This window comes from Amia ocellicauda, chromosome 18 (assembly GCF_036373705.1).
Source record: "Amia ocellicauda isolate fAmiCal2 chromosome 18, fAmiCal2.hap1, whole genome shotgun sequence".
NCBI classification, from domain to species: domain Eukaryota; kingdom Metazoa; phylum Chordata; class Actinopteri; order Amiiformes; family Amiidae; genus Amia; species Amia ocellicauda.
Window position 1 is genome coordinate 1594073 of NC_089867.1, and position 124882 is coordinate 1718954.

General features: G+C 38.2%; 2 protein-coding genes across 16 annotated transcripts; both read left to right on the forward strand.

Moving 5' to 3' along the window:
- The first annotated feature begins 10974 nt into the window (after positions 1-10974).
- On the forward strand, positions 10975-105041 carry ubr5 (ubiquitin protein ligase E3 component n-recognin 5). 15 transcript variants are annotated; one of them, XM_066690911.1, is made up of 60 exons: positions 10975-11208; positions 47021-47065; positions 47998-48079; positions 48817-48893; positions 56601-56720; positions 57301-57520; positions 64096-64255; positions 66273-66422; positions 67134-67345; positions 72482-72598; positions 72705-72815; positions 73091-73245; positions 73618-73735; positions 73867-74051; positions 75226-75335; positions 75716-75828; positions 76247-76432; positions 77096-77207; positions 78628-78782; positions 78984-79181; positions 79399-79609; positions 79724-79777; positions 80140-80266; positions 83226-83377; positions 83536-83631; positions 83986-84109; positions 84308-84405; positions 84557-84705; positions 84811-84902; positions 85074-85220; positions 85320-85438; positions 87279-87405; positions 87486-87615; positions 87723-87883; positions 88336-88575; positions 88805-88928; positions 89451-89562; positions 89715-89846; positions 90470-90502; positions 91162-91423; positions 92254-92518; positions 93668-93879; positions 94276-94509; positions 94777-94850; positions 96895-97136; positions 97746-97859; positions 98172-98389; positions 98668-98788; positions 99350-99695; positions 100345-100432; positions 100637-100781; positions 100918-101048; positions 101148-101208; positions 101673-101851; positions 101995-102079; positions 102172-102327; positions 103139-103252; positions 103554-103698; positions 104027-104112; positions 104286-105041. In XM_066690911.1, the coding sequence occupies exons 1-60, from the start codon at positions 11147-11149 to the stop codon at positions 104496-104498; spliced, it is 8607 nt and encodes a 2868-aa protein (XP_066547008.1). In that variant the 5' UTR covers positions 10975-11146; the 3' UTR covers positions 104499-105041. The 15 variants fall into 15 exon arrangements, with proteins under 15 accessions (XP_066547008.1, XP_066547010.1, XP_066547015.1 ...); XM_066690913.1 differs by having other exon boundaries at positions 101676-101851; XM_066690918.1 differs by having other exon boundaries at positions 96895-97067.
- Positions 105042-110170: 5129 nt separating this feature from the next.
- rrm2b (ribonucleotide reductase M2 b) lies at positions 110171-118358 on the forward strand. The gene is made up of 9 exons (XM_066690885.1): positions 110171-110283; positions 111023-111178; positions 111537-111653; positions 114018-114151; positions 114519-114613; positions 115144-115277; positions 115735-115839; positions 117828-117941; positions 118094-118358. Exons 1-9 carry the CDS (start codon positions 110242-110244, stop codon positions 118244-118246), a joined length of 1050 nt encoding a protein of 349 aa, XP_066546982.1. The 5' UTR covers positions 110171-110241; the 3' UTR covers positions 118247-118358.
- Positions 118359-124882: the final 6524 nt, after the last annotated feature.

Here is a 124882-nt window from a genome sequence, read left to right on the forward strand (position 1 = left end):
ATCCAGAAAAACACATTTCAAAAAAGTTATACATTGACTTGCATGTTAATGAGGGAAATAAGTATTTGATCCCCTATCAATCAGCAAGATTTCTGGCTCCCTGATGTCTTTTATACTGGTAACGAGCTGAGATTAGGAGCACTCTCTTAAAGGGAGTGCTCCTAATCTCAGCTCGTTACCTGTATAAAAGACACCTGTCCACATAAGCAATCAATCAATCAGATTCCAAACTCTCCACCGTGGCCAAGACCAAAGAGCTGTCCAAGGATGTCAGGGACAAGATTGTAGACCTACACAAGGCTGGAATGGGCTACAAGACCATCGCCAAGCAGCTTTGTGAGAAGGTGACAACAGTTGGTGCGATTATTCGCAAATGGAAGAAACACAAAATAACTGTCAGTCTCCCTCGATCTGGGGCTCCATGCAAGTTCTCACCTTGTGGAGTTTCAATGATCATGAGAACGGTGAGGAATCAGCCCAGAACTACACGGGAGGATCTTGGTGACTATGGTCCCAGCTGCCTTGAGATCATTAACAAGAAAACAATTGGTAACACACTACGCCGTGAAGGACTGAAATCCTGCAGCGCCCGCAAGGTCCCCCTGCTCAAGAAAGCACATGTACAGGCCTGTCTGAAGTTTGCCAATGAACATCTGAATGATTGAGAGGAGAACTGGGTGAAAGTGTTGTGGTCAGGTGAGACCAAAATCGAGCTCTTTGGTATCAACTCAACTCAAATGTTTGGAGTAGGAGGAATGACCCCAAGAACACCATCCCCACCGTCAAACATGGAGGTGGAAACATTATGCTTTGGGGGTGTTTTTCTGCTAAGGGGACAGGACAACTGCACCACATCAAAGGGACGATGGACGGGGCCATGTACCGTCAAATCTTGGGTGAGAACCTCCTTCCCTCAGCCAGGGCATTGAAAATGGGTCGTGGATGGGTATTCCAGCATGACAATGACCCAAAACACACAGCCAAGGCAACAAAGGAGTGGCTCAAGAAGAAGCACATTAAGGTCCTGGAGTGGCCTAGCCAGTCTCCAGACCTTAATCCCATAGAAAATCTGTGGAGGGAGCTGAAGGTTCTAGTTGCCAAACGTCAGCCTTGAAACCTTAATGACTTTGAGAGGATCTGCAAAGAGGAGTGGGACAAAATCCCTCCTGAGATGTTTGCAAATCTGGTGGCCAACTACAAGAAATGTCTAACCTCTGTGATTGCCAACAAGGGTTTTGCCACCAAGTACTAAGTCGAAGGGGTCAAATACTTATTTCCCTCATTAACATGCAAATCAATTTATAACTTTTTTGAAATGTGTTTTTCTGGATTTTTATGTTTTATTCTGTCTCTCACTGTTAAAATACACCTACCATTCAAATTATAGACTGATCATTTCTTTGTCAGTAGGCAAACGTACAAAATCAGCAGGGGATCAAATACTTTTTTCCCTCACTGTATATATATACATTAACCCATTTACACAGAAAAGTATATTTAATTGATATAAACAGCAACATATTTTATTATTATTATTATTATTATTATTATTATTATTATTATTATTATTATTATATATTGTGGACAATACAACAAAGGTTAAGGTTCCCAACAGGTTTTATACAGAACACTACAGACAGTACATGGTTTTAAAGCAGAAAAGTACATTCAGTATAAAACGCATGTAGAATTAAGATAAGTTAGAGAGACAATACAAAAGTCCTTAATAAAATAAAAATCCATCCATTTTCGAAGCCGCTTATCCTGGTCACTGTCGCGGGGAAGCCGGGGCCTATCCCGGCAGGGAAGGGGGATCGGCAGGAATACACCCAGGACGAGACACCAGCCCATTGCTGGTCAATTTAGTGTTGCCGATCAACCTGGCGGACAATGGGAAGAAGCGGGAGACCCGGGGAAACCGCGCAGACAGGCACCCGAGCCGAGACCCGAACACAGGGCCACCGTGCCGCCCCTAAAATAAAAATACTATATTATATTAATGTGTTGTTTATTATTGTTTCTTTGTTTTTTGGAGTTATTCATATTTGTTAAAGCCGTCTCTCTAATTTTGCATTTCCTAAATTAGGTCATGCTCTTGTCTATTAAATCAGTAAACGGCTCCTTCTGATGGAATTATTAACAGATGTTTTCTGTTAGCGCTTAAGAATAATAATAAAAATAAAGCACTACCACACTGCCTTGTAATAATTAAGTACAGTTGTTAATTTAATAAATCTAGCTACTTTTAACCCCATTCTGTCTCACACCTAAACTTTCATTAATTTCTAATACATTTTAGGACAGCCCTATAACTCTTAATATGTCACCACAAAGTGGATAGAGAGCAGAAAATGCTGCAGCAGCTTCTTTATTTTTTCAGCACTTCCAAATCTCGCAGCCCGTGCTTTATTTTTTTCAGCACTTCCAAATCTCGCAGCCGCAGCAAATCTCATAGCCCCTGCTTTATTTTTTCAGCAGTTGCACTTCAGGGCTACCGTAATTACCCGCTCCAGCTCATCCAGAACTCTGCGGCTCGTCTGGTATTCTCTCTGCCCCGATTCACACACGCTACTCCACTGCTCCGCTCCCTCCACTGGCTCCCGATACAGTTCAATACATTGACCCTCACCTACCGCTGTCTCGCCCACACTGCACCAAGTTACCTTCAGTCAGGCCTGGAGTGGCCATCGGGAGAATCGGGAGAATTGCCGGTGGGCTGCTCTGCCCGCTCATAAATTGGGCCGGCAGACTCGCCTGCTTTCTCTTCGTTTTTTCACACACACAGAAAAACACGTATGTGTTAAGTTACCGTTTGACTGATAACTTAGCTAATTACACTAGATTTGAATTTAAATCAGCGCATGATCAGATCGTGCATTATAAAGTGCCGTTTTCTGTTGTCAGAGCGCGCGCTCTCTCTCTCTCTCTCTCTCTCTCTCTCTCTCTCTCTCTCTCTCTCTCTCTCTCTCTCTCTCTCTCTCTCTCTCTCAAACACAAGCGCGTGTACCCAGGTCGTTGCCAATGCTGTGGCGTGAGTGGATGGTAAAATGGAGGGTAAAATGATACCAGGAGGAGCTGACAATGCCAGGTTAAGAAAAAGAAAGGCATTGGAGGATGACACGGCCAAATGTGCCAAACTGACAGATATGTTTTCAAGACGACAAACGAGCACACAGGAACCGGCAACTCGAGGTACAGTGACTATAGCAGGGGCGTCGCTAGACTTCAGGTTTTGGTGGGGCTGCGGGGTAAATGCCGTTATGGTAAATAATCGGAGTACAAATATTATTTTGGAATTGGATCAAAAGACCCGGGGCTAGTACTAAAAGACTGTGGCAGGTAGCATACATAGAAGGTTTTCAGCAAATGCAGAACTTTTCTCAGATTTTGCTTGTCTTGACCCTAAAAACTTTGGCAAATGGGCTCCCTAGCTCAGCTCTCCAAGAAATCAGCAAGTGTCTGCTTAAATTTGATGATAGAGCCACTGTTGGCACATTGCATGCTGAGCTGTCTGGCTTGGCATTCCAGTAGGAGAGACTGAAGAAGTCCCCTCTGGAGGGTTACTTTGTAAGGACAGGTAGTGAGATGCTGGTAGGAGGTTTTTCATTTAGATATGGATGACGGCTTTGCAGTTTTCATTTTTGAATGCAAACATTTTTTTTTCATAATGTTACAGTTGTAGAAGCAGAAATGTTTCATATAATTTATTTCATTATTTTATTATGATATTGAAATTGATATAATAATAATAATAATAATAATAATATAAAAAACAATAGTGCAAAAAGTATATTTCTTACTGCAATACTTAATTTTTTTAAATGCAAACCATTTTTTTTCATAATGTAACAGTTGGACTCTTTGTAGCAGAAAACTCAGTATGTGATTTGTTATTCATATTTATGGCCATATTTATCTTATTCATATTTCTTTTTGAAACATGTCAGAAATAAATATAACAGGATAGTAAGAACAGATCTGTCACTTCATTTATCCAGGTTCCACCACGGTGGGAGGGGGTGGGGTGTGGATGAGATTGGGGGGTGGGCTGGTCTTGGGCATTAGACTCCCGGGCTGAAAATGGGTCCCACTCCGGCTCTGCCTTCAGTCCCTCGTCTCCCCATACATCCCCTCCAGACAACTGTGGTCTTCTGGTGCCAGAAGACTAACTCTGCCTCCTCTCCATTCCCCTTCCTCCAGAGCCCGCTCCTTCTCATCCATGGTCCCTAAATGGTGGAATGACCTTCCCACCGAAGTCAAAACAGCAGAGTCCTTGACCTCCTTCCGGCGCTTACTCAAGACACATCTTTTCAGACAATACTTGTAATATTAGTCCTTTACTCTCCTGTAAGATAGCACTTTACAACATTTTATCATGCTTCTTGCGTTACTAATACTTGTATTATTGATTTCCCCTTTGCTCCCTTTCCCGTAGCCCTTGACTGTGACCTAACATCTTGACTGCACTTAGCTTTTACTTTCCAGGATGCAAAACCTCATTTATTGTATTTACTTGTGTAAATTGGAATGTGTACAATGTATTATGCTTTGAATTGCTTTGTATTATGTAAATTTAAATTTGTAATATTTGATGCCTTGTACTGAACTGTATTCTTGCACTTTGTATTGCACTTGTCGACCTGGATAAGGGTGTCTGCCAATAAATAATAATTATAATAATTATAATAATAATAATAATTATTATTATTATTATACAATAATTTCTACATCAAATACATAACCTTCTTCTCTATAATTAATCCTGAGAAGAGTACAGGCTGTACAGAGGGCAGATTCCAAAAAGCAATGTTGCTTTTGGAAAATGGCCCCCGGGCTGGTTGATTGGTTGAAGTTATATCAATGTAAACCATTGTATACCATCAAAGATAGGATAAACACATCTGCAAAATAACTTAAAATGTAATTTCAGTCTATACAGAGATAGTGTAAAGTACAATGATTTAATTCAGAGGGTTTATTTATAACCTGCACACTACACATATATTAAAGTATATATTATATTAAACACAATGTATTCATATTTTCTAAAGTGAAGGTTTAGTCTTTGATATTCTTCCCTGATCCTGATGTAGAGAAAAGGAACAGATAATCCTGGTTGGAGATTAAATATATTTTAGGTCTTCAGTTTGGCAATTTTCCAGGCTTTTCATAGCCACAAAACAGGCTATGTGGTTGTAAAGGCTAAGATATGAAAAACCCTCACAAACCAACTGACTTCTTTCAACTTGAAAGCAATCTGTTTCCATAAAATGTCTATATTTTAAAATAAGTCTGAAATATTTATTTTAAATTACAAATGTAACATTTTCATGTTCAGCTTTTTATTTTTTATATGGATTGATTGGCTGGCTGTAAAGCAAATCCCGAAATGAATCTACCAAAAGGGCAGAGCTTAATTTGTGCCGGATCCTGCCGGATCTCGGGTTTTGAGTGTCTGTGTTCCGGTACGTATTTACGCCGATCCTGTCGCAAACCCCCTTCTCTCACGGTTTATAACCGTCACCCCCCCTGCTGTCACGTTTTTTAACCCCCCGCTCTCAAGTTTTATCCCGCCACCCCCGCTCTCACGGTTTTCACATCCTGCATTGTTCCGGGGCCAGCGCCTGCTCCATCAAACCTCAGCTCTCATATATACTTTGCGTTCCGGCACCTTCGGATTTGCAAATTAAGCACTGCAAAAGGGTGAAGTTCTTGTTATAAATATTATATAAAAAATATTATTTATTAAGAAAGAAAAAGCTTGACCTGAGAACAATTAAGTGAAGCACAATGTAAAACTGTTATAAGATGGTAAATTCAAAGAAAATAAAATGTAATACAATGCACTCTGCTTAAAAGAATTACTGATTTAGAATCAATCATATGTAGTGATCAGAATCACTGAGACAAAATTATTCCTATACTGACCCTCTTTAATTACTCTGCCTGTAAACAACACACAATCTGCTTATAGGAATCAGTCCTGTAACATATGTAGTCAAGTATATAATAAGCCAGTAAAGCAATTTTTGAATTGGAATTTCATTAATACTGTTACTCTTGTGTTAGTAGGCACCTAACATATTAAGTAAATTGTTCATTTATGGGCACATCTACATGGCAGGAACTAGAATCACAGTTTGTAGCAGTAAACAAAAACACCACAGTATTGTAATTTGACAGTATGAGATTTTTTAACTTCATACTCTTCTTCTATCCAGGGTGCTGTCTTTTAAAATAAAATGTAGATCTTCAATTCAACCTTCACCAAACAATAGTGTCTTTATAACCCTGTTATGTGTGTGTATACATATATAATACTCAAAATGTATTAAATATTTAATCGTACATAAATAGACAAAGTGCATTTTGATTGCTCTATTGACCTAGATTCCTTATTGCCAGAACTGCCCCCATTATCATCACATTCTAAATCCCCATTGAGCCCTGATCTTATAATGGATTATCTCAAACCACTCAGGATTTGTTTACAATGTTCCTATACATATCCTTGACTTGACGTGAACCTGGAAGCAGCATATATATATATATATATATATATAAGTCAAAACTGTCCAAAATAATATTGAAAGAATACAAATACAAAACAAAATAAATGTGTATGTTAATATGTATCTGCACATATTTTACATCCTTCTGACTATGGTTTGAAGAAATAATCTGGTAATTTGTAATTGGAAGGTGGCTCAAACTTTTGATTGAATTTGGGCCCATGGATATAATCATTCTCTAAGTGAAGTGAAGTTTGACAATGGTCAATGTAAAAAAAAGGTCACAAAATAGAAAAAGACAACTGTCACTAATAATCATAGTTAAAAATCAAATATTAATATTAGTTATACAGTCTTAATATTGTGAGGATATATTTTTATTTTTGCCACTTAAAGAGTTCAGACAATCCCAAAACATGTAGTAGAAGTTAAGAGTTTACTTTGACCTAGATTCATTTGAATCCATGAGGATGAGGCCATTGGACCCCCCCCTTTTTTAATGGGAAAGGGCATTGCATATTTTACAGATGCATTGGTGTGGCACTATTTACCAGGTGTCAAATTAGAAGTGAAGCGACATGAAGGCAACACAACGCAACACGTTAAACCAACACATGGCAGTTATCCTCCCTTGAGTAACACTTGAGTGTGTGTTGGATGCTGTTAAAATCTGAATGTACTACAATATAAATTCAAGCTGGATAAACACAAAAAGACATTTTCTCATTTTGAGATGCATGCAACACCCACTTCATTGTTGTCAATATATGGGCTCTGACTCTTTTTACAAAGATTAGGCTATCTAGTGAGCTTTATTTCTTATATTTCCATTGCATTAATGATGCCCTAATAAATCTAAATACAATTATTGGGGATAAACCCAACATTTGGGCTTCCTCCTACTGCTCCTACTGTATCACTGCAAACATTGAATAGTATATTGAATTATATATATATATATATATATACACTCACCTAAAGGATTATTAGGAACACCTGTTCAATTTCTCATTAATGCAATTATCTAACCAACCAATCACATGGCAGTTGCTTCAATGCATTTAGGGGTGTGGTCCTGGTCAAGACAATCTCCTGAACTCCAAACTGAATGTCTGAATGGGAAAGAAAGGTGATTTAAGCAATTTTGAGCGTGGCATGGTTGTTGGTGCCAGTCGGGCCGGTCTGAGTATTTCACAATCTGCTCAGTTACTGGGATTTTCCCGCCCAACCATTTCTAGGGTTTACAAAGAATGGTGTGAAAAGGGAAAAACATCCAGTATGCGGCAGTCCTGTGGGCGAAAATGCCTTGTTGATGCTAGGTCAGAGGAGAATGGGCCAACTGATTCAAGCTGATAGAAGAGCAACTTTGACTGAAATAACCACTCGTTACAACCGAGGTATGCAGCAAAGCATTTGTGAAGCCACAACACGTACAACCTTGAGGCGGATGGGCTACAACAGCAGAAGACCCCACCGGGTACCACTCATCTCCACTACAAATAGGAAAAAGAGGCTACAATTTGCACAAGCTCACCAAAATTGGACAGTTGAAGACTGGAAAAATGTTGCCTGGTCTAATGAGTCTCGATTTCTGTTGAGACATTCAGATGGTAGAGTCATAATTTGGCGTAAACAGAATGAGAACATGGATCCATCATGCCTTGTTACCACTGTGCAGGCTGGTGGTGGTGGTGTAATGGTGTGGGGGATGTTTTCTTGGCACACTTTAGGCCCCTTCATGCCAATTGGGCATCGTTTAAATGCCACGGCCTACCTGAGCATTGTTTCTGACCATGTCCATCCCTTTATGACCACCATGTACCCATCCTCTGATGGTTACATCCAGCAGGATAGTGCACCATGTCACAAAGGTCGAATCATTTCAAATTGGTTTCTTGAACATGACAATGAGTTCACTGTACTAAACTGGCCCCCACAGTCACCAGATCTCAACCCAATAGAGCATCTTTGGGATGTGGTGGAACGGGAGCTTTGTGCCCTGGATGTGCATCCCAAAAAATCTCCATCAACTGCAAGATGCTATCCTATCAATATGGGCCAACATTTCTAAAGAATGCTTTCAGCACCTTGTTGAATCAATGCCACGTAAAATTAAGGCAGTTCTGAAGGTGAAAGGGGGTCAAACACAGTATTAGTATGGTGTTCCTAATAATTCCTTTAGGTGAGTGTATATATAAAATATATAAAATATAAAATTCAATATACTATTAAATGGTACATTTATTTTTATTTATTTATATATATATATATATATATATATATATATATATATATATATATATTATTTAAAGCTAGGTAGGAATGAGGTAGGAATGAATATCAAAGCACTAAAATAAATGTACCATTACTTTGAGGAATGACTTTGTTAAATGATTGAAATCTGATTTGCTTCCAAAACATTTAACAAATATAAAATGACACCCTTTGTTCCAGTGAGATACATGCTGCTTTCACCCTTCCCCCTGCTCAAAGCCTGAAGCTGTACAGCATGCCATTTCCAATAACTCTCATTATCATATCCTCCCACAGAAGAGCCAGGCACAGTGCTGCTTGCAGGTAAACTACATTGTATACCTCATAATACAGGCATACATATAAAATATACAAACTGCTCATTTTAAGATATGATCTCATACAACTGCAATTAATTACATTAAATTTAGGACATGATTAAGGACATTTACATCTGATCTATTGTCAATATTACATTTCTGACTTGTGCACCCTTTAAAATGGCTATGACAAAGAAAATAGAAAAGGTTATTATTACTAACAATAATTAATTTAACACTGCCTTGAAAATACCAAACTGACTTTATTGCTTTCAAAGTATAGAGTGAACTGGTTTTGCCATATTCACTTACAGTGTTATTTTCAAAAGTTTGAATGGAAAGTGGATTAAACTGTGGCTGTTAAAGGTTTGTTAATGTCCTCTAACTGACCCACATTGGTTGCAAAGAAGCAGACTGTTGGATAAGTGTCACTCAGTGAAGCAAATAATCAACTGTAAGAAAAAAGACATAACTCAATAAAACCAATTGAAGATAAAATGCCTTTGTTGTTTGAAAACAATAAACACTTTCGTGCTTGTGTGTCTGGTAGACAAATGTACTTCATTCCCTGTTATTTTAAAGGAAATACAGTCTGAAGCTGACCCTAGAATAACATTGACAGTGGTCTAATTAACTAACTCAAACTACTATTTCGATTTACCATTGTAATGTGGTGCATAATATTATATACTACATTAGTGTTTGTAAAATATCCACGTGCCATATAATAATAATAATAATAATAATAATAATAATAATAATAAGGAGAAGACAAAAAGAAACAGAAGAAGATGTTGATGTGAAGAATAATCAGCTTCCTCCTTCAGGGTTTTAGATTACTGCAGATTACTGAAACAGAAATGTATGGATGGTATTCATACAGGTGAATAGGCCTACTGATGAACAGGAAACCACCATCTGACAGTAATTTATGGTTTGGTTAAAATGTCAATAAAGTAAAACTAAAATAAATGTATTTTTGATTATTGTATTTAATTACCTTTTTTCTACAACAAGTATATGTGTGTGTGTATGTGTATATATATATATATATATATATATATATATATATATATATAGAGAGAGAGAGAGAGAGAGAGAGAGAGAGAGAGAGAGAGAGAGAGATACTTGCAATGCATGTGATGCAAAGGAGTGTTTTGATACATATCTAATGATGTGAACTGGAGATTTAAAAGAGCATGGTCCTTTTTAACATTCATTTGCAGCTTTCCTTGTTTATGCCACTCTGTATGCTATGTAAACAACTTTAATATAAAACAAGTTAAAATGTTAATGAGACACATTTTAAAATCAAAACTGAATACTTTTACAACTCTATTGACAAGTGTTTTATTGTATCACAGTGATTTCTATGCCAGTAATGTTGCTGACTACAGTATGAAAACAGTTGCCTTTAAAATAAACTGACAGGATTGCAGACACATGCAGATTGAGGGTAATAGGAATACCAGGATTTCAATTAAAAACAGAATATCTCCTCTGACAACTTGTTATAGTATACAATATATTGTATAATACAACTGAAGCTTAAAAACAAAACAATAAAACTTTTATGGTGGCAATCTGTGTTTATTAGAAAAACAATGATTAAATGTAAATGCATATCACCAACTTTACTAACGTATTAGGCAATATTTAATTGCTGTCCATTTCGTGTTATTGTATGATAAATAAATAAAACACGTTGTCCTAATAAACTTGAACGAACAACACATGGTTGCGGCCTATCACATGACAAAATCAGCCCCTCAGATTATTTTCACTGGCTTTATTGTGAACAACCAATCCTAAACGTTGTTACATCCTTTCCTGTAACCTTTCAACATCCAACCAGCGTCGAGCTTGTATCTGTGCTAATCAACACAGACTGAAGGAGCTGGTAGAGTTAAGATGGCGGAGTGTGGATGAGGAGGTAGCAAATCAAGGCTCTGGTTTTCTTTCGTTTAACTTGAATTATATGAATCCTTCACATTACAGTTAAAGTGATAACAACATTTCCCAATTCCTTCACATTTATTCGTCTTATTTTGGATTGAACCCATGACGTCTATACACTTTGTGGTTCACCCGTTGCCTGGGACCGAAGACCAGCTCAATGACAGGTAATTCTTGCAGAGGGTTGGAAACAGCTTTTTAAATCAATATTTATGTACAGGGTGTGGTACAAGAGTGTTCATTTGATGTTATTGCAACGATGGCCATGCCGTTTCGTCGATTCATACCGAGTAAATCATGCTTTTTTTGTGAAAGTGGAGCGAGGCCCGGCATTTCGCTCTGTCTTCTCAACGTAGAGTGATTGGTGGAGGAGGGATCCATATTAGTCAAAGTTGAACTGAGACGGACAATGCGGGTTGGGGGATGGGGGAATGAAAAAGGCGATAAAAAGAGAGGGAACATTATAGGAATATTATATTAATCGTACTTGTCATGTGGAACTGGAGCAATATTATTTTAGCCACATTTGATGGTTTCTTGTATATGTAATACATGTATATAAATGTATATATTGAAATGTGCTTTAACGATTCGCATCTACAAAAATAAAGCGGTTGGGAAAGTAACGCCACTTTTAGATTTTCGTAAAATATTGTATATTACTATAATTGTTTCAGTTGTCACATTGAATGTGTTTTTTAAATAAGCACCCTTTGTCTCTGTCTGATTATATATTTATCAGAATCGGGAAGTCGGGTTTAATTAGTTGGCTAACTGTATTTAAACTAGTATTGTTTGGTTAGTCTAATGTACACGCCGTAATGCACCCTCTGAACCATACGTTTTACGTTAGTGTTAGCTTTGATATTTTATAGTTTATATTCATATACAATTTAACTGTATTACTACACAACTTGTATAATGTCATCTAGATACCAGCAGTTGCCTACAGTACTTGTTTTCAACACACATATCTATGGGTTTTCATGTTCAGGTTAATTACAGACAATTAGGTCAAAGAAAAATGACGGCCGTTACACATGGGCAAAAAGTACATTTTTATGTTGCGACCTGGTGACACCATTTTGATGGAATTCCATCGCCGCCTCTGAACACCAGTATGTGCCAAAGGACTGTTCTTGTAATGGGTTAGGTTGGTAAATAGGGATTTTGTGTAAAGCTGTAACGTCGTTTTTACAAACGTTGGACATAAGCTATTAATTTTTTTATCATTCCTGTTTTTTTATTACTAACAAATATATTAAGAATATGACTAGAAAGAGCAGAAAGCCAAATACAGTATTACAGCTGAGGGGGAGATTAATTACACAAAAAGCAGGGCATCTAGAAATGATGCGCCAGCAACAAAAGATGGACAGGGCTGTAAATATACAGCGAGGAAACGTCCTTCTAATCTTATAAAGCCATCATTCATAATGAATGTTAGCTAGCAAACGTCACATCTGTAACTACAGATTTACTGCACTGGCAATTGTGCCCTGTATTTTAAAGCTGTAAGAGACTTATAGCAACACTATTTATTTTACTTATGCTTCAGTAGTTCTCTATCTTGATTAATGGGCCATTATTTTACCCATGAATAACTATAAAGTGATGGTTAAATATGCTTGGGGCTGCTGTTCTTGAAAATAATTTTCCTACATAAACTTTTTTGAAGGAATTTTTGAGAATCAAAACTGTTTAGTGTTCATATTTACATATTTTTGTTAGATTGCCTTTTTGACTAGGCCTCTGATTATGCAATTAAGGAAGCTTGTCATCTTGGTCTAGGTATGATTTTTTTTTTTTTTATAGATCACAGTATGTAATTGGTTATATCTTATTAACATTTAATTTAACATACCAATTTCACCTTGAGTTTATCAATAGATAGTAAAACAGGTTAAAGCATTACACAACCAAAAATGACAGATTCAAAATAGTTGAACATTAGTCAGATTAACTAGGTTTTGTCAGTTATTTAAATTTTAAAGTTTCTTATAAATCAGTGTTCATTTTACTTTCTTATAACCAACATTTTCTTTACTGCAATTTTCTTCCCGGCATGCTGTCCTAATTATAATTAATTTAATTAGGTAGTAATACTGGTATGTCAAGACACTAGACAGTGTCCTTATGGAATTGATTTACTGTTATAGATCAACTAACTGTAAAGGCTATAAGATGTTTGTTGTTGTGAAGTGGCAGAAAACCTTAAAGTAGCAAGTGTAGAAACTAGTGATTTTTTTTTTTGTGAGAGGTGGAATGTTTTATTTTTTGACTTTAACATTTAATTTCACCATACAGCTTGATGGGTGTAACCCTGATTTATGGATGCAAGTTGCTTGCATTCCTCTTCCAACTTTTTCAAATTGCAAGTGTCCTCCCAAGCAGAGGGGTTCTACTTGTCAAATGTCAGTTTTGAGGCACAAGAGATAGACCATGGTCAAATAATGTATTCAAGCTAAAGTAATTGCTAGATTAAGATGCTGCTGAAAGACAATATAAAATGTATAGAATTTTATAAGATGTTAGCAAGGTAACATCACCTACAGTACTTTTTGTAATGACCTAAATCCCAAAAAGTATTTTTGTTTCTTCTAAAGGAGCAATCAATAGAATGTATTATCACTAGAAGTAAATGAGAGGCAGGTTTAGCTATTGCATTGTTATAGTTTTACATTTAAAAAAAATGTTTTGAGCTTGATAAAACAAGTAATTTTAGTTGTTAATTTGCATAGCAAATGATTTGCGGGGCTGCTATACAAATGAAAAAAGCAATGAAGTCAGTTCTTAAACAGTATTTTCATGTGAGTGTCAAAAGGTATGTAGTGAGTACAATTATTAATACAGTTGTTTTTCTCATCTCTTTGCAAGGTATATGCTTGTATTTATGAATGTGACTCAGTTGCCCTCTGTACTAAATATGTTCCTGTCTAGGGCTACTTTTTCCCTAAAAATACATTCTTTAGCTTTGAAGAAAAGCCTATAAACTGAAAATTAACTACAAAATAAAATCATCCAAAATGTCTGTAAAAGCACACACTTTCGATTTTTTTTTTTTTTTGGGTAATAATTTTAGGAAAGCTTTACAGATTGTACTTAATAAGAGAATAGTAAGGCATTTTGTAGATGTCTTTTTTCTTTTCTTTCAAACCCTTTAAATTCCCCACATCAGGATCAATGTCAGGCTTGGTTAGGTTGAGTGCAGTGTTATGTTTTACAAAAATGGGTGTTTGTGTTTATTGTGCAATTATTGTTTATTATTACCTTAAGTGGACCCACCCAAATTGATCCTTGGGCTTTACATTCTTTTGTCTACAGCTATACAAAAAAAAGGAAAAAAAATCATTCAGATTCATTCTGCACTACTCTCAAAATAAACAACAGATGTCCTTAAGTTTAAGGAGTAAGTAGTCCCAAAACTAAATTTGGTAATCCCAGGTGCATGAACCCATTTCTCCACCAGTACAGTTGTAGGTTTTTGTTTTCTCTAATTTTAACAGTTTAGACCTCCAGAAAAGGTTTAAGTTTACAATGTGTAAAAGGGCATGCATCAGAAAATTGATGACCCAGGTAATGCAGACAACTATGAAATTAAATAATTGTACTAACCCCTATATGTACATATACACTGTGGCTTCCCAGGAATGGTGCAGATTTGTTTGCTATAAAACTGTGCTTTCAATTTTCAAATAGAAGTTATTGTACTTTTCAAATACTCTTCGGTATGGCAGACGTTCATTAATTGGTTTAAACAAACTTTAGAACATTTTTTTAATATCATTTTGGCAGAGGCCCTTATTCAGTGTAAAATAGTTTATACAATAGCAACATAAACAACAAAATATATTTTTCCCCCCAAGAATTGATTGACATGCTCAAATGAGTGTAGTAATAGCAATTGTAATTTTATACCATATTTACAGTTTCATTCACAGTGGTAAAACTTAATACACATACTCCCCCCACAAAAGCAGTATATGTGAAGAATTAAGTGTGCAACTTCAAAGCTGTTTTGCCTTTTAAAATTATTTAGTGTACTATTACTTGGCAGCAGCAATGATCTTGAAGACCACTTTCAGGGTTCCACACTAACCAACAACATGCAATACATTTTTATCATTTTTGGTCTTTTGAGTACAGATTTGTGTTGTAGACTTTACACAAGTGGAGTAGTGATGAGGGCTGTAGGTTTAGTCCCATGTGGAGGGCATAGCTCTTGTGCCCTTGAGGAAAGTACTTTACCTAGATTGCTCCAGTAGAAATCCAGCTAAATAAATGGGTAATTTGATGTAAAAATGTGATATAATCTAACAATTTTAAATCACCCTTGAATCTTAAAATATTCATAATCCCTGTATGATGAATTTGGTTGGCAACCTTTTAATGAATTACAATGTATGTATAAAAGTACTATTATAATTGATATGTTTAACCCTCTCAGAGCAGTAAGCGCACAGCCACTACAGGACTACAGCAGTCTAATACAAATTACAGTGTTTGGTATAGCACAGCAAATTACTTAATTTTACATAAATATAATGATCATTTACATTTTTAAGTCATTCTATAATTTGTTTATTTTGGGAATGAATTCAGAAATATGCATTAGCAAAGACACCATTTTCTCTAAACAACATTTTCAAAATCAACCCAAGCAAAAAAATAAAATTTACGAATCCCCAGAATGTTCTTTTTAAAATATAAAAACACCTATAAGTCTATAAGCTCGTCACTACACGGCAAACCAACAACGGAAAAAACACGAATGAAATCCGCCGGTCTAGTTGTGCTGTGCTGAATAAATATAAAAGGACAATAATAAGTACATTTGAAGATCGTTATTACTACCAGTAATATTTACAAAATTGACAAATATGCTGAATGCACACTTTTTACATTTGAAGAATACATTTTAAGTTAACATTAATCTCATAAATAACAACCATAAATCAAACATTGCAGAAATAAATTAGAATATATATATTTTTTGGGTCTGATACCGATAATTAATCTGATAACCGATATATCTGCTGATATTTACTAATTTTATTAGCATGCAAAAACCGACATTTTCTAGCATGGATTCCTCAAATTTTACTCTCGAAGAGACAAATATATGCACTGAAGGCTGGATTTTTACATTTGAACAATAAACAGAACTTTATTAACTTAACATTATTTATCATAAACAACCACAAAATCAAACATTGCAAAAATAAAATGTATAAATTATAATGTAATTATTAATGAAAACTTGCATGTTTTGTAAATTAGAGCATGGAGCATGTTGTTATATGAACAGTTTCACACACAAATAGAAAATGGTTCTCCTCAGTCCTCAATACTGCCAATTCAGTAGTGGCGGTTATCGTGCGGAGAAGCTGTGCTTTCTGCATTTTCTCTCGAAAGACAGCTCTGTCTGTCCTTGTAAATGTTCCCAACAGTACTTACAACCCTCTCCCATGGGACAGAGGAAGGTGGGGAGCAGAGGTATCTCCTTGCCAGTAGAGACACTCCCTTAAAGCGTCCACTGTTTTGGCTCTACCACTCAAGAGGGTTGCCTTTCTTCCTGTCAATCACAGATTCTGTAAGCTAACACTCCAGCTCTTCATTTATGCTCCCTGATACCTCTGTATGAGTCTGTGAAGTTAGCATGCTCTTGTAGAGAGTATCTAGGAGACTGTGGGACTATTCCTCCACTCTAGGCCTTTTGGGGTCACCCTCCTCAATGTTGGTTGCTGATGGTGTTCTGTCTGGTGTTGTAGTAGCCTTTGTAACCACTGCAGCTCCATAATCAACTTGTCCCTCTCTTTTGATCTTGGGTCAGTTGCGGACCATTTTGCTGTCCTGTCAAATACTTGAAAAAGAGTGGGCTGTGTTGACTGAGTAGCTGTCTGTGCCCTTCTGTCATCATATTCTTATTTGTTTCATGCTCAGGTGTGTCCACAAATTACTCGTATTTTTTAGGCTAGCTTTGTTTGATCCCTGGCTGACTTTCACTGTGCAGATATTGCAAACTACTGCACCAGAAGAGTCTTTGGTGTTAGAAAACCTCCCACACCTAGCATTTGCTGCTAGCCTCAGCCATCTGTAAAAACAGAAATGAGAGAGGAGATTTAATACAGTCAACGATCATGATTTAGTTTGTAAATTGTAAATTACACACAGAGATAAATAGAGTAAACTGTCAGATATATTTACATAAGAAGCACCACAGTTTTGTCTTTTCAAGTAGATCATCTGCTTGATCCTACTATACTTATGGGAAATAAATAACCTTGCGCACATCACCAAAAACAAGAAAAATACTACTCTAACCCTTTCAGACAGTGAAAATTCTTTAAGTAGTGATGTGCATTACAAATATTGACTCGATAATTTCACAGCTGTTATCCATGAATATTCAAATAGTCGCTCCCCCTCCATCCCATTAAAAATGCGACGTACGTTCATTGCAAAATAATGCAGTGACAATTTTTGCAATTGCAAAAAGTTCTGAACTTTATTTTAAAATACTTATCTAACACAACTTTGTTAAACATGAGTCTATATAAAAATACCTTCCTATTAGAAGACGTATGGAAATGGCATAACCGCAGCAATAAGCAGACCTGTCAACTCTCACTTATCTCATATTATTATTATTGTTTCCTGATTTTCACAACTTTTTTGTCACAATGTCAAATTAACTATAAAGGTTGTGATAATTTTTTTATAAAGGAATATTTTGCAGTGACAGCTGTAACTGACGACCAAAATGTTTTTATTATTAAATTCAGTAATAATTTAGCAATCTGAGCTGCAACGAAAATGGCTTAATGTTAGCGCTATTGTGGCAATGTGTTCCGGTCATAACACCGATGTACAAAATGTATTAGACTGATTTACTAAATGAAACGTTTCCAAACCGCACTCAACATTAGGGTTGGGAATCGAAAATCGATATACGATTCCAGAATTGGAACTTAAGGTGAGGAATCGGATACTTGTTATACAATTAAAATTGATTCATGTGTGCGCATTTTCAGATAGACCAGATTTTATGTACACGTCATTTTGAGGACCCGAATGGTGATCTGCCAGGAGCTTCGTCGCTAATCTACGTTATTGTCATGCAAACATCAGTCGTGATGGACCGCGGGAAGCGCTCGAAAGTGTGGCTACACTTTGCGAAGTCAGAAGCCGAAAAAGCGAAGTGTAATATTTGTAACAAATAACAAATGTTGCAAGAGAGCTGTCGCCACCAACCTGACAAAGCATTTGCGGTTGGTTCACCGTATAGATTTACTAGAATGCAATGTGTTTGATGCCTTGCGTTGCCTGAGTGCCTCTGCATCTGCTCCGTGTTGTGTATTTAAAGCACTTTAATTTAACAGTTTTGCACACTTACAGCTCTTAAACGAGTCCTCAGTTTTTATGTAGCCTGCTGATTTTTGTTCATGGATTTCAGCTGCAACTAAATGTTTTGTAAAATAAGACACAGAATAAATGTTTGATATCAAAATGTTTGACTTTTTTTTTTTTTTTTTTTTTTTTACCACATTGGAATCGACACTAGGAATTGATAAAATTCAAATGATACCCAAACCTACTCACCATATAGACATACCTGTGTACTCGAGTTATTAGTAGTTACCAGTGATTAATAAATAAATAGCAATAGCTGGCTGTGTGTGTAGTTTAATAACATTAATGTGTTTGTTGCTCCTCTTTCCTGTTATTGCTAGCATCACAGAAGGGTGTTTGGCTTTTAGGTGGGTTAACATAGCAGCTGTAGATTTGTGGTAGTTTAATGGCACTGCACATATTTTACCCTTAAGTGTTTTCATTTATGTATTTCCATGTGGAACTTTTGTCACATTCTTGTAGTGCAGATTTCCTTAGATATGTTGGAGCTGCGCAGATCTGCACAGACCCGCGAAATCTGTGCTACATGAACAGGACCATTAAGTTATTTTCTAGTTTAGCCAATCACGGACAAGAAATAACTCTCACCCTCCCTTCAGTCTTTATTACTGCTACATAGAGAGTACAGACTTTGCAATAAAATCTAAATGTGTGTGTGTGTGTGTGTATGTATATATATATATATATATATATATATAACACCGATCAGCCATAACATTATGATTAGGGATGGGGATCGAGACCCGGTTCTATTATGGACCCGGTTCCAAATTTCTCAAAACCTGAATATCAATAAGGTCCAAGCTTATGGATACTGCTATCGAGACTAGTGGGTAATATAATGTAACGTTAACTTTGTCTCGAGAGACAAGTGTCATGTCATTAAAATCACTGGTGCACAAACATACATCGATTGTCTAATAAAATTACTAAATTCAATTGCATTGCCTGCCAACCGCCTTTAAAGTAAACGAAGAAGAATTTAATTGCGTCACGCCCTAATTTGCTTAATTTCTCATTTCGTTGCTTGCTAAGATGGCTGAACGTACTAATCTTTCAAAGGTTTGGCTTAATTTTAATAAAGCCAAAGATAAGGAGGAAGCAACATGTAATTTCTTGCAAGGGGGTGAACACTACAGCAATGATTAAGCACCTCAGCGTTGTGCATCAGTTAAAGGGAAAATGCAGTACCTTCGATTGTCTTCGAGTCGCAACTGTGCCAACTCCGGCTGCCATTGCAGGACAGTCATCCTCCTCCACCCAAGGTATTGACAATAATAATCCATTACAGTGCAACTATTTCACTTGCATATGCCCCTAAAATTAGATACTTGTGCGAATGGGAAAAATAATTTACGAGCACAGTGTGTGAAGAGGTGTCGATTATTTTTTCTTTTTGTGTAAAGCATGATATTTATTCTATTTATGTATATTATTTATTTTCTTTGTTGTTGGAAAAAACGTGTTGGACATTTTGCTGCTGATGTATTTTATTGTTCTCATAGTTATATGTTATGTTGAAATCAGAAATTAAAGACTCACAGTTTTTGCAATAATAGCAATAACAGTTCTGTTAAGAATTTGTCATCTCGTCTTTCCACCAAATAATAGAAAAGTATCGATAGTGGTATCGATTTAAAGACTCGGATTGTTAAGCAATCTTGAAAATGGTATCAATATCAATAATAATTAATGATCCCCATCCCTAATTATGACCACTGACAGTGGGTGGGATATATTAGGCAGCAAGTGAACATTTTGTCCTCAAAGCTGATGTGTTAGAAGCAGGAAAAATGGGCAAGCGTAAGGATCTGAGCGACTTTTTACAAGGGCCAAATTGTGATGGCTAGACGACTGGGTCAGAGCATCTCCAAAACTGCAGCTCTTGTTGGGTGTTCCCAGTCTGCAGTGGTCGGTACCGATCAAAAGTGTCCAAGGAAGGAAAAGCGTTGAACCGGCGACAGGGTCATGGAAGGCTCATTGATGCACGTGGGGAGCGAAGGCTGGCCCATATGGTCTGATCTAACAGACGAGCTACTGTAGCTCAAATTGCTGAAAAACTTAATGCTGGTTCTGAAAGAAACGTGTCAGAACACACAGTGCATCGCAGTTTGTTGCATATGGGGCTGCGTAGCCGCAGACCAATTGAGCATCTGGGGGATGTGCTGTACAAACAATTCCAAGTCCATGGAGGCCCCACCTCGCAACTTACAGGACTTAAAGGATCTGCTGCTGCAGGTGGTCATAATGTTATGGCTGATCGTTGTGTGTGTGTGTGTGTGTATATATATATATATATATGATTTTTTTTTTTAAATAAATATCACACGAGCTATAGTGCGATATGGCCCTACATCATGATCATAAGTGGTGTTTTTTTATGTTTTGTTCTCATGACATATGATATGTGCATTCTTATCTACATTACTTTGTATGTATTTTACAGATATTTGCATTAATTGTTATTTAATTCTTGCATGTTGCAGGTGTGTGACTAGATAGTAGCCTACCTCATGCTCATCCCTGTACCCAAGTGATACCACTAAGTCTTCCATGCTTCTCTTGTAGTTCTTGTGTAGTCAAGCCTTTCCAGAATCCAGCACAGTACTATCCATCTCTGCTCACAGACCCTGACTGCATTGTTTATTTATTAAGTAATGCTTGCATTCACCATTGCATAGGAGAGGAACTGGTGTGCTAATACACGTTTTAAACTCTATAGATGCATAACATTCAGCATCAGACTCAGTGCAGATCATGATATCTGTCTTGACTAATACAGTTATGCACTTGAAGTGACTTTCAATACAACTTCTTTATTTTAACCCTTTGAGGTCCCCCCCCATTTTCACCTGATTTTACTGTTGTCATATTTTTACTTGTAACTGTAAGGGCTAAAGGCAAGTATCTTATATGGGAACACTCAGCACAAACTGGAGATTCAGGAAATAACATAAATAATTGTGTTTGCCCACCAAAGTTAATAAAGAAATAAAAAAGGTGAAGAAAAACAAAAGCACTTATAAGAAAAGTTAATTTATGGTCAATATAACATTTTTTGTAGTGCTCCAGGCAGACTTTTGACACTGAACAGTGAAACTTCAAAGTCTAATAATATATAGTCTTATATAAAACAGAAACTCAAATCTGACCTCCAGAACAGAAATTACAGCCATTTATATTAGACTACCAACAGCCGGAATAACTATATACAAGTAAAGAAGAATACTAAACCGGGAAACAGAATTCCAAACATCTGGCTCTTGAATATTGTCACTTTAGGCCTTACATAGACGCAGGCTATTCTGTACTGTTGTTGCAGTGACTCTTCCCAGCCCCCATGTTGCCATGGCATTGTATTCTTGTACAGAGCACACTGTCAGTGCCTTTCATAGTGCTGTATACAGACTCGGCATCTATGATTTGTTATTGAAGGGTAAGGCGTTTTATTTGTGTCAGATTCCATTTTTCTACTTTGTATTTGGTTTTCTTGCTGTATCGTGTCATTCTGCTCTGTCTGTGAATCGCGTCTATTCTGTAAACACCCTGCTTCCCTATGTGCGGTCTGTGAGCTCTCACATGAACACACAGCTCAGCGCAGGCTTGCCTGCTCGGATATGGTCGTGTTTGGTGTCATTGGAAAGCTGTCCTTTTCGACACTGACAAACCCGTTGGCCAATGAGGGACAGGATTCCAGTAACAGGGCATGGAATGTGGTCCCCGTCTCCCCTCTGGGCCGAATGCATACGTGTTTCTTAAAGGGCTGGTTAAGCACTGCATATACGGAAATGGCCGTAACTAGGCTAATTCGCAAGTTAAAGATGTGCGGTTTTCTCGAGTGACAGCTTTGAGCACCTATGGGAGACAGGATTAGAGTAATATGAAGTAGAATTAGAACAAAGATCGTGTTAAGTGATGGCCTAGCTAATTTTAGCATTTTACATGAGTCAGTTTCTCCTCAGGTTCATCAGTCCTTGTCAGTGCTCAATCTTGCCGATCCAACAGTGGCTGGGTTAGTGCAGGAAGCATGGCATCTCTGCATTTTTTCCCAAAAGCGAGTGCTCAAAAGTGTAACTTATTTATTCTGTATGTTAAAAATATTGCAATATGAATCATAGCCTAATCACGATGTGGGATTTTAAATGGTGAAACTATACACAATATTTATTAAACTTTGTTTGAGAGGTAGGGCTGGGCGGTATACTGTAAAAAACAATATTATTATTTATTTCTTGGCAGACACCCTTATCCAGGGCGATTTACAACATATGTGCAAAAATACAGAGAAGTACAAGGCATCAATCATTACAAATTCAACTTAGCTAAAACATAGCAATTCAAAATAATACATTTTACAAATTCCAATTTACAATTTACACAAGTACAGTAAGAGACTTCCTACATCCTGGACGGTGAAAGCTAAGTGCTGTCAAGATGTAGGGTTACAGACGAGGGCTACGGGAAAGGGAACAAGGAGGAAAACAAACAAGAACGCGAGGAGCATAATAAGCTGAAGTGCTATCTAGCAGGGATAGAGGACTAATATTACAAGTGCTGTCGGAAGAGATGCGTCTTGAGTAAGCGCTGGAATGAGGTCAAGGACTCTGCTGTTTTGACTTCGGTGGGCAGGTTGTTCCACCACTTAGGGTCCAGGGATGAGAAGGAGCGGGCTCTGGAGGAAGGAGAATGGAGAGGAGGCAGAGTTAGCCTTCTGGCACTGGAGGAGCACAGTGGTCTGGAGGGGATGTATGGAGAGACGAGTGACTGAAGGTAGCTTGGTGCAGTGTGGTCAAGGCAGTGGTAGGTGAGGGTCAAAGTCTTGAACTGAATGCGTGCAGCTATCGGGAGCCAGTGGAGGGAGCGGAGCAGTGGAGTAGCGTGTGCGAATCGTGGCCAGACGAGCCGTAGAGTTCTGGATGAGCTGGAGTGGGCGGGTAGTGGATGCAGGCAGGCCGGCCAGGAGGCAGTTGCAGTAGTCCAGGCGGGAGAGGACCAGTGACTGGACGAGTAGCTGAGTTGAGTAGTCGGTGAGGAAGGGACGGATGTTGCTCAGGAAGAATCTGCAGGTGCGCGTCAGCATGGTGATGTGCTGGGAGTAGGAGAGTGCAGGATCGAGGGTGACTCCTAGATTTTTAGCGGAAGAAGAAGCAGAGAGTGTGGTGGATTCCAAGGGGATCCATTATACTGGTATTCATTTACTGTGTCATTTAGTCTTAGCATTCAGCTATCGATAAATTGGATCGTGTTTGCGTATCCTATAACTAGCTGCTCCGGCTGCTTGAGACTGCACTCTCTGACATGAGACGCATCTGATCCAAAAACGCCGATGGTGTTAGTGTAATGCAAATTTCCACAGATCTGCGCAGTCTGCACAGCTCCACCAATGGGATAGGTTGCAGTAACGCGCATCTGAGTCTCTACGTAGAACTGAGCTTCTCGAATGCGATCCTTGTTCTGGAATGAATGCTGACTCGGCCAGATTTCGAAAATAAATTCCATGTATATTGCGTGTTGACATAGACAAGCAAACGTGATCAGTGCACAGTCAATGAAGATGAGATGGAGGAGAGTATTGTGGCTGAAATGTCACGGCAAAAGTGACCCTTGTGAATCTGTCTTGAAGAAAGGTGCGTCATTGATAGTGTGGACATGATTTGGTTTCAAGACAACTGACACAGAACAGGCAACTTAATTCAATATCAGTTGTGTCCTATTATTTTTGCTTTATGAACAGTATAAAGTGGCCATTAAAAAATACCGTCATACCGTCAAAAATGTGAAATGCCGCGATATTGTATTTTGGCCAAATAGCCCAGCCCTACTTCGAGGTTGTTTTTTTTTTGTTGTTTTTTTTCTATTGGTTTAGATGGTTTTAGTAAAACATGTATATATCTTTTTTTTGTCTGAAGTCTGACAAAGGATTTTATGGTACATTTCAAAAATAATATTTAGCCAGAAGTTTGAGATGTATTGGTGCATTATAGGAATATGTACAGACAGGGCTGGAACTTAAGGATTTTTGGCACTAGCCAGCTAACTAAAATTACTAGCCCAAAATATGATCGCCACATTGTGACAAAAGCTATGTGAAGTAAATAAATACATTTACACTAGTGCATTTGTTAAAGAAAGGTTTATTAAAAAAATATATTAAAAGAAAAAAAAATCTACCAACTTGGGTTTTGGTATAGAACAGTCTGCTCTACACGCAGAACACTACATAGGCCTTCCCAATCATATTGCAGCCAATCCTCCCTTTTGTTTTTGCCAAGATGCAAGGAAATTCCTGGTGCCTTTCTTTGGATCACAATTGAGTTGACTCATGTGGTGGGCAAAACCAACATTTTGCACAAAGGTACCAATACTAGCCTAATTTTAATATCACGATACTGCAAGGATACCACCAGAAACGATAACAAGCAGAACAGTAATACAACAAAATGTCTCCTGGTAATTTTTAAATATATATTTATTTTGCACCATATTCCATTAAAACAATTAATCATAACATGTTGTACCATTTAGTTTTTTCAAGAAATAGTGTTTAACCCTCAGAGTACTAGGCCCACAGAGGGGGGGTGCTCTATGCATCAGGCCTAGAGCGCTCTCAAAAAAATCACAGCGCTTAAATACATATAAGCATAATATGAAACCTATATATCACAAGGAACATAAGACGGACGTTTTTAATTCTCCTATAATTAGTTTATTTTTGGAATTAATACAGATATGTGCATTGGCAAAGAAACGAAACTCATAAGATTCCATTTTTATTTTCAAAACAACGTAGTTTTCAGAATTAACCTGGCTTATAAACACTTAAAAAATCATATTCATATGAATCCCCAGAATGTTCTTTTTAAAGTGCAAAAAAACGCAGATGAGCTATAATAAGTTTTGCAAGTAGCGCACCTGTCTAGAAACTAGTCAGAATTACACCGCAAAAGAACAGAAATGAAACTAATCGGATGGTTGGCTTGTGCTGTGTGTTGAATAAATATAAAAACATCTTCAAAATGGGAGATGTATATGATTTACTGTCATAACAATAACACAAGTAATAGTAATCACGCAACACGTGCTGTAAAATGGTATAGATTCAGTTATATTTACCACAGCCGGTTTTACAGTGGTGCATTAACATCTGCTAGACAGGGGACATTTCCACTCTGACTGTCGCTTTTCGATTCTACTTACCGGTACAGCACGTGTTAATACTAAATAGTTATAATAATATTAATTATAAAAATAAATAAAATAATAAAATATTAATAATAAAATATAATAATAAAAGCTGTTATACCACTTCACCATCTAATGAAACTTTCTGCATGTTTGCATTGCTTTCCAATTTATTAAAATGCAAGCAAACTATTATTCTTAAATTTTATACAAATTATATCTGTCTAAATTAGCGGGGGTGGGGGTGCGATCGTGTATTGTCGGGGGTGGTGCTTGCAGATTGAGTTTAGCCCGGCGATGAGAGCGGGGCAGACCGTGTGCGCTTGTGCATTAAAGTATCTCAAGTATCTCTTGGTTATGTTGGTTATTGTGTGTCAGTTCACTATCCTCCATGTCTGTTTGTGTTTCTGATTCACATTTCTTGCCCCGTCCGACACGTGTGGAAGAACCAGGGAGAACGCAAAGCGTCCAAATGACTAAAAATACTGCCGTAAAGAGTGCGATTTGCGACACCGTGATATAAACGAGAGCATAATATGAAACTAGACGTTTTTCTATAGTCATACGATATATATCGTCATATCGCACAGCCCTACTACCAGTAATATTTAATAATAATAACAATACTACTACTACTAATAATACATGTACATTGCTAACTTTGCATTGATTTGTAAACGTGTGTGTTCGGCTCAGGGCAGATGTTGAACTTTCTCCTTTGCCGAGAATTCTACTGCTCGGGGTTGCCGTGTGGAAATACATCTCGGACTATTACAATTTATTTATTAATCTTGCCAGCTTTTTTCGGCCCGCTTGTCCTCTGCGGGTTAAGTCAACATGCCTATCTTTTATAAATAGGGTTGTAACGATTCACATATTCGTATTGATACGCCGGTCCAGCTGTTTGAGATACGACTGCACAGATTCAAATTCACCAATCCGGTCCATATTTATTGGCAAACCAGTTAAATATTGATCCGCTCGTCACAAACTGGCCAACAAACCGATACAGTTTTGCAGATCAGATCATTGTGTATTTTTTCACTCAAGTCGCTGGCTTCTCCTAATGATACTTTTGACCCGGCAGCAATACTGTGTGGGGGGGTCCGTTAAGCTATGTGATTTGTGCAGATCAAAGATCAGAGACACCTGTCTGTCCAGCTTTGCATGTGGCCGATTGGCCGATGCAGACATACAAGGCAGGTTTACAAAGAAATGGGATGGTGTTGCCGAAAACAAGCCAAAGGTTCGGTTCGTTTGGAGGACGTGTGTGAACAATTTTCGATTTCGATTGGTAAACAAACCAAAATGAACCGAGACCACCGAAAGATCTTGGTCTCAGTCCGTTTGACAAAATAACTGAGTTTGGTTCGTTGGAAAACTTGAATGTGATGGTGGAAGTTGTTTGGTTGTTTTGTAATCATGAAAATAACTCCATATTTCACCCATCTTGGAAATAACATGTAGTTTTGACAGTAAAGCAACATAACATGCACATTTGTATATAGGCTATTTGTTCATTTATTTATTGTTAATTATAACATCAGTAATCTTAAAACAATTGGATATTGGGGTATATTCATCAAGGGTGTTAGACCAAGGTATTTGTTTTTTTCTAAATTAAATACAATACAAGTCGTTCACATGCATAGATAGAACATACAATCTAAGTATGCTGCATGTGAGTATTTTTTCTTTCATTTTGGGGCTTAATTTTACTTTGTGTGAGAAAATAAGTCTGAGAAATAACTAATTTAACGAATGTAAAAACCTTGTTGAATACCCCAGCTAACACACAATGTTGCCACAGCGTTATACAATGTTATACAACATTTTTACAATGTTATAGCAACATTGTGTTAGCTGGGTACACCCACATATGTTTAAAATATTATACACTCACCTAAAGGATTCTTAGGAACACCTGTTCAATTCAATGCATTTAGGGGTGTGGTCCTGGTCAAGACAATCTCCTGAACTCCAAACTGATTGTCTGAATGGGAAAGAAAGGTGATTTAAGCAATTTTGAGCGTGGCATGGTTGTTGGTGCCAGACGGGCCGGTCTGAGTATTTCACAATCTGCTCAGTTACTGGGATTTTCACGCACAACCATTTCTAGGGTTTACAAAGAATGGTGTGAAAAGGGAAAAACATCCAGTATGCAGCAGTCCTGTGGGCGAAAATGCCTTGTTGATGCTAGAGGTCAGAGGAGAATGGGCCGACTGATTCAAGCTGATAGTTGAGCAACTTTGACTGAAATAACCACTCGTTACAACCGAGGTATGCAGCAAAGCATTTGTGAAGCCACAACACGTACAACCTTGAGGCGGATGGGCTACAACAGCAGAAGACCCCACCGGGTACCACTTATCTCCACTACAAATAGGAAATAGAGGCTACAATTTGCACAAGCTCACCAAAATTGGACAGTTGAAGACTGGAAAAATGTTGCCTGGTCTGATGAGTCTCGATTTCTGTTGAGACATTCAGATGGTAGAGTCAGAATTTGGCGTAAACAGAATGAGAACATGGATCCATCATGCCTTGTTACCACTGTGCAGGCTGGTGGTGGTGGTGTAATGGTGTGGGGGATGTTTTCTTGGCACACTTTAGGCCCCTTAGTGCCAATTGGGCATCGTTTAAATGCCACGGCCTACCTGAGCATTGTTTCTGACCATGTCCATCCCTTTATGACCACCATGTACCCATCCTCTGATGGCTACTTCCAGCAGGATAATGCACCATGTCACAAAGGTGGAATCATTTCAAATTGGTTTCTTGAACATGACAATGAGTTCACTGTACTAAACTGGCCCCCACAGTCACCAGATCTCAACCCAATAGAGCATCTTTGGGATGTGGTGGAACGGGAGCTTCGTGCCCTGGATGTGCATCCCACAAATCTCCATCAACTGCAAGATGCTATCCTATCAATATGGGCCAACATTTCTAAAGAATGCTTTCAGCACCTTGTTGAATCAATGCCACATAGAATTAAGTCAGTTCTGAAGGCGAAAGGGGGTCAAACACAGTATTAGTATGGTGTTCCTAATAATCCTTTAGGTGAGTGTATGAAGTAGTAGTATTTATATTTTAAAGGTATGGCAGAAACCATAATATACTCCTAGATGGGTATGCTGCCATTTTTTACATGGACTCATGTGAAATGTAAATATTCAGTGTTTTATTAATATAAAACCATCCAAGGTCACTTGATTATTGCAATATGAACACAAGTGATCTGAGTCCCGAGAAAACACGGAAGTGAACCAGGAAACCAACTCGATTTCGAATTTGACACGTTTGCACAGTATTGCAGACTAAATAAATACAAATGTGCATTTAGTAAGTTTATATTTATACAAAATAACTTAATCTGAACCATCTTCATTTGAATCGTAAAAAGTTGAAAATGTAGGGCCCTATGAAATCAGTTTTATGTTTTTCCAAATTCTGTTAAATTTTTTCCCAAATTATTTTTTTGTTTTACGATTTACGCTAATTTTATCATCAGAAAGTGTCTAATAATGTGAATGAATAAAATGTCAACAATTTAATAAGATATAACCGTAATGATGCAACACAACATTGCACTCTTTTATCAAGGTAAGTGCTTCAATAGAGTTGTAAGCGTTTCATTTATAAATTAATAACGTAAAGCAAGAATTGTCAACAATGCAGCAAGCAATAGGCAAAACCTAGAGTTATACTTATGTAAAAAACCAAAAGATTAATGCAAGAATCTAGGCAATAATGCAGCAATAGGCTGTAATTACCTTATGAGCTCCTATGTCTGTCCATTGTAAGTTTTCCTCTCAATTGAAGTACATGATTATCAGCCTCTCTGTGAGTTATTCAGGTCCCTCAGACATGCCACTGAACAAAGCTGGGCAGCTCCACGAAGTGGCAGAGGGGCACCTGGCATGCCAGGGGGTCTTGTAAAATATTCTGCTGACCTTACAGTGCTCACAGTTCCTACTCAAAGCAGCAGGGGCTATATTGAGGGTTTGCTCTGTCCAGAAAGGCAATTGACAAAGGTGTGTGCTTCTTTGGCCTGTGATCCAGTGCACTGTGATTCTTTGTTTTGTCCAGTTGCACCCCAGGGGTGCTGGCAGGGGTAAATCTGGTGGATGCCCAAACTGGAACAGCTTCTGTTTTCCATGAATGGAAAAAAAAAATCTAATAGTTTATATTTTTACTTTATTGCACATTTTCCACTTATATACTGTATTATATGTACATAATACATGCATCCTATTACCACATAGATACCACATACATAGCAGTAGCATCTATAATAGCTGAGATATGAGCAGAATTGTATAATCCCCTCTCTCTCTCTCCCTCTCTCTTCCCCTCTCTGGCTCTGTTCAGTGTCTGTAACCCGACATTTATCAGCTGATCTATTCCATCTGCCTGAGACAGGTTTGTTTTTTTGGATTGCCTAGTAAAAAAAAAAAAAAAGCAGTCTCCATGGCACATTACACTCAGTAACATCCTCTCCATTGGTCAATTCCAGCCCCATGTGTTGCTTTGCGCATTGAATTTCTAAAACCAGGAAGTACGCGATGTAAACAAATCGCACATGGTTCTTTTCAGCAGAGTCTCAGACACACAGCTGAAAAGACCGCGTGTCTTTATCTCAAATAGTTTCTCCGATAGTTAATAGTTTTTTAATTGATGCCCCAATTTTTGGGCGGATCCACCTAAATCGTCCTCAGAGGGCCATTTTATACTGTTCGTAAGGCAATAATAATTGGACACAACTGACATTCAATTACGTTTCCCTGTTCATTGTCAGTTGTCTTGAAACCACATCATGTCCATACTATCAATGACGCACCTTTCTTTGGGACAGATTCACTGGGTTCACTTTGCAGTGAAGTTTCACCCACACTACTCTCCTTTGTCGTCTTCATTGTGTATTTTTCACGTTTGTTTATGTCAACACGCAATACACATGGAATTTATTTTTGATATTTGGCAGCATTCATTACAAATCCAGGGTCGTGTTCAAGAGCACAGTTGCGCAGAGATTCAGACACGCCTTCTTGCAGTGTTTCTGCGTGACACTGATCCTATTGGTGGAGATATGCGGAAATTTGCGTTACACGAACACTGTTGACGTTCTTTGATCAGATGCTTCTCATGTCAGACAGCGCAGTCTCAAGCAGCTGGCGCAGCAAGTTGTGGGATACGCGAACGCAATCAAGTTTATTGGTAGCTGAATGCTATGACTGAATGACACGGTAAATAGTAAAGTATTAAATTTAGCATCGAAAACTTGAAAATACCTATCTGAAGGTATAGTAAAAGTCCAAACCAGTCCGTATATGAATACCGGTATATCATTTTTTACGGTATACCGCCCAGCCCTAATTTCCATACGTCTTCTAATAAGAAGGTATTTTTACAAAGCCTAATGTTTGTTTATTAAAGTTGTTGTGTTAGAAATTCACAACTTTTTGTGGTTTTGCAAAAATTGTCACCTTGCATTATTTCGCATTATAATGTTGCATTTTGAATGGGTGGCGGTGGGGCGGGTTACTATTCAAATAGTTGAGAACAGCTGTGGAATTAACGATAGTCAAAATATTTGTCATAAACATCCCTACTGATATACAACTACATATGACTTAAATACCGGAGTTAAGCGGCACATGTCACTCTTGTTGGTCTGTAGTAGTAGCTCACACTCTAGCTTAGTAGTAGGAGGGCGGAGGGCTGGCTTCCCTGCTAACACACAATGTTGCCACAACATTGTAGCAATGTAATATAACGTAACTTACGTTGCTACAACTTTGTTGCAACGTTGTGTGATGGCAGGGTTGTGAACACTGCACAACGAACCTGGGTTGCCTAGCAACACCTTGTTTGAAACAGGAAAGCCAACGATATACTCGGACTGCGCACTCGCTACTCAGCCAAAATATAAAATTTGTTTTGCAGTGGTGGTGCACCGCCGCTCCAGAATAGCAGTGAAGGATACACTGCCCTGTCTACAAGGATAAGTGTTCCAGTAGTATTCTAAATAAGAGTGGGTATATATTGTGTCCTGTATTTTGAATTGTGCTATCCTAGCTTGTTTGCAATACCCTCTTTACTAGGGAATCCAATCGTGGGCGTTATTTTCAGACCCGGGATTTTGGGATTGTTGTTTTTAAACTCGGGATTACTTGAGCGTTGTGGCAACATCGTGTAGTAGCTGGGTCAATTTCAAATGTATTAATTATAATTCAACCAATAGAAACGATGAAAACAACAAAAGTAATAGTCTGTTTTCTCAAATACATTAATGTTTTTGAATGTTGAACAGATTATTAAACCTAAGTAGCACTGAATATTTATCGGAGACGAGACAAATGCATTAATAGACTAACTATAATGTAGGCTATAAACTACATTAATATATAAGCCTTTATGTACTAGAATAAGCCATGTTTTTTATGTAACAATCGAGGATAAAAAGTTAAGGCATTAATTTAGATAAAAGTGCATTTGCACACAGAACAGCCACAAGCACTAGACTACTAGTACTATACTAAAGCATACACCGAGCATTATATACAATAGGCCTATGGTTTTTAGGTTTTGTTTATTATGTTTCTTAATAAAGCAATTAAGAAGAAAAGAATGAAGAAATCTAAGGAATCTATTGTCTGTTTTAGACCACCGTATATTGTGCAACACAAGAAATGCATCTAAAATGCGCATTCGTACTCCACACTGCTTTGGTGAAGTTGACATCCGAAAGTTAGTGTTAACTGACCTTTCGCAAAACCCCGCCCCCAAACGGTCCTTGTCCAATCCTACCTTAGCAAGTGGTCACTACTTGAAGAAGATCCTTCAAGCTTTTTTCGTTAAGGCTAAAAATGGTTAAATGTTCTGCCTATGACGCCTGCAAATCCGACGGCAGGTACCCCAAAAGGGGAGTGCTGACAGTGATTTGCGAAGTTACTACTTCATTCTTCGATTCTTTTGTGGTAATATTTTTAGGGGGGATGAGTGAAAATACAAGAGGCGGCCTGAAATATTTTTAGGGTGGCTGAAATAGGGTCTAGCGCCGCTAATGGCTAACGCTATCTTAGATGTGAGAGAACATTTGCAAAACTGGATTTAAAAGTGATGGTTACTATTAACTAGTATTATTTTTCCTTTGACAACAATGCTATCTAACGCTGACGTTATAGTTTATTTGTGCTAACGTGACCATTAATACGACTAACTTGCTACTACTAACGTTAGCTAGATAGATAACTACCTGTAATATTAGCTTGTTACATCAGGGCACTCGTAGGTTTAACTTCAACTGCTGAGTTTCTGCTGAAGTTGATAAGATGATGTTGACTGATAAAAGATTTCAATAATCGCTATGTAAACGGAACTTACCCAGCAGTGGAGGGGCATGACTGGTCCACAAGGCTGTGCTGGTTGCATTTTAGGATGAGTTTATGGGGTTTCTCATTCTTCGATTTGAGATCTGTATGCTTGTGCTTCAGTTATTGTTGTGTCCCCTTGTTGATTTGAATATTCTGAACATATCCTTCCACTGCATATTGCAATCCCTTTTGCCTGGAGGATATCACATAGGTATTACTCCAAAAAGAACTACTTACACTGACCAGTACTACTTTTCCCCTCCATGCTTAGCTGTTTACAGTAGGTACCGCTTACAAAGCAGCACAGCATGACATGCGTAGCAACAGTAACTAAGGTGGGCTGGGCTGTTGCGAAAGGTCAATTGCAGGTACAGCTCCTGTTCCCCTGCACTTGCAGAGAGGAACAATTCTGTTTTGATGCAGTTGATCACATTTGACGACACTACTGCTGACTCGCTCACGCAGCTCATGAACTTTAGCTGCTCTTTTAAAGTTGGACATCTCAGCAGTGCCCTTCTTCTGCTGATCGCCTGAACTTGTGCTGGAATATGCAGGTGGTTGTACTTCAGATTCACATAATTTTATAAATAGCTTACAGCACGGAGTCGAATTACTGAGCAGTCACATTGTTCATTAAACACAGTCCCGGGTATTTCATATTTTCAATCCCGGTATTTTGGAATTAGAACATTTTCTGTGATCCTGGTATTGGATTCACTACTCTTTAAATGGCATGGAATTGATTTTCAAAATCTACAGTTAGTAGGAATATAACTAATTCTGTTCGGAAGTATTGTGACTTTAACGGGTGCTTTGTTCTCTGGCATGGGAGAAAGTTAATGCCAAATTGGTGTACTCTGGAGAATTGCATGCTCTGATGCAGTGCTATGCTATGCTACTTAATTACATGGGGAAATCTTTAAACATTGATATATATTTTTATTGTACAATACTATTGCTAACTTACAAACACCCAGCTGTCCCAAATAGCTAGTGCTCACATCATTATAGTTATGTTTTTATGAAGCAATAGACTAACATACAGCCCATTAATTATAAATGTGAATATGCCTGTGGTTTATTGTAATGTATGTGTTAAAGTGCACAGCTCCTGACTCAACATTGCCATGTCACAAACCTGTGTTCAGACCAAGCATGACAGGGAACAGAAGTTGGTAAATAAAATAATTTAAAAAAAGCAGTAAAGGACAGAACAAACTTAAGTGCCATATCATAAAGTTACCAGTATCAATTTTGAAATAGAGATGTTTGGAGATGGAAGACAGTTATTATATAGGTATGTTTTTTGTAAAGATATTACTTCGCAAATGAAAATCTTGAAATGAGTGTTAAGCTGCTATCCATATAATACAGAGCACATTTGTTTAGTGATTGATTAATCAAAGTTGTGCATCAATGTAAATGAGGACTTTAATCAGTCGTACATTTTTATTTTTAGGTTAACTTGTAAGAAAAAATATGTATAGAGCTTGCTTAACCCTCAGAGCACTAGACCCACAGGGGGTGCTCTATGCGTCAGGCCTAGAGCGCTCTCAAAATAATCACAACGCTTAACATTTTGCGCTTAGCAAATTACTTAATTTTACATAAATATGTACAAGCATCATATGAAACCTATATATCACAAGAAACATAAGACACTGATTTTCATTCTTCTATAATTCATTTATTTTTGGAATGAATACAGAAATGTGCATTGGCAAAGAAACAAAACTCATATAGATGCCATTTTTATTTTAAAATCAACCCAGTTTTCAGAAATAACCTGGCTTATAAACACTTAAAAGATCATATTCATATGAATCGCCAGAATGTTCTTTTTAAAATACAAAAAAAACGCATATACTTGTCCAAGAGATGTAATAAGTTTTGCAAGTAGCGCACCTGTCTAGAAACTAGTCAGAATTACACCGCAATACAATAAAAATGAAACTAAACGCACGGTCGGCTTGTGCTGTGTTGAATAAATATAAAAACATCTTCAAAATGTGCAGATTATTGTTTGTTGTTTTCGTTATTACTACTGGTAATATTTAATAACAATACTATTACTACTAACAATAATAATAAATGTACATAGCTTACTTTGCATTGATTGTAAATGCGTGTGTTCGGCTCGTGGCAGATCTGATCTTTCTCCTTTTCGGAGAAATTGTCCGGTCGGGGTTTCCGTGTGGAAATAAATTTCAGACTATTACTAATTTATTATTTATTCTTAGCGGCTTTCTTTTGTGTCAGTTTATCCGTTATCCGTTATTATGTCGAAAAGGTGATTCTGACCTATAGGTTGACCAGCAGAAATAAACTAGAAACGTTTTGGTCTGCATCTTCACCGCCTCGCATTTACATTCCCATGATAAACTTCTGCCCCCCCCTCTCCCAAATCGCTGTCATAACTGTGCACAATACAAATCAGTGCCAAATGAAAAGTTTACAATCCTAAATAGTTAGTTTAATTTAGTTTTACCGGTCTCGGAAGTAGTAAAATGTTCAAAACATCCCCCATTTGACTCCCGATTTTTGGCCTGCTAGTCCTCTGAGGGTTCATGTAAAATGCTATGTCCTAGATGCAAAATAAATTCACTGCATAGATTTTTTTTTTTTTTTTACATGAGATGCAAACTTTTTTTTATATAGAAGGGGAGGACATTTGCTGAGTAGTTTCTAATCTTGATGGTGTCCATATTAAGCCTCTAATTTAATTTAGATGTGTGACGGAGTATTTCTCTTTTATAGACACTAATGGCAACCAGATTCCTGTGTGTCAAAATGGCAAAGCAGATGTCAATCATAAGTAATTTCTAAGCAGAGCGCATCTGATGAAAAAGGGCACCATCTACTTCAGCAGGAGAACATTTTGGACACCTGAGAGTACATCAGTGACCAAAGCAGTCGGCAATAATATAAAAATATGCAAATTGAGAATGTGGTCATCATAATGGGAGTAAAATGTCTTTTTTTTGATTACTTAATACATTGATGAAACTGAAGGTTCAGATTAAGGCCTGGCTAATGAAGAAACCTTTAAACCATTCAGGGCAGCCCCTGACATTTTTGCTCGAATAAATATCTTAGTGAACAGGATACCCCATGCTCTTCTGAAGAGCAGATGAAATGTACTCCTTTAGATTCTTGATTGCTGTGATATTGCAGGTAAAATCCAACATGAATTTTAATATTTTAAGTGTACGATACCCGTTTAAACACTGTGTAGTACACTTTTAGTCCCCTCAGATCTGTAGGTTTGTTTAGCATGGAAACTGTATTGTCCTGAGTACAGGTATGAATGATAAATGCTTTTAACAGTCACATATTTTCTATTGAAAACAGAATGGGAACAGTTTTGAAATAAAGATGAGGGAATCTGTTGTAATTTTCACTTGTTATAAAGGACTAATTTCATATACAGTACTGTGCAAAAGTCTTCTGTAAATTTGTGAAAAAAGTGTTAAAGCACTTTTTATCTTTACATTAAGTGTTTGTTTGTTTGAATAAACACTAACATTGATGTAAATACAAAGAAACCTAAAAAGTAACACGTGTTTTGTTTTTAAAACAAGTCACTATTTTGTGTGGCCTAACTGAAGCAATTTTGCTTGAAAAACTTTCATGACAAACCAATCTTCCAAACCAAACTTCTTGCAGGGTTTGCCATAACTCTTCTTTTGACGTTGGAAGCTTTTTATTTTCCTGTCCACGTAACAATACACAGCTTCAATTATGTTGAGATTGGGGCTTTGAGTTGGCCAATCTAATACTGTGAGTATTTCATCTGCAGACTTCTGCTCCAAGTCTTAATCATGTTAGCACAGTGTTTGGGTTCATTATAGTGCTAAAAGATAAAGTTTTTGCCAACCGTTTGTTTTCCCAAGGATTCAGCATGATGAATCAAAATCAGTTTATATTACTCGGTATACTTTATTTAATCGCTAACCCTGGTCCTGGAGAGCCACAGGGCCTACAGGTTTTTGTTCTATCCAGGTCATTAACTTCTTAATTGAACCAATTGTGGGGCTTAATTAGGCATAATGTCCCTGTGTTCAAGGTGTCCAATGATTGGTGATTTTGCGAGACCTGGTTAGCCACCCATACTCTAAACCCCTCAGACCTTAACCTTCAGAGTACTAGTACTTCTATAATTAATTTATTTTGGAATGAATACAGAAATGTGCATTGGCAAAGAAACTAAACAAAATAGACGCCATTTCTACCAACACAAGTTTCTACCACACCGAGAGCGGCCGCCAACAATTTCAGAATGCAGACGTGTTGTGTCAGGCTGCGTAAGGGACGTCACAGTATGTGCCCCGGACCAGTTTGTGACTCAGCCGATACGTTGTGGGGAAACTGTGCCTCCTAAAACTAGTCCGGGCACAGATGGAGGTGCAGCTGAGCCCTAGTGGAAACCCCCTGGCCCGGCACGGCCACGCTGAGCTACAGCTAAAACAGAGCCACCACCATGCTTCACAGAAGGCTGTATGCCTTCAGTACAACTTTGTTTCTGACATACTATCATCTTTGTCAAATTTAGAATCATCGCTCTATACGTTGCTCCAGCTTTATGGTCTTCTCTGTGCTGCAATTTCTTTTGCTTGTTGCCTTTCTGAAATAATGGTTTCTTAGCTGCAACACCCTACAAGACCATTTGTTATAAAACATGGTCAAAGAGTGTATTTTGGTTCCCGATGACTCTGCCAGATGCTGAGCAAGCACTTCACTGGATTTCCTTCTGTCACTCAAGAAAAGTGACCTTTAAGTTCTGTTCATCAGATGCAGACAGCTTTTTGGGTCTTCCACTTTTTTGTTCTTTAACTTGCCCACTTTCTTCCAATTCCTTCATGGCAGCTTGAACACCACATTTTGAAACTTCGGTTAGGAGGGCTGTTGCTCGCTGAGAATTATGATTTTTATGTCTGTCAAACTCTTAGCTTAGCCATTTCCAAACCACTTGATAAATTGTGTGAGCAAATGTTCCATATGTTGAATTCCACACCTAGAACACCTGGTAAGGGTTTGCTAGTTTAAGATTAAGTAGAATTTAACAAATACATGGGAAGGCTGGGGTTCCTCGAGGAGAGGTTTGGAAACCAGACCTGTGTTCTTCCAGCCATCTCACGTTATCAATTTCCTTTTGGAAAACACAAGCTTATTTTTAGATTATTCATGTTAGTTTGTATTTATTCTAATGTTTAGGTCTGTACCCGACTAGAGTTTTGTCAAGTCGAATCTCTGTATTGAAGAGCCAGATCCAATTCGACTATTTTTATTTATTTTTCTCTCTCCCATAATAGACTTATCTGGCAATCAGGTCAGTGATGATTTCGACTACATTAACATAAGCAAATGCAACAGAGTCATGGGAACATATTGTTTTGCATTTAAAAATCAAAAGAAGACAGTTGCATATGAAGCAAGATTTGAATTGCGGTCTATTTGAATTGCTGACAACGTCGGCCTACCATATGGATTTGTCGGAATAATGTGACGGGCAGCACACATGTATTTCTTTTAAAATCAAGCTAACCAAAATGTTTTATTACATTAAAAACAAAGTGTAAATGAGTAAACAAATGACCGTTAAAATAACTTCACAACATTGCCCGACTGACATCTCTTCTTACGATATGATAGGCCTTTTTCTTTATTTATCTTTTAACGACTGATAAATCAATTGAAGTGCCATAATTCAGACTTCTTCTGAGACACAGCCTTACCAACAATTGGTTCTCATCAATTAGGACGTGTCCACCAAAGCGTTTTTCCTGAGGCCGGCCTATTTTCTCAGTTGTTTGCAATGGAGGTGCCGCGTTTTTAAACAGCCAGCAGCGCGACGCAGTGCGTCTCTTCCCCGCAGAGTGTGCTTTTCTTTCTGGTGGCAAAGAGTTGAAAAATGTTCAACTTTGGGTAAAACACAGCGCTCGTTACTGTCACTTTTTACCCAGCCATCCAATCACAGCGGAGGAGGGGCAGGACAAACACCACACCGCCCGTCCGTCCTCTCTGTCAGCGCTTTTCCACCGACAAGGAGCCGGTGCTGGAGCCGAAGCCGGTGCTCCGCCTGGGAAGCAGCTGATCTTGTTGCGAACCGGCTCACTTTTCCACTGGTTTGGGAACTGAATGCTGACGTCACTGGAGGTGGGCGTTCCCAAGCACGGAATAGAAGTGGAGAAACACACGGCAATAATAATCAGCACCGAGGCACACTGCGTCTTTGAAACTCTATTTAACCATCAAAATCAAACTCATTCAGCCTCTACACACAGCACATGTAGACAAGCAGAAACGTAAATACAACTATACGAATATTGTAAGATAACTCACCCTTTTATTTTCATTTTTATTGATGGTTTAAGGGATTTACACTGATTTGCTATGTCAGACACTTTTACTATACTGAATAAAATACAAGATAAGTTAACATGCATTCATCACCATGCATACAGTTCATTATGAATATACTTTGTATGAGTGGATACATTTTCATTAATCTTGTGATGTATTTTTACTTTTATTCTTGTTTAAAACACAATGACTATAGGCTAGCTTATTGATTATGAATGCGGCTGTTTTGGGGTATTTTCAGCGCGGTCGTGGGCAGATCAATAAACTGTCGGAGATCTCGGGGGATCTTAATGGTTTGATGGGAAATTGTGTTTATTGATGAAGTCTGATTTGGAACCATCATCACAATGTTGCATTGTCCCTGTTGCCACACCGCAGCAATGATCTTATGTTTTGAATGTCGCCCTGGATAAGAGCGTCTGCTTACAAATACATAAAATAATAATAATCCATTGTCGGCACTGCTGGCGTGTGAGCACAAAGCGCATCACTGTAACAGCGCTTACTGTTTATTTGATCTTCTCTTACTCTAGAATATGTATGTTTTATGTAATTCGCCCTGTGCTAAGAAAATGAATGTGTTCATAAATTATGAATCATGCGCAAACCAACCCGGTTCCAGATTAGGCACCGGCTCCTTGTCGGTGGAAAAGCGTATCTGTGTGCTTCAGTCTTCCCTTCATCCAGAGCAAGGGCCAGAGCAATTACTATATCTTGTGCTGACATTGTACATTCAGTGTTTGTTAGCAACACAAACTATCCGCGACATTAGGTACTGCGACACATGACTTCCGCGGATAATCCGTACTGCACTGAATCCCAGCGGTGCTGTCAGAAGAGCCGGCAGTGGCAGCGTATTTTGTCTGCAGATTCTTTTTGGTGCAAGCGCACCAGCTTGCCCTGCTAGAATATAAAATATAGGCCGACATCTACAATTATTGTAATACTCCGATAACTTTAGATTCGATTGACAAAAAAAAAAAAAAGACTGCTCAACTTGAAGAATCTCAGTCGACGGAGGGGTTTCCGACTGATGATTTGACTCGTCGACTTTCAGGGGGCAGCACTACTAATGTTATACATTGTTTTTATAAGCAAATAAACACTTATTACCCATATACATATCTTTTAAACATTTTTCTGGAGGCCTAAGACTTTTGCACAGTACTTTTACATATTAATTTTGGACGTGTGTGCTGGCAGGTGGCAGACGTGCATCAGTGGAGCAGATAAGAGACCCTTCGCAACTTCCCTTATTATAAATAAAACCTTGATCAAATTAACACTAAATGACTTATCTCAATATATAATTGTATTTAAAATGCTTTGGTTGCAAAAAAAAAAAAAAAGTGCATTGATTTTAAGTGTTAAAATAATTCGTAATGAGAGAACTATATACATAACATTTGATATAGCTCTGAGTTCTAAAGGACTAATTTAATGTTTCCATATAATTAAGTTTGGACATTCGTGCTAGTGCACAGGTGTGGACCCCTGTGGTGGCTGAAAGCTGATCCTGATCAAATGGCAGTGTAAATGCACCTACTAAATGTTAGAATCTGATGACAGTAAATGCTCCTTGTACAACAAGTTGTGTGTCTAGGCACTTCACTGGTGCATTGAGATTCTTGCATTATCAAGGTTTTTTTGACACGATTTTAACAACAATTGGAATCTGACGGTCTGAATTTTTTAAACCTGTGGAAGAAGAAACCAAAATAAATTGACATTTTCATAAACAAACCATTTTGTTTGCGTTTGTCGAATACCTTATGTAGTGGAAGTGAAGAGTATGTGTGAATTAGTGAAAACGTGCATATGTCTTTATTTCAGACTTTTTCTCAAAACACTTGATAGTGAATTCAGATACCATATATGAGTTTTATTTAATTTCCCATATTAAAATGTTATTTTTTTGTTGATATTTAAATGTTTTAAATGCTGGTAATGTCTAGAGTTTAACCCGCAGAGGACCAGCGGGCCGAGAATCGGCCCGTCCAGGGGGATCTTTTAGACGATTTGGAAGAGGGGGAGGCAGAAGTTTATCACGGGAATGTAAATGCGAGGCGTTGACGTTGCAGATTAAACGTTTCTTGTTTATTTCCACTGGTCAACCCAAATGTCAGAATCATCTTTTCGACACAAATATCAGATAAATTGACACAAAAGAAAGCTGGTAACATTAATAAATAAGTTGTAATAGTCCCAAAATGCATTTCTACACGGCAACCCCAACCACTCGATTTCTCCAAAAAGGAGAAAGATCTGCCTCAAGCTGAACACATGCGTTTACAGTGCAAAGTTAGCAATGTACATTTATTATTAGTAGTTATTTTTAAATATTACTGGTAGTAATAACAACAACAAGAATCTACACGTTTTTATATTTATTCAACACATAGCACAAGCCGACCCTACGATTAGTTTCATTTTTGTTGTATTGCAGTGTAATTCTGACTAGTTTCTTGACAGGTGCGCTACTTGCAAATCCAGGTTAATTCTGAAAATAAAAATGGCATTTGTATTTTGTTTAGTTTCTTTGCCAATGTACATTTCTGTATTGATTCCAAAAATAAATGAATTATAGAAGAATGAAAAACGTCATTGTCTTATGTTTCTTGTGATCTATAGGTTTCATATTATGCGATTTATGTAAAATTAAGTAATTTGCTGCGTTATGTTAAGCGCTGTGATTTTTTTTTGAGAGCGCTCTAGGCCTGACACGTATAGCCCCCGCTGTGGGCCTAGTATTATTATTATTAATAATAATAATATTTATTTATTTTTATTTTATTTCTTGGCAGACGCCCTTATCCAGGGCGACTTACAACAAGTGCAAACAAAGTGCAAAAATACAGAGAAGTACAAGGCATCAATCATTACAAATTCAACTTAGTTAAAACATAGCAATTCAAAATAATACATTTTACAAATTCCAATTTACACAAGTACAGTAAGAGACTTCCTACATCCTGGACGGTGAAAGCTAAGTGCTGTCAAGATGTAGGGTTACAGACGAGGTCTACGGGAGCAAGGGGAGAAAAAAATCAAGAACGCGAGGAGCTGAAGTGCTATCTAGCAGGGATAGAGGACTAATATTACAAGTGCTGTCTGAAGAGATGCGTCTTGAGTTAGCACCGGAATGAGGTCAAGGACTCTGCTGTTTTGACTTCGGTGGGCAGGTCGTTCCACCACTTAGGGGCCAGGGATGAGAAGGAGCGTGGAGAGGAGGCAGAGTGGTCTGGAGGGGATGTATGGAGAGACGAGTGACTGAAGGTAGCTTGGTGCAGTGTGGTCAAGACAGCGGTAGGTGGGGGTCAAAGTCTTGAACTGAATGCGTGCTGCTGTCGGGAGCCAGTGGAGGGAGCGGAGCAGTGGAGTAGCGTGTGCGAATCGTGGCAGAGAGAATGCCAGACGAGCCGCAGAGTTCTGGATGAGCTGGAGTGGGCGGGTAGTGGATGCAGGCAGGCCGGCAAGGTGGGAATTGCAGTAGTCCAGGCGGGAGAGGACCAGTGACTGGACGAGTAGCTGAGTCGAGTAGTCGGTGAGGAAGGGATGGATCCGGTGTATGTTGCTCAGGAAGAATATGCAGGTGCGCGTCAGTGTGGTGATGTGCTGGGAGTAGGAGAGCGCAGGATCGAGGGTGACTCCTAGATTTTTAGCCGAAGAAGAAGCAGAGTGTGTGGTGGATTCCAAGGGGATCGAGATGGGGAGGTCAGCAGAAGGTGAAGAAGAGTCGGGGAAAAAGAGGAGATCTGATGTGCAGAGGTTTAGCTTGAGGTGGTGTGAGTGCATCCAGGCGGAAATGGCAGACGAGCACTCTAAGGGTTAAACCATTGCCTCGTTAGAAAGCCTGTCTCCACATACTATGCACAGGGGGCATGGAGCATGTGAGTCACCTGTCGCAATAAAGCCATATTTTAGGTAGGACACATTATATATATATATTTTATTCTCGGGCTCTGCCGTCTCTGCATTATCGGCATAGTCGTTGGGCCTTTTATCTCTCTTACCCCTTCTGGAGAGGCTCTCCAGCGAATTTTGTATTTCTTCATGTCAGCTAACGTAGCTAGCTAGCTAGTACAAAGTTGGCAACCCAGATCACGCAGACCATGATGAACTCGCGGTGTGTGCATTACTCAGGTTCAAAATCTGTAAACTGTTGTGGGCGTGACAGATTAGACTGGTGAGAAAAGGACCAACAGACTGCACCAAGTTCAATGTAATTACTGTACAAATTGTATTTAAAAAAAAAAAAAAAATTATTTATCCTAAATTCTGTGTGGCCCGGTAGCGAATGTTCCCAGTGGTTGCAGACCGCTGCCTATAGAATTTAATGATTTGTATACTTCTCTCTGTATTCTTCTCAGAAGCATTAAACCACTAGTTCATGGTACATCGGCAGGCTGTAACTAACAAGCCTGGTGATATTGAGAAAAGGTGCATATTATTTTAACAGACTAAATGCATTGAATACATTACATATTCAAATGAAAATATCTCCAAAGCTTTGTCTTGCTGAAAGTATTATCTCTTTCTTGTTTTTATCCAAGACATTGAAACTACAAGTATTTCGTTAATCATTAAATGGCAAAACTAACAAATACCACATGCATGCTGTCATGGTAAATATATGCAGAATGCAACACGTTATAGCGCAAGTGTTGTGTGATTACATGTTATGTTATGGGATGTATACACTCACCTAAAGGATTATTAGGAACACCTGTTCAATTTCTCATTAATGCAATTATCTAACCAACCAATCACATGGCAGTTGCTTCAATGCATTTAGGGGTGTGGTCCTGGTCAAGACAATCTCCTGAACTCCAAACTGAATGTCTGAATGGGAAAGAAAGGTGATTTAAGCAATTTTGGGCGTGGCATGGTTGTTGGTGCCAGACGGGCCGGTCTGAGTATTTCACAATCTGCTCAGTTACTGGGATTTTCACGCACAACCATTTCTAGGGTTTACAAAGAATGGTGTGAAAAGGGAAAAACATCCAGTATGCGGCAGTCCTGTGGGCGAAAATGCCTTGTTGATGCTAGAGGTCAGAGGAGAATGGGCCGACTGATTCAAGCTGATAGTTGAGCAACTTTGACTGAAATAACCACTCGTTACATCCGAGGTATGCAGCAAAGCATTTGTGAAGCCACAACACGTACAACCTTGAGGCGGATGGGCTACAACAGCAGAAGACCCCACCGGGTACCACTCATCTCCACTACAAATAGGAAAAAGAGGCTACAATTTGCACAAGCTCACCAAAATTGGACAGTTGAAGACTGGAAAAATGTTGCCTGGTCTGATGAGTCTCGATTTCTGTTGAGACATTCAGATGGTAGAGTTAGAATTTGGCGTAAACAGAATGAGAACATGGATCCATCATGCCTTGTTACCACTGTGCAGGCTGGTGGTGGTGGTGTAATGGTGTGGGGGATGTTTTCTTGGCACACTTTAGGCCCCTTAGTGCCAATTGGGCATCGTTTAAATGCCACGGCCTACCTGAGCATTGTTTCTGACCATGTCCATCCCTTTATGACCACCATGTACCCATCCTCTGATGGCTACTTCCAGCAGGATAATGCACCATGTCACAAAGGTCAAATCATTTCAAATTGGTTTCTTGAACATGACAATGAGTTCACTGTACTAAACTGGCCCCCACAGTCACCAGATCTCAACCCAATAGAGCATCTTTGGGATGTGGTGGAACGGGAGCTTCGTGCCCTGGATGTGCATCCCACAAATCTCCATCAACTGCAAGATGCTGTCCTATCAATATGGGCCAACATTTCTAAAGAATGCTTTCAGCACCTTGTTGAATCAATGCCACGTAGAATTAAGGCAGTTCTGAAGGCGAAAGGGGGTCAAACACAGTATTAGTATGGTGTTCCTAATAATCCTTTAGATGAGTGTACATATACACAGTATGCTTTACTGTCACATAACAATAACAAGTAATAGTAATCATGCAACACATGCGCTGTAAAATGTTATAGATCCAGGTAGATTTACCACAGCTTGGTTTGTAGTGGCGCATTTAACATCTGCTAGACGGATACATTTCTTCTCTGACTGTTGAGACTGTCTGACTCAATTCTGCTTACTTGCACAGCTCGTGTTAATACAAAATAGTTATAATAGTAATAATAATAATGAAAACTGTTGTACCACTTCACCATCTTATTAAAAAGAAAATGAAACTTTCTGCATCTGTTTGAATTGCTTTCCAGTGTATTAAAATGCGAGCAAACTTCACTATTCTTTAATTTTATACAAATTATATACATCTAAATTAGCGGGGCTGTGGGTGCTTGCAGATCGAGTTTAGCCCGGCGGCGAGTGCGGGTCGGAACGTGCGCTTTGCCCATTAAAGTATCTTTTGGTTTTTTGGTTATTTCGTGTCGAGTTCACTCTCCTCCGTGTTTGTTTGTGTTTCTGAATGCATATTTCTTGCCTGCATCAGGCAGTTGTGGAAGAACCGGGAGAACGCAAAGCGTCGTCCAAGTGATGAAAAATACTGCCGTAAAGAGGGAGGGGTTGTGACACAACGAAATAAACGATTGCGCAAAATATGAAAAGATAGAAAAACGTCTATCGTCACATGATGTATATCGCCATATTGCACAGCCCTATTTAGTAGTCAATGCATTCCAATGGGAGCATCCATAACAGAGGTCAGTTGTCTACATTTGAAAATTTAGTCTCCCTAGGTGCGACTCCAGGGAAAAACTGACCAATAAGAAACAAATAACATCCATGATCCACATCAAACACTGAAATGCATGTCTCAAAACTGCTGCTCCCTCCGCCATCTCTCAAGGTTTTGTTTTAGTAGCTGCGCCCCAGGTAGGCCCAACTAATTGATTCATTACATTTTAAGGTTTTACTAGATTAGTTGTTGCAGCCCCAATGTAGCTTAGTACTGTATTGTATCTGTAAGTGTGTTTTAATGACGAGACGGCTAACTCCAGCTAGTAGGCGATTGGATATCATGCTAAATGAACCGCTGCAACACTGGGTCATAAACGTCATTCACGGGAATGGTTGTTTTCGTTGCCTTCTCGGTTAATTGTGACAATCCACAACCGAACTACAGTTTCCACATTTTGTACCATAATAACGATTAGTGTAATATATAGTTACCATGTCGAGGTTATATTTCCTTATAGACTTTAAATTGTATTCGCACTGTGCGCCCAAATTGTATTTCACAGTCGCACTGTAGAGCCCTGTGATGTTAGCTTTAATTATTCCATATATCTTGTTTTTTCAGACTTAAAAATTGTTTAAACTTGAAATTACTTGAAATGGTCTAATTTGAAAGTTAGTTTTTTTGCCCGAAATTCATATACCGACTGTTATATATATATATAGGCCTGTCTTTGAAAGAAATCAAATATCAGTGTCTTCCACCTTCAGCTTTTGATCACTTTTCAGTATTCAAATAGAATACCTTGTAAAATGTATATTCTCATGTATTAAGAGGATTCTTTTTTAGAGTATTTAGTAATACACAAAATTGCAATTATGTAGTCATAGAGTTGAGAACACTGAAGCTTTTTTTGTATTCAAAGTACTAATACTTTATTTAATATTAATACTTAAGTTATTTTTCCCCTTCTCTTCTTCCCATAGGTTACGGGAGGTCTCGGAGAAACTCAACAAGTACAACTTCAACAGGTGAGGAGCCCTGTCCCTTCACTTGACTATCCTTCACTTTCATTGCTTATGTCCAGTGTGGATGTAAAATAAGTCATCATTTTGGTTGTGAAAAAAGTTAATTTATTTTCTAGTGTTGCGCGCTTCTCTAGGTGTTCCAGTTTTTTACTGTGGCTAGAACTGTACAAAAAACAAAATGCTTACCACTCCCAGATATTTAGTAGCTGATCTATATAGAGACTTGTAAATCTGTAGTGTCTGGCATTATAGAACATTGGTTCCTATCCCTGGTCCCAAGGGACCCCTGTGTCCACTGGTTTTCTTTCCAAGAACGCTTTAAATTGAACCATTGATTTAACGAATACCAGCTGGCTGAATCTTCAAACATTTAAATAGAGCTCTTACATTTAGAGCAACTACAGAAGAAGCTTGCTGAAGTTTTAAAACCATCACCATCCTAACGTCATTAATGTCGGTTAACTCACTGTACCTTCTCATTAGCAATCAGTGCAGTTCTAAAACTGGCTGAAATTGTATTCATCAGTAAGCAGTCCATAGACCAAACGTCTATCAATGCACTTTGATTACAAAAAAATAAAATTCCAGTAACTTTTGGGAAAAATATATATTTTGTTACTCACTAAAGCTTTATGTGGAACTGCATTATTAGTAACAACTACTTGCTGATTTGATTTGAATTTGCAATCCCAGTTTTACAATGCAGATTAAACATGCTTCCTATGAGTTTATGTTTATGGACTATTCCCTGTGGAGGTTGGGGTGGTAGGAGGTTAAACTGTTACCTGCAATCTAGTGAAAATGTGTAATTTTTAATTGTTGCATCTTTAAGTTAATTTTTTGATTCTTCTCTGCAATTCAAAGCGTTATATTAATCTGTGAATTCTGATCAGTTGATTGAAAGATTTTTAACCATTTATTTTTTCTTCTGTCAGTCATCCCCCTCTGAATGTGTTGGAACAGGCCACAATTAAACAGTGTGTAGTGGGACCAAATCATGCTGCTTTTCTTCTGGAGGTAAAACATCTTCATTTTGTGTTTCAGTAGCACTTTCCTAAATGTACACCGTTACTATATAAATAACATCATGCCGAAACATGCATTTCAGCCAAATAATAAAAAATGCTAGGTATTTTGGATTTAAATCTTAATATAATGTATGCCCAATAATTTCGAGAGAACCATTCTGCCTGTTTGACATAGCTGTTTTGGTGCCATAGTAAACTGTGAGGTAAAATGTAGTATGCTGCTTTATTATACTGTATGTGGGTAAGATTTGTGAATATTCTGCTTTGCCATGAAAAATGTGTTGAGGAGCACTGGCTTTCACCTTATGTTAAGAAATTATTAACATTATTAAATATCTGATGCATCTTAAATTATTTGACTACAGGAAGAAAAAGTGACTCGAACTGAATAACTATTTTAAAGCTTATTAAATGATGAATAAAAACATGTAATTCCTAAATGTGGTGATTATGTAGTTTATGATGTTTAAAATTACATTTAATGAACAGCATTTTTTTGTATGATATTTTGTAGTAATTTAATTTGGCCTTATTAAAACCACAATTTATGTATTTACAGGAAGCATTTAATTAAGTTCAGTAGCCACCTAAGAAAGTTTTAGACCCTTTACTTTTTTTTAACTTGTCAAGACCTATAGTGTTGACACTAAGCTGTATTTACTGGAAATTAATTTCATCATTCATATTCTTTGTACCATTTCAAAGTTTACTTTGTTTTTGTTTTAGGATGGTCGCATCTGTAGAATTGGTTTTGCTGTCCAACCTGACAGGCTGGAGTTGGGTAAACCAGATGGCAGTGATGGGTGAGATTTTATTTAAACTTTACTCGTACTAATCCAATCAAGGAAATACATGATAAACATTGTGTACTTTAAATTTGTGTTTACTGGATAAAATCTGAATCAAGTTAAAAAAAAAAAAAAAAAAAAAAGCGTTGCTTATAATATCTGGGGGGAAATGTACAATACATGTAAACCCACATTGCTCTTGTAAAAGCTACTCAGATTATCGTATATATCCTTAAATGACCACATTATAAAGAGATAACTGGTCAGTTAATGTATAGTAAGTTGCACATGGATGTTTCGTGGTTTGCAATGGGGTATTTTGGGTTAATGGCAATGTGGAAAGCTGTTTTTCTATTATGATTATGCTCATTATGGGTCTGTTGTGTACTGTTCAGTACTGTACATCGTATTGTAATCCTAACTTTATAAACATTTAGATTAATTCAGTAATGTTATAAAACATTAGGGTAAGATCAGTAAAACAACTAGACACTAGGCACAAGCCACAGCTGTACACGGTTTAATTTGAACAAGTTGTCACATGATGTAAGTGTCTTATACTGTTCTCCGTGCATATAAACCACCTTTTCTGGGATTTTCCTGCAAAAACAGAATGAACTGTATGTAGAGCTAATTTACATATTCACCGCTTTGCCCTTAATTAGCATGATGTTTGGTAAATAGCAGCTCGTCCCGAGTGCAATAAACTTAAACCATGTACACCCAAAGCTCTTTATGGGATTATACCATTGCAACTTGTCTGGCAATATTATCTATGAGTAGATAGTAATACGTTATGTCTGGTTAGGTTTTTTATGGTATTATATTGTATCATCTCTAACCAATTTTTCAGTAGATTGAATGCTGAAGTTCAACTTACAGCCTTTTAGTGAGAATCTAGGCCCCAGTGAAAACCGTGGGGGGCTGCTAAATGATTTAATGATCACATGATTTCATATTCATTTAAATTATGGATGTCAGTAGTTCGTATAGAGAAAATAGACAAAAACAATAACTAGAGTTTGAAGGGTAATTTTTTATATCATTTTCTTTCGCATTTTTTAGTTTGACATTTGTATTGGTTGTGTTGGTCAAAAACAAAACCTTGGTACAATAAGGGCATCAGATGTTGGTCTCCATCACATGGATATTCTATTCCCAATGTCCCGCATGCTTTTATTCACAATTTGCCATGTCAACTTTGAGAGCAGGAACTAAGCAAAGTGCAGTGTGTATGTTTTGACAAAGTGAAACTAAAATTTGAAATTATGAGTTTAGTTACAGAGGTAGCACAGGAACAATGCTTAATCATATGAAACTAATGTATCCTTTGCACCCAGTCTGTTACTACAAGAATGTGGGGCTCAGACAAACAACTATATAAAGATGTGCTAGTAGTAAATGTGGCAGTACTCAGCCTGAAAACCTTACCTAGTTGATTTGAGATTGATCGCACTGGATATGCAGACAAATACTGTGACAATTGTCCAGAATATTGCATTCAATACGCTTCTGTAATTTCACGAGTCAGATTACAAAATACCCTGTCCACAGAAATTATTTCAGCGAATAGAAGCTCTACATTAGGGCTGTGCGAGTTTTATAATAATAATAATAATAATAATAACTATTTTGTATTAACAACGTGCTTTACTGGTAAGCAGAATCGAGACGCGACAGTGAGAGGAGAAATGTCCCTGTCCAGCAGATGTTAAATGCACCACTATAAACTCGGATGTGGTAAATCTACCTGAATGTATAGCATTTTACAGCGCATGTGTTGCGTGATTACTATTATTTGTGTTATTGTTGTTATGTGACAGTAAATCATAATGTGTAAATGTATATATGTGCTCTGAGGAAGATAATTCGAAACGCGTAAGCATTATGATGTTCACTTCTTCTCTAATAAATAATTCGAGGCATCGGTGAATGTGAACTGTTTTTATACAGGAGCTGCTGTCCATCCTTCCTTGACCGGATAATTGTTCTATATAAAATCCCTGGGATAAGGCACCCCGCATTTAAGAATTATTAAAACTATTGTAACACCAGCTATATATATATATATATATATATATGTTGGTCAGCCTGCATATCTATATATATCTATCCATATATATATATCTATCTATATCTATCTACAGTGAGGGGGAAAAAGTATTTGATCCCCTGCTGATTTTGTACATTTGCCCACTGACAAAAATGATCAGTCTATAATTTTAATGGTAGGTGTATTTTAACAGTGAGAGACAGAATAACAACAAAAAAATCCAGAAAAACGCATTTCAAAAAAGTTATAAATTGATTTGCATGTTAATGAGGGAAATAAGTATTTGACCCCTTCGACTTAGTGCTTGGTGGCAAAACCCTTGTTGGCAATCACAGAGGTCAGATGTTTCTTGTAGCTGGCCACCAGGTTTGCACACATCTCAGGAGGGATTTTGTCCCACTCCTCTTTGCAGATCCTCTCCAAGTCATTAAGGTTTTGAGGCTGACGTTTGGCAACTCGAACCTTCAGCTCCCTCCACAGATTTTCTATGGGATTAAGGTCTGGAGACTGGCTAGGCCACTCCAGGACCTTAATGTGCTTCTTCTTGAGCCACTCCTTTGTTGCCTTGGCTGTGTGTTTTGGGTCATTGTCATGCTGGAATACCCATCCACGACCCATTTTCAATGCCGATTCCTCACCGTTCTCATGATCATTGAAACTTCACGAGGTGAGATCTTGCATGAAGCCCCAGACCGAGGGAGACTGACAGTTATTTTGTGTTTCTTCCATTTGCGAATAATCTCACCAACTGTTGTCACCTTCTCACCAAGCTGCTTGGCGATGGTCTTGTAACCCATTCCAGCCTTGTTTAGGTCTACAATCTTGTCCCTGACATCCTTGGACAGCTCTTTGGTCTTGGTCATGGTGGAGAGTTTGGAATCTGATTGATTGATTGCTTCTGTGGACAGGTGTCTTTGAGAGAGTGCTCCTAATCTCAGCTCGTTACCTGTATAAAAGACATCAGGGAGCCAGAAATCTTGCTGATTGATAGGGGATCAAGTACTTTTTTCCCTCATTAACATGCAAATTAATTTATAACTTTTTTGAAATGCGTTTTTCTGGATTGTTTTGTTGTTATTCTGTCTCTCACTGTTAAAATACACCTACCATTAAAATTATAGACTGATCATTTCTTTGTTAGTGGGCAAACGTACAAAATCAGCAGGGGATCAAATACTTTTTTCCCTCACTGTATATACACTCACCTAAAGGATTATTAGGAACACCTGTTCAATTTCTCATTAATGCAATTATCTAACCAACCAATCACATGGCAGTTGCTTCAATGCATTTAGGGGTGTGGTCCTGGTCAACACAATCTCCTGAACTCCAAACTGAATGTCTGAATGGGAAAGAAAGGTGATTTAAGAAATTTTGAGCGTGGCATGGTTGTTGGTGCCAGACGGGCCGGTCTGAGTATTTCATAATCTGCTCAGTTACTGGGATTTTCACGCACAACCATTTCTAGGGTTTACAAAGAATGGTGTGAAAAGGGAAAAACATCCAGTATGCGGCAGTCCTGTGGGCGAAAATGCCTTGTTGATGCTAGAGGTCAGAGGAGAATGGGCCGACTGATTCAAGCTGATAGAAGAGCAACTTTGACTGAAATAACCACTCGTTACAACCGAGGTATGCAGCAAAGCATTTGTGAAGCCACAACACGTACAACCTTGAGGCGGATGGGCTACAACAGCATAAGACCCCACCGGGTACCACTCATCTCCACTACAAATAGGAAAAAAAGGCTACAATTTGCACAAGCTCACCAAAATTGGACAGTTGAAGACTGGGAAAATGTTGCCTGGTCTGATGAGTCTTGATTTTCTATTGAGACATTCAGATTCAGAATTTGGCGTAAACAGAATGAGAACATGGATCCATCATGCCTTGTTACCACTGTGCAGGCTGGTGGTGGTGGTGTAATGGTGTGGGGGATGTTTTCTTGGCACACTTTAGGCCCCTTAGTGCCAATTGGGCATCGTTTAAATGCCACGGCCTACCTGAGCATTGTTTCTGACCATGTCCATCCCTTTATGACCACCATGTACCCATCCTCTGATGGCTACTTCCAGCAGGATAATGCACCATGTCACAAAGGTGGAATCATTTCAAATTGGTTTCTTGAACATGACAATGAGTTCACTGTACTAAACTGGCCCCCACAGTCACCAGATCTCAACCCAATAGAGCATCTTTGGGATGTGGTGGAACGGGAGCTTCGTGCCCTGGATGTGCATCCCACAAATCTCCATCAACTGCAAGATGCTATCCTATCAATATGGGCCAACATTTCTAAAGAATGCTTTCAGCACCTTGTTGAATCAATGCCACGTAGAATTAAGTCAGTTCTGAAGGCGAAAGGGGGTCAAACACAGTATTAGTATGGTGTTCCTAATAATCCTTTAGGTGAGTGTGTGTATGTGTGTGTGTGTATATATATATATATATATATATATATATATATATATATATATATATATCCCATAACAACATAAAACACGTAATAGTAATCACACAACACTTGCCCTGTAATGTGTTGCATTCTGTATTTCCCACGACTGCATGTAGTATTTGTTATTTTGATTATTGAAGGATTAACGAAATACTTGTAGTTTGCATGTCTTTGGTCTTATTTTGTGGCTTGATTTAATAAAAACAAGAAATATCGATGTATATCGTGCATCACCCAAACTTCAAAAAATAGAGATTATTTTTAAGTCATATCGCCCAGCCCTACTCTACATCAATCAATACATTTCTGCCACTTTTTAAATAGATTTTTTAGCTTTTTTCTTCAGACAAGTACACCTTATGTTTTAAAACATACTATTATTATGACTAGTAATTTTATTTAACAATGTGAAATGTTATACTGTTACTCTGAATTCTTAGTAGTGTAACTCCTTTTGTTGATGTATGATTGGTGTGGTTAGTGATGAAGATTTTAGCAATATTTTAAGTCTTGCACAACAGGATGATATCTGTGTAATCCGTCAATATAATTTTGTTAAAATTTTGCTAAACTGGTGAAGTGCGGACGGGGGGTGGGGGCTATTGGTTGGTGATGAAGGTGACCGCATTGTTTTCAAGTCTTAATTCCAATCGCCATTGCAATGCTTTTATTCTACCCTTGGGTGAATAAGAATCAGATAAAGAAAATAATTTTAATGCACGAATTTAAGATTAACCATATCATTCATACCTCCACCATCTGTTACCAGTTGTGACTTGTAATTAATCATTCTACGTAAGCAACATGATGTCTAATGGTTATATTTTTAAGGAACGTATTTAATTTCAATGGAAATTGGTCCCTCAGAAGCCAAAATTCCTTGTGCAATCTTCCTTTCTGGACTTCTTGGTGTTAGGAGCAAATCCAAAAATTGCACTTTAGACCATCAACTTTTAGTTTTTAAATGCAGCTTACTTATTTTCTATACTGTATGGATTTGGATTCCTATAGCTGTCACACAGGGTTTGTACAGGATTGCAGCATACAAGCAAAAATGTAAGTATTAAATTTGATAGGCTTCTTGGTGTCTTTCAAATTGAGAAGTGAAAGATTTAAGGTGTCTTTTTAGGGGTTGTTTTAGAATGTTACTAGGTATGTTTGGAATTAGAATTGGAATCTTAAGATGGTGCTGATGTGTAAAATGAAGTTTACTTATCAATTATATGTACTTTTCTGCAGAACTAGTGTTTTTTTTAGCTAATTCCTAAAAACAATATGACTTCAGATTAAAATTGCATTAATTCAGACTTTAATCACTGACAAACAGGATATTTAATAGACAAGTGGTGGAGATTGCAACTCTCCCCTGGAACCTGGAATTGTGTGTCTCGATGATGAAAGCAGTATTTCTGACTAAGTGAAATGATATTGTACTCACTGGTTTTGAATTGTCATGTCCTTACTTTATATGAATTATATTAAGTAAAGGTAAATCTTCTAGTTTCTTTGTAAATAAATGCACCAGGGATACATTTCCCTTTTGATACCATGCATTATTCAGTGTTTCCACACAGAAGTTTGGGAAACAGTAGTGGTGGAACCCTGAACCCTTTACGGAAGTCCAGGGGCATGCAAGACCTTGAGATGAGGGTGTTGAGATGAATGTCTCGAGTGTTATTGCTCCCGCTCTTGTCTCATCAAGGGGAGAGAAGAGGCTTACTGGCTGCGAGTGAGAGGTGCTTTGCACATTGCGATCTTCTATGTTTATTATTACAGTAAAAACAAATATGGCTTCATTCTGAAACTGGTGTAGGCGGGGGCCAAAGTTTAGTTAATTAATGACAACCACTATTATTGACAACTGGACTCATTGTTTACATAAACTCATTCCTGAGCACAGGAAGTGAGCAAGAGATTATTTTACTAAAGCCTTGTAATTAATCTTGAATTAAACCAGAATAGTATTTACTTGGGCAACATTCTTCTCATTAATTTAAAGTGCATACATTAAAACAATGCAATTAGTTAAGGTGATCGTAAGCTCTAATTATAACATTTTGACTCCTACAATGTATGACTAATACCAATATAGAAATGGGGAAATATTTAGAGAAGCAAGAAGTCACAAACACAAGACCCAAACACAAAGTTTGGGTGAACAAGAATTTTAATCTTTTAAATTAATTAAAACATTTAAAAAATAATCTCATCAGAAATGTATAAATTAAGATAGTTTTAAAACATCCTAGAGCAATGAAAATTTTGAACTGTCACCATACATTCGTTCTTTTTCAAAAGCAGTTTTGCCTTCGTCAGAGCAACATCTTCACCTCTGGCCTTAAAGAGCCTTCAAAATGTATTCCAGGTAGTCTGGTATCAGGAATAGGTCTTAATGATTAAGATTGCCCTTGATCTCAATTGAACATTTGAAGTGTCCTCATTTTAAAATGCTTTATACAGTATATGTTCATTGAATACATATTCACTGAATAGATGAAATAAGTATTGACTGAACATTTTTTCATCTTACCTTAAGTATAATAAAGGTGTATATAATGTGACTATATGCATTACTCAGACACCATATTTAAATTGTGATAATGCTCCCAGAGTTATCACGATTATCACCTACACGACATTTTCAGGGAACGCAATTCTCTTGTATCTCGAGGGAATACTGTATGTAATGGTTCCCTGTGAGCAATGTGAGGGCTTCTAACTTAAACATCTGTCTGAAACTCGCTAAAATACATTCTTCATTCTTATGTGGTATGACACACATAATTATGCCCATTTCCGCAACCAGTCCCTTTTTACAAATTGACTGATTCACTTAATATACTTTGAGCAAACCATCAGTGTTACATATAACACAAATTGCAAAATATTTTAATCCACTGAAGCTTTTTATTTCAACATAAATGCTTCCCTGCATTTGTATAGTTTGTTCATTTATTTTTGAACAGCTGTGTTTAGAGGGCATTTGGAAATGACAGGGAAGATTCTTCACACTTTCTTCTGGAAGTAAACCACAACATATTTAAATGAGTTCCAGCTGATCAGCCAGAACTAATCCCCAATGGTGTTGCCAAGGCTAGTCACTCACACTGCCCTGGTTTAAAAGCCCACAGGCTCTAAGACCTGGAACTTCCAGGTTGTTCTCGGTGATCCCACTTGGGACCAAAGATTTGTAACTTCTCCCATCTTTTGTTTTCAGTTCAAAGTTGAGCAGTGGTTCAGGGACAGGAAGGACCTCCAGGCCAGGCAGGACTAGTGATCCGCCCTGGTTTCTGTCTGGTTCTGACACACTGGGCAGACTGGCAGGCAACACCCTTGGGTAAGTTTTGGTAGGGTCATCATTACTGTAGACACTGGGTGAAGACCTTGAGCACTACCAGTCAAAATCTATAAAAATGCTGGGCTATGTCTGTTTTTTTTTTTTTTTTTTTTAATCTCCATCCAAACAATCTGAAATCTTTTATCAGATTCACTTACTACACAACTAATATCCTGTTGTGTGATTTTTATTTTGGACCTTGAACCCAGTTTCCAACATTGGGAGGTGCTAAAGCACATCAGGGTCTAATTATTTCAGGTAGTCACTGCTTAAACTAGAATTTGCCATCTGAATGAACATATAAAATAGCCCCTTATGTTAATTTGAAGTATTTAGAGATGCTTTACATTATGTATTTTTCCCATTTAAATTGTCTCTCAATTGAAAAATGGGGATGGATTCTTGCCACAAAGTTTAGTAAAAATAGATCCTGAGCTATTTTCAGTTTTTGTCAGTGCAGTTTCATTTCAGTGTTTGTAATCGCTTATCCTTTTATATTGCCCCTGGTTCCTATTATACTGATGAATGTCACTAGGTGGATGGTCTGAACTTTCCTGATCTGTAACTCTTGTGATGACAGGAGTCGCTGGAGTTCCGGCGTGAATGGGGGAGGCGGCGGAGGGGGCAGTGGTGGTGGTGGCGGAGGCGGCTCATCTGGCAGATCCTCTACAGCAGCCAGAGACTCCCGGAGGCAGACAAGAGTGATCCGTACTGGACGGGACCGTGGCTCCGGGCTCTTGGGGAGCCAGCCTCAGCCGGTCATTCCAGCCTCGGTCATTCCTGAGGAACTCATCTCTCAGGTCAGCCTGTAGAACTGTACATGGTATCTGCATATACAGTGTTTAACTGTGACGTTTGTGTACAGTCAACTCCGTATAATTGCATAGGCTTATGACTGCCATAACGTTATGCTCTTGGAGCTAAAACTAATGCAAAGAGTTTTTTTCAATACTACAACAGCAAGAGGTCAACAATGGAGGAAGCAAAACAAATAAGGGCAAAAATGGAAGTATCTTGGAAAATGAACAAGATGTGTCAAATGTTCTAAATTAGTTTTTCACAGAGGTTTTTACAAAAGAAAAAAAACGATAACATGCCACAGATTAACAATCAGTCCAGTCAAACCCTAAGAGAGATCAGGATAACTGAGGAGGAGGTACTAAAAGGACTAGCAATTAAAATCAAACATCACCTGGGCCAGATGGTATATTTCCAACAGTACTTAAAGAAATGAGGGAATTTATTTATAGGCCACTAACTCAAATATTCCAAATGACACTTAGAACAGGGGGTGTGCCAACTGACTGGAAGATGGCAAATGTCATACCAATCCACAAGAAAGGGGACACAACTGAGCCAGGAAATTGCAGACCAATCAGTCTCACTTGCATTACTTGTAAAATATTGGAAAAAATTATTAGACAGAAAATAGAGGAGCATCTTAGCGAAAACCATATTTTTGGAGATAGTCAACATGGGTTTAGACGAGGCAGATCATGTCTTACAAAAGTGAAAGCATATGATATATGATATGATATGATATATGATATGATATGATATAATATACTTAGATTTTCAAAAAGCTTTTGATAAGGTTCCACACCAAAGTCTGATCCTCAAATTGGAAGCTGTAGGCATTCAGGGTAATGCAAGTAGATGGATTATGAACTGGTTGATGTATAGGAAACAGGGTGTTGATGAGAGGAGTTGCTTCTAACTGGAGTGAGGATGTTAGTGGAGTTCCATAGGGATCATTACTAGGGCCTTTGCTTTTTCTAATCTATATTAATGATCTGGACTCTGGGATAGTTAGCAAACTTGTCAAATTTGCACATGATACTAAAATAGGTGGCTCAGCAGATACAATCTCGGCAGCAAAGGCTATTCAAAGGGACTTGGATAATATTCAGTTGTGGGCTGACACCTGGCAGATGCAATTCAGTGTGGACAAGTGCAAGGTATTACATGCAGGTAACAAAAATAGTCCACTATAATTACACTATGGGAGGAATAGAACTAGATGAAGGAAAGCACAGGAAATATGTAGCAGTCTTCGCGGACTCCTCACTTTCTATAGGGTGGTCAGTAATTTTACAAATAATAATAAAGCTGTTATACACTTAAATGGTTAGATTATGCCTTAACTTAGATATGTGCAATACCAAAAAAACAAAATTGTGACTTTAACCCTAATAAATGTCTTTATGCACCAAAAACGTGTATTTTTTTAAATCAAATCCGCCATCTTGGATTTTCTTTACCTACTAGTGTCATTAAAACGATGTTTTAAAACTTAATAAAATTAAAAATATTAATAGCCACCACATTTATCATAGTACAAGACCCTTGTCTAATGTTTGAATGTGATAGTTGATACATTTTTATCGGTGTGAACTACACCTCAAAACGTTGTCAAATGGTGCGAGTCCATTGTTTGGTTAGAAACGGCACCGAAACGCAGCTCCGCGCAGCTGCTCCAAGTGTTCAGATTGTAATGTAGCGGCAGAGCGGACACACTGACCCTCCTGCATTCCACTGCCAGAGCCACCTGCCGCCATTCACACAGACTGAGCAGCGCTGAGCTGCGGCTGTGCGCTGTGTGTGTATCGGCACCATACAGTCGGAACCATGCACTTTAACATTGATTCGCAGTGTTGTTAGTATTGCAACACAAATACTGATTTATACAATACAATAAAACGTTCCTGCAGTATAGTCATTAAATTAGACCAGAACATAAAATATGTAATATTCAGTGCATATTTATTTTCAGTTAGGTAGTGTGAATTGCAAACACAAGTTCCTTTTTTGAAAAGATCAATAAATCTGTTTACTATTGGTCATCATCACAGGATAAAATTAACTTTTTTTGCAAATAGCCACTGTGTCTGGTAGAAGGAGAAAACCACACATTTCTCTTCAGCAGAATCTCCGCTACAGAGCAAAAAATGCATGTCTCTATCGCAAATCGTTTCAACATAAATTAATACGTTGTAATTGATGAATACTTATCTAACACAAAAACTTTGTTTAAATATCCGTTAAAATGCATTATTATAAGACGTATGGATTTTTTTTTCCGTCAGCTAGCTAATTTATACAGTCTACTTGACTAAATGATTGACTTTTCCTCCCCAAACCACATACAGACTACGTTCAGACACATAACTGTGTGTTCGAGTTTCAGTGAATACAAAATAAATAGCCAAAGCTGGCTGTGTGGCTTTACTTTTCTGTCATATTATAATTCTGAAACACCTTAATCCAGGTAAATAAAAAGTCAGTAATTATGACTAGGAAAAGTAATTAACCACCTTACTTCTGCTTCATTTCTCTCCTTGAAATATGTCCTCCTGGACCGAACACTGTCCAGATGCCATATATTTTCAAAACGCATGATATTGCGTTTTGCCGAATCAACTAACATACCAACACTACAACGTCAACAAATTCATTCGTATTTTGAAACATACCGACAAATACTCTATCAGAAACTAAATGTTGTGTTCCCATACACTTGTTGGATTAATTGACAGATTTACCCGCCAAAGGCTAAATCTACCCGCATTTGGCGGGTGTTAATTTTATTTCCTGGTCATCATCCTGTCCTGTTAAAACTGCGTATCTATTGCCAGGAGAATTGCAATATGTTTGCAGCACCTTACTGTAAAATGATCAAGTACCAAGAAAAATAACTGCAGGCACAATGAAAGGCTGTTTTCATATACCACTAGCAAAACAATTATATCAGTGTTTTATAAATACCACATTGATTGTAAATAGTTTACAATGTAATTGCAAACAGTACAGAAAATTTATATTAAACAAAATACCTACATTAAAAACAGCAGGGAATTCTCAGAAAATAAAAATCAACCATGGAAACTTTTCATTTAACACTAGAAGCGCCGACATTTCGAACTACCTTCAAGTGCCATAGCCGGTCATTGTAACCTATAGCTCTTTAACAGCTGCGATATGACAATCAAAGGCAAACCATCGTATAAAACTCAGAAGTTTTATTCATGAACTTCAAATCCAACATTTGCATATCACAAATGTAGTATTAAAATTTAAATATAATCATAAAACATTAATATTATTGCTATAAATAACTTTTTTCTAAACGCACACTGCAGTCAAAACATAAATAACTATATAGCCTACAATAAGCAAAAAAAAGCTCAAAAACTGCATACAATAAGAGAATGAAACGTGTGTAAACTTAAATATTAGAATAATGCTCAAAAGCAATATTTTATAGTTCAAAAATAACTTGCATTTATCAAAACATAATTGTACAGTAAAGTAAACATTTTCAACACTGTGCAAACTTTGTTTTCAACATACACTGCTTGTATTTACTGTAGCTTTGTATTTCATTAAACTATTTACTATATATTTAGCCTGCATACCTGACAGCTCGTACAGTCCACACAGGACACGTTTCTGCGCTTTTCCTGCATTTTGACAGCCTCTCCAGGTGAATACTTTTGCTTTATGAATATAATGCATCACAATAAATGCTCCTCAGCTGATAATGTCCATGAATCATTATTTTGCGTGCGATGTATCTGTGCTATTGCACTCTGTACTGCAGTAGCAATCGCGTATTGATCAGTAGAGTAAAAGCACTCGGTGCCATTTGCACCTGTGTATCACTCGCAATGTTTTCACAGCACTGGCACAAACCCACGAATCATCACTGTCATTGCCAGTATCACTGAAGCCCCTGAATCAGTCATATTCATATACAAGGCATTTCCAAAACGAGCTCTCTTCAATCTCCGTTTACTGTGACTACAGTAAGAAAACATCTGTAATGCTGTATAATGCGTGTGTTTTTCACACACATGAAAGAGTGTAGACGGGTTAGAGATCGCCACTTGAGCACCAGACTGACTGTATTGTAAAGGGAAGGCAGGATTATGCATTATATTTGATTTATTATGCATTTAAATGACCGGTCAAAATAACCCGATTTTGGCTATTCTTGTTAAGTGTTTATAACTAATTTTTGCGTTTATGCAGCTAAAACGCTGGAGGCATGTTTAATACATATATTTAGGAAAAGTCACGAATGCGTATGCGCAGTGTATTTAGGAACACAGATATTCAAATTTTAATAACCAAATCGGTCAAATTGACCTGCTCGGCGCTTCTAAGAGATCACTAAGAAATGTGATCCTGAGGAAAAGGCAGTGCTAACATAGCAGGTTGAAATGGCTACCAGACTGCCATAGGACAAGAAATGAAGGTCAGCCCCCTCAGTATCACACCAGTCTTTTAGGGTGTGTTCACACTTGGCAGGTTTGATTAGTTTAAAACAAACTCTGGTGCGATTGCTCGGTTAGTGCGGTTCATTTGAACAATTGTGAACGCTGCCACCCAAACCTTGGCGCGCACCAAACAAGCGGTCAGCTTCCAGACAAACTCTGGTGTGGTTCAATTGATATATGAATGCAACATGGACCAAAGACGCCTAAACGGACCAATGATAGGATGTGATGTCACAAGGTGTGACCGATTAGAGCGGGAATTTCAAAGGACAGAATGATCAACCATACCTGGTTCTTCTCGTAATAGGAGCTATGTTGCCCAATGTTTGGTACAGCATGTCGTTGGTGAATTGTGGAACGGAGGAATTCCTGGTGCTCTGTTACACATTTTATGTGCTCCTCGTTTGTTCTCAGCTGGTGTGTTTATATGGTGGTATTCACAAAGCCAATGAGCGCATTTAGCCCAGGAGACAGCATGGTTTTGGATGTTCGGCTGCAAAAGGATGACCCGCAAATCCGTGAAGCATTCAGATTTTTTTTTTTATATAACGATGGTGGCAACGGGGGCAAAGTTTTATTAATGCAGCCCTCTCAATGGACCTTATTCACATTCCCAGTGAAAACGAGGTTGCAGAAGTGCAATAAATAAACATGTATCACTGTTGTGTTCTTAGCAGTGTGAGTGATTCCCGTTATGACAGAGATAAAGCCCTGTCATTTCACAGATTTCCAGTAGACGGACAAAAGCTGAAAGCCTGGATTATCACAATTCTCCAAGACATTGAACAACTTTTTGTATTTTTTTCATTCAGTGATTCATAACAATTTAAAAATTTAAGATGTGTAATAACAAAATGTTGTTAGTGTTTGTAACTGCATGTTAGTCAGTTTGATTAAAAGCATCTCCTAAGTAACCTAATAATTGATTCAGCTAGATTCATAATGTAGCTAGTGCTGCTTGTTTTCGGTTTTCATTTTCCAGTTATTTGTTTTTTACCGACATGGTTTTTTCTATTAAAACGTAAGTTAAAAAGTATAAGTTAGTTAGTATTGTTATGCCCAGTACTAATTTTCTTGTTTAACAGAGTCTTAACTCATTTAGTGCATGTTCTGTATATCAAATAAAAGGGCATTCAATGTCTATATGGAAAGAACATTGCAATATATTTATAAATCTGTGTAATAATGCCTTAAAACATAAAATGTATCTAATGACATTCACAAGCCAGATTAAACCAGTCATGCAAGATTGTGTTATGTTGGAATAAAAAAAGAAAATTACAAATTTTCTTAGCAGACACCCTTATCCAGGGTGACTTACAATTGTTACATTATCACATTATTTTTACCCATATATATTGCTCGAGCAATCTAGGTAAAGTACTAGATTGCTCAAGGGTACAACAACAATGTCTCCACCTGGGATTGAACCCACGACCCTCCACTCCAGAGTGCAGAGCCCTGACCACTACTGTCTGAACTCTTCATTATTCGAAAACCACCCCCTCAAGCTGCAATCACAGACTTCTTTTACTATAATAATTGAAAAAAATGATATAAACTGGTTGTAATATGGATTCATGTTTAATCTAGATCTATGTGCTAGCATAATATAAGACTTGTCGAGCTATGGTATGGTATTTTACGATGGCAGTTTTTCTCCTAAAAAAATCATATAGGTCTGGCACTTACTTGTGGGGTTATTTTGAATGTGTATTTTATGGGATTGTTTGGCTCTTATTGCATGGTGTATCAATATATTTTCGATGTGATCGAGGAAACCACATTTTAAACTTCACACGCTTCTTAAAATTGATTTATTCTCTGCCTGGCCTAGAGAATGATAGTGAAAACTGCCGATTTTGCCCTTTACAAACATGGCAAAACCAGCCACGGTTACCTTCCATAACCCTTAATCCAATGACTTTTCCTGCTTTGATGTTGGAATTCTCCCTTCTTCATCTGCCCACCTATCTATTTCCACCTGTGTAATTTCTAATAAATACTCAAGTTTTACAATAGTGGATTACTGGATTAAGTTAACCTAGACAGGTAGATTTCCTTTTGTAGGCAACTAATTTTTTTTTTTTTTTCAGGCACAGGTAGTTCTTCAAGGAAAGTCCAGGAGTGTTATCATTCGAGAGCTCCAGCGGACTAACCTGGATGTTAATTTGGCTGTTAACAACTTGCTGAGTCGTGATGATGAAGATGGAGATGATGGTGATGACACTGCAAGTGAATCATACTTACCTGGGGGTAGGTGTTTGGTTGCAGTGTAGACACTTTTCTGCTATGCATCTACTCAAATTGTAATCGTTCCAGTTTTGCAGCTTTACCAATGAGAATTGAATCAACCTTGTAGGGTTTTTAAATCTCCAGGTTTTATGACTCCAGAGGCCCAAGTCCATCTCCAGGTTGGCTCTTTAGCTTAGAAACATCCTGTTACTTGCTGGTGCCCAAGCTTTAGAAACCAAGAATACTATGGGACTGGATAGCTTCATTCTATTATAGGTTTTATTCAAGTTTTTAACATTGTTCCCCCCCCCACCCCCCCACCCCTATCAAATTGTAAATATAAAAGTTTTTTGTTTTTTTTATAATTGAAGTATATTTTCAATTGGTTGTGCATAGCATATGTTCTCCTATTTAATGCACCAATGGCTGCTAGAAACTAGGCTGGGCGGTATACTGTAAAAAAACGATATACCGTTCGGTATTCATTTACGGACTTTCATTATACCTTCATATCTGTATTTTAAAGTTTTGAATAATTTACTATTTACTGTGTTATTGAGTCATAGCATTCAGCTACCAGTAAACAGGATCGGGTTTGCATATCCCACAACTTGCTGCGCCGGCTGCTTTGAGACTGCGCTGTCTGACATGAGACGCATCTGATCTGAAAACACTGATAGTGTTCGTGTAACGCACATTTCCGCAGATCTGCGCAGATCTGCACAGCTCCACCAATGGGATAGATTGTATCCTGCAGATCTGTGCAGAACTGCACAAATCCACACTACAAGAAAACGACCACCTTTCTTCACAAACCTTGCAGAAATCTATGTAATTGGATGATTTCTTATTTTTACATTTTAGTTATTTAAAAAAATATAATTGCCAATCATTTAAGTAACAACTTAATTATTGTGCATCATAGATTTACATTCGATTTTAAAAAGAATCGATGTAATTATTTAATAAAGCATTGACAAGTGTCGATCTAGAATTCTATATTTATGGTTTTGATAGTGTTGTTCACAGCTTCATTGTGTAATGGAAGTTGACGTTCACCTCTGCTAACAAGGGGGCAGTAGTAGTTTTCATTCAGCTTAACGCATCCCTCTTGATTTCTGCATAATCTTTTGTCCGATAGCCACAGCTCGCCTCCCGTAGCAGTGTCTCAGAGCTGTGGTGGGCCGTGTGATTCTGCGCAGATTTCTGTGGGTGGGGCTTAGCAGAAACACTGCATTAACACGCATCTCTGAATCTCTGCGCAGAACTGCGCTTCTCGAACGCGACCCTTGTTCTGGAATGAATGTGCCTCAGCCAGATATCGAAAATAAATTCCATGTGTATTGCGTGTTAACATAAAAAAACAAACGTGATCAATGCACAATCAATGAAGATGAGATGGAGGAGAGTAGTGTGGCTGAAACTTCACGGCAAAGTGACCCTAGTGAATCTGTCCCGAAGAAAGGCGCGTTGTTGATAGTGTGGACATGATTTGCTTTCAAGACAACTGACACAGAACAGGAAACATAATTCAATGTCAGTTGTCCTATTTTTGCTTTATGAACAGTAAAATACCGTCCTACTGTCAGAAATGTGAAAAATACTGCAATATTGTATTTTGGCCATATCGCCCAGCTCTACTAGAAACCAAGATTTGAGAGGGTTTATTTCCTCAAAACATACACTTGGTGTTTTCATGTACTTAAATAGATCATGATTGACATTGAATGTATTTGGATTATATTTTGCCTATTCAAATGTGTTATCCTCCGTATTAAAACAATTAAATGCACATATGTTGTAGTGGAGCTGCTCAGGAACATCTAACTCCAAACAAATGCTCAGAAAATGTGGCGGGCACTGCTTTGCTCCAGAGTCAGGCCAAACCAGATTCAGTGCTCTCATGTCTGCAAGGAAACCTTTTACACAATCTTTTTGATTTTCCTCAAACTGGTCTGACATGAACCCATTTACTGCAGACTTTTTTGGATACAAGCTCATTGTTAAATGTTGCTTTTTTCCTTTCTGCTTTAATCAGAGGACTTGATGTCTCTCCTGGATGCTGACATCCATTCTGCACACCCCAGTGTCATCATTGATGCAGACGCTATGTTTTCTGAAGACATAAGCTATTTTGGATACCCCTCCTTTCGCCGTTCGTCTCTCTCAAGACTTGGCTCCTCACGAGGTAATTAAGAACCTTTCTTTCTTTCTTTTTTTTTTTTTAATATCTAAGTTGTTGATGAATGATAGTCTGTCTCTCTGTGGCCAACTTAAATTTATTAATTTTATCCAAATTAGTAGCTGTGTTTTTTGAAAAAATTGTTTCTAATGCAGAAAGTAATCTCTATGGCTTTCCTTGCCTTTATGGAACAAAATATGTATTTCCTTTGTCTGTGGATGATCAAACATTTATTATTTTGGATAATATTATTATGTGGATTATTTTCCCCTTCATTTTTAAACTCTGCAGTCAAATTTTGGGTATTTAATTTGTTATAAGGCTCACCGAGGCAGGGGCAAATATTCAATTAAGTCTTATATAAATAAGTCAGATGCATTACGTTTTAAGGTATTGGTTCATTTAATTTTACAATGTTATTTTGCAATTTATTTTGTGCTTATGCATAAATTGCCAGAAAAGATAAATGCAGTGAGCCCTCTGAGAAAGGCCCAGTAGTACATTCTGCTTTGTTGGGTTACAATGTCCAAGACCCTTGACTGCAGCATATACTGGAAAGTCTTAATCTCCTAATTTTGCATGTGTTTATTTTAATTTAACCTCTAATAATTTTTGGTAGACATTTTATTTCTTATTTTATTTTGCAATTTTTGTGAAGGGTCTTTCCCAGAGAGTGGCTTACTTTTATTCCACTGGTGTGACCCCATTGCATACCAGTTCTCCTTCTTCCCTTAGAGAGAGACTCGGAGCTGTTGCGTGAGCGTGAGTCTGTGTTACGTTTGCGTGAGCGGAGGTGGCTTGATGGAGCCTCTTTTGATACTGAGCGAGGCTCCACAAGCAGGGAAGGGGAGCCCAGCCTGGACAAGAAGAATATCCCAGTGCAGAGCCCTGTATCATTGGCAGAGGAACTTCAGTGGTGGCCTGATAAGGTTTGCTCTTAATTATTTTTTGTTCCATGTCCACACTTTACAATCTACAGTAGTAAAAATATGCACTAAAGACTTTATCTAACATATCTTCCATGTTAATTGTTTTATTAAGTTGAAAATATACCTTTTTGGTTTTACTGGATTTTATTTTTAAAATATACTAGCAGTAAGATGGCAAAGTCTACACAGACTGAGCAATACAGTCGCCACTGAGTTCAGTGCACAGTTTTGGTAAACAGGTTTTGGTGAACAAATTGTCATGCTTTATTTTTATCATCCAAGTATATTGTAGGGATGAAAACTGTCCAATATATATCTAACATGACAATCATATTTTTTTTATTCTCATGTTAATAGAAATTGACTGTTTGAATACTGTAGCATGCCACCACACCCAATAAAGGGTTCATGTGGTAAAGGTGGTGCAGGGTGTTGGAGCTTAGGGAGAGGGGTTAAAAGGTAAAGGGAGGCAGAAGAACTAGTCTGTGTGTGTGTGTGTTTTCAGTCCCTGAGACCTGTGTGTACTCCATAGAAGTGAAAGCAGCATACTGGAGATGATTATTATAATAATATATGGAAAAATAGGCTATATAATGTTGGCGTAAACTCTGAACTGTAGAAAGGAGTCTTTTTATTATAGTTAACTCAAATATCAAGGTTTCTGTGTTCCAGTGTCTTTTAGTATTTACTACTTTCAGTATAGTTCTTTTTTTTTAATATTACTGAACACCAGGGTATATTCATTAAGGGTTTTACACAGATTCCCTATTTCTGACACTTTCTGTATTTAATAAAATACAAATTAAAGTTTACTTCCGTACATCACCGCACATAATTTGTTATGTGTAATGTGCTTTTACTGGAAGGTTAACATGTTTCATGCCAAAACAATAAAATCAATACCTATACTGTAAACTGTGTGCTTGTAAAAGTAAATTAAAACATGATTACTGTTCTAGAACTTATTTTAAACTACAAGGGGGTGTTTTATCTTGTTTATATGGATTACCTGTAAAAAATAATAAAGTAGGATTTTCATTCAGATGAAAATAATTATCAAACAATTCTAGGTTTTCATACAGCGGTTCCCAAACTTTCTGGGTGGCACCCCCCCAAAAACATTTGGGTCACAGCTTGCTATTTAACTATTTGTTAAAGATATAAAGATGGCCTCTATCGACAAGTGAATCTAACATTCAATTGTTAAAATTATAATATTGACTTTATTTTAGTCTGTATGGTTGATTGGCTCTCTCTCAGCCCTTTTCCACCAACAAGGAGCCGGTGCCTAATTTGGAACCGTTCCACGCTTTTCCAAAAACGTGCTGGTCTGGAACCAAAGAACCAGTGACGTCAGGGGCCAGGGGGCGTGGTAAAGACGTCACCACCAAAAGTTATTTGCTGGAGTGCAGCCGCCATGTTTAAAATGCCAGCAGAGACCCGACCAGTGAGGAGAGTTTTGATTTAAATATGAGCGAAATTGGCAGCAAACAGCGGTCTGTCGAGGAGAGACACTTCAGTAACAATATGGTCTCACCAGGTCAACTAACTAGTTAGGAGTAGGCAAATGACTGAGCACACGTTCCATGAAAGGAAAGACGTGTTACAGAAATATTATGATGATGGAGAGTTAATGCGACGATATAGATTGGATAGAAATGTTTGTTAATGAACTGGTCATTATCTGGTCCTTACGGGCAGTTTCTTCCACCACTGGCAGAAATGCGGTGTTATGCCGAATTCAGTGGCCATACGAGTCATGTGTCCCATGTGTTTGCGCATGATTAATAATTTATGAATAAATTAATTTCTTAGCACAGGGTGAATTACACAAAACGGACATATTCTACAGTAAGAGAAGATGAAATACACAATAAGATACATTCACCTAAAGGATTATTAGGAACACCATACTAATACTGTGTTTGACCCCCTTTCGCCTTCAGAACTGCCTTAATTCTACGTGGCATTGATTCAACAAGGTGCTGAAAGCATTCTTTAGAAATGTTGGCCCATATTGATAGGATAGCATCTTGCAGTTGATGGAGATTTGTGGGATGCATATCCAGGGCACGAAGCTCCCGTTCCACCACATCCCAAAGATGCTCTATTGGGTTGAGATCTGGTGACTGTGGGGGCCAGTTTAGTACAGTGAACTCATTGTCATGTTCAAGAAACCAATTTGAAATGATTCGACCTTTGTGACATGGTGCATTATCCTGCTGGAAGTAGCCATCAGAGGATGGGTAGATGGTGGTCATAAAGGGATGGACATGGTCAGAAACAATGCTCAGGTAGGCCGTGGCATTTAAACGATGCCCAATTGGCACTAAGGGGCCTAAAGTGTGCCAAGAAAACATCCCCCACACCATTACACCACCACCACCAGCCTGCACAGTGGTAACAAGGCATGATGGATCCATGTTCTCATTCTATTTACGCCAAATTCTGAATCTGAATGTCTCAACAGAAATCGAGACTCATCAGACCAGGCAACATTTTTCCAGTCTTCAACTGTCCAATTTTGGTGAGCTTGTGCAAATTGTAGCCTCTTTTTCCTATTTGTAGTGGAGATGAGTGGTACCTGGTGGGGTCTTCTGCTGTTGTAGCCCATCCGCCTCAAGGTTGTACGTGTTGTGGCTTCACAAATGCTTTGCTGCATACCTCGGTTGTAACGAGTGGTTATTTCAGTCAAAGTTGCTCAACTATCAGCTTGAATCAGTCGGCCCATTCTCCTCTGACCTCTAGCATCAACAAGGCATTTTCGCCCACAGGACTGCCGCATACTGGATGTTTTTCCCTTTTCACACCATTCTTTGTAAACCCTAGAAATGGTTGTGCGTGAAAATCCCAGTAACTGAGCAGATTGTGAAATACTCAGACCGGCCCGTCTGACACCAACAACCATGCCACGCTCAAAATTGCTTAAATCACCTTTCTTTCCCATTCAGACATTCAGTTTGGAGTTCAGGAGATTGTCTTGACCAGGACCACACCCCTAAATGCATTGAAGCAACTGCCATGTGATTGGTTGGTTAGATAATTGCATTAATGAGAAATTGAACAGGTGTTCCTAATAATCCTTTAGGTGAGTGTATGTTACAGTGATGCACTTTGTGCTCACATGCCAGCAGTGCTGACAATGTATTATTATTATGTATTTGTTAGCAGACACTCTTATCCAGGGCGACTTTCAAAACATAAGAGCATTGCTGCGGTGTCTGGCAACAGGGACAATGCAACAATGATTTGGGACCATCATTACAGACTTCATCAATAAGCACAATTTCCCATCAAACCATTAACATCACCTGAGATCATCCGACAGTTTATTGATCTGGCCACGACTGCGCCGCAAATACCCCCCAAAACAACCGCATTCATAATCAATAGGCTAGCCTATAGTCATTGATTTTTAAACAAAAATAAAATTAAAAATAAGCCACAAAATGAATGAAAATGTATCCACTATTCATAATAAACTATGCGTGGTGACGAATGCATGTTAACTCTATCTTGTATTTTATTCAGTACAGTAAAAGTGTCTGAAACAGAGAATCGGTGTAAATCCCTTAATGCATAAATACAAATTATTAAAAATAAAAGGCTGCATATTCGTATAGCTGTATTTTAGTTTCTGCTTGTCTACATGTGAGCTCGCGTTTTTTTTTTTTTTTTTTTACAATGTATCTGTGCTGTTTGTAGACGCTGAATGAGTTTTGATTTTGATGGTTAAATAGGGTTTCAAAGACGCTGTCCGCTTCGGTGCTGATTATTATTGCCGTGCGTTTCTCCACTTCTATTCCGTGTTTGGGAACGCCCACATTCAGTGACATCAGCATTCGGTTCCAAAACCAGTGGAAAAGTGGGCCTGTTCACAAAAAGATCAGCTGGTTCCCAGGCCAAGCACCGGCTCCAGCTCCAGCACCAGCTCCTTGTCGGTGGAAAAGCGCTATGTCTGGGATTACATGGAGAGAGAAGCAACTGAGGCTAACTAAATCCACAGAAGAACTGTGGTTAGTTCTCCAAGATGTTTGGGCCAACCGGCCTGCAGAGTTCCTTCAAAAACTGTGCAAGTGTGCCTTGAAGAATTGATGCTGTTTTGAAGGCAAAGGGTGGTCACTCCAAATATTCTTTTGATGTAGATTTTTCTTCTGTTCACTCACTTTGCATTTAGTTAATTGATAAATATAAAATATTAACATGTTTATTTTTAAAAGCATTCTTACTTTACAGCATTTTTTCACACCTGCCTAAAACTTTTGCACAGTACTGTATTTTCCCCCCATTTTCACTCTGGGATGAACAAATTTTAAGCATGTTCAAAAATACACACCCTGAGTAACAGCAGAGCATTGTAGAACGTACAGCAAAAAAGGTTAATCATAAACTGTCTACCGAGAATGCCGAGCCGTCTGGTAGCGGTGCACAAACCACTCATCACACCTGGCAATTCACCTTTGCGAGTCCAGCTGTACAACGATCACAGACAATGGGGTACCGAGCAGTAGAGAAATGTGATATAAATGTTAATCATGAGAAAGTTTACAAAGTTGAGGAGTCCATTTGATAACATCCAGGATGTTTTTGAATGTTCCCAAATTGCCGGCTTTAACCACATCGCTGGGGATTTTTTCCAGATTGTATCAATTCTCTGTTGTGAAGAAGTGTCTCCTATTTTCTGCCTTCTGCCCAATTTCTATTTGTGTCCCTGGGTCCGTGTGTCCCTGCAGATCTGGAAAAGCTCTGGTTTATGAAGTGCCCACGTTGTCTTCCCTGTTACATGGAGAAAAGGTTTAGTTCCCTCAGTCTCTCAGTAGGACATTCCCTTCAAGTCTGGAATAAGTCTGGTTGCTCTCCTCTGAACTGCCTCTAGAGCAGCAATATCTTTCTTGAAGTGTGGAGCCCAGAACTGTACATAGTGTTCCATATGAGGTCTAACTCCAGTTAGAAGCAACTCCTCTCAACACCCTCCTTCTACACATCCTACCCCACAGCTCCCCAAGATGTGTGCGTGTACGTGTGTCTCCTTTTTTCACACATTGGCAGTTAAAGGTCAGCCATTTTGTTCTTTAGAACAATGTCTGTAATATTAATTTTAACTAACTTTTTTTTTTTGTATTATTCTTCCATAAGGATGGTACAAAGTTTGTTAGCATTGGGGCCTTGTTCTCTGAGTTGGTGGCAGTGAGTTCAAAGGGAGAGCTCTATCAGTGGAAGTGGAGTGAAGCTGAACCATATAGAAATGCACAGGTACTGTATGTTTCCCATGATTATGCATATATTACATGCATCTTTTCAAATAAGATTTTTAAACCATTTATCAATGTATGACTAAAGCACATTTTTCTTTTTACAGAACCCTGCTGTACATCATCCAAGGGCCACTTTTCTAGGGTTGACCAATGAGAAAATCACCCTCCTATCTGCCAACAGTATTCGAGCTACTGTGGCCACTGAAAGCAACAAGGTCAGAGTGCCTCTCAACTGACCTTTCAGCTGGCTTTTGTCTTGTTAAAGTGTAGAATGACCTACAATATAAACTGAATCAAAAAAATGTATTGATTTCCTGTTCCAGTTTCATTCAGGGTGAATAAATCTTTGCTGCACTAGATGCATTAATACATTCATTTATAAAGTGATTGCAGCTGTGTTTTCTGCTGATGTTTGTCACAATTGTACCATTGAACCACTAACCTATATATTTGTACATTGTCATTCTAAAATGTATTTATTTGTATTCAGGTTGCAACATGGGTGGATGATACACTCAGCACAGTAGCATCTAAATTGGAGCACAGCACCCAGACCTTCACAGAGCTGCAAGGAGAGCGCATTGTATCCTTGCACTGCTGTGCTCTGTACACCTGTGCACAACTAGAGAACAGCCTGTACTGGTGGTATGTGTTCATGTACACTTCTAGATGTTATTGAAGATGCACAGCATGCTTGATTGTTGGAATTACTCGGTGCCACAGCCTTCCACTACCATAATGGAATTCTTACAATGTGTAATTCTGTCCTTTAGAGAGGTTTTTTTTTTTTTCCTCTTCTTCCTTCATAGACTGACTACCATGTGAAACCACATGAAATGTTTGGTCAGGTATGATTTTCATAGAGCTTTTATTAAGGGCTGGATGAAGTGATACATCTATAATCATTTACATTAAACCGCTACTTCTGAGTAGGGCAAATTTACTATATGCGGAACAGTGTTTTTTAATATCCAGGCCCTGATAGATGTGCTACATGTGTCATTTTTGTTTTTATAGGGGTGTTGTGCCTTTCAGTCAGCGAAAAAAGATGCTTGAAAAGGCCAGAGCCAAGAACAAAAAGCCAAAGTCCAGTGCAGGCATTTCCTCAATGCCCAACATTACGGTGGGAACCCAGGTGAGTTATGCCTAGTCAACTTTTGTCACAGTTATGTCTCGTCTCTTTAGGTTGTTAATTACTGCGTTTGATATTTTCATAAATAAAAGTATGATTTATAAAAAGAAAGCACCTCTTTTTAAAATCTGAAGGTCTGTCTGAGGAACAACCCTCTTTACCATGCTGGTGCGGTGGCCTTTTCCATTAACGCTGGCATTCCTAAAGTTGGTGTGCTGATGGAGTCAGTGTGGAATATGAACGATAGCTGCAGATTCCAGTTGAGGTCACCCGAGAGCTTGAAAAACATGGAGAAGACTAGCAAGACTGCAGAAACAAAGTAAGATCAAAGTAAAAAGATCAAAGTTAGCCATTTTGTGGAGAACAACCATCAGATCTTTTTATGTTCAAGTTTCTTTTGGTGTCTTGTTAGAAGTTGTTGGAAATAATTATTGGGACAGGAGTCTTCAGTCAATCCGCTTTATTTTTGAGTACATTTACATGGAGAACTTGCATCTGATTAGGACTGCAAAAGGCAGTTTTATTCCTGGTTACAAGTGGTTATATGTGCCACCAAAAAGGGCATTCTATAGAAGGAGAGGACAGTCCTCTCCCTTCCTGTTGGAGCAAGTAGTGATACAGAAGCAAAATCAGCCATTCATAAAGTTAGTTTTGAATAGAGTGCCTCTCTGGGGAAATTCCGGCACACTCTCAACTTGTTTCTTTAACTTGAAACAAGGTCTTGTTTCCACCGGATTGGGGGAAATTTCACTTTGACTTGACAATACAATTTCTTGGAAGACAATGAACAGAAAGGACACTGTACTTCTAACCCATAAATATAATTAAACTCATGCGCACAAGAAAAGCAATGATTATACACATTAACCCTTTACACCCTGGCCTATTTCTCCTGTTAGCTTTCTGTTTATTTGTCTGTAACTCCTTGATAGTTTGTGCCATTTGCATTTATCTTGAATCAAATGAAAGAAAATTGTGGCCTTTCATATTATAAACAGTTACACTTGAGTTAAAAAAATAAATAAAATAGCCCTGTATGTACACTCAAATGGCAATTGTGTATCTTGGGTTAGGAAGAACCTAGATATTACGAGTAAGATGTTTGAAAGCTCCCATTCTCTAGTTTCAAACAAGCCATCTGTATATTTTGTAGTTTTGATGAAAATACTATTTATTTCCCAAATTGCCAATCCAAAAATAATGGGGCGGAGTGTTCAGGGTTAAGAGCCGTAATGGTATAGCTAATAAAGAAAAACAATGATTATATAAATATTAACCCCTCAAAGTTCTTTCATCATTAGTATCAATAAATCAATATTCCAGAGCAGAGTCATTTTTATTACTGGCAGGAGTATTCCACTTTAGATTTTCTTGATCAGTGGTGCAATTTTATTTCGCCAGGTCTTGAAAAGTTTTAACTTGATACGTGTCACTATCGTTTTTAATGTTATGTCTGCTACTCTGACATATTATGTGCTTGCCTCTACTCCTAGAACAGAGAACAAACCTGAGTCTGTGAAGACTGAAATGGGACCTCCTCCTTCCCCAGCCTCCACTTGCAGTGATACATCCTCTATTGCAAGCAGTGCATCACTTCCTTACAGTATGTCTTCCTATATTAAAAAGACACTGATAACATACTCTTAATTTAATAGACAACTTAATATACTATTGTGTGCATTTCAGTTAGGTACATGTGAAAGTAACATTTTAGGAAGACATTTGTCATTACTTGATTTAAGCTGATTCATAGTCAACTATTTTGTAGGTTTAGTTATTAGTGTTTACCTGAAGCCGTCTTTGTTTTGTTAATATTAGTTTTTAAATGCCAGAAAACTGAAGGATACAGATAGTCAGAAGAAAGTAGTTTCAGTACAAAGACTAGTATTGTTTTTTTTATCAGTGATATAAGATTATGTGGAGGGTCCATGAAACACTGCTCTTAGAAGTTGCATTTCGTAACAGCTGTGCGCTGCTTTACAGAGCGGCGACGCTCAACCCCAGCCCCTAAAGAAGAGGAGAAAGTAAATGAAGAGCAGTGGCCTCTGAGAGAAGTGGTGTTTGTGGAAGATGTTAAAAATGTCCCTGTTGGAAAGGTGGGTGTGTCTCTGGATTAAATACTCCAAATTAACCTGTTAAAGTTTGTTCTTCCACTATTTTTGTGTACTTATAATTGATAATATCTTATAACTGTCTTTATTACAATATTTGTTAGTACTGAATTTAAATAGATATTTTGCCAAGCAATATAGGCAGTCCTCATGGAATTACATTGAAAATCACTAGCATTAAATTACTTAACTAGAGAAAAAGGACTCCCATGATATAGGTGTTCCTATGTCTCTAATCAAGTAGTTAACTGTGATAAGTTGAATGAGTTGTTGCTAAGCTTTTGTAGAATAATAGTTACCTTTTCATTTTTTTTAATGCTTTTCATTTATGTGCAATTTTGAGATGTCTTGTGTGAATTGTTTGTTTGCTATAAATTGCTGAATGTTTTTTTGTCTGATACAGTTTGATACAACATTTGCAACAGCTCTTTCTTTTGAACTCAAGGTGCTAAAAGTCGATGGTGCATATGTTGCTGTGAAATTTCCAGGAACATCCAGCAGTGTGAGCAACCAAAGCACAACTCCTTCTGACTCTGATCCATCCTCACTGCTGCAGGACTGTAGACTACTAAGAATAGATGAGCTCCAGGTACATTAGGGGACACTGCTCAACAGACAAAGTTATTGATTATTTTAAGGACTTTATAGCTTAACTTGCTTTCAACACCTGTTTAAAAAGCTTATTGCCCATAGCTAGTCTATTTTTCAGATATTAACATTTGGTAATGTAAGTTAAGGCATATTATTTTTAAATCATGTGTATTCTGTTTAAAAAAAAAAAAAAGAATTAAAATGAAAATCTTAAATGCACTCAAATCTATCTTGTTTTAAAGGGTAGAATGCATTAAATATTGGAGGCATCTACAAGATTTTGCATCGGCCTTAGCGTGGATAATATAGCCATCTGGAATTTGAAGTGTCTATCAGCACTGTTGTATTACGCATGGTAGTATTTTTCTTCTTAGTGCAGGAAGTTATCTTACTTCAAAATTATTTTGGTATGTTCAAGAAATTTCCCAGAATTTTCCTTCCTTGCAAAAAGATCATTAAGCAAAATGTTATTGGTCAACACTTTAATTTAAGTAATCCCATTTTAAACCAGCCAGGTTTGGTTTTTGAGAGTCTTGATTCTTAAGATAACTCACTCTGAAGGAAAGTAATTATCTTAATTTGCTTTTTAAAATGTCATCATAAAACATTTTGCATTAATTCTTGACCATTTTTTGACTGACAAATCCTGCTTTTCACATAGGTTGTAAAAACTGGTGGCACTCCAAAGGTTCCAGATTGCTTCCAACGCACACCTAAGAAACTCTGCATCCCTGAAAAAGCTGAAATACTAGCTGTGAATGTTGATTCGAAAGGTTAGTCTTACTGACAGTGTTAAGTAATAGTTTCAAGTTAAAATTCCTTTCTTGTTTTGAATAAAGAGTTAAGTAAGCCGAGCCTGCTCTTGGAAGAGCTGGCGATTTTCAATAATATATTGATTTTCCAAGATTAAGAGAAGACTAACTCTTTGCAGTTCATTATGATATTGTTGTATGTTCACAAAATTATTACGATAGATCATTTTCTAAAAGGCAGAATAGTTGCTCTTAAATTGTTTGGAAAATGTATCATTCAATAATTTGGAGACCCTGACAAGTAATCGAAGGTATTTAATATTACATTGTTTATACGAGCCCTATAATAGCGTTTGTTGCCATAATGTTCTCTAAAGAGATGACTGTATTTTTGCTACCAGGTTATTATAATAAGACAAATGCCTCAAAAAATATATATACTAAGAACGTTAGGAAAAGACAAAAATAGAACAAGTCAGAGCGTGTCATAGTATTTTCTTTGAATATTGTCTCCGTGTTGTGCACAGAAAATAATTGCCTAGGCTCCTGTCCACAGCATGTACACCTCCCACCCCCCCCCCACAATGATGTACAAAATGTAATATTTGTAAGAATTTATTGGAAAGCAGTCTCCCTCCTGCTTAAACCAAATGATACAAGGAAAGAAATGTGAACCACTGAGCTTTAAACAAAATACTAACAACCACTGGGTATACACATCAGGGTTAGATTTTAGTGCTTTACTTTGTCAAAAGACAATGATGTTTGGTGATTTTGTTTTATTCTGTTAAATCCATCCATATATGAGAATTCATGGACATAGGCCTTATAATTACCATATGAAATCAGATGTATAGAAGTTCTCATAATCAAGGCATAGGCACTACTATAAGTTCTACAGTGGAGTGTGTTTTTAAGTTTAAATTTATATTTGTATTTTGTATTTTTTTTGGGTTTTTCTTAATTTATGGAATTCATTTTTTCCTATTGGGAAATGATTTCCTGGCCTAATGCCTGCTTTCCCCTTATCAGAAGGCTTTTTATCCAGATTCTTTGAAAACAGTGGCAGAATACACTTAACAAATCTGAGTGAATACAAACTAGAAGAGGCTGAATTAATGTATAATACTGGATACATCAGTGAATATGTAACTGACATTGTAAAGCAACATGCAAAGGTTTATAGTAATGCATATTTTTAAAACTTTTTTTGATCCTACAATCTTTAAAATGAGCAGTGAATATTAAGCTTTAATTTCCTTAAGAGGGAAAAGAGGGATTCATTATTTGTATCTACTCAAGTATTTTCTTTTAATCTTTCCATTGCATTACAATTGCCATTTTGGCTCTTTCTTGATTTAAACAATTTTATCATCAGATCATTTTCTGTTAACAAAACTCTTAAGTGTTTAATATTGAGCCACCTGTCTTTGCTCATCAGGTGTGCATGCTGTACTGAAGACTGGTAGCTGGGTGCGATACTGTATCTTTGATCTGGCAACAGGCAAAGCGGAACAGGAAAATAATTTTCCTACCAGCAGCCTTGCCTTCCTTGGCCAGAATGAGCGGAATGTTGCCATTTTCACTGCAGGGCAGGTGAGCACCAGGTTCATCAGTCTCCACAGGAACAGCATGAGGCTTCTGTACATGCGTGTCCCAGCATTACACTGAGATGGTTAAACCGTTTAGTGCACATTATTCTGAACACCATTTTTCCTTTTCTAAAACTGCATGTGTTAGGATGTATATGATTCTGTTTTAAGGTGTAGTTTGATTGTCTACGTGTTATTTACGCAGGAATCACCTATCATTCTGAGGGATGGAAATGGAACAATTTACCCAATGGCTAAAGACTGCATGGGTGGCATACGAGATCCGGACTGGTTAGATTTGCCACCCATCTCAAGCCTTGGTATGGGAGTTCATTCCCTAACTAACCTTCCTGCTAACTCCACCATTAAGAAGAAAGCCGCCATAATAATAATGGCTGTTGAAGTAAGTGTATTTTAATATTAACTGGTTAATAACACAAATAATTGGTACACTGGTATTGGTTAGTCATTACAATTATCTAATCAGGCTGTTAAAGCTAAAAATGTATAAAGCCCAGACTAATGTGAATGGAGAAATATCCAATATTACACAACTATACATCAAATTTATAAATTATACACTTGATAGCCTAGTCATTAATTGCGTTTTTGTTTTGCAGAAGCAAACCTTAATGCAGCATATTCTGCGTTGTGACTTGGAAGCGTGCAGGCAATATCTCATTAACCTGGAGCAGGCTGTTCTGCTGGAGCAGACCCCTCAAGCCTTAAATACACTCCTTGGGCACAGGTGTGATGGGAACCGCAATATACTGCACACCTGCGTGTCTGTTTGCTTCCCCATCAGCAACAAAGAAACTAAAGAGGAAGAAGGTAAGGTAGCATTGGCAAGAATGCCTAAGCTTATAGCAAAGGGATCTAGGGCTGGAATGCTTAAAGTCAGTCAGGTAACAAACTTTTCGATACCTTGCCATGGTGTGTCCCTAGGAGCTGTTGACAAACGACCTCATGGGGGATCTGAGAACAGATTGGAAGATAGAGGTAAAAGAAAAAACAACTTGATGTCATCGTGATGTATTTTGTTAGAGAAGAATATGCTGTTAGTGATAATTCGCTGTGTAAGACAGAAAAATTAGTGATTTTTAAATGTACTGTAATGTGATCTAAGTGGAAACACTTTAATGTACAGTGGCCCATAAGTGTTAATGCCTGAAATTAATTTGATAAGCATAGCTTGTATTCAAATATATCACTAGTGAGAGGCATCACCAGTACGCTTTTTAATATGACTTTCTCACTATCCTTCACTCAGACTGAAGTGATTGAAGAGGCTTTGGTCTTTTTAATGTACTTTTTGATGTTGTTTTTGTAATGTCATGTCATTGGTACTGTTTGTTTTTCAGAAGCTGAGCGATCAGAGAGGAACACCTTCGCAGAGAGGCTGTCTGCAGTGGAGGCCATAGCCAATGCGATCTCTGTGGTTTCTAGCAACAGCTCTGGAAATAGAACAGGATCATCCAGTAGCAGGGGGTAGGTTTCAGATCTTTTATAACTATTAATTGCAAAGCCATAATTGGCAAGTTGTGTACTCGCTCAATGAAAACTGCACCTTGATTCACAAAATCCAGTGTAGTCAAAATCTAGAAAGCTACCATAAATCAATGATCTATATGAAGTCTGTTTTTCATAAGCTATGTAAAAGTTAAAACACTTCTCATTTGAAGGTAACTAGTACATATTAGGTGCTTTTACAGTGCCATTTCTGATCCCGATCAAATGCATCATTACATTTTATCGGGATCAGTGGTGTTGCGTTTACACTGTCATTTGATCAGGATCAACTTTCAGCCACCACAGGAATCTTTGCATGTGCACTAGCATGCAAGTCCAAACTTCATTATAGGCATATATTAGATTTATTCCTTTAGAACACGGCTATATCAAAAACTTTCATTTTATCTCATTACGAACCAATGCACTTGCATATTTTTTCACAATCAAAGCATTTTAAACATACAAAAAAAATGTCTATCATTTAAAACAAAAACCACCACAGTACACAGCTACCGAAGCATTTGATCCAGAGCTGAACCATCTCCCTGAGAGGCCATTTGATCTGATGACCGAGCTTTTACACTGCCATTTCTGAACCTAAATGCTATCGATGCATTTGATTCAGATCAGAAATGGAAGTGTAAAAGCGCCTGTAGTCTTTCTAGTTTTATATTAGGGATTCTATCTGTACAATATTATTCAATATGCTATACTTAAGTTTTTTTTGGCCATTCACATTCCTAATGTGGCAAACTCTCAAAAGCAAGAGATGAATAAATGTAGTCAAGTCTTGGCTTAAGAAACTGCACACCTAACGGCCCCCGAATGGTTTTAATCCAGCCCCTGCAAAGGTGGTGTATCATTAAGTAATTAGGCCCGTGACAGCTTCTGAATGCAGAAATTGCGTGTGAAATCTAGAATCCCCATCAGCCATTGCGAGTGTCATTGGCGCGAGGTAGGGTTTTAACAGCCAATCACAGGCTGAGTTACTGTCCACGTACTGTTCTTTCTGCAATAAAACTCAACTCAAAATGTTCGGGAAAATAAAAATCGGAAAAAAGGAAAGTAGAGTGTTTCAGGAAAGCTGGGAGTGGGAATATCTGTTTGTGGAGCACAGTTTAAAACCTGTATGCCTTGTTTGTAAGGAGAGTTTAGACATAATGAAATAATTCAATATACGGCGGCACTACGAGACTAAATGCAAAGAGAAGTATGGGTGTTTGTGGAGAGAGAGCAGAGGCTGCACAAAGGCTGAATTAAAAACACAAACTACAGCAAACCATGTGTAGCAGGTGGCTACAATTTATGACTTATAGGGTTTCTCAGTTTTGATGCATTGTTCCTTAATTTCAATTGTCAAGTTATTGCTTTTTAAACTTGGTGTTATTTTAAGCGAGAAACGCTTTACACAGGGCCAGTCTAGCAGTGTTGGTTTCTGCTTTTGTTAGTAAGCCTGGCTGCATCGCCTAAGTATTGTATTATATTCTGTTAAATCACATATATATAATTGTATCGTAATGATGTCTATTTATAGGGCAAGATTTGTTGGCCCATTTCGCATCCTGGCTGTGGTCAATGTTTTATTCTCTTTTAGTGATGTTAAGCAGTTGCATTTGAGATCTCAATGTATTCAATTGTTAATTGCCCGTGTTTTTATTCTAGTGAGCATCAATCGCTGTTTTCACACTATTGGGTTGTTTCTATTATTGTTTTTTTTTTTTTTTTACTTTGCACTATTTTGTTGTTCTCTTGTATTTGTACTGGTGTTTGGTTTCACATATGGTTATATTTTACGGTCTTATATTGCGAACTTAGTTTGTTCTGTTTAAACTCCTATTTTCGATTTTATTCTTTTGGTTTGATGAAGATTGCTGCTCGCTGCGCAATTACAAAAGGAGAACTTGCATACTCATAATAACAAGACCTTTGGAGATGACGCAGTGTGCAGGTCGTTTTTAATTGATCCAGTCCTGCATCAATGACACACTTAGGCAAAGTTCAGTCCCGTTGGTGCTGCAGAGTTTTAGCCCTTATTACAGCGCCGGTACCACAGACCACGTACACAGTCCTCTGTGTTTGAAGTGCAGACCTATGCGGACAGCAGTTTCACTGATGAAGCGCAACAAATCCGCCCAAACCTCACAATGACATCTACACTGCATACTGAAGCACAACACATTACACCGGACATTGACAAGGTAGCTCAGTGGTTCCCAACCCTGGATCTGGAGTACCCCCTACCCTGCTGGTTTTTGTTCCAGCTGAGCTCTTAATTACTTAATTGAACCATTAATTGATGTAATGATTTGGTTACATTTTACTTTAAAAGAATGTTGGTTCCTTAATAAGATAATACTTTCCTTATACAATTTTATACTGAACTTAAACCCCATACTGTTTAAAATAATTAAGACTGATTTAAGAAATGATTACTTCAATTAAGGGCTCAATTAAGTAATTGAGAGCTTGGTTGGAACAAAAACCAGCAGGGGTAGGGGGTACTCCAGGACCAGGGTTGGGAACCACTACCTCCTCAGAGCAACAATTAGGTCAAATGTGTGTTTTGAATAATCATAAAAGTAAAAAAAAAAAAAAGTATAAATCTAACTATGAGTATTGCCAATTTTTCAATTGACAGTGAATTATAAATAGGGATGAGCAAATATTTATGCGGCCCTCGAATGAAATTTGAAATGATCATATGGCCCGTGGTAAAATTGAGTTTGACACCCCTGCCATAAGGCATCGCATTAAAAGCTACACAGTTTGTGGATTATTGTTAGCAGTCCTTCATAGTTAATACAGTCAAATGCTACCAGTGTTAATAAGACTACTTCACTGTATCTTATCAATTGTTTGGAAAATGTTTATGCAGCCTTGTTTTGCAAAAGTGAATTATAGCAACATGTCCTAATATTAGGTCTCCTTTCCCTAGCCTGCGGCTGCGAGAGATGATGAGACGTTCCTTGAGAGCTGCTGGTTTGGGTCGTCACGAGTCCGGGCCCTCCTCCAGTGACCACCAGGACCCCGTTTCCCCACCCATTGCCCCACCCAGTTGGGTTCCAGACCCGCCTCCCATGGACCCAGGTAAGGTCTAATGCTCTTTATTGTAGACTACTATACTTAAATATACATTGTTATTCCTGTTAGTACATTCAGGATCCCAGTTGTTTCCTAGAAATTTTTGCATATTGTATCTGTATTGTATTTTGTTACACATTTCATTCTTTTCTGTTTACCTGTAGATGGTGATATTGATTTTATCCTGGCTCCTGCTGTGGGCTCCCTTACCACTGCTTCCACTGGAACTGGCCAGGGACCCAGTACCTCCACCATACCAGGTAAACAGTGGCAGGAAAAAATAAAGTACATGCATACCACAAATGCGAATTGAATGCAGAGACTTTAAGTTCATCAATATTTGCAGTTTTATCATTTTATATTCTAGGTCCCACCCACTTTGTGTTATGTAGCCTACACTTAATTACTTAAATGTTTATTTTTTAATTAAATTAAGTGAATTATACTTTAAAAAAAGTTTTCCTGCTAAATACGTGTTATGCCTAGTAGCCAGTTTTAGTTTTTTGAAAATCCTTTATATTGACTGGTATGATTTAAGCAACTTGTTTGTGGACTGTTGTAAAATGAAGAACAAACGTGTTTTTGTAACAAGGTTTTTCTGTTTTTCTTACCAGGACCTTCATCTGAGCCGTCAGTAGTGGAGTCAAAAGATCGTAAAGCCAATGCCCATTTGATTCTGAAATTGATGTGTGATAGTGTTGTTCTTCGTCCCTATCTCCGGGAATTGCTTTCTGCAAAGTACGTAACTTCTCCATTATGTAGCCTATATAAATAAATGCTTTTGGGTTTCTTAGCATGTCTTTTCTGCAAGAAAGTTCTAACCTATAATGCTTATTGTAATTATCCATTTTAGTATATTTTAAAGATACTCAATTGTTCAACTCTTAGAAATGCTGTATATGCCATGCATAATGTTTTAAATTTGTGGATTTATAGGGATGCAAGAGGAATGACACCATTCATGCTGGCTGTTAGTGGGAGAGCATATCCAGCTGCTATTACCATCCTTGAAGCAGCCCAAAAAATAACCAAAGGTAAGTCATTATTTTTGTTCTCTACAAAATGTATCAATATTATGTGTAACATTTGCATTTTACATTTATGTGCATCCCTGATTTTGTGAAATATTTTCAAAACATGATCAACTTTGGTTAATTAATAAGCTGACATTATTTTGAACTCCAGGTGACCCAGCTTCCAGCGAAAAGGAGGATGCCGTATTCATGGAAATGATCTGCCCATCTGGAACCAACCCAGATGACTCTCCTCTTTATGTTCTTTGCTGTAACGACACCTGCAGTTTCACATGGACTGGAGCTGAACACATTAATCAGGTGAACTCTACTTGCCAGTTGGAAAATAAAAGGATGCTATCCTGTGCCAATGCAAAAATTCATAGCTGTGACATTCTAACACTTCTGACCATTTTGATGTTTTAGGATATTTTCGAGTGCCGAACATGTGGCTTGTTGGAATCTCTCTGCTGCTGCACAGAGTGTGCCAGAGTTTGCCACAAGGGGCATGACTGCAAGTGAGTATTTTTGGTTGTAAAGAGTTTGATATGGCTTACTACAATGCCATACAGTGCCTTCTAAAGTGGAAATCAGTAGTTGCCAAGCCACTCTGCATATCTTCACTATGTCAACTAATTGATTTGAATATGGTGCTGCTTCCCCTCTGAATAAAATGAATTTGTTTTCAGATTGAAGAGAACATCTCCTACTGCGTACTGTGACTGCTGGGAGAAGTGCAAATGTAAAACCCTGATTGCTGGACAGAAATCGGCCCGTCTTGACCTGCTCTACAGACTTCTCACCACCACTAACCTTGTCACCATGCCAAACAGCAGGCAAGTACATAGCAGACACTTTGCGTAGATTTTAGCATGTCGCTGTGGTTTCTCAGTCACTTTCATTAAAGTGTTTAATAATCTTTGGTTTCATTGCAGAGGAGAGCATCTCTTATTGTTCTTGGTGCAGACGGTTGCCAGGCAGACTGTGGAACACTGCCAGTATCGGCCTCCAAGGATCAGAGAGGATAGAAACCGCAAGGCTGCAAATGCTGATGGTCTGTTGAGTGTTTTTTTTTTTTTTTTTTTTGAGTTTTTAAAGGTGCTTCAATATACAAGAAGATTCAGTAACTAGTTCACTCAAGTTTTCTGTTCACCTATTCTACCTGGCAAAATTGTTCAAGCTCTGTCAAGTTGGATGCAGGTTGTTGGTGAATAGCAGTCTTCAAGTCTTTGCTATAGATTTTCAAACTAATAGTCTGTTTTGACTGGGCCATTCCATTTTAGCTTTGGCTGTCTGCTTGTGGTCATTGTTTTGCTGAAAGGTGAATCTCTGTCCCAGTATTCAGTCTTCTGCTTTCTGAAGCAGGTTTTCCTCAAGGATTTGTTTGTATTTTTAGGTCCATCCATTTGCCCATTTGTGGAGTAGTGGTTAGGGCTCTGAACTCTGGAGAAGAGTGTAATTTGGCCTGCATAAGGGCATCTGCGAAGAAATAATTAATCTTAGCCATGGAACATTGTAGGTCTTTCAGAGTTGTCACTGGCCTCTTGGTGGCTTCTTTGACAATTACCCAGCTTGGGAGGATGGCCTGCTTTAAGGAGATTCTGGATGATTGTTTAACTTCCCATTCTTAATGATTGACTTGACTGTGCTCCATGGGATATTTTGTACCCCTTTGCTGATCTGTTCTTTTCCACAACTTTATCCTAGAGTTGTTTTGAAAGTGCCTTTGTCGTCTTGGTAGTATCTTTGCTTTGCATGCACTACCCAACTGTGGGACCTTACAGAGACGGGTGTATTTAATCTGAAACCATGTGAACCACTTTTATTGCAGACACTCAATTTATCTTAGTGTGAATTCTTAAGGAAATTCATTACACCTTAGCTTATTTAGGATTGTCATAGAAAGGGAGTGAATACTTCTCTAATGAAGACTTAAGTTTTTTTTTTTTGTTTGTTTTTTTTATATATAAAGTTTTCACCTGCCCATTTTTCCCCATATTGTAAGGGTGTTGTTGTGTAAAGGGGAAACAAAATCATTTAAATGCATCAGTTTCAGGTTTTAACACTTATACATGTGAGAGAAGTCAGGGTAGGTAAGTACAGGAGAACACACACTAAACGATTGATCTGAAATCCTTGTCGTGGTGATCTACATCACAGCCTCCAAATCTCTCAAACACGAGTGATCCAAACAGCGAAAAGGTTAACAAACACGGACATGCGCATGTACAGGTCACGTTTGTGTAGCGCAGATCTGCGCTGCTCCACCAATGGGATCAGTGGATTTCTGCAGATCTGAGCAAAACTGAAGAAAGAACACGACCGCAAGCCGCTTTTGTTGTTTGTGATAGTCTGTGCAGACAAACGCAAAAAGCGTATAGTATTTTAAAATAACGTGCCCTGAAACAACCATTGGTATGAAAATCTTATTCTCCTGTCATGTTCATTGTTCCTGTTTCTTTTCTCTTCTTCAGTCAGCTCAGCTCTCATTGGCTGCTGATTACGTCACTCTCCATGATCGTAAATATTTAACATGTTTAATAAAATCGTAGCGGCTCCGACTAGCTTACAATCGGATCGGGGGCCAAACGATCACATTGCAGCCCATCTCACACTACATGACCATCGGTGGCGGGGATGCGCCCCGACCAGGCTTCTTGTCATGACGATCAGTGCCGATCTGTTGTGAGGGCCAAATCGGGCTTAAAATCGTGTAGTGTGACTCCAGCATTAGACTGTGGGCAAGAGCTTTGCAAAATCTTAATGTCGGGAAACTGAGGAAAATTGATGAAGAGCTAGTGAACAAAAATAGGACCACATGTTTGTATCACTGTATTTTGATAGAAAGTAATCACTGTTTATGTATGTATTGTAATGACAACCTTTCACTTCAGATTCAGACATGCCAGATCATGACCTGGAGCCACCCCGATTTGCCCAGCTGGCCCTGGAGCGTGTGCTGCAGGATTGGAATGCCCTCAAATCCATGATCATGTTTGGATCTCAGGAGAACAAAGACCCGTGAGTGCCTTAACAGTACACCTGTGGTTTTTAAATAAGAATGCTGACTCGTCCGTCACAATGCTCCTATTGTTTTACAGGCTTAGTGCGAGCAGCAGAATAGGTCACCTTCTTCCAGAAGAGCAGGTGTATCTGAACCAGCAGAGTGGAACAATCCGACTGGACTGCTTTACCCACTGTCTAATTGTGAAGTGCACTTCAGACATAACTGTAAGTTGGGTCACAGTTGATCTTGTTCAGCTTCTCTAAATCCAAGGACTTCAATTGATTGTTCTCTAACTTCCCAAAAATCTGTTTATTTTAATTTTGTTTTGTAGCTTTTAGATACGCTTTTGGGAACTCTGGTGAAAGAGCTTCAAAATAAGTACACTCCAGGTCGAAGAGAGGAGGCCATTAACGTCACTATGAGGTTCCTGCGCTCTGTGGCCAGGGTGTTTGTCATTCTCAGTGTGGAGATGGCTTCATCAAAGAAGAAAAAGTATGTGTACAGACTTATGGTAGACTTGTAGGCTTACACTTTTAATTTAAAACATTACATACACATTCACACAAACAATGTTAATGACTATCACCAGCAAGTTCAATATTTTGGTATGTTGATTAATGGTTTTAATGTTTTTTTAAATGTCTGAATCTCTAATGCCTCGTTTGCACTGCCAAAGTGGCTGCAGCTGACAGCATCTGACCCCTCCCCAGTTTTTGAAGTTTTTGCAAACCAGGTCATAGTCTGCTGTAAGAGGTCCCAGAGGGATTGTTGCATAGTATCGTTTTTAAAAGCACGTTTCCTTCATATTTGCATGTTTTTTTTAATGCAACCTTAACAAGTATAGACATTTTTATTCAAACTATTTAAATTACTTCCATGTGGAAAATATATTTTGATTTATCATTTTTGGAAGTTATAATTTGTATTTATTTTTGTTTTTCCAGTAACTTTATACCCCAACCTATAGGGAAGTGCAAGCGTGTATTCCAGGCCTTGTTACCATATGCTGTGGAGGAATTGTGTAATGTGGCTGAATCGTTGATAGTTCCAGTGCGCATGGGCATTGCCCGCCCCACTGCTCCCTTCACCTTGGCTAGTACCAGCATTGATGCTATGCAGGGCAGTGAGGAGCTCTTCTCTGTCGAGCCACTGCCACCCAGACCCTCACCAGACCAATCCAGCAGGTACTTTACACTGGTGGCACAGTTATGAAGCATAAATAATTTGATAATTATATACCATGTGTTCTCACATTGCTTTAAACATGTAGGTTGTTAACTTGGTTGTTTGGAGATTTAAAAACGATTGGGGATTTTTATTTTAAACACTTATAAAATTGTTTCAGACTACATTTTATTTGTTTGCCCTCTGAGAAATTATTCTCACTGCTTTCACAACTCTGTTCTTTTGTAGCTCCAGCCAGTCTCAATCTTCATACATCATGAGGAACCCTCAGCAGAGGCGCATCAGCCAGTCACAGCCGGTCCGCGGGAGAGATGAAGAGCAGGATGATATCGTCTCTGCAGATGTTGAGGAGGTAATACATTTTGTCTTCAGAAAGAAAAGCAATTTAGATTGGAACATGAGTCTTTTTCTTAAAAATTACTAGGAGCTTATATGTGTATTCAGGAAAAACCCTACTCCCAAGGCTACATAATGAGCATTGGCATCTGTAAATAAAATAGTTGAATACCAAACTATGCCTCTTACTGAGCTTAGAGTGATTCCAGGATTGTTTTCTGCTGGTGTGAGTTAGCTATGCATGAGTGTTCATTTTGTTCATCCTCTGGCTACTTTTTGTCTTAATATTTTAAGTCAAGGTGTGAATCTGTTAGAATATCACTAATTTGCAAAGTAGCATAAAACAGGAATATACAATTGTGATATAAAGGCAATGCAAGGAAATTAATAATTGTGTGTGTAATACAGAAAGGATGAACAAAGCTGCAATCAGTTAAACAAAGCACTTAATGCAAAAATAATGGGTTGAGGGTGCTTCTGAGATGTGATAATTCCCAAATATGAAGTATGATTGTACTTAGCAGTGTGTGTTTGTCAGGTGGAGGTGGTGGAGGGGGTGGCAGGGGAAGAGGATCATCATGATGAGCAGGAGGAACAGGGGGAGGAGAATGCTGAGGCTGAGGGACAACATGATGAACACGATGAAGATGGTAAGGGCTGCCTAGAGGATATGTCCCAGTAAATGCATTCATGATTTTGTCTAATTTCCATAGTTGGGAATCTGAAATGTTTTCAAGTTTCTCAAGATTTTTCATCTCCAGCTTAGAAAGTGTAATGGAACATCTTATTCACTTCCATTCAGGCAGTGACATGGAACTTGATTTACTGGCAGCTGCAGAAACAGAAAGTGACAGTGAAAGCAACCATAGCAACCAGGACAATGCCAGTGGTCGAAGGAGTGTTGTCACAGCGGCTACTGCTGGCTCTGAAGCAGGTATTGTTCTAACAAATTTAATGGCAAAATGATACTATTCTTTTTCTGTCATGTTTTAATATTTTGTTGATTTTTCATGGTTGTGTGGATTTCAAAGGTCATAGAATGCCCTGTAAGAGTGTGCCATTCATAATTGCCCCCTAATATTAATATTGTTCTCCATGGTGTTTTTCTAAAGTTATTGTAATAGTTTACAAATTATACAAATACTGAGGCTTTTGGGATATGTATTTTTGGAAAATAGTTTTAATAAAAACTTTTCTTCTGGGCAACCTCATTTTTATATTATAATTGTAATATTCAGTTTTAGTATTAGTTATTTCCTAAAAAAAAAATATATACATTACTTTTATCAAATTAAACATTCAGTTTATTCAGTTAAATACACCTAATAAAATAAACTGAAATAAAATGTAATGGTTTTCTGTAAGATTTGTCTGAATACTTCAGGTAAAGTTTTAGTGCTAGTGTAGTGTACACATCAGATAATATTAGCACATCAAGTTTGGTGAATCTTAGCATTTCAGGGCATAAGATCATTGATTTATGTAGTTCATGAGGGCTTATTGAAGACACATAAAATTTAAGTCCTTGGTTCAACAAGCGATTTATTTCATTTGCAGGAAGTAGGGCCTCCCTGGCATTTCCCTTGTTTGGTATGGGCTCCTCTTTATTTCAATGCATATATTTCAGGATCAGAGTGAACTTGAAGTTTATCAGAGGAAATTCTCCCAAATTTAGTTTTTAGTACCATTTGTATCATTTGTTAACACACTGTGCTAACATTACCTACTTGCAGTCTAACTGTTTTTATAGTATAATTTAAATAACTGACTAATTTAAAGCGTATGGCTCATCCTGCTAACCAGTGTGAATTTTATTTTTCAGTTATTTGCTTCAACTTTTTCACTTTTTTTATATGGGACTGTGGGCTATTCTCCAATTCAGAGGGCTGTCCGTTTCCGTCCTACTTCCCCTCTATACATATACAAACACACACAACTGATAAACTGAAGTACAAGTATGGAACCAAAAATGTCAATTTGAGGAAGAAAAAAATATATCCATGCCTTTTTTGGCAATTGGAAATAATATATAAGCCAGGCTAGTCAGAATAAATTGGTTATTAATATAGATACATTTATATGTATCTATGGTTGAATTCTTTCCTGATGTTGTATGTCTAACAGAGGTGGCATGTATCTTGCGGTGGCTTTGAAAACTAACAGATTTCCTGCCTCACAATAGAGGAGCAATCACACCCCCCATCCCGCCTGCACTGAACTGTCTTTGTTTTGAATCCCTCCTCCTGAAGGTGCCAGCAGTGTCCCTGCCTTCTTTTCAGAGGACGACTCTCAGTCCAACGACTCGAGTGACTCGGACAGCAGCAGTAGCCAGAGTGATGATGTGGACCAGGAGACCTTCATGGTGGATGAGCCCCTGGAGAGGACCACCAGCACCTCCCATGCCAACAGCGCTGCCCAAGCCCCGCGCTCCATGCAGTGGGCTGTGCGCAACACCCAGAGCCAGAGAGCCACGAGCAATGCCCCCTCCAGCACCTCCACACCTGCGGGCAAGTCTCCTGAACAACTGGCCTGTCCCTTAGCTGTCTGTAGAGTTGTGTTGGTGGTCCAATAGGGAGTGCTGTTCCTTCTAGACCTTGCATTAAAAATAATCTCCCATTACAATGGAAGGAGATGATGTGCTACATGAGCTGCTATCTGTCAAACACCAATACTCCCTGTAGTACTTTTTTAAGAGGCTTTCTCAATCTGTCCTGCTTAACGTCCCTTTATCATTTTATTACCTAAATAACTTCCCACTTCTCCACTTTATCTGCATTGTGGTGAGCTTCCAATGGCTTCCATGCATCACCTTAGGGGGGTGCTACATTTCAAGGGAGGATGAATTGAGTCCCCTCCCAACTGTAAAGCATTCTGGGGTCCTTTGGAATGAAAGATGCTATAAATGCATATTATTTCACATCTAATGTGTTCTCAATAATATACTATTCATTGCTGATTTAATTAGTCATAGACTGCTTTCCTCCATGGATAAATAATTGATAGTTGTTAAATACACTTATGATTTAATGAAAATCAAAATTGTCTAGGAGTGGTATTGATGAAACGGGTGTACATTATCTGTATAAGTACTGTATTGAACACTGTCCATGAAGTAGTACTTCAACACATTATATATCCATCAGGCGTTTTGTGTAAATATGTACACTTTTTTTGTTGTTGTTGTTGTTGAAAGGGTTAGAATTAGGGATAGATTACAAGCCTTGGTATGAGTGTTGGACTGTCAGAAATGTAAATGGGAATATAGATTATACTTTTTCCAAATATCTCTCCTTCAGACTAACAATTAGTCTCCCCTCTGTTTGTTTTATCTTTGCAGCCAGCTCAACAGGGTTGATTTACATTGACCCCTCAAACCTGCGGAGAAGTGGTGCCATTAGTACCAGTGCAGCTGCTGCTGCCGCAGCCCTGGAGGCCAGCAACTCTAGCAGCTACCTGACCTCAGCCAGCAGCTTGGCCAGGGCCTACAGCATTGTCATCCGTCAGATCTCTGACCTCATGGGCCTCATCCCTAAATACAACCACCTTGTATACTCCCAGATCCCTGCCGCTGTCAAACTCACCTACCAGGATGCTGTCAACCTACAGGTGTGATGCCAGATCTGTCTCCTCACTACATGCTTATCCAGAGACCATATATATAAGCAAGAAAAAGCAACACATTATGGCATATTGGTCTTCATTCATGTTAATAGAATTATCAAGGTGTCTGTCTCCTGATTAAATCTTGAATAAGACATACAGTGTGAGTGTTTATGGCTATATGAAATGAGGTTCAACAATTTTCTTTTTTAAATGTATTTTCACTTTTTTTGTCATGTTCTCGTGCATTGCACTCTTCAGCTGTTTTGAATCATTATAATGTCCAGATTTAGTTTACTTTAAAAGTGCTCTTATTCCCAGGAGTATACTATAGTTCTGACATGTTGAAACAACCCCTCAAACTAATGTTTCTGTATCAGATTCAAAATATGTATAAACAAATTTGAGTGATGTTAGCATAATAAGCAAAATGTTAAGCCTGTTGTCAGATCAGTTTTTCGTGAATAGCCAATTCAGTTTAAAAAAATTGACCAGTCAAAGGTCTGTGAAACCCTGCAACCTTTGTATGCATTGGCTGATCCTCCAGTTGACATGCATTTGATCATTATAGGTTAAAAATGACCACAGCCAAGAGTACTTTAACAAAATTGGTCAGTAGTGTCAAATGCAGCAGGTATATCCAAGAACAAAAGCTTAATAGCCTCTCGTCTGCATTCTGTAGGATATCTTGTGCTATGATGTTTCTGTAAGCAGGTTTACATTTAAAAAAGGAGGGAAAAAATCCTTGACATAAAAGTTTGAGATTGGATGGTAATTAGACTGTTTGTCAGATTTGTCATTGTGCCCTTATTACAGTTTGGAGGTGAATTGATTTACAATGCATACCAGGACATTTTACCAATAAGACCTATTACACTCTGTGAAGAAGCTGAAATCTCATAAGTGAAAGCTGGGCAACCTGCAGAGCCAGTGTAAGGAGGAGTCATCAGTATCCCTTCCAATAAGCTTTTGAAATTACTACAAGGTAAAAGGAAAAGCTTTCAGGTTATCAAAATCAAGAGGATCCCTGATCTACTGCTTACAGGGCTGTCAATTGTATTGTGCATTTAAAATGTCATTCATTTCACAGGATCTGCTACCTTGATTAATTTTTTTGTACTATGAAATATTTTCATTTCCTACTATGTTATTTAGAACTATGTGGAAGAGAAGTTAATCCCCACATGGAACTGGATGGTGAGCATCATGGACTCCACTGAGGCTCAGCTGCGCTATGGCTCTGCATTGTCATCTGCAGGCGACCCTGGACACCCCAGCCACCCTCTCCATGTCTCCCAGCACTCGGGACGCAGAGAGCGAATGACTGCAAGAGAAGAGGCCAGCCTCAGAGCCCTGGAGGGCCGCAGGTACACACTCTGGCACTGGTTTCTCCGACAAGATAAATTTGAGCTGACAGTTAATGAATTGAGATTTAAAAAAATAAAATTCCATACCTTTTGTATTACATATTCACTCCCATAAACTTTGTATTTAGATAGTGTTGTGTGATGGCTTTATTTTCTGGTATCAGTTTGTTTGAGAAGAAAGTTTGAAACCAAACATTCTGAAGACCTTATATTTCATTCATGTAAATTGTTCATTTAAAGGCATTTATTAAAAGCACAATATAGAATCTACAGTTAAGTAAAGTTAAAAAGAGAATATTGACAGTGACTGGTGTTCTATAATACATCTTCTGATTATTTGTCAGAATATGAAGGGTAATGAGGCATTGAATTAAAAATAATAATCTTTTGTTTTAGACGTGCTGCCACTTTGCTTAGTGCTCGCCAGGGGATGATGTCAGCACGTGGAGACTTCCTAAATTACGCCCTATCTCTTATGCGCTCTCACAACGACGAACACTCTGATGTCCTGCCAGTGTTGGATGTTTGCTCTCTCAAGCATGTAGCCTATGTCTTCCAAGCACTTATTTATTGGATCAAGGCAATGAACCAACAGACCACACTGGACACGCCTCAGCTGGAGAGAAAGAGGTGATGCATTCACAAACCATGTTTTGATCTTAGTACATTTTGGAATAGAATATTTGAAACCATTACTATATTTTCAGTGTTTCTCCAAATTTAAAGAGCTAATTATTGGGGTTAAACAAGGCAAGAAAGGATTCATGTTTTGAAATGTTTGCCCAATTCAGAATAAGAAGACTAAGCATTTTTTTTTTGATAGGGAAAAACAGATAAACCCGGAAGGAGTTGTGAACCGGTGTCATTATCATGTATTTGAATTTCTTCAATTTGTAGAACTCGTGAGCTGTTAGAGCTGGGACTGGACAATGAAGACTCGGAGCATGAAAATGATGAGGACACCAATCAGAGTAAGTTGTCAAAGTATATGCTTTCTAACTTGGTTTTTCACCTACAACTGAAAAGCAAAAGTTATTTGCTGGTAAACAGAATACAAAAATTGGTTGTACTGCCTAAAACTAACTAATATATTGATTATTTAAAAGCACTAGCACAAAGGACTATACAATTCTATTCTGCACAATAGAGGGTCTAGAACAATTTGTGCTAAACAAGTTCATAAATTTATTAACGGGGATGCATTTCATCAGTGTCAATTTTAACTTGAAAATGTGTTCAATACTAATTTAAATGTTTCAAAACTAAAACTCGCCAGTTGTATTCTAATTTTAACCTGCCCAGGTTTGTGGCTCCTGACTGATTTTCTTAAGCTTAATTTTAGATTCACCCTCTCACTTCTGGCACGTTCTGAGCCCAAAAAAAATTTAAATTGGGGATTTTTGTTTTTGTTAGGATTTCTTTTTTTTTTTTTTTTCTTCCGCCAGAAATTTGAAATGCCCCTAAAATGCTCATACATGCCTGAAAACTCATGAAACTCGCAAGTGTTGTAGACACTACTAATACCTGCAAATGCTGTGAAAACTGCATGTGCTGGTCACATGGTTTTGTTGCCGTAATGCGTATTGTGAAAAAAAATTAAATCCTACGAAAATATTTTTCTCCAAAACCAAATGGCAGATGCATATGCCACTTCATACTCATGCATACCTCATGCCCCACTATTACGCTTGTTCATCAGAAGTTCCCCGGGTGCACGCTTTGTCCGCCATGTAGCATTCTCTGATTCCAGCTTTGGTGCCTTCTAATCCATGCCACTTATACCGACTGTGACACAAATTGGCATGCATGACACTAGTACAGAGTCCTACCAAGGGTGTTAAAGGCTAGTTGACCCAGTGAACAACATGAGTGCTGTGGGCCAATGAACAATGTGTGTACCACTTCAGACACATTACACATTTCCTGCACACTGGAATACAGTATACACATCAAAGCGGCGAATACCTGTATGTGCACCTGCAAGTTACTTTGAGATGTCTGCATAAATTACAGGGGGATGGTCCCTTAGATCTTTAAAAAAAAAAAAAAAAAAAGGTTGCATGTTTCCACCACAAGCACAAACCAGTATTCTGCAGCATCTACAAAAAGGAACACCATATTCAAACACTGCTGTCTTTTTTTTTTTTTTCAAACCCAAAGTGGACCCATGTAATAGGCCTGTATTTAATAAATTTTGCAAGTTGGAAAAGATCATGTCAAGACTTGAATTATCATTACTTAATTTGGAAGCAGACATTGTTAGTGACCAACTCTAGAACACTCTTCACAACACAAATCACATTGCGGTGATGACAATTAACAGGAATGTATGTTGAAGGGACGTGGTTCAAGAAGTGAGAGAGACGAGTTTGTCTAATAAATATCCAGTTTCAAAAGTGAGTTTCTGAAATAAGGGGAACTGCTTGGCGAGTATTATATGCACTCTATAGGATTAACAAATTCTCAGTGCAATTATATTTCAAAAGCAATGCAGGACCAGCAGTACTCATGTCACAGAACAGTCATTTACCATGTATACTGAACTTTACAACATTGTACTGTGGCTACTGTCTCTATACAGTAGTATATCTAAACCACCATAAACCCTTATTCCGCCTATCCCTAGATGACGTATGGAAGAAATGTGCCTTGTCAGTGAGGCTCAAGATATTTTAGCTAGACCAGATTTTGAATCCAAAGAAGTTTTAAACCTTCAAAGGTTCTTTTTTTGACAGTTTGTTTTGAGGTGTGGATGGAATAATGCCCTCATTTTTATATTTTAGTTATGTTAAAAAGCCTTTCTGAATACATACAGAAATGTGAAATGTATACTTTTTCTAAGGTCTTATTTAGAAGGAAAAAAGACTGAACAAAACTAGTATTGTTTTTGCAATTGCAGTTAGAAATTCTAGTTTAAAGAGCAAAAGTCTGAAAGTAATTAATAAATCTGAAAATACAGAATAATAAACTGGACTAATAGGGCCATTCTCAAGCTGACACTGCTCTGTTACTTAGGCTCCACTCTCCACGACAAAGATGAGGAAGCGGTCCCAGCAGAAACGGGCCAGAACCACCCCTTCTTCCGCCGCTCTGACTCCATGACTTTTCTGGGCTGCATCCCTCCAAACCCATTTGAAGTGCCCCTGGCAGAAGCCATCCCATTGGCTGACCAGCCTCACCTGTTACAGGTAAAGGTCCCAACTCTTCAGGCAGGAAGGCCAGCTCCATTCAACCACTTCTGCTCATTGCTCTCGTGTGTAAGTTTTGTACCATAGCATTGAGGCCTCATATTTGTCTTTGTTCATTACTTTTAACATTAAACAATTTAATCTGATCAGGTAATTAGAAATACTACAAATTTTAAATTCACATTTTAGTGTGCCTTTTATATTATATTATTATCATTATTATCAATTATAATCATGTGCAACTTTAAATGCACACATCTAATTTGAATTTAGTGGTTAACAAATCATGTAGTCCCAAATAGTATAATCCTTATATTTTCCCATTATAAAGGCTTGAGGTTAATTGAGAATAATCAGAGAAACCTGTTCAATCCACCTATGCAGCTGGATTTGTGATCGGAGCGATGTTCCACAAATTTGGATTTGAAATAATAAACCGCTATTTTACATAGTGGTTTTCGTGTTTTCACTACTGATCTGTGTTCTGTTAGGAATCATTCTGAGATGTGAACTACAGAGTATATTTACATCACCTTCTTGTATTTGCAAATTTAGTTTTTATTGTACAAATTGTATAGATTTATCATAGCAAGACGTTTGCTCTTATTTCAGTGTCGTGAAGTTTTGCTTATTGAACAAAATACAGAAGAGATATTGACAGCTATTTTTCCTTTACAGCCAAATGCAAGAAAGGAAGACCTTTTTGGACGCCCAAGTCAGGGTCTTTATTCCTCCTCATACAACACGGGCAAAGGACTTGCAGAAGTTACTGTGGACAGAAACTGTCTTGAGGTAAAGTTTTTTTTTTTTTTTTTTTTTTTTTTATGTGCCTACAGTGGACACGTGTTTTAATACTTAAAGATGGGAAGAATACACAAGATTTATTGATGCCTTCACAGGCTGTTTGAAAGTTTTGTCATTTAATGCATCAGAGTGTTTTTTAAATGAATGTTTCTGTTAAGTTTATTCTATTAGCAAGAGTGTGCTTTTACTGCTTCATCAAGCTAAAATGCAAATGCTGAAAGCTAAAGTTCTGGTGATTTTAATTTCTGAAGTTCTTAAGTTTAAGTTTCATCTAACTAAACCCGTGCCCCACACTTTTAGGTTCTGCCTACTAAAATGTCTTACTCTGCGAACATGAAGAATGTGATGAGCATGCAGACTCGACAAAAGACTAGTGAGGAGCAGACTCTGCCTGAGGAAGAGCCTGAAAGCACAAAACCGGGACCCTCTGCACACGACCTGGCCGCACAGCTGAAGAGCAGCCTGCTAGCAGAGATAGGGCTGACTGAGAGCGAGGGCCCGCCACTCACCTCGTTCAGGTGCAGCTTCAATCTTATCACACTCTTGACAGAGTATGCAGCAACCTAGAGGTTTCAGGGCTCTTCCATGAGCGCTCATTTGTTTTACAATCATTTTCTAAACAACCTTGTGATATTGTTAGCAAAGTATAAGTACATTAAGTCTACTATAAGAGTTCAATTCCATGTCATAGTTTTTAATCTGTTCTTATCGTGAGAAGTGCATCATAAGAACTCAGTTTCTTTCACAGCCACTACGTTCTTTCATATTCACAGTATTTCTTCTATTCCTTAAACAGACCTCATTGTAGTTTTATGGGAATGGTGATATCCCATGACATGCTTCTGGGACGATGGCGTCTGTCTTTAGAACTTTTTGGACGAGTGTTCATGGAAGATGTTGGGGCTGAACCTGGATCGGTATGTATTTTGGTATTTGAGAGCTCTGCACATTGGTTACGTGCTTTATGGCATCCTCTTTTTAAATACATTTTCAATATTTGTGAGATGTAACCCTCAGAAAGAAAAATCAATACAGTGTAAGGAGACCTGGCCTTTTGGTGTAGTGGACTTAGCACACAATAAAATATAACAGGCTTTTAACTAAAGATACATGTTTGTAGAATCATTCGCAGGAGCAGTATAGTTCGTTTCTATCCTGTCCATCCAGTTCTGTTTCACAAGATTACCCATAAGACCTACACATGGTGTTGATCTACAATTAGTCTTTTTCTTGGCAGCAATACGCTCCCAAAATACGGAGGAAAAAAAACGTTTTCCTCTGTAGCAGCAGTATGATTCCTGAAAGGTAACTGCATAAAAGCCATAACAAAACAAATTAACAATCAATTGTTTTGTCCCCCTTTTCATTAGTAATTAATAGCATAGGCCCTTTAATGTGTTTACCTCGGCAACCTTCTTTCCCTAAAGGGCAAGGAGAGGGGTTCATGGTTCCTCTATTAAAAGCTTTTGCTCTTATAGATCCTGACAGAGCTTGGTGGCTTCGAGGTGAAGGAATCCAAGTTCCGGCGGGAGATGGAGAAGCTTCGCAATCAGCAGTCCAGGGATCTGGCTCTGGAGGTGGACCGGGACCGAGACCAGCTCATCCAGCAGACCATGAGGCAGCTCAACACTCACTTCGGGAGGCGCTGCACTACCACTCCCATGGCTGTGCACAGGGTCAAAGTCACCTTTAAGGATGAGCCTGGGGAGGGCAGTGGGGTCGCACGCAGCTTCTACACAGCCATCGCCCAGGCCTTCCTGTCCAATGAAAAGCTACCCAATCTAGACTGTGTACAGAATGCCAGCAAAGGCATGCAGGCCAGCAGTAAGTAAAAACGTTTAATTGTTTTATCTAGTTTACAGGAAACCTTTAAATTCGAAGATTATATAAATAGTTGTATAGAGCTACCTGGCCTGAATAAAGCTGTGTGACACCCTGCTCTTTTTGCTGTAATTGCTTGGTATCAGCAGGCAATATTCTGTTTCTGTGGTTGTTGCCATGGCATTGGGGTTGCAGTTTTGTCTTCTGTGTACAGATTTTGAACCAAGATAACCTCTAAATAAACAAATGGCAGCCATTTTGAAATATTTCACCTGCTCTTCCATCTATATTCACAATGATCCTCTTCACAAGTTCCATAAAATTGAGACTTGACTATAGTTTTATTTTTGATTGCCATTTTGAAGCACTTGCTTCAGATTTTAATATTTTGTTTGTATAGGTTGTTCGTATCATGATTAGCAGTCATCTTTCAGATTTGTATACAGTGGTGGTTTTATTTATTTTTATTTTTTGTATCTTATGAAAGCACTTCCTAAGACTAAAACTAAAATGTTTCCTTTTAAGAACTGCTAGTTAAATGTAATTAAAACAGTGTGTGCTCTAATGGTGATGAACTGCAATCTAAATTACACTGAAAAGAACAGTATAGGTTACAGATAATCTCAATGTTTAAATCTATCCTCGTGTCTAGATCTAATGCAGCGTCTGAGGAACAGAGACAGGGAGCGAGAGAGGAGGAGCGGTGGACTGCGAGCAGGTTCTCGTAGGGACCGGGACAGGTGAGTTTACAAGCTCTGAAATATAGAATTACATTTTCCTACTTCAATATTGAAAATACAGCTTCCTTTTTCATGTTGAAATTGGTGTCTAATTCTATAAATTGCATAGCTTTGGAAACTGAATATTTTTAAGGTCTGGATTATTGGGGGGGGGTCTTTGTTAAATCCTCCCATACACCAGTCTCTTTTTCTTTTGTTTATTAGGGACTCCAGAAGGCAGCTCTCAATAGACACCAGACCCTTCAGACCAGCATCAGAAGGCAACCCCAGTGATGAACCTGACCCTTTGCCAGCCCACAGACAGGCTCTGGGAGAGAGGCTGTACCCACGAGTGCAGGCCATGCAGCCGGTACAATTAGCACACAAGGACTTCCCAGTCATGCATTCATATTGATTGGCTCCTTGACTAGAGAGCCTTATTCTTTTTCACCACTTTCTCTTCATGCTTGAATTATTGTAATTTTTTTTTTCTTTTTCTAATAAAGGCATTTGCCAGCAAAATCACAGGAATGCTTTTAGAGCTTTCTCCAGCACAGCTCTTGTTGCTTTTAGCCAGTGAAGATTCATTGCGGGCCCGTGTAGAAGAGGCGATGGAGCTCATTATTGCCCATGGAAGGTGGGACACTTCATATTTCAAGTGTTAATATTCAAGATAAATTATTAACCGGTTCTCATCGAAACCATTTATTAACTTCAATATGTGTTGTTTTTATAGAGAAAATGGTGCAGACAGTATATTGGATCTTGGACTGTTAGATTCATCAGATAAGTCACAGGTAAGTGTTTGTGTTTATGCATAAGGTTGCATGATTTGTTTGGTTGTAAAGGAAACTGCCTTGTTGATTTGCAAAGGTTAATTCCTGTGAGTTCAGTTAACATCTATATCAGGTTTGACTGTTGTGAAATATGAAATGGATTAGCATGAATGCTCACCAAATGCTCCCCACAGTCTCCCAGTGTGAAAGCAATGTTATAATTGACAGTGCAACAAAAGGTAAACTGCCTGGCTTAACTAAAATATACCCGTAATCTGTACAGAACTTTCCATCAGAATAAGTGAAATTAATTAATGCAAAATGGCAACATTAATATTACACTTGCGAGTGAATTTTGGTGTGAAAGAGCCCTTAGTGTGATAGTTGATAGTAATATTTTTTTTTATACATTGTTTGACTGGGGGGGTACACTTCTTGGGTGATGAGTGGAGAACACATTGTCAAGACTTTCTTCTTGTTGGCAGCAGGAAAACAGGAAGCGGCATGGCTCTAGTCGCAGTGTGGTGGACATGGAGTTGGATGACCCTGATGATGGGGACGACAACGCTCCTCTGTTCTATCAGCCTGGGAAGAGGGGCTTCTACTCTCCCCGACCAGGCAAGAACACAGAGGCGCGACTAAACTGTTTTCGTAACATCGGCAGGTATGGATCCTCCTGGGCTCTATTGATTTTGTATTTAATTTTAAGGCTGTGAAACTACATAACCCTAGGGGAAGATAAAAAAAGCATTTCTTCAAAACTGTACATTTCAGATTAATTTGTATTTTGTTTCCTTCTTCCAACAGAATTCTTGGGTTGTGCCTCCTGCAGAATGAATTATGTCCAATTACATTAAATAGACATGTTATCAAGGTCTTACTTGGTAGAAAGGTAACCTTTTAATTTATTTTATTAATCCCACCAACTCACTTCTCTTTTTCCAAGCTGGACAGTTTTTCTAACTTTTTTTCCTGGCTGTTTAGGTGAACTGGCATGATTTTGCATTCTTTGATCCTGTAATGTACGAGAGTTTGCGACAACTGATTCTGGCCTCTCAGAGTGCTGACGCGGAGGCTGTCTTTGCAGCTATGGATCTGGCCTTTGCTATTGACCTCTGTAAAGAGGAAGGAGGCGGACAGGTATAAAACATTCTGTACTCAGCAGCATTCTTAGTTTAAATTATAGAGCATGATTTATTTAATTGTTTGATGGGGCACGGACATAAACTTAATGTTTACGGAGCTTTATTGTTAAGATCAATAAAGACACAATAATACCTTCTGAAAAACAAACTGCGGGGTCAGTAGTGCTTCCTGAAAATCTGAATACTCACTACAACCCAGATTGATGCAAAAGGAAAAAAAATAATGTTCTACCATCTCAGAACTTTAAAGATATTCAACCCCCAAATATAGGTAGTTTGGATCTGCAAACCCTACTGTTAGATTCTGTTCCAGGGTTTAATGTTTACTGTTAATCAGAAATAGACAAATAAACAAAAAACAAACCTATGCAAAAATATGCAAAACTGAAGTGGAATTTCTTTTTCCCAGTTCAACACAAAAAGATGCGATATTTCTTAATTACATGGATGATGAAAGATGTTTCTTTATATGAACAAATTGACAGAGTATGAAACATGCATGTATGGTTAAATGTATTCTCAAAATATAATGCATCGCATTACAGGATCTTTGCATCGTAATATGCATCATATCGGACCATCATCAATGATTCTCGCACCTATTAAGCAGATATTACAATCAGTGATGAAAATGTGAGAATATATTTGACTATTAACCAGGAGTAGATGTTTGTATACATTTAGTTTTTCATTTCATTTCTCCTTCTATTAAGAAAAAAAAAAAAAAGATAATGACTATACAGAAATGCTGAGCTTTGCAGGTGGAGCATGTGCCTCTTCTTACAACTGAATTGTTTGTTTTTTAGGTGGAACTTGTATCCGGTGGTGTAAATATACCAGTTACTCCTCTGAATGTATACGAGTATGTCAGAAAATATGCAGAACACCGGATGTTAGTTGTGGCAGAGCAGCCTCTACATGTAAGTACTATTAAGTATCAGGATTAAATGGCAGGATTGTGCTCCTGTCAGTTGATGAGGTTAAGTTTGAGGCATCACAAAAATAGCAGTTATATGCACTGTAAAGTGAGAATTGACCTGATGCGGCTAAAGAAACACCTGTGATGCCATGGAATAAGACCTTTTAATTCTTTCAGGTTGACAAAAAATGTTAAAAGCCCCATTGGATAGCATATATTTTAATAACATTTTAGGTTTGGTACTTTAAAAGTGAAATTAAGCTGGGGGTTGAATAATAATCTGTTCTGCATCATGCATTCAGGCAATGAGGAAAGGCCTTCTGGATGTGCTACCCAAGAACTCTCTTGAAGATCTTACTGCTGAAGATTTCAGGCTTCTTGTAAATGGCTGTGGAGAAGTCAACGTGCAGATGCTCATTAGCTTCACTTCCTTCAATGACGAATCAGGTATATAAACTTTCCTCAAAAGTAAGAGCAATTTTTTGTAGTTGGAAAGAGGTAAAAGGGTTGTTTTGCTAAAGATCAATTCTGTGTATTTTAATAGTGGAACCTATTTTTAATTATCAGAAATCCAAGCCAACTCTGAGTGCTATTATAAGAGATTGAGAGATCCACTTAAATTTTCTAGTAGCATCTATATAGACCAATAAGATTCAGGTGATCTCATATTTGAGAACCACAAATGGCATTTCACTTTCCTTTAGATAACACGTGTGTATATTATAAGAAAGTTTTTACTTTTAACTTATCACCTTATAAACTTGATCTTCAATAGGAGAAAATGCAGAGAAATTGTTGCAGTTTAAGCGCTGGTTCTGGTCCATTGTGGAGAAGATGAGCATGACTGAGAGACAAGACCTGGTATGTTCCTTTCTAGTCTAAAAATTGTTGATGCAGCTTTGTCAGAGTTTGCAAGATAATGGAATGGTAAAAGTGTGTCCTTGCTGTCTTGAACTCTGTTTTGCCTTACAAGTGGATTTTTTCTATAAAAAATATATATATTTAGACCACATTTGTTTTTATTTGAAATGCAGGTTTACTTTTGGACATCAAGCCCGTCTTTGCCCGCCAGTGAAGAGGGTTTCCAGCCCATGCCATCCATCACAATACGGCCTCCTGATGACCAGCATCTGCCAACTGCAAACACCTGCATCTCCCGCCTCTACGTGCCACTATATTCCTCCAAACAGATTCTGAAACAAAAACTCTTACTAGCCATCAAGACCAAGAATTTTGGTTTTGTGTAGAATATAACAAGTGTTTATTGTTGTGTAATATTACTAGTTCCAGTTTTGTAGATTTATTTTTTATTTGTCTATACAATTTTATTAAATGAAATGCTGTCACATCCCTGGCGGTAACTTTTTTTTGTTTCCTGAAAACATACATTCCTGCATGGGTTTGTAAGGTTAAAGCCCACAGCTCTTGGCTCTACCAGCTTTGACTGTAATCTCCCAGGTATTTGGCTAGGCAGTGAACTGTTAGCCTAACCCCAGCCAAAGATGACAGCAGAAATATGTAATTGTTACACTGTGATTATGATTTATTTTATTTTATTTTTTGCCCTGAACGGAATACTTAATGTCACTGAAACTTCACTGCTGCCTTTGTGGAAAGTCTAAAAAAAATAAAAAAATAAAATAATCTTGTATAGAGGGAGTAGGGAATTTCAAAATAAACTTGAGGATGCAAAATGTTCTTTGTTTTTGTTACAAAGTTGACTTCCGAGTGCGATTGCTACACTATATTAACAAAAGTGTAAATTCACTCATTAAACTGCATTGATTTTACATCACATTTTTTGTTTGTTTTTTTAAGTTCTGCCTATAATTATAAAAACCTAAAATAAAAAATAATTTAAAAACTGGCACTTGTCATTGATGCTAATATCAGGTTGCTATTCTGTGGTCTGGCATTTTGGAACAAGTTGCAGCAGAGTGGATTCTGACAATGAATATGAACGGCAACATCTTCAGACAGTCACTGCAGGTGAAACAACTGTTATTGTTGTCGTACCATGTCACTGAGCATTGAATGTTATTGGAAAACCATAAGAAAAAAAAAATGTAATTGGTATTAAGCGGGGAAAGTCAAGCTGGCCAGATTTAAGAGATCCGAGAAATCCTTTTGAACCTGACTCCCAGAAAGCAACACTTGGTCTCCAGTCAAGCCTCAACTCAAGTAAGTAATCTCACTATTTTGATTGAGTAGTTTAATCCCAGAATACCTTTGTTTCTCTTATGTTTAATAAGGGAATGGAAAAAGGCAATACATTTTAACAGATCAGCATTCCAGAGTAATATCTGCAAGTAAACTGGCCTTAAATGCAGTTAGTTATGTTTGAAATATTAAATGTTCTGCAAACTAAGTGCAGAATTCTTTATAAAGGCAGGACACTGGAGAAAGATGGTGCATGATCTGTGGTAGTATTTAGACACTTATGTAAAATATATTTAAGGTGTGAACCAAGAATTGGAGGGACTTTTATAGATATAATTGAAATTATAATCTAACCTGTTACTTTGTCTAGTTTTGTAACAATTTATGTCGGTGGACTATATGTAATCCACCATATTTTATTATATTTGAGTGCAAAGGTTACATACCAGCAGTGCATGAAAATAAATATAAATCACTAAAGCAATATAGCAAATAAGATGCAGCATCAGTACTCTATTAGGTAGAAAGCACATTGTAACATCTGGGAAGAGTTTTTCTTAATCATAGTGGACACTATTGCACTGGTAGGTTATGGTAGCAAATTTAATAAAATGGGTAACTGAGTTTCTAAAGAAAGGCAGGGATTTGCATTGGTCTGAAAGGGGTCAAGATTTTTTGATTAGCAAGGTAACCAATTTCTGAAAGTACATTATATTGTACATTTTCACCAGTCATTTTTGCATGTGATCCTTCACTCTGTGACCTGGGTGATCTTTTCATTTACATTGCATTCAAGTGAAAAAATGTTCTCCTGTTGAGACCATTCAATTGTTTGACTTATGAGTGTTGGTATGTTGTGAATTAACTGATAACGAACCATAAACCACTGCTTAACAGTCTGGGGCCAAAAGGTGGAATATCTCGGCTCTTTTAATTTTAGCAACATCCACTATAAAATCACAGCTATAGCAGTAGTATACCAACCATAGGGATTTTTGTTTCTTCCAACACCTCATTTTATTTGTGATTTACCCAGTAGAAATATAATGCTAACCTCGAGCAGATAGATTTGATTGGAAATATGAAACCATTATCACAAGTCTAACCCTAATACTTGTAGAGTTCCTTATAAAATTCCAATGATAACAGTAGTTATCAAACCTTGTTTAAACCCATTACAATAAAGATCTGTAAAGTTATTTGGATTTTTACAAAATCATCTTTAAAATAGTGTCCTGAAAAAGGGATGTTTCTTTTTTGCTGAGTTTATTATTTATTTTATATATATATATATATATATATATATATATATATACACACTCACCTAAAGGATTATTAGGTACACCTGTTCAATTTCTCATTAATGCAATTATCTAACCAACCAATCACATGGCAGTTGCTTCAATGCATTTAGGGGTGTGGTCCTGGTCAAGACAATCTCCTGAACTCCAAACTGAATGTCTGAATGGGAAAGAAAGGTGATTTAAGCAATTTTGAGCGTGGCATGGTTGTTGGTGCCAGACGGGCCGGTCTGAGTATTTTGCAATCTGCTCAGTTACTGGGATTTTCACGCACAACCATTTCTAGGGTTTACAAAGAATGGTGTGAAAAGGGAAAAACATCCAGTATGCGGCAGTCCTGTGGGCGAAAATGCCTTGTTGATGCTAGAGGTCAGAGGAGAATGGACCGACTGATTCAAGCTGATAGAAGAGCAACTTTGACTGAAATAACCACTCGTTACAACCGAGGTATGCAGCAAAGCATTTGTGAAGCCACAACACGTACAACTTTGAGGGGGATGGGCTACAACAGCAGAAGACCCCACCGGGTACCACTCATCTCCACTACAAATAGGAAAAAGAGGCTACAATTTGCACAAGCTCACCAAAATTGGACAGTTGAAGACTGGAAAAATGTTCCCTGGTCTGATGAGTCTCAGTTTCTGTTGAGACATTCAGATGGTAGAGTCAGAATTTGGCGTAAACAGAATGAGAACATGGATCCATCATGCCTTGTTACCACTGTGCAGGCTGGTGGTGGTGGTGGTGTAATGGTGTGGGGGATGTTTTCTTGGCACACTTTAGGCCCCTTAGTGCCAATTGGGCATCGTTTAAATGCCACGGCCTACCTGAGCATTGTTTCTGACCATGTCCATCCCTTTATGACCACCATGTACCCATCCTCTGATGGCTACTTCCAGCAGGATAATGCACCATGTCACAAAGGTCGAATCATTTCAAATTGGTTTCTTGAACATGACAATGAGTTCACTGTACTAAACTGGCCCCCACAGTCACCAGATCTCAACCCAATAGAGCATCTTTGGGATGTGGTGGAACGGGAGCTTCGTGCCCTGGATGTGCATCCCACAAATCTCCATCAACTGCAAGATGCTATCCTATCAATATGGGCCAACATTTCTAAAGAATGCTTTCAGCACCTTGTTGAATCAATGCCATGTAGAATTAAGGCAGTTCTGAAGGCGAAAGGGGGTCAAACACAGTATTAGTATGGTGTTCCTAATAATCCTTTAGGTGAGTGTATGTATATATATATATATATATATATATTACATTTAATATTAATTATCAACACGTAGAGGATTATTCGCCTGCAGTTTTGCACAGACCTCCATGCTTTCTGATAATCTGATCCAATTTTGAAAATCTTGCATCTAAAAAGGACTGCTATTAGTTGTATCTATAACAACTATAACATCTCTTATAAAGGAGCCCTAAGAAAATATAGGACATATAATTATATATCAGTCCTAAATGTATTAACAAAAACATGTTTCTCTTTATAATTTAGCTATACAATCAAATTGTGTTGGCTACTTCCCATATGACAGTGTGTGGGTTTCATCTGAATGCATGATCTGTAAGCTGATCAGTGCCAAATAATATTGTAGGGTTGTGCCAAAATGTCATGATGAATAGATCAGTCTCTGAACCAGGGCCCTTATCACTGTGCATACAAATTTTCATCTGACATGTGACATACCGTGATTTCATCTGAAATCATCCTACTGTGATGCTCCACATTCAAACCACAATCAGGCATATTTATTCTGATATATTTCATACTGTCTGGTTCTGATGTGAAGAATTATCATTTATTGGGGGTGGTTGAGGGCAAATTGCACACTGATAAGATTTTTAATGACATATCCAATAAATTACAGTGCTTAAAATAACCAGACATCTTCCAAAAATACTGGACAGGGGGTCAAAGCAGATGCGTCCCAAGGGGGGTTTCCCTACTGACCAAACCCCTTTTTAATATACTGAAAAATAGAATAGATAAAATCACTGGATTTATCTCTGCAAAACCTGTTCCCCAATTCATGCGATCAGTCAGCAGTTACCCTTGATCTATAAGTACATCATGTGTGGGGTTTGGTCAAAATTTTAGTCCGAAAACTATGGGTCATTGTCGGTGGTTAAATAATGGACAAAAAAAACAAAACAAAAAAAACAGAATAAACAAAGGATCCTGATCCTATTCCTAATCATCAAAACATTTTGGATTTTTTTCCATTGAGTAATATGGAAATCATTCATTACCATTTAAAGTTCCTGTACAGTTTTCTTTCTCACTTGTTTCTGACATAGTCTTGATCCCGGTCAGATATGCCAAGAGATGGTTCTAGATCGGGTTTCCAGAGGTCTAATTTCCAAAATCTTTGAGAGAGCGACTGGGTTTGCCTGGGGATAACATGGCCCCTGAAACTGGTAATATGGTTTTGTCTTACCTTTTGTTAGTGCAGAAGAAACATATCTATATTTGATCTTTGTTTTTAATATTCTGTCCATCTGCAGGCTTAATTTGTTTTTAAACAAATACATTTGCGAGTGTGTAAGTGTGTATTCCTTCATTAGACAGCCTGATGACCTACCCAACTGTGTCTCTACTCTAGCAGAGTGTGGCTCAGGCCAGACCAGCAGCTGAGATCTGCATCAAACATTCAAACATTCCCCTGCTGCACTACTGTCTGGAAATCAGAAAGTGTTTCTCAGTAAGCTACATTTTACATAACAGTCAACAACCACAAGTAGTTGGTGTTACAACTCCACCTTGGAGAAATCCTTTACCAGCTGTCATTGGCCTTCCCTATGGTTTCAAGGAAGCACTGAATTCAATTAATATTGTCATAAATAGTTCAAGACATTGACCATCACCTACCGTTGTCTGGACCAGACTGCGTAGAGCTACCTTCAGTGCCTCATCTCTCGTACATCCCCTCCAGACGTCTCCGGTCTTCCTGCACCAGAAGATTAACCCTGACTCCTCTCCACTCCCCTTCCTCCAGAGCCGCTCCTCTTCATCCCTGGTCCCTAAGTGGTGGAATGACCTTCCCACTGAAGTCAAGACAGCAGAGTCCCTGACCTCATTCCTAGCTACTATTCTAGGATGTAGGACTTGTATTATTTACTGTATATTTCCTATACACTTGTGTAAGTTGGAATTTGTAAATTGCATTATGCTTTGAACTGTACTGTATTTTTGTACTTTGTATTGCTCTTATGTTTTGTAAGTCGCTATGGCTAAGGTCGTCTGCCCAGTTAGATGGCTCCACTCCACTCCAATTCATGAATGAAAATTAAAAATGACTTAAGTTATACTGCAGAGGAGTTTAAGGAAATATATAATACAATCATGCAATCATGCATATACAATAAGAACTGTAGTGAATGTAAAAATACAGAAATTGTACGAGGGAGGCGCTGTGTATCTCCCACTATATGTAGCTGCCGTCTGCGCACAGACGTGAATAGCTGACAGGACGACGCACACTGCAGCAGCTTCAGCTGGGCAGTTTTTACGAATATGCAACATCCCGGCACGCATTCGGGTTGCAAAGTTAACCGGGTGAGAGAAAACAACCTTATTAGCATCTGCAACAAAAACATATAAGCAAAAAATATAAAATATTGTTTTAAGAGAAATGCGTTAACCGATCATGTAGATGTATTTGTGCTTCTGATATCTATTCGACTCTAGTTTCATTACTGTAGTTTATTAATTATACGCGTTTTATATGTTTGACAAATAAAGCAATATGATAAGTTAGATGCTTAAAACAATCCTTTCCTGCTGCAAATCCTGACGAATATTATATCCGTCGTCCATTGTTTAAAACGTAAGCAACATGAATACGTCATCAACATGCGCTGGTATTGGTCACATAACCGTGTAAATGAAAAAATGTAATACATAAATAAAGGGACAGATGACAAATATAAAAAAAGAATCATAACATGACTTATTTAGGATTTTAATTTCTTGGTTTTAACTTTCCTTAACGTTCCTTTATTAAACGGCTGTTTCTCGTTAAGACGCACAGACCTAATCCTAATTCTTATTTTTCCAAGTTGAATAGTGAAACCAGATTGGTTCAAAATATTGTTAAACCGACTTGATCTTGATCAAATATAGAATTCCGAAAACGACAACCTGTAATTATTTATTACATGTGATCAGTCAAAAACTTAAAGCTGCTGAATGCACAATCAAAAATATATATAGTCTATCCACCTGTCGTTTGTTTTTTTAAAAGAGCACTGCTTTATAAAATGATGTGATTTAAACAATGTTTCTTATTACCTAGAATGGGAGCCCAGAATATGAAGAAAGCAGGGCAGAAGGAGAAATTGAGCCTCTCCTCAGAGAAAACCCACACCGCTTTGTCATTTTCCCTATTCAGTATCCTGACATTTGGAAGATGTACAAGCAGGCTCAGGCCTCATTCTGGACTGTCGAAGAGGTCAGTTCTGCTGTTGCTGCAAATGGTCTAGAAAGCCATGTCAAGTTTGGGAAAGGAATGTTGTCTGAGATTGTCTAGGGTTTGTCCTTTCACAACAAAGGTTTGTGCATGATCATTAAATCTTGTGCACTGTGCAGTTCACCAACACTGGCCAGGACATTCTTTAAATGAGCAGGTATTGCAATTAGAGGTTGCTTATGAGTTAACGATCCTTCTTGTTTGGGTGTGATTTTAATTAGTGTTTAAAATACCTTTTGCACAATAAGCCAACACAGTGTGTGTAATGTTCTATTAGAATGTTTTGACAACTATGTGTTAGTAATGCATTTATCTTTTTTTTTTTTATCAATCTGTACAGGTTGATTTATCCAAGGACCTTGCTCACTGGGATAGGTTGAAACCAGAAGAAAAACATTTTATCTCTCATGTCTTGGCTTTTTTTGCTGCCAGTGATGGAATTGTCAATGAGAACCTTGTAAGCTCTGCTAGACAAGTACACTTTTATGATGGCAGTTGTATAATGAAAGAGATGAACATGACAAAAGCAAAACATGTGTAGCAAATAATTATACCAAAGGAAGAAATATGAGAGATTTAAGACAGTTACTCCACACTAATATACTCGACAAAAAAAGAAACATCCTCTCATTGCTGCTTTTATTTTCAGTAAACTTAACATGTGTAAATATTTGTATGAACATAAAAAGATGGGGGCCGGATCTAGGCAAACGTCTGTCTTGCCCACCCTATCAGAATTTAGGCAAAGTCAGTATTAATCTTTTATTTCTTACGATGTGTGCATTGGTTAAAAGCAATCTGAGGCGGGCTGTGTGTTGAGAAGTTTGAGGGAGGGCTGTAGACTGCCCCAACCAATCAAAAAATAGCACCAGAAAATCGCAGTATTTTCTATGTTTTTATTGTCTGAAAGCAACTGCACTCCAGATTCACGACTCGCCTTCAGTAGCAACACGAGCGATGACATTAAAAGCAGCAGTATTTGCGCGCAATGAGAGATTGCTGGTGCCTGTAAGGAAGTCTGTTAGCGGCCACTGTTGTTTCACAAACTCCATCTTCCCCAGCTCCCGATTCAGAAATAAACCCGTCTCCCTCCACCTCAGCCCCCCAAAATCACGATGCCGGTGGCAGCGAAACACTGGACCTAAATTTAAACGCACCGTCCCAGCCAATATTAATTAGCTCCGCCAAACTTGCAGTCCATATCACGGTCATTTAATGCTGGATGATACCGTTCGAGTCCATGGCTTGAATACAGCGTTATGCCGGACTCATGCTTCTGTAGCACCAAAAAACACAATAATCTATAAAATGACAAAAAAAAAAAAATCTGTCTGTCTGTCTGTCTGTGTGTCTGTCTATCTATCTATCTATCTATCTATCTATCTATCTATAAGTATGATTATGATCACAGTGAACATTCAAATCTGCGTTGGCGCTGCCGCTGATCCAGAGAGAGCAGTTGTCATGTGAAACAGTTTCACAAATAGTCTTTTCAACCAGACAGTATCATTTTTTCTGTGTTACAATAATTCAAATTATCACAGACTACAGGGATAAAAGTTTATAGTTCAGATATAAACACTGATGTCTACAGTAGTGATCAAAATAGAGTATATATCCTCTTGGAAGTAACTTGACGATTCAAAGTACCATTTGTATCAATTACACTTTTACATCAACTGTTACTGTTAAAAGTGACTGTTAAAAAAGTATTTGTCATTGAATTATTAATTTGTTCAAAAACACTGATTTATCCAGTCACGAAACCAGTGAAGTCTTTATGAGAGAGTCATTGAATCATTCATTCAACCCGATTAAAAAAAAAAAAAAAATATATATATATATATATATATTCTTAAATAGACTGCAGCAATTAACATTTTGTCAGAAACTCTAGTAAATGACATGTTTTGTTTAGTTGTCTATTCAGAATAATGGGAGAATCATGATCTGTATTAAACAAAAATAATAATCTCAATTTATGCCCACAATTGCCCACCCAGGATATCTGCCAGCCCATCCTTTCATAGCTGGCAAGAACCGGGCTTGCAGGCAGTTGTTGTTTCCATCCTGTACCTGTCCCGTGGGTGTGATATTCGGATGTACTGATCCTGCGCAGGTATTGTTACATGTGGTCTGCCACTGCAAGGACGATCAGCTGTCCTTCCTGTCTTCCTGTAGCGCTGTATTAGGCGTCTCACAGTACGGACATTGCAATTTATTGCCCTGACCACATCTGAAGTCCTCATGCCTCCTTGCAGCATGCCTAAGGCACGTTCACGCAGATGAGCAGGGACCCTGGGCATCATTCTTTTGGTGTTTTTCAGAGTCAGTAGAAAGGTCTCTTTAGTGTCCTACATTTTATAACTTTAATTGACTACTGTCTGTAAGCTGTTGGTGTCTTAATGACCGTTCCACAGGTGCATGTTTATTAATTTTTTATGGTTCATTGAACAAGCATGGAAAACTGGAAATTGTTTAAACCCTTTACAATAAAGATCTGTAAAGCTATTTGGATTTTTACAAATTTATCTTTAAAATACAGTGTCCTGAAAAAGGGATGTTTCTTTTTTTGCTGAGTTTATAATAAAGAATCTGATCATTAATCATTAATTATTCTTAATTATATAATGCAATGCCATATACACATGCATACAGTATGAGTCTTGTAGTACATAGAATATTCTAGTGGGAATACAGCTGGGTCTTCTTAAATTATACTTGTTTAGTTTATTATACTGAACTTTATTGGTTAATGCAGGTGGTTCTTGTGGAAGTGATGTTTGCAAATATGTAGTAAAGTGGTTTCCTTCATTCTCAGGTACAGAGATTTAGCCAGGAGGTCCAGGTTCCTGAGGCTCGCTGCTTCTATGGCTTTCAGATTCTCATTGAGAATGTGCACTCAGAGATGTACAGCATGCTCATAAACACATACATTAGGGACTTAAAGGAAAGGTAAGCTAATGTAATTTTGAAGGTTGTTATATCTAACTAATAAAACAATAATTTTGTATTGATTTAACTACACAGAAATAGTTCTAATTCAAAGAGTCTTTTGTCACTGTAAGTAGCACTGTGTAAACATATATTAATTTTAATAAAAGGGTATTATATCTGCTCTAAGAAACTTGTTCCTATTACCAAGATTAATCTGAATTGGGGTTTTTTTCCATTTAAGATGTTCATGTATTTTTAAAAATGTACCAAAATTTGCTCTCTAAAAAATGAGTTACAGTAAATGCAAAATGTGTCTTCGCGTGTAAATACAATAATATATTTTTGTTGTGCAAAATACATCATATGTATATTTGTCTGTCTTTAGAGAACATTTGTTTAATGCAGTTCAGACCATGCCTTGTGTGAAAAAAAAAGCAGACTGGGCTTTACAGTGGATCTCTGACAACAAATCCACATTTGGTAAGCTTTGATTAAAACACAAAACAGTGGATAACCGTATGTACTGATATAGACAGGTCTACATGTATGATGTCAAAGCTTGAGTTCATTGTGTTATAATGAAATATGAGGAGGTAAGTTTCTATTAATTCTTACAAGAATCTCAGTATTTCTCATAGTGAGCAATGATCTATATTGTACGTCTTCAACAATTAAAGTAATGAAACTTTACTTTAAAAAAGCAGGCATAAGTTTCCAACCTTATGCTTACTGTCAGTGTCAAGAAATGTTTTGCCATTTAGTCCAAATAATGCATCCAAGTGTAACATTACAAAAAGAGAAATAACAAAATAAAATAACCTCATCAAATTTCCTACTGATTTAATTCCACAAACAAAATGTAAATTAGCAGAAAGAGTGAACTTAGATCAGCTGAATTCATACCAGAGAACCATTACCTGGGATCAGCAAGCCAACAAAAAAATAAATAATGAATTCATATTGTCCGTTCATTGAATTTAATTTGTCTTAATGATAATATTTTTCTGCAGGTGAAAGGCTAGTGGCATTTGCTGCAGTAGAGGGAATATTTTTCTCTGGCTCTTTTGCTGCCATATATTGGTTGAAAAAGAGGGGTCTCATGCCTGGACTCACCTACTCTAATGAGCTTATCAGCAGAGATGAGGTACAACAAAATACTTGTGGCCCCTTGTCTTTGTTACCTTTATATAAATTACTGAAAGCTAATTTAAGAATATAACTGTACACAGAAATTTAGTTTATTTTCTCAGGTTTAAGTAAGTTTACAAATGAGAGGAGGCCATTCGACCCATCGTGCTTGTTTGTTGTCCATTAATACCTAAGTGATCCAAGGATCCTATCCAGTCTATTTTTAAGTTTTCCCAAATTTTCAGCTTCAACCACATTGCTGGGGAGTTTGTTACAGATTGTCACAACTCACTGTGTGAAGAAGTGTCTCCTGTTTTCTGTCTTGAATGCCTTGAAGCCCAATTTCCATTTGTGTCCCCGGGTCGTGTGTCCCTGCAGATCTGGAAAAGCTACTCTGGTTTGATGTGGTCGATTAAAGTTTTCATATAGTGCATGATCCATGAAAGTATTTAACAGTGTGTGTTTCCTACCAGGGACTGCACTGTAATTTTGCCTGCCTGATGTACAACAACCTTGTAAGGAAGTCTTCAGAGGAAAGAGTGAAAGAGATCATCACCAAAGCTGTCAGTATTGAGCAGGTAATTAGAAAGACGGCCAGGATGAGGGTTGACAAGGAAAACAGCCCCCTTTTTAATAATGCCAGATGAACCACAAACCTTGAACACAAAAAATGACAATAAAGTGGTTTAATTTCAAGCAGAAAGCAGGTATTCTTCTGGTGACACTACAGGATAGGTCCTACTATTGTTTAGCATGTGACAGACATATAAAATCATTTTTAGAGAGTTGAGATTTGTATATTTCTTATCAAAGAACTGATGCAGCTGATTCATATTTTTGATTTCACTATTAATGGGAGAACACTTATTAGGAAATGTTGACTTCAAAATGAGGCACAAGAAATTATACATGCGCTCATACACGATTGATTCAAATTGAAATCTAAATGTAAACCAGCAAATACTAATTATAAGCAGCTGATCAAAATGAATATGAGGGATTAATCAATTGCCTAGCCTGGAGCATGCAAGGACATTAATTCACAATTCTCAGAGAGGTTAGAAGGCCTAGAATAAATGAATATGATACCAAGAGCTTTTATTACTAGATTTCTAACCACAACAAGCACACACACATTTACATTTCTAGATCTATCTTGAAAACTTAAATAAAGGATTCTATTTTTAAGAAAAACATATGTTTGTGTAAAAGGTTATATGAGATATATATTACAAAATCTGATCATTTTTGATACTATATTTTCATCTCCAGGGTGCTAGTAATTGCAGATTTTTTAAAAGTCTGGATTTTTAGGTAGACGTTCTTAGATATTATAGGACAGGAGGATTATGCTTGGAATAATGACTGTTATTACCAATAAGTCAATATAGTTGGCAGAAATTATGAATTGCCATAAAACTGAAGGATAAAAGCCACTCTATAGAGAACATCACATGTTCAGTCACTTAGTTTACATAATGACATGTGAATGATGGATATTAGTTTTTGTTAAATGGTTTGTTGAATATAAAACACAATTCAATCAAGTTTGTAATGCTGATTAAGTTTGGAGAAAGTCTGGAAAGGCTTACAAAATAAAATAACACTATGTTGTCAAGCATGGATGTGGTAATCTTCTATTGATCTGTTTTTCCTCCAACTGCATGGGAATTGTTGTTTAAAACCAGAAATATTGGTCAGTCATCTGAAGCCTTCAGATGTAAAACTTTTATTTAAAATATAACTGGACATTCCAACACAACAATGATCCAGAGCAAACATCAAACTCAAGAAACCATAGCCAAGCTTGTAGAATGGCTTACACTCTTACAATAAATGGTACAATATAGAACCAAACAGGGTTCTGTATGATGATATTTGTGAAACACACTTTTCACCCACAAACATTTAAAAAATGTATTGGTTTAATTGTGCCCCACTTTTAATTACTTATTTTTATGTTATTATTTTTGTATATAAAGCAGTACTGTATACGCTTTAACTCAAAGCAACTACTGTATGAAATGAGTAAATGAGAAACACAAAAAGGTGCGGAATAAAGGACATTTAACGGTATATGGAAATTCAGATTTGTACTGTACCCAATTTGACAACTATAAGCATGGACAGACATGTTATTTTGGAAGCACTGCAGCCTCTCAGTAAATGCTAAGTAAGCTGTATATCTGTTGTTAAGTGCACTGTCAATGCATGACTCTTTGCTGGTGAGCCTACAGAACATGTAGGCTACAGTAAGATATAAGGGATAGCTTAGCCCATGAACTAGCGTACACGTCACTTTTCATGTGTCACATGTCATATATTTCAGTGGGGAGAGGTAAACATTTGAAGAAGGCTGTCATTGACAAAAAGAGAAGAGTGCCAATCAATACAGAGATTGTTAATTAGGGAGAGTAGGTGATAAAGGAAAAGCAACTTCTAAATGAAAAAGTAAACATGCTGTACATCCAAAGAAATTAGGCCCATATAGGTGCTCCCCACTCACAGTCTCCTGTTGTGCCTCAGGGATGAATTTCTTAAAATCTCACCAATTCTGTCTTTGAAGGAGTTTCTAACGGAGGCTTTACCTGTGAAGCTGATTGGGATGAACTGCGCATTAATGAGGCAGTACATTGAGTTTGTTGCTGACCGGCTACTGACAGATCTGGGGTTGTCAAAGGTGAACCATTTTAGTTAAAGGTTTACACTTACTTACAGTGTTTGTGTCTGTTAGTTTTTTTTTACGAGAAATCCATTTCAGTCTGAAACGCAATTCACACAAAAGATGAATCATGACTGGGTATGTGTTTTGTGTTTACTCATCCTTTCCAGGTGTTTCAAGCAGAAAATCCTTTTGACTTCATGGAATCAATTTCCCTGGAGGGGAAAACCAATTTTTTTGAGAAGCGAGTGGCTGAGTACCAGCGGCTGGGAGTAATGTCAAACACAATGGACTGTCATTTTACATTGGACGCCGACTTTTAATATTTCCTTTGGGTCATTTTTATTATTGTTTATTTATTTTTAGTCTTGATTTTGTTATTCTGTTCATTGTTACTGTGTTTTATTTTTCTTAATAAAAATCACTGTAACATCACTTGGTTCCCTATTTCACATTTCTTCACATACAAAGCAGTTACATCTTCAAGAAGACCCTACAAATGCCTGGTAACATAATTATGAATGAACATTTCAATATAATGCAATGTTGGTACCATATGATGTCATTCACATTTTCCTTTGTCAGAGTTATGATTCATTATTATTATTATTCCAGTCACATTATTGTAAAGCGAGCAAAGTTGTACATACATTTGTATTATATTTAAGGACATTCTTGGACAAGGTATCTTACATGGTCAACTTGATTTTTAACCGTTTCAGTAAGGGTTGAATATTGTATGATGTACTTAGAATTAATCAGTACATTTGATGTTGATCAGCTGTATTTTTGTGCATGTGTACACAGTTATGGTATGTAAAGTTTTAAGTACCTTATGTACCATCTGTCATCTTATTTAACAGTTTCTTCTTTTATTCTTTACTGACTCCATACATTAATTATTGTTAATTTACTCTATACCTACTCACCTGTCAACTGGTATATTAGTTGTATGGTCTCGGTATCAGTACGTCCGTCGATGGCGGGTTACTTGTTTTTGCTAAATAAAATGTAATCATTTTAATTTCGGAGTGTTAGAGGAGTGTGCCACTTTTCTTTGATACTTTTTTCCTTGGCTAGCGCCTCCGTTAATTTTGTGTGTGCGTCTTCCTTTAAATGTATATGTAAAGTTTTAATACAAAGTGTTTGCCAGATTTTTTTAAATATAATTTATAAATAAATAAAATGGTATCACAATTAGCGATTCAACACTGAGAGAAAGTGGTGTTGATCTGTTGATTTTTTTGTTCTGTGATTTTTGCATTAGGCCTATTGAAAGAAAGCTTAGGGTTAATGCTAAACAATGTCAAAAAACACATTAAACACATTAAAATGGTAATCTAATATCAGTGAAGAAAAAATACTTTGATTGAGTTGCAGTTTGACCAGTTTCAGGTTTTAGCAGCAGCAGGCTGGTGAAGCAGAAAAACACTTTTATGTTGATAAATGCATGCCTGCATAAGCGTAGGTTTAGTCGTGGACGGTGTGGGGACACATCCCCCCCAATCTTGAGAGAACATTTAATAGTCCCCCCCCAATAATATGTGGCTAGCTCCATAGGCATAGTGGATGCGTCCACCCCAATGCTGAAAACTAAACCTACATCACTGCATGCCTGATTATATAGACGTCAATAACAACAATCCATGCAGGAATTTCTGAGAATCAATATCTCACCTGCATCACTTGGAAAAAATTATTAGACAGAAAATAGAGGAGCATCTTAATGAAAACCATATTCTTGGAGATAGTCAACAGGGGTTTAGACGAGGCAGATCATGTTTTACTAATTCATTAGAATTTTTTGAACATTCAACTGCAGCTGTAGATCGCGTGAAAGCATATGATATGATATACTTAGATTTTCAAAAAGCTTTTGATAAGGTTCCACACCAAAGACTGATCCTCAAATTGGAAGCTGTAGGCGTTCAGGGTAATGTAAGTAGATGGATTATGAACTGGTTGATGTATAGGAAACAGAGGGTGTCGATTAGAGGAGTTGCTTCTAACTGGAGTGAGGTTGTTAGTGGAGTTCCACAGGGATCAGTACTAGGGCCTTTGCTTTTTCTAATCTAAATTAATTATCTGGACTCTGGGATAGTTAGCAAACTTGTCAAATTTGCAGATGATACTAAAATAGGTGGCTCAGCAGATACAATCTTGGCAGCACAGGTTATTCAAAGGGACATAGATAATATTCAGTTGTGGGCCGACACCTGTCAGATGGAATTCAATGTGGACAAGTACAAGGTATTACATGCAGGTATCAAATATGTCCACTATAATTACACTATGGGAGGAATAGAACTAGATGAAGTAACGCATGAGAAAGATCTAGGAGTCTATGAGGACTCCTCACTTTCTCCAGCCAAACAATGTGGGGAAGCAATAATAAGGTAAACAGAATGTTAGGGTATATTGTCAAAAGTGTAGAATTTAAAACAAGGGAAGTAATGTTAAGACTGTACAATGCACTAGCTAGAGCTCATCTGGAATACTGTGTACAGTTCTGGGCACCACACTTCAAGAAAGATATCGCTGCTCTAGAGACAGTTCAGAGGAGAGCAACCAGACTTATTCCAGAGACTGAGGGAACCGAACCTTTTCACACTGGAACAGAGGAGACTACGTGGGGACTTGATTCAAGTCTTCAAAATCATGAAAAGCATCGACCACATCAAACCAGAGGAGCTTTTCCAGATCTGCAGGGATACACGCACCCAGGGACACAAATGGAAATTGGGCTTCAAGGCATTTAAGATGGAAAACAGGAGACACTTCTTCACACAGAGAGTTGTTACAATCTGGAACAAGCTCCCCAGCGATGTGGTTGAAGCTGAAAATTTAGGAACATTTTAAAATAGACTGGATAGTATCCTTGGATCACTTCATTATTAATGGACACTAAACGAGCACAATGGCTCGAATGGCCTACTCTCGTTTGTGAACTTTCTTATGTTCTTATGTTCAAACATTATTAAATCAAATTAAATTTGCAATGGCATTTCCATCAGAGTGCATATCCAGTTTTCATTCTCCAGTGAGACACAAGAGTCTGTATTGAGATTTAGGTGTGACCAGTTTTTGTGGGAAATGCCTTCTGTACATGTGATTTTTGAGTTAGATCCTCGTGTTTTAAGTAATTAAATCTCGAGTTGTGTAGATCAGTACAAGTGTAAACATGTTTACACTTGTATACACTCACCTAAAGGATTATTAGGAACACCATACTAATACTGTGTTTGACCCCCTTTCGCCTTCAGAACTGCCTTAATTCTACGTGGCATTGATTCAACAAGGTGCTGAAAGCATTCTTTAGAAATGTTGGCCCATATTGATAGGATAGCATCTTGCAGTTGATGGAGATTTGTGGGATGTACATCCAGGGCACGAAGCTCCCGTTCCACCACATCCCAAAGATGCTCTATTGGGTTGAGATCTGGTGACTGTGGGGGCCAGTTTAGTACAGTGAACTCATTGTCATGTTCAAGAAACCAATTTGAAATGATTCGACCTTTGTGACATGGTGCATTATCCTGCTGGAAGTAGCCATCAGAGGATGGGTACATGGTGGTCATAAAGGGATGGACATGGTCAGAAACAATGCTCAGGTAGGCCGTGGCATTTAAACGATGCCCAATTGGCACTAAGGGGCCTAAAGTGTGCCAAGAAAACATCCCCCACACCATTACACCACCACCACCAGCCTGCACAGTGGTAACAAGGCATGATGGATCCATGTTCTCATTCTGTTTACGCCAAATTCTGACTCTACCATCTGAATGTCTCAACAGAAATCGAGACTCATCAGACCAGGCAACATTTTTCCAGTCTTCAACTGTCCAATTTTGGTGAGCTTGTGCAAATTGTAGCCTCTTTTTCCTATTTGTAGTGGAGATGAGTGGTACCCGGTGGGGTCTTCTGCTGTTGTAGCCCATCCGCCTCAAGGTTGTACGTGTTGTGGCTTCACAAATGCTTTGCTGCATACCTCGGTTGTAACGAGTGGTTATTTCAGTCAAAGTTGCTCTTCTATCAGCTTGAATCAGTCGGCCCATTCTCCTCTGACCTCTAGCATCAACAAGGCATTTTCGCCCACAGGACTGCCGCATACTGGATGTTTTTCCCTTTTCACACCATTCTTTGTAAACCCTAGAAATGGTTGTGCGTGAAAATCCCAGTAACTGAGCAGATTGTGAAATACTCAGACCGGCCCGTCTGGCACCAGCAACCATGCCACACTCAAAATTGCTTAAATCACCTTTCTTTCCCATTCAGACATTCAGTTTGGAGTTCAGGAGATTGTCTTGACCAGGACCACACCCCTAAATGCATTGAAGCAACTGCCATGTGATTGGTTGGTTAGATAATTGCATTAATGAGAAATTGAACAGGTGTTCCTAATAATCCTTTAGGTGAGTGTATATATATTAGGGCTCCTTTGATTAATCTATTAATCGGGTCTATTAATCAACAAATTAATTGATCAATGATCAATATTTTCTCTTGTGCCAAGAAAGATGGCGGTTTCTGCCCCATCTTGGATCTGGAGTACCTGAATCATGGCCTTAAGGTGTTACATTTCAAGATGTTTCTCCACTTCGCCTTCCAAGGCCAAGCGTTCGAGTTCGCTGTTCTCCCATTCAGCCTGTCTCTAGCCCCTCGCACTTTCTCCAAGTGCATGGATGCAATGCTGGCCCCCTTGCATTGCCAGGGGGTCTGCGTCCTCAATTATCTAGAGGACTGGCTGGTCTGTTCGAACTCCAGGAAGCAGGTTCAGAGCCTCACGAGCCTGATCCTCGACCGCCTCTCCGAGGTGGGACTTCGGGTCAACAGAGAGAAGAGCTGTCTTGTGCCAACTCAGCACACGCAGTTCCTCGAACTGCACCTCGATTCCATTGCCATGCTGTCCACACTGGTGCCAGAGAGAGTTGCCTCCATACGCACATGTCTCTCCCTCTTCCGCTTGAGAGCCTGTGTCAGGGTGTCCCTTTGCCAGAGGCTGCTGGGCCTTCTAGCGGCTGCATCCCAAACCCTCCCCCTCGGCCTCCTTCATCTAAGGCCTCTGCAGTGGTGATTCGGGCATGCTGGAAGGTGCTCCGTTGGTGGCGGAGCCCTTCAAATTTAACCCTTGATGTGCCCCTGGGGCCAATCTGCCACAGAGTGTTTTGGACAACAGACACCCCCAAGCAAGGTTGGGGAGCTGTCTGTAAAGGACAGGGAGTCCGGGGTAGTTGGACGACACCCGTCAGGGCCCTCAATATCAACGCCCTGGAATTACAAGCTGTGCTCCTCGGTCTCCGTCACTTCATGCTGACCCTTTGGGCAGTCATGTTTTAATGTGGACAGACAACACAGCGGTGGTTGCCTACATCAACAGGCAGGGAGGTCTCTGGTCGCAAACACTATATTGGCTAGCGCGTCATCTACTTCTACTGCTCCATCAGAGCAGCCCACCTCCCGGGCATCTCCAACACGGTGGCGGACCTCCTCTCTTGGAAAGGCCCCCTGGGTTCAGAATGGCGCCTCCACCCGCTGGTGATTCAGCAGCTTTAGAGCCGCTACGGTAGGGCAGAGGTGGATCTCTTCGCTTTGGTGGAGTCCATACATTGTCCCCTATGGTTCTCCATTCGGGATCAGTCAGGGACCCTGGGGATGGATACGCTAGCCCACAAATGGCTGCACTGTCTCCTCTATGCATTCCCACCGTTACCCCTTCTCCCAGTGATTCTGGAGAAGATCATGCAGGAACGAGTGACAGTTCTGCTAGTAGCACCTCGCTGGCCCTGCAGACTGTGGTTTGCGGACCTGGTCTCCCTCTTGGTTGGAGAGCCTTGGCAACTTCCCCTGCGGGCGGACTTGCTGTCTCAGGTGCAGGGTACACTGTGGCATCCCAACTTGGGCCTGCTCCAGCTCTGGGTCTAGCCCCTGAGCGGGATCACCTGATGGCTTGGGGTCTGTCATACGCGGTTTTGGCCAGTTTGGTTTTTGGTTTTGGCCAGTGAGAGCTCCCTCTATGAGGTTGCAGTACTCCTACCGCTGGCGGACTTTTCAAACTTGGTGTCAGGAGAAGTCTAATGACCCAGTTAATTGCCATATAGGTGTCATTCTGCAATTCCTGCAGGAGCTGTTGGACCTGTGCAAGTCCCCGTCCATGCTCAAGGTTTATTTGGCTGCCATCTCCTCATGTCATGTCAGGATTGATGGCGAGCCTCCAGGCTCACTGAAGACAGCGTTTTTGTTGGCACGTCGGCAAAATGCGTGAGCGAGTTACACGCCCTGTTTGAGTGACAGGCACAAGGGCCAGTGGCAGCTTTGATAGACAAATGTCTTCGATAGTTCCAGCGATGCGCGCTGAAAACCCCTCCCCCTTGGGCAGGGCATACGCAACCGTTATAAGACACTTGTAATGCTACACAATGCGACTGTAGGTGAGGTAGAGATTGCGACTTCAACTTGATTTTCGTTTATGCAGCTAAAACGCCGTAGTCATTTTAATACATATATTTAGGAAAAGTCAAGAACGGGTTTGCAGTGTATTAAGAAACACAGAGTAATCCTAATTAAATCGTTCAAACTGAGCATCCTGCGCTTCTGTTGTTAAAAGGTAAAGGCGAATCACAAGAGCACAGTACCTGCGCACAAACTGCAGGGTTACAAGCCGCTAATAGTAAAACTAGTCTAGTTTTGGATTCCGATGGAAATATGGAAGACAAAGTAAAGGTTTTCGTTTCATTTGCAATACATGCTTTTCTTAAAAGGGCAGTGTGCGCAGTTTACAGTATCATTTGCGAGCAAACACCGTTTGCTTTAGCGAGAGGTGAAGGAGAATCCTCTGCCATGTTGCGGCTAAACCGTATTTGTTTTTGCATTATAATTATATTTTTTATTTAGAATAGCTCTCAAGCATTGAGGCCCCATCTCCATCTCTGAATCATTGTTGCTAAAATCTCACGCATTGG

Bases quoted from the DNA above. Each gene is read 5' to 3' on its own strand.
- ubr5 (XM_066690911.1), top strand. From the start codon at position 11,147: ATGACGTCTATACACTTTGTGGTTCACCCGTTGCCTGGGACCGAAGAC. The intron at 66,423-67,133 runs GTAATTAAGAAC...ATTGCATACCAG, and splicing joins AAGACTTGGCTCCTCACGAG to TTCTCCTTCTTCCCTTAGAG. The intron at 93,880-94,275 runs GTACACACTCTG...CTTTTGTTTTAG, and splicing joins AGAGCCCTGGAGGGCCGCAG to ACGTGCTGCCACTTTGCTTA.
- rrm2b (XM_066690885.1), top strand. From the start codon at position 110,242: ATGCAACATCCCGGCACGCATTCGGGTTGCAAAGTTAACCGG. The intron at 111,654-114,017 runs GTAAGCTCTGCT...CTTCATTCTCAG, and splicing joins GAATTGTCAATGAGAACCTT to GTACAGAGATTTAGCCAGGA. The intron at 117,942-118,093 runs GTGAACCATTTT...CATCCTTTCCAG, and splicing joins CAGATCTGGGGTTGTCAAAG to GTGTTTCAAGCAGAAAATCC.